Consider the following 144,179-nt stretch of genomic DNA (forward strand, 5'->3'; position numbering starts at 1 on the left):
ATACATCAATAGCATAGGGTGAAATAAATAAATTTGCCAAATTACGTATCAATATATATCCATAAACAAGTAAACTACAACAATTTTCATTTTCTCCATAAGAATAACATGGGAATTTTAAAGTAGGCCTAACTATTTTTGAATTTTCTCCGTGACGGTTAGGCATACAACAGCGCTTCAATATACTTAATTATTTATTTTTTTAAGCTCTACAAAACGGTTAAGAAAGAAATTGCAATTTTTTTAGTTTTTAGGGTCAAAAATTGGAAAACCCATTTTTACCCCATAAAAACCCCCATAAACCCCCGTTTCCATGGTCCGATTATGCTGGATTGCGAATAAACGTAGGTTTACACTTTTGTACCGAATTTCATCAAAATTGGATCACTTTTGCTCGAGTTATCGGCGCTAACTGACATATATTTATATGAATTTGAACGGATGGTGTTTTTGTCCTCTAGGGACCTCAATGAAATATTAAATCGGTCCAGGGTCCAGTTCTTACCATGAGTAATACGGTAATAGCTTATTCCCTATATGGGAAATTCACTAACAAAGAATCATAACATAGCATGTGTTAAAATCAAGCCACAACCTAAACACAGTACAAAGCAGGGGAAAAATTCTCTTAATAAATAAGAGTGTTTAAGTGGGCACTTAAACACTCTGAAGCACCCTGCTTAAGTAACCTTCAGTCAAATATTCAAATACAACCGGTTTTGCTCTAAACAATGTCATATTAAAGCAGCTCTTGTGTCTCACCCGGTCCATAAAGTGTGTATGCTCAGGGTGGAATTATTGCGCACCCCAGACATGTTTTCTTGATGACCTTACAAGTTCAGGCGTCCAATGAAAGCCTGTAGCTTCCCAATTATTAGTTCCTCCTCGAAGGATATCTGCCTCTAGCCACATTGACAAGAGTTATCATTCTAGCATCAGAGAGCTCGTCACAATCAAAGAGCAGAGCAGGTGATCACTGATCAGCTTGTCTCCTTTGACCTATCACAGTGCCTACAGATCGTTTCACCGACAAATAAGCCCATCCGTTGTAAATGTTTCCTGAATCGCCCGTGACCAGTTATCAAGTCTACAATTAATTTTATTCTTTGCCTGTCTAGTCTCAAGAGGTCAGAGGCAACCTTTTTTTGGAGGCCTAAAAAGAGTAAGCTTGCTGACCCCTCTTCTTTGGCCCATGACGCAATCGAAGAAAAAGCGTTTTTTTGTGAAATGCCACAGAAGGGCTTTTGTGGGCCTATCATTGTTGTCGCAGAGGCAGTATTTGTCTATCTGCAACTTCATTTCCTTTAGTGTTAATGTTAAAAAAAAAAAAAAAAATGCCTGAGTGTCTAGGCACCCAGCAGTAATTCTTTCGGATGAAGTGCTTCATGGTCTCGGCCTACCCCTGTTAGTTAAAGATAAGATAAGATATCAATACTCGTCAAACAATATATTTCCTCAAATCCGAGTATAATTAAGAGGTAAATCTGGCCTTTCAAGGTTCTTGGTTCTCGGACTGTAAATTGGATGCACACAGTATTTTTTTTTTTTTACGTTTTCATGCACGAAATTTGATCAGTAACACACATATGACAGTGGTTTCTGTCATATACATACTTTTGACACTCGGAATATATGATTAAATAAAAAAACTGAGTGAACTTACAGTGTTGCCGTTTTGCGCGTAATTACGCTTTCGGCTTTTTGCGCGGATTTTGGGGGGCTGCACGGATTTTTGTGTGGATTAGGCTTGTGAGCGGATTTCACCCAATTGTAAAGTATTTAAAAATATATGGGAATTTCAACGACAAATTGGGACACTTTGTACTTTGTGACTCAAGAGGAGCACTTCCCTAGTAGCACAAATATATATTAAATACATATGAATAAATATATTTAAAATATATTTTATATATCTCAAGTGTGTATTAATGTCAATTTTATATAATATTTAAAATATATTAAATATATAAAAAATATGTTTTTGAATCTATTAAATACCTATTAAAAAAATATGGTCTAATAATATATTTTAGTGATTAATATTTAAATAAAAAATGTATTTAATATCACTTCCAAACATCCCATGGGGCCTAAACATAAAAACACAAAATAATGAAGATTTAGTATGAAAAGCACAATTATCAGTTGAGTAAATTGATTAAATAGTTCATAAAAACAAATTTTGAAAAAAAACTAGATAACATTTTTATGGCCCGGACGGGTCTCGAATCTGGGTCCTTCGACGTATGAGCCTCATACTTTACCTCTGAGCTATCTGCGACTGTTGTAAGACTTAGTTTTCAAATGGTGGAATAGTAGCCGACAGTTGCAATGGTTGAAATACTTAAAATATTTTTGATACTATAGTATAATATGATTCTGTTAATCTGTTCCCATGTAGCACAGATGGTTGGGCCAACGTTGGCCAACTGTGGGACAGTTGGTCGATGGTTGGTTGGAGCTTCCACAACCAACCAACCGTTGTCCAACTGTATATCTCGTAGTTGGGCCAACCAATATTTACAACTGTGGACCAACATTGGTTCATTGTTAATGAAATACATTAATATGCATTGCTGGGTATCATACATCAAGCCAACCGTTGTCCAACCGTTTTTCACTCCGTTGGACCAACAAAAGATACTTTTGTTGGACCAACAATGGTCCATAGTTGAGTTTACACGACTTTCATTCTCTGGGTCTAGCTTTCACAACATAATTATAATAAAATATCTGGTTTTACAATACCTTTATCAGTTCCAAAAGTTTCCAAAAGTTTTTGGAACTGATAAAGGTATTGTAAAACCAGATATTTTATATATTACAGTTCCGGCGCTACAACAATGATTTTAATAATTTTAATAATGCAAATATTTTTTAAATTAATATTCTTTAACTTATTTGCAACAATTTAAGTGGAAAGAGTAATTAATCATATAACAGGCAATTATAATAGCATTAACAATCTAACGGTAATTAATTAATCATTCAAATACCAGTATCCTCTCTAACTCCAAAAAAAAAAAACTACTTATGATGCCTTAACAGATTAACAGAATCATATTATACTGTGTAGTATCAAAAATGTTTGAAGTATTGCGACCATTGCAACTGTCGGCTACTCTTTCACCACTTGAAAACTCTCTATATCAGCAATCACAGATAGCTCAGTGGTAAAGTAAGAGGCTCATAAGTCGAAGGACCCGGGTTCGAGACCCGTCTGGGCCAAAAAAATTTTGTTCTAGTTTTTTTTCAAAATTTGTTTTTATGAACTATTTAATCAATTTACTCAACTAATAATTATGCTTTTCGTACTAAATCTTTATTATTTTGTGTGAAATAAAACGGTTGGACAATGGTTGGCTGGAAAACAGTTTAAAGAGGTGACATTTCTACCGTTGGCCAACTGTGTGGCTCCACAATTTACCAACGTTGGCCCAACCATCTGTGCTACATGGGTTTTGGCATCAAGTAGTTGAGTTGAATAGTGCTGTAGTGAATAGTGAGTAGTCCCACGAATAAAAAATACAGTAAACTACAAAAATTAATTTAAATACAATATCATGTAAATACTGTAATAATATTATGTAATTTATGACTTAAAGTAAATCATATAATTATTTTTAGAAAGTCATATACAACCGTAATTAGTTTCTTAAAAGGTCGCCAGTCACTAGCACGCTTTTCTAGCCAATCATTCGAGATTTCCATGATATCACATTCATTGTCACATATTGCAATTAAAAAATAAAACACATCAACACTTTTTTCATTTGACCCACATGTAGCTGTTGAACATGTGTACTGCCTCTTAACTATATGCGTATTTTTTTCTTTAGGTGCATAATAGAGTTACACCATTCAGAGTATAGTGTTCCAGAGTATAGGCCTATATTATTATTTACTTAATTTTAACACTTTCACAATAGCAATTATCATACAAAAAATGCATGTATACATTATGCAAGTATTAAGTATTAAGTATTAAGTGCAAGTATGAAGTTAATTGATTCATAGTGATAAACACTATGAAAAATAAAAAGATGCAAATTATTTATTTGCCAATTATAATAGATTATATATATTCTACAAATATATTATATTTATGAAGTGCAAATAAAACTCATTATGAATTGACCTAAGGATAGGTTTTAATAAACTCTGAAGTCAAGTAAGATTTGTACAAATACAAAATTTAAATAGTAAACAAAGAACAACTGTGAGACAATAAAGAAATTCATAAATACAATAAGGAATAATAACAGTTCATATGTATAAAAATATTATCACATTCTTCCCACCCTAAAACGAGATGTAAGTCTTTGATAGTAAGGTCTTTGCCGTATACGCTTTGGATGCGTTTTGGAAGGTACACTGAACTTGAGTCTTTGCAACTGTTTGCATGTTCAACTGGTACATTCCTGTCACTTAATGTCCCACTAGAATCATTTTCGTCTTGTTCTTGATCAAAAGAAACCTCCGGTTCTTGAATAACTTGTTACTTTAAATATATAATATAGTTTCAAAAATATTATATATATATATTTAAAATATTCTCTACACAATTTTTTTTAAATATTTATTTAATAGGAAAAATATACATATAAAATATTTATATTATAGATTCTATACTTAGTTTATCAATATATATTATGAATCTACAGGGTGATTACCGAGAAACACGTTTTTTTTTTTCAAATAACGAGTACTCGGGCAATTCAGAGAAAAATATATTTATGAGTGGAAAAACAGTGTACACCACATGCAATTTCAGAATAAAATTACTTAAAATTTAGCGTTTAAAAATTACATCTCTTAAGGTGGGCGCCTTCTGCTTGGATACAGTGTTGAAGTCGTTCCTTAAAACTTGCTACGGATTCTACTAACATATCTCTAGGAATGGTGTTGATTTCCTGGCGGATAACTTCTTAAGTTCCTGTATTGTTTATGGTTTGTTCATGTTAACTCTAGATTTCAAAAACCACCTTAGAAAGAAATCTGGAATTGTAAGATCCGGTGAGCGAGAAGGCCAAGTGACATCACCAAAACATGAGATAACTCTTGTAGGGAATGTTTGCCGAAGGAATTCCATACTGATGCAAGCTGTATGGGCTGTCATTGTGTCACAAAAATGTACACCTCTTATCTGCTTGACTCAATTTATGACATACTGCCAGCTTGAAAGGATGTAATTTAAGATCTTTGACCAAAGTCTTTCTCACAGTGGACGGGCGAAGTCCGGGAGCAGATACCCGCTTCCGAATTGAGCGGCTACGACTCTGAACTGTTGCAAGGCGCACGCGTTAACTGTCTCAGGGATACTCTGTCTTTGCCGATCCAGGAGGTTGCTTCTTAAGCAAAGATCCAGTTGTGTTAACATTATGTATCTAACGCAATATCGTGCTACGATCAGGTATAGCACCATGTCGTGCAATGTTAAAATGTGCACGGAAGTCTTGCCGAGTCTGAGCTGAGTGACTGATTCACCATTTGCGTAATATCGTCGCATGAAAAACGTACGATATGCTCAAGGTTCCAGATCTTGGGAACAATTCACCTCGGATGAATGTGCGGTGGCGGGTTGTCGTGGTGGCACGTTGTCATGGTGGTGCATAGACGTGTTCATACACGTCAACCAGCCACTTTAGTGTGGTGGCGGGTTGACGTGGTGGCTGGTTGACGTCTACGTGCGAGGTGGCGGGTTGACGGCACCGAACATTGAGCGTACATGACAACCCGCCACCTCGTAAAAGACTGGTGGCGGGTGGACGTGGTGGCACGTTTTCACATACGTGCGAGGTGGCGGGTTGCTGTCATCAAACATATGGAGCTTCAAGACAACCCGCCACCTATGATAAAAACTGGTGGTGGCGGGTTGCCGTGGTGGCACGTTTTCGTGGTGGCTCATTGACGTGAGTGTGCACGACAACCCACAGTGTCATTTGTAGGCTTCAGATTGGCTGAGGGAACACCATTACCGGAACGGAACGATACAAGTTGCCGTCATCGGTGGCGTAATGGATAGAGTGCTGGGTTGATAAACGGGAGGGCCGGATTCGAATCCTTCCGATAGCACTAACTTTTGTCTAGGATTTTTTTCATTATCAGCAAGATTGATTGGTTTGGTTAGGTTATGACTTTTTAATTTTATAATTAAAACATTAGGCCTTTAAAATTAAATTTGAGCAATTTATAGTTTTATTTTATGAACAGAACTGTTTTTTTTTCGATTTTTCATTATCAGCAAGTCTGGTTAGTTTATGACTGTTTAATTTCATAATTAAAAAAATATAAAATTGAATTTGAGGCATTTATAATTTGATTTAATGAACACAACTGGTTTCGAACCGGAGATCTCCTGAAAACCAGTCCGAAACGTTAACAACTATGCCACGAACACCGCTGGAATCATAGTCTCGTTACGGTAATCGTGTTGTCTCAAGAGAAGACATTCGCCACTAGAGATATGACGTCACCACACCGTTAGCCATAGTCATAGAACTACGCCATAGGCCTAGTCCCTTCCGTATGCCCATCCGGTACCAACCTTGGTAACTCTACTTCTAATTATTCTCTTCTTTTTTCGAGTCAGTCTCAGTCAGTGGTGTTGTGAGTATAGTGGGGTACGCGTCTAATTGGCACCGCGTCAGATTGGCACCGCGACAGATTGGCACCGCTCCTAGAGGTGCCAATCAGTCGTAACAGTACACGACAGATTGGAACCTGGAGAAAGGGGTGGTGCCAATCTATCGTGGTGCCAAGCTGACGGCTGCCGCAGAGGTGCCAATCAGTCGTAACAGTACACGACAGATTGGAACCTCGAGAAATGAGTGGTGACAAGCTGACGGCGGCCGCAGAGGTGCCAATCAGTCGTAACAGTATACGACAGATTGGAACCTCGAGAAAGGGGTGGTGCCAATCTGTCGCGGTTAATATATGTTATATTACATATTAGAATACTTTCATAAACCCATCAACAACAATCCTAGGAAGAACGGAAATGCCATCAGGTCCGTTCAGGAATACCTAGGGTTGAAACTATTTGAACACCTGCTGCCTCCCGGGAAAGGTTACATAGTACTTCGAGGTAAAAAAATTGTAATTTGGTCTTCCAGCATTTCGCGTTGAACTTTTAATTATCTTCCATACTGATCATTGAACTGATCATTCAGGTTTATAAAAAAGTACACATATTACAGTACATATTACATATTACAATATGCATAAACTTAAACCACATGCATAAGTCCTTAAAGCGCTCAAATGTAAAACAAATTTTTGTAAGAATTATATTTTCTATGTGTCAGAATAAATATCCCTGTACACGATATCTTTTGTGTAAACAAGTTTTTTGTTTATATTCGTTTGCTTCTGTTGACGTTATTTTCAATAAATAATTTATTCACTCCAGAGGTTTAACTCTATAATGCAGCAAACATATAATTGTTTGTGAATAAATACTGGTTTACTAAGGTAGCTTTGGTGTTTGGTCTTGTGGTTAATGGTCATAAATAGGCTTCCCTGATTAAAATTTTGAAATTGTCTTCGTCAAATATGAAAAGGCAAATAAAGGTGTGTTGAGGTAAGCTTAGTTCTTGGTAAAAACCACTAAAGCATCCCGACCCGGTTATTATTTCTAAGTGTATACTCCTTTTGTAAAGGTTTAACAAAATTAGTGTAAACTAAAGGCATCCAATTGACCAAACTTAACCCTAGATTTGTTACTGATCAACATAAAAAATACAATTAATGTAAGTTTATGTGTTGGTATTCCACCTAAAGGTGCGATTGACCCTATTGACACATATTTTTTATATTTAACCAGCTGTTAAGTTAAAACAAATTATATTGTACTAAAAAAAAACTAAAGGTTTTAAGAACTGTTAAAAGAAATAAATTACAACATCTAGTATTTTACTATTTATATTGAAATTATCTCTCGTCATTCCCTAAAGAGTAAAAATGCTACTTTATACCCGCAACGCATGCATCAATGACGACTGTTTTCACTGCAGTATGACAAAAACAATATAATATGAACCATTGATGACTCCGCTCAATTTTGTATGTTTTGTGGATGCTTCTGCGAACGCCACCTAGTTTTTTCGAGTTAGTTTGGCTCTTCTACCCGACCGATTTTTATAATTTTGGTCGTAACATAGCGATGCAAGCACATACAGTAGTTGTCATCAAGCATCATCATTAATTTATCTTATGTATTACTTGACGAAAACGTAAATAAGATTTTTTAGATTCTTTTACTTGTGATTAATTCCAGTAGTTCTAATTAAACAACAAATCGTCAATAATTATCGCTTAATCAGAAAACAAAATATCTGGATTATATCTTGGATATGGAAATTAGTTTTATTTACTCAATTCTAATTACGTCATCCTATTTGAAGTAAGTTACCCAAAGCACACTGACAAATCATTTTTAATAAATCATTTTCCTATAAATTGATACCATGCACTTCTTGGAAATACTCAAAAAAGGCAGCCAAAGTGATAGTTGACAGACTCTCTGCCTCACTCTGACCGTTCCAAAACTTAAAATATTTTTAGAATCAACTTAAAATTTGACTAATCTTTCGGGAAGTCGTAACAGTTTGATACGTTTGCCCTTTGTAGTATTAATAATATGGTTTACACAAGAATCGATAGAATGACTGTTGAAGTGATTGACTTTAAATTAAAGAACTACATTTTAACGTTTTATTTTATTTTTGTATATTATGATTTAGTTAAAATTAAAATAAAACGTTTAATTTATAATGTACGTTAATTAGATGGAAAGTAAATAAAAGAAACGTCTTATAACATTAAAAATATATATTTACGCTTATACTGTTACAAGACGGCAAATACACAAAAAAATATGGTAAATGGTTACCACTTACTATCTTTTTTGTACATTTTACCGTCTCTACTTGAATACTGCAAGTAGTTAAATCTCATTCACGAGGAACAGGTGTAGTATTGATTGACTTTAGAGAAGGATTGGATTAATATTCCAGCTCCACTCAATATTGCATGCAGAAAACTGCGTTGTTGTATTTTTAAACCTCATTCAAGAAAGGGGTGGTGCCAATCTGTCGCGGTGCCAAGCTGACGGTGGCCGCGGAGGTGCCAATCAGTCGTAACAGTACACCAGATTGGAACCTCTAGAAAAGGGTGGTGCCAATCTGTCGTGGTGCCAAGCTGACGTGGGGTGATATTTCATGGCCTCATGTCAACGAGGTTCCGATGTGACGCCGGGTGCTAAAACACCATGGTGCCAATCTGACTGCGACTCGTATAGTGGAGTGGAGACAGTGGACTAGTGGAGTTGAGTTCAGTTTAGTGATGGGCGATACGGACGCGTATCGCGATACGATACGTATCGGAAAAAATATCGTATCGCCGTATCGAATCGGGCGTCTGTATCACGATACGCGAAAAATATCGAAAAACGATACGTATCGTATCGTTCCCCCCCCCCCTACCTAACCTAGAAACGGCAAACAAGTACCTGGGGACCGAGCTTTGCTCGGGGAAAATAATTAAGTTAGTTTATTCTGAAAACAGTCTTAGTATTGCATTGCAGATGCATTAATCCATTCCCACACTACTCCACACTGCTCGCCCGTACTACTTCCTTCATAACTCCCTACGTCTTGGACCTGTTTCCCTTTCCTTCCCATAGCATTTTAGGATTTCAGATACATTAATGTAATGTAATTGCCACAGACAGTTGACAGTTCCCACACTCTGCACTGCACTGCTAGGCTAGATAGAACGCTAGTGGAAATGGACTGGAGGAGACTGGACGGGGATGGGACTGGTACATTATCATTATCAAGTAAAAAACAAAAATATCTAGACGCTAGATAGAACACTAGTGAAAATGGACTGAAGGAGACTAGACTGGTATGGGACTGGTACATTATCAAGTAAAAACCAAAAATATAGGCTGCACTTTACTTGACGTCCTACACTCATTCGAATGAAAATATCGATCGATATATCGATTAATCGATTGTTTAATTCGATATATCGTTTGGTTAGTTAGGTAAGGTTAACCTAACCTAACTAACCAAACGATATATCGAATGAAACAATCGAATGAAACTATCGAATCGAAAAAACAATCGAATGAGTAATATAGACCAAAATATAGACGTCACAAACTCCTATTTCAAACTACACATCCACAGAGTACAGATTTTGCAGTTTGCTCGGCCTGCGCAAAAAAAGCTTTAAAATATCGTTTTGACATGAATCGTATCGCTCTATGTGCCGATATAAATACAAATATCGTTTTAGGCGATACGATACGTATCGTTTTTTAAATATCGTATCGTAATATCGTATCGTCCCTCGCGTATCGCGATATTCCGATACGATACGATACGTATCGCACTCGCACATCACTAGTTCTAGTCAGTGTTCTCAGACGTACGATAATTATCGTTTTGTACGATAATTTAGCCTCCCGTACGATGTACGATACGTCACCGTACGATAATGCTATTTGTACGATAATTTGGGCAATTGAATAGTACTCTTTTACAAAATTGGTTTGGGAGGTTATACCCAAAAATTTGGAAACATTTTTGCTGTTTTAAATCAAAACTCAGTATTTATTAGAGATGGGATATAAAAATCAATACATAAAAAATCAATCTTATGAAAACTATAAGTTAACTGTTAGTATGAATAAAATTAAAACGAAACCATTTCCATGAAATGTGCTTCTAAACTGCTTGAATGCTTCTGCTTCGCTTCGCTTCTTCTGCTTCTCCTACACCACGAGAAAGTCTGTTACCATAAGAACAGACCTTCCGTACATAATCTCGCCCATTTGGCGAATTATACACGCCATCGATCTCTATTTTAGAGATCGATGGTGCACGGGTGCACGCACGGCCGCCTTTAACTCCAGGCCTCGGCCTTCAAAGTGGCAACATCACAAGAGGTGTTGTAACAGCTGTTTTGTTTGGAAGTGAAGCAGCTAATGGTATTTGTGTATTAACGAAATATTGGTTACTGGACTATGACAATATTGACTCCGCTTAAAATGTACATAATAGATTTTTAATTCATATTGTTTCGGTTTTCAATTCTGTATGTCTTTTTTTCAATATTTTAATAAATTTATGTTTATAAATTTAAATTGAAATCAATAAAGTGCGAATTAATGAGCTGATATCACCTGTCTGCCATGTTATCTTATGGGACGTCTGTCACTGAACAACATACCACTTGTGGAGATGCCAATTCTACCAGGCCGCGGCCTGTAGTTAAAGGTGGCCGTGAGTGCATGGTGGAAGGAAAATACTGGTGTAGGTAGTGTTTGTGTTGAGGTTGAGAAATATTCACATAATATCAGTTACCTACTATGATTACAACGTGCAAAACTAAAAATAATATGGTTTTATGGCGATTTTGAGATTTATAATAAAAAAATATATAAGTCTATTAGGTATTTCAATACTCAAGCCAGTTACGATTGTTATTTAAAATTGTACGATAATTTTTCGTGAAATACGATAATTTAGGACCGCGTGTACGATATTTGACTACGGCCAATCTGGGAACACTGGTTCTAGTTCAGTTCGCTTCGCAGACTCGCAGTTCCAGTTCCAGTGTTCCAGTGAGTGAGGAGTTGAGCCTTGAGCTTGAGCGTTCGTTTGTTTCTCCGTTTCTCAGTACCGTACTGTACTAGTTTACGTTTGTTTAGTTAGTTAGGTAGTGCTGCTAGTGCAGTGCGACTAGTGTTTCTTTGGAATTTGGGTAAAATCAGTTAACGAGTTAACTTATGTCTCCCAAAAAAGAGTAGGCCAATCAATTGTTCAAATCAAAATAGCTAGAGGATCACATAGTTTTCATATAATATAAAAAAGGTCTACCATTGAAAGCGTGATCGTGTTTCAACTGTTCTAAACACATTTCTCCTGAGATGTCAGAAAAGGACATCCCGGTTTCTTCGGCACCAGAAGGTAGGCAGAATATTAAACTTTCTTAAATTTTTAATCTGGCCTCAATCAATTTTACAATACCGGTAATTCTTAAAGATTCTTAAATTCCAACTAGGCCTAGCCCTTTTTTACCAAGTTTAGGTAGGGGCCTAGGCCTAGGCCATTGTGTTTTAGTTACCTAAGTGTAGGCCTAGGCCTCAGTTAGGCCTAGGTACTGTAGTGGTAGTGTCTTAAGCTAGCCTACTCTCAGGGTAGGCCTAACTTACTATTACTTAACCCTCTGTCTGTCACACCTAGGCCTATTTTATAACGCGACCGGTCGCATCAACCCTCCGAGTGTTAAGCGTCGCGTAATTGACGCACAACATACCTGCCGTGGTGTTATGCGTCGCTTTTGCGACACACACACATCATTTACAGCGAAGGCTCTGGGACTGACTGAATCAGATTGAACTGGATCGAGATTGGTACCTATCGTTGTTTTCGGCAGATTCTAAGCTTTCTCCTGATGTCTGTTTCTAGACGCTTTTCATTTTAGTTCCGAAAATATTGTAGCAGACAGCTGACGTGCGCATTTGTAAACAAGGTTAACCTCGCACTGATGACTGATGTGTTTTATTACGTTTATCATTGTTTTAGTGTTAGAAATTAAAAAGTAGGTATTGATAACTTATACGTGGTGCATTATAAGAAGATTTAACCCTCCGAGTGTCCCTTGTTTTGGCCTTAATGTCTGCCTATTTTTAGCTCATTTGCAAGGTTTTATTAAAACGGATCTGAGTAGCTTAAAAACAATGTTAATTATACTGTTCTATATACCATTTTGTTTGGAAAATCATGGGCTTCAATATTATATATAAAACATAAGGAACATTTGTTAAAAAAAAATTTTTTAGGTGAAAAAAAAAAAAATATTTTGGAAAATTTTCAAAAAAAAAATAAGTTTGCGCTCAATGAAATTGTATAAATTTATAGGCCTATAAATATTTGAAAATAGCCACTTTGTTCTAAATTTTATGAGGATTACAAATATATAGTCATATAGTGAGGTAAGTTATCAAATAAATAAGTTATGAGTGAAAAACAGATTTCAGTACATTGCGTTTAGCTAAGAATGCATAGCCTAACCATAGCTAGGAATCTGGCTGATAATTTACATCAATATCACTACCTACTTCTTCAGGATCATCAACAAGCCCTTCAAAATCACTTAAATCTTCTTATAATGCACCACGTATATCACTACTTTTTATTTTTAACACTAAAACAATGATAAACGTAATAAAACACATCAGTCATCGGTCCGAGGTTAACTAACCTGTTTACAATTAGGCACGTCAGCTGTCTGCTACAATTACGATCGGCTCAGAGAACATACAGCGCTGAGACAGACCTATGGAGAAAGCTTAAATTTTAAGGAAAAGAACGATACCTAACTTGATCCAGTTCAATCCGATTCAGTCAGTCATAGAGCCTTTGCCGTAAACAGTGTTTGTGAGTCGCTGCAGCGACGCATGACACTCGGAGGGTTAAGTGATTTTGAAGGGCTGGTTGATGATCCTGAAGAAGTAGGTAGTGATATTGATGTAAATTATCTGCCAGATTCCTTGCTATGGTTAGGCTATGCATTCTTAGCTGACGCTTAATGTACGAAATCTGTTTTTCACCCATAACTTATTTATTTGCAAATTTACTTCCTTAAATTATCACATTTTTGTAATCCTTATAACATTTAGAACAAAGTGGCTAACTTATCTATTTTAAAATATTTGTAGACTTATAAATTAGCCTACTTTAGCCTATACAAAATTATTGAGCGCAAACATATTAGCCTAAAATTTTTCATCTATTTTATAATTTTTGAGAAATGTTAACCCCATAAAAATTGTTGAAAGTTTTTTTACATTGTTTTTTAATTTTTAAGATAGGCTAAGTACTTACATTTTAATAAAAACCCTGTGATTGCGCAATAAATGGGCGGACATTAATACCATTACCTTGGACACTTGGAGGGTTAACTTATTAGCCTAATCAGATAGGCCTAGGCTACATTTTTCCTTTATAATTTGGATAATTTCCGGCTAGGCTACCGTATTTTAATATTCAGGAGCTGTTACGCTCGTCCTACCATCATGTTAAGCCGTTCTCAATTGCTTACAAATTACTGATAGGCCTAAGTTAACTTCACTTCGGTAAATCTGAAGTTTCTGGACTTTTATTTTAAACCTTCCTAAGCCATTCCCAAGATTCCAATAAAAGTAATCGTTAATTAGGTTATATCCACCTCTGGATCTTAATCATATCAGTAAAATACCGGTAGGTAGGGTAGAGTGGGGAAATTGGGACCCGGAGGTAGTGATGTGGGCCGGGTAAATACCCAGTGGGTAGGTAAATATAAATTGGGCTTTTACCCGGGTATTTACCCCAGGCCCGGGTAAATACCCAAAAACTGGGTATTTATAATTTTTATTAAAGTTAGAGAAGATTGAGATGTTTTTTTGCAATTATTACCCTGTATGGATAGTCAAATGATGATAAAATGTGCTAAACAAAATTTCATGTGGTCACTACTAGCATTTTACTTCTGGGTATAATCACCATAAATACCCAGGTCTGAGCATAAAGCATAATCAGCATAAATACCCTGGTCGCATGGTTGCACTGGTCCTGACTACTTATGAATTTTTCAATTTCTATGATAGATAGACGAATTCATTTTATTGAAAGTGAAAATAAATAATTTGCAAAGTAATAATTATTATTTAGAAAGACAGGAAAATTTAACCTAGTGGCCTATGTGTAAACAACTGAAGAAAATAATTAAAATTCAATCTGTGGGATGGCAGGATTTAATAATATTTTTGTTCTAGATCTTTTGTTGGTATCAATGGTATGAAAAAAAACTAATTTCATAAACTTGTGATACAAAACATTTGAATCTATAGCACAGTAGATCTTAAAAATTTTATTAAGTTAGACCAAAAAACAGGAGATACATTTTTCTAGTAGGTTTATCCAAATATTGTTTCTAACCAAGCGGTAACACAGAAAAGTTTAATTACTTTTATTATTCTGCCATCCTGCCTATGTCAATCAGGCCTTAGGTCTGTCTAGCCTTCCAAGCCATTTAGGCTATAGGCCTACAATAAAAAAAATTTCATCATAAATGCCCAACAATTCCTGGATATTTAAAAGTTAAAATAATTTTGTTTATGTTATTTAATTGGTTATAAATTTATAAAATGATAAAAATTGAAATAGCCAAAGTCTTTTTTTTAATTTACTATTTTTTAAGTTAAATTTAACTAGGTAAATTTAACTAAAAGTTAATTTAAATTTAAATAGAACCCCTCATATCCGGCCACCACGGGACCAAGCCCCTGGCCGGATAACGATTTGGCCGGATAAACCAACCTACTATGAAAATGACAATTCATACCTAATAATAATAGGTAATCAATATATGCAATCAAAAGTATCATTTAATTCTGTTCTGGGATCATTTTTAGAAAAATAAACATGTCTGTAAAAAGGAAAAAAAATATTTGTAGGTTAAAGTCATTACTGTAAGTAAATGAATGTACAAATATTATGATTCCAGGTAACGAAACATATTAAATGGAGGTAAAAATGACAATAAATTGTACTTAAAGATCATTAGGACTTAAATGGTGTTTGCATTTCTACTCAACATTCTTAACCATTTTGTGAAATACAAAAATTAATTTACTCGTATTGTACTGTACTAAACCCACTTTGGAAATAATCAGCCAACTGATCAGAGGTTAGGCCTACTAGCTCAACTGAGTATAGTGACTCAGCAAATAAATGTATATACAAACAGATAAATAATGAGAACAATTTATTTTATGACTTGAGCAGTCACAAAGACTAGTGCTTGTATCTAAACGTCTGTAAGGTGTGAGAAAAAAATTTTGATATTGGCTTCCTGGAAGGGGCCGGATAAACAGAGGACCGGTAAAACCAAGGCCGGATATGAGGGGTTCTACTGTACTCGATTTAAGACACGAAACCCCATGCTTATTTAGAATCTATATGTATTAGGCCTATTTAAAAAAAGTGCTCAATCATTAAGTAAAAGGTACTTAACTTAGTAAAGCTTCAAGTTACTGTAAAATGTGTTATAGAAACATATTTAGGGGTAAATATAAATGAATTTCAATCGTTTCATAAATACCCGAAATACCCGGGTATTTATGGATTTTGGGTATTTACCCGGGTAAATACCCAGGGTATTTACCCCGAGTTTTAAATACCCGGGTATTTTACATCACTATCCGGAGGTAATTGGGAGCTGTTTTTTTAAATTTTGTATTATTTATTTTTTGAACAAAATTGTAAATACGTTAAAGTTTAGGCATTCCAAAGGGGTTTCATCACAAATTATTGGATAATTAAGTAATCTTGTGTTTGATGTAGGCTATAAAAAAAATTAAGCCGTGTTTTTTTCTGAATGTTAAACATGTGACGTGGCAAAACTTAAGCGTGGTAGTATTTTGAGTTATTTTTTATATAACTTATTACCGTATCTATAGGCCTATATTAATACGAAAGCAGTTTTCTTTTCACAGTCATAACTCGATAACGGCTTGACGGATTTTAACGTTTGAGGTGCCAAATTAAAGGTATTTTCACGTAGATGTGCAAATACGTCTCAGAATATTATGAAAGAGCGTCACTTAAGTACCTACAGTTCAGGGCTAAAGTTTGGGAACGGTGGCGCTATCTGTTGACATATCAAACCATCAAACTCAATTCCCTTTGTTTACAATTAAACATATGGATGTAGTTTGAAATAGTTTTTAAGTTTAGCCACAGAATGCAGGACTTCCTACTTCCAGGGCAAAGCCGTAATTTTATATTTTTATTTAAACATCTTTTAACTAAAGTCTGGTTCATAAATAAAGAGTTTCCTAGCAAAACCTGAGAACAAATAGTTTATAGTTGAATTGATTTACCTTACATCGTATTTTACTGAATTATCATGTACCGTAGTTTTGGTTACAGTTTGGTATGATTAAGTGAATGTTTGAAAGTGATTATTCACAGTGCAGTTACCCGTTCCATTACCATATAATCATGTTATATTTACAATGTGTATCCACATTCCTTTGCAGTGTTTTCTGTTGATTGGTTAACTTTCGTATATTATCAAAATTTAAAATTAAATGCCACCAGTAAGATGAAGAACTTTGAGTTGCTGGAGGGAACACAAACGTGACCGCTTGCATCAACCTACCAATTTGACGGATACAGAGTGGCAGTACCGCCGTGGTGATATACATCCAATCTCGGACAAATGAACGTTAAATGTTTACATTGTTGTGGCTAAACATTTTAAGCAAGAAAAGACTGGCCGAGACAATTCAATTTGTACTCTTTGTTGCCATAAATGAAAGGCAAAAGGTTCGTTTACCTCATTTGCGGAATTCACCATACTTTCAGGAACTTATTGGAAACTCCCAATCTGAAAATCGGGCTGTGAGGCTTGGATCCAGAAATTATCTGGATAAAATTCGTCAATTCAATTCCGCCTTCGCCATGGTCAGCTCTGAAGCTCATTTTGACAAGAGGGTCACACAGAGGATCTACAATTTTCAAGATCCATGACAAGTTTTACCACCGAGTAGGTAATATAATTCCTCAAGAAGATCATGATCCTGTATATGCACAGATCTTATGTGCATAGTAAGAGACAAAAAAAGTGACTTCCCTCGCTACAATGACGCTACCGTACCTGTATAGATGTCGCAGCTTTTTTAAGGCTGAAAACAGAGCACCTGAAAACCTGGCCAAATAAATCTTTGTTTTTATTTTGTTTTCAAAAACTAATGGTGTTAAACGTGAATCCGTTCTAGATACGTCATTAAATCCACTCTTACGTTCCCAACCGGAGACTTTGGTTGGGGCACCTAATTTAAACACGCCTAAAACTGAACATATCGTACAAATAATTTAACAATGCTAAAAAATGTTCGTACTGGTTGGCGTCAAGAGAAGGATTAAGATTGCTGCATTAGGTCTGTAAAGCTCACTTTACAGTGTGTGTTTGACATCTACGTTCTGGTAGAGGGCACCCGCCTGCAGTAGCCTACATAAGAGATAACCAAAGCATTATGAGAAAGGATCTATAGATTTAAATATTGTACCGTAGATTACTTTTATAATTTTTTCATCATAATTTTTTTAACATTTCTTAGTCGTAGAAATTACTTTAGAGTGACTCTATGATTTAGGTTTTGCTGTTTATGTTTTTTGCTCTTCAATTATTTTATAAAAGTTGCAGTTTTGCTCAATTTTGAGCAACAGGTTATCTAGTATGAAAAGCCACTTTCATTAACATAAACAAATTCAAATCAAAACTTAACGTCACTGTTACACCATTCTCTCAAACCACTTTCTTCCAACAGCTGTCATTTTTACTTAGATCTGGATCATTGATTTGTTCGAATGATTTTCTTCAACGTGTTGTATCTCATTTTCACTAAAATAATCTTCTACATTTAAATTATCCTCTAAAAATGAATAATTTTTATCTCTTTTTAGACATTCTAGTTAAATTTCCAACTCAGTTTGTAATTCTTCTTCTAACTCTTCAACTACTTCCAAACCAATGTCACTTGAATGAACACTATCAATTTCAGACAGAGAATCTTCATTGTCTAGTTCATGTCTTATATTGTCCGATTTATCTAAAAACCTAACTTATCACAGTCATCCATTTTACACAAAAAAATTTTACGCTGGTATTGTAACATCGTATTAGACCTCCACTTCACATGGCAACATCACAGTAATACACTCAGAGTTGAGGTTATTTTACCGTGAAAATTTAGCTTTAAACACAGGGCTGGAAACCTTACAAACTAAAATTTTAATTGGAGTATTGTCTCTATTTAGTGGTGCAATCAACCAGAGAAATACTAAACCACTTATAAAAAAGTTTGTCGAATGGCCAACTATGCTGCCCGGACAACCTTACGAAATCACTAGTGGCCAGCAGTGCTGGCCATACGACCTTAGAGGCATGGCGCTACGTAAACAATGACGAGCTGGTGTAGAACATAGTTATGTCCAGCAGAGCTGGCCATTCGAGTTGAGGGGAACTTTTCTAAAACGGCTGTGAGACCGCAAAGACTTGGTGTTGAAGCTTGCACAAGATCTGGAAATATGAATGGCCCAGAATAATCGTGTATGAAAAATCATGATTCCTGAGGTATTGAGTTTGTGTAAAAATTGTAGGCTATAACTTGTACGTACAGGAGACTCTTGGTGGGCCAAGCAAATAAATTTGAATTATCAAGTGGTTCAATTTAATGGAAGAAAAATAAACCGGTATAACTAGGCTAGGTACTAAAAGTTAATTTTGTAAGTAAACATTGTATTATATAAGGCACAGAACATTAAACAGCTTATTTTAATTACTTTACTACAAACAACAGCTTATTGTTTCAGTTAGGCCTAGTTACAACAAATCTGTTATTTTTGTTTGCTTTTAGCCATGATCCTTGCGTCATCAATGACATGATTGAAGACGAACCACTGTGCTAATGGGATGTATAGTTTCTTATTATGACATGAAGGAATGACTCCCTTCGAATTGGCCTATAGAGTATTTTGCCAAAAAAAATTAGAATTACTGCGTGCTTCAAACCGGCCTGCCCTCTGCTTGGACTTTGAATTACCAAGTGTATCAAAATGCATGGAAAAACTTTGAAATATTACAAGGACTGACCTTTTAAATGTTTAATTTTTGTAAGTTTTGATGTATTAAGTGTTTAAATTACCAAGAGAAGACTGTATTGAGGAATTAGGCATAAATGTTCCACAGATAAGAAAATTCAACAAAAAATCTATCCGGAAAATAGCCTAACCTAACCAAACTTCCTCTAATAGGCTACTTCAATATCCAACTTCTGTAGACCTACACAATTTTATTCTAAGAATAACTAAAAGAGTAATAAAATATGAGCGGTGGGTTTTTAGGACTGTTATTGTGTATTAATTGTGTAGAATTAAGGTTGGTTAAATACGTTTTTTACTACTAGGAACATATCCAATGCTGACATTCATCGCCACTTGACTGAAGTTTTTTGAGAAACTTGAGTTTACAAATGGCCGTGAAAATGTCATAGGCATATAGGAAGGAATTGTGTGTTTTTGTGAGCATCCAGACTTCTCACAGAAGACCACAACAGGAAAAAGGATTTCACGGCCGTTTTTACACTCCATAACCCATTTCCACACTTAACCCTCACTCATTGCATTAGAGCCAAAGCCTTCAGTCATCTGGCAATGGATGTCGGCATTGGATATGTTTATTGTAATCGTATTAAGTACTGACCTTTTCTCGCATTACTGTAGCGGGAGATTCGATGGCTTTAACATATTTAAAAACACACAGCGAAGCATACATAGTAACAGAGCTGGAAATTGTAGCAATGATCTGTTCACAAATGATGCCAGCAAGCGGCGAGAAAGCTTGTTGCAGCTACGGATTTATGACGTAAAAACGGCCCTGACTTAAAAATCTGCCCTCGTAAAAAAAGCAAAACTGTCTGGCACCATAGTATTATTGATTGTTACAATCAATATTGAAAGTTTGGGTACCGGTAAGTTTAAGTTTGGTTATTGATCAAATCAATACTTTTATTTTGTTTGATAATCCTTGGAGTCAGATACTGTTTCCCCCATTCACTTAACCAAACATTTTTTTAACTTAGTTTTAAGTAAAACTATTAATCATTTTACTTTTTAGTCCTCGTGGTTTAACTGTTGCATTCCTTGTTAACAGAAATTACTAAAACCAGAACTACAAGAGCAAGTTCAAGGCTAGGGTCCAGGAAGAACTCAACCAGTGTTAAATCTACATCTGAAAATGGTGTCGATGATTCAGGGAAATCTCTTGATGAACCAATTAAGGTAAGATTTCTTAATTTCCAGGTAAAAATGTATTTATTTAAGTTCAAAGCTTACTGAACCTGTTCTAATTTAGGGATGTTGCGATACCACTGTCTTTCCGATAATTGGTATCGATACCGTATCGCAAAAAAGTATTGATAACGGCTCAGTATCGGAACTAAAGTATCGATACCGTCAGTATCGTATCCATTCGATACCAGTGACATCATATCCTGATTCACTGATCTTCGATTAAAGTTCACTCGTTCCAGTACAGTGCAGCCAATATAAGATTCGAATTCAAGCTGCTAAAAACTACCTAAATATGTAAAACATTGATAAAATTCTAAAATTAACCAAACATAGCCAACCTTTGTTTTCAATTTTACCTTCAAGTAAAAGTTCAAGTAGGCCTAAGCTTACCTTATGTTCTAGGCCTATATAATTTATCTTTTCAATAGACAATGTTATTAAAATACCAATGTAACACATTCGTGTTTACCATCAGCCTAAATTTTAAAAAAAGTTTTTTTAGTTAAATAACTTTAAGTACCATCTTTTTAGTTTATTTGATGTTAAAGAGTCCATGGTTTCATTTTATTTGCCTAACACAACGTTGCTTTTGCTAACATTGACTTGTAATAAAAATAACTCTGCAACCAAACCCTTAAGTTGTATCATTGACTAAATATACGTCTGTAGGTATATATAGTCAATGGTTTTACTTATAGTTATGTAAAGTTCTATGAATGAATAGTGAATCATAATTTACTCAAACCTCATATCAGACAAGCTAGATAAAAAAAATATTTAATTGGGTTAAAGTTTGTTTCTTTTTTGGGTCACTGTTGCTCCAGCCTTGGAAAATAACCGCTCAGAAGACAAGAGCGTGGCTATTTTACTCAGATTTGTCAGAAATTACCTTCCGATACTTACGATACGATACTGGCCTCTTGGTATCGATACCAAGTAAATATCGGAACAACCGATACCGATACGATACCAGCAGTATCGCAATAAAAGTATCGATACCTACTGGTATCGATAGTATTGCAACATCCCTATTCTAATTTATTCCTACCATATTCAAAAATCATAAATTGTATTCAAGTACTAGAAGGCCCTAAGCTTATTTGAAAAATGGTAGGCCTACTTACTTAACTGTAAAACCGTGAATGAGCAATGAATTTGGTCAAACTTGAAAAAAAACCTGAAATAGCCTAAGGCCCAGCCAGCGCACACGGTGTGACTATTTTACAACAACTGTTGCAAACCAGTTGCGTCTGAAACCAGTTTGTAACTGAAAGAAAGCTTCTGTCCGCACACGGTGTAACTGTTTTTAACTACAGTTGCGTCTATTGTGCAATCAGTGTAGTGTCAATTTAGTGCAGTTAAATTGTTTTAAGGCCTTAAGTGCGCTTTCTACGTCAGACTCGGACGAAGAAGACGTTATTGGCTATTATCAATACTGAAGACAGCGAAGGGGACTGAGAGAGCATTGGGTTCCCCCTGATTTGAGCAAGAATGTTAGTACTAGGCTGTTTGTAGAAGCTAGAGCTAGTCGTATAGGAAATTATAATCACTAAGAACACTACGGCCTCAAAATACCACCAAAATTACCACCAAACACCACAAAAACCCCCGGTGGTCTGGTGCAACGCAACTGCAACGTCGGGCCCACGGTTGTATGTGACTGGTTTCAAACATTTTTTGAAATCGCATACAACCAGTTGCTTTGTGTGCGCCTCCCCACTGCAATACATTGCCGAGGTCACAAAACAGTTGCACGCGCAACTGGTTTGCAACGACAATTGTAAAACAGTCACACCGTGTGTGCTGGGCCTAAGCCGTGAAGGCCAGACCTTACAAATAGGGATGGGCTTAATTGTGATACTTAATTCCATAAAACTTTTGATAGGATATAGGTCTACTCATAGTATTTTGGCCTATCGAGGAAATACTGTGTATTGATTCTTGATAAACCGTAGATTCACAGTTAATTATCTTGATCATCTAGCCTAGTATTTACCAGTACCACTGGTGGTATGGTGAGTCTACTGTGGTGGTACGTTGTGAATTGTTGTAATCACAGCAATTTTAGAAATTCTTTACCGTTCAATCTTGGACGCTTTCTGTGATTGCAAGAATAAAGCATGGCACCGCTTGATTTTCTGACTTTGTGCCCAATCACTGGTGCTTTTAGACTTGGATTAGCTTAAAAATTAATCTGGCTAGTGTGTTTTGACTAAACGCAGCTACACCACTAACATCACTTTGGTTTCTCCAGTACACTGCTTCAATTGTGTCGGGGGTCTACTGTGAAGCACTGATATGCCGCTGTGATTCTGCTGCTTGTACCCAACTTAAGACTGTTGACCCTTTTAGCGAATTTCCCCTATAGGGAATAAGCTATTACCGTAGTACTCATGGTAAGACCTGGACCCGGGACTGATTTACTTTTTCGTTTTGAGGTCCCTAGAGACCAAAAACACCATCCGTTCAAATTCATATATAGGCCCTATATATATAGCGCGATAACTCAAGCAAAAATCATCCGATTTTGATGAAATTTGGTACAAACGTGTAAACCTACGTTTATTCGAAAGAGTTCGCGAACCAGCATGATCGGACTATGGGAACAGGAGTTAATGGGGGGTTTTATGGGGCAAAAATTGGTTTTTCCCATTTTTGACCCTAAAAACTTAAAATTTAGCATTTTCTTTCCAAACCATTTTGTAGAGCTTAAAAAAACAAATAATTTAGTAGGCCTATATTGAAGCGTTATTATGCGCCTAATGGTTACTGTAAATTTAATATTCTCATGTTATTCTTATGTAGAATAAGTAAACTGTTGTAGTTTGCTTGTTTATGATCATATTTTGATCAAATTTGGGAAATGCATTCATTTCATACTAAACTATTAACATTTTACAAAAAAAAACACCTTTTTACCCTCCCTGTTGCAGCAAACCTAAGTACTCGTTTAACTATTGTTATTTTAATAGGGAATAAATGTGATATTTTTAAGGAGACATTTTAGTGTAAATCCAATCAGGCAAATGGAAATTCGCTTAGTCTGCAGGTTTGCTGCGGTGGGGGTATTTAATTTTACAAAAAATATGCAATAAACGGCAAACAGTATCAGCCATCTGGCATACTTCCTTCCAATAGCTTGCCCATGACGAGCTAATGGAAGGAAGTATGTCAGATGGCTGATACCGTTTGCCGTAACTATGATATTTTATGGAGAAAATCACGTAAATTGCAACTTTTATACTGGTACTTTTTAATTTCATTTAAATTTTTTTTGTTGAGAGAACCAAAGCTCCCCGACGACTACCCGGTACACGGATATCCTTAACACAACCTCGACTCCTACAACCCCCATATCCTCAACGCCCCATGGCGTAGGCCGGAGCTTACGCACCAACCCTGAGCACACCGTGAGGTGGATGACTTAAGGCCATCAAGCTCATCGGCTGCCAACGGCAACTCCCATCGGAAAGAGGGTTGCCCCTCAATCCTTACCAGGGATACCGACTACTTGGTCAAGCGCCCACTCCACCTGGGTTCCCCCAGGTACGACACCCTGAAGAACCATAGTGGAATGCCCTGACGCATTTAGTGCAAGCAACACTCGGGACCTATCTAATCCCTAACAGGCAGAACCCGCCATCAAAGCCAGGAAGAAGGGGACCGCCAGCAAGCTGCCGGGTGAACCCCAACCACCTGTTACCACCACTACCCGATATAGGCCTTACCCAGTTGCTGGGAAACTAGAGGTGACAAAGGCGATAGATCCCGAACACCCCCAGCGGGCTTGAACCCAGCACCCTACTTCGTTTGCCCATCTAACCCAACATCACTGCTAGGCCATCAGGGTTTCCCAAAAGGAGGCAGGAATAGAAGTGGGTCCCACCCGGATGAACCAATCCACCAAAGGTGGCGACACCCTTAGCTCAATTGAGGTTCCAGGGAGAACCCCCCACACTCTAGATAACCATACCTTCCGGTCTCAGAGACAGGGATTGGCTGATGGAGTGCGCCCAGCCATTGCCCTCACACTGCGGAAAGTTACATTCCTCTAGAGTGTCTCCGTGAGCTTACGGGTACTCGCCCGATTTCACCTCCAGGAAGGCTACTTCCAAAGTCGAGTCGTCGATAACTGTGACCTACCAGTACTGTAATGTTTACAGCGTTGGAGGTTGTATCATTGGGTTTAGAGTTGAAACGACCATAACATGCTAAATTTTAATAAAATGTTTCTGGCCGTAATTTAATTTTACGCAAAGACACACACGCACACCCAAACTCACACACACACACAACTTCTAAAATACTTGTTTCCTTTTGGATTCAGGGGGCTACAAAACGGATATTTCCACCTAGAACTCAAAACGCGAACGTTTTGACATCAAACATACTTTCTCCGTATACTACAGTATACGTGGATGTAAAAATTACCAAATAAATAATAAACTGCTAATTTTATCTTCTAAATAATACAGTAGACTCTCGCTCATCCGGATCGGCCTTGTCCGGACTCCCGGTAGTCCGGATCGGCAATCGTGATTTTTTTAGCGTCACAGTACAGTAGAAGTCCGATTATCCGAGCAAAATGGGACCGAGACTACCTCGAATAACAAAAAAAAATTGGATAACACAACAGTAAAAATTATTACCGGTGGTGATATATGCCTGGTGGCCTATGCCTGGGCTATCATTACTGTGGACCTGGAACAAAATTCGGCCGAAAAAATTATGACCGGTGGAAGTGCATATGCGCGGGCTATCATTACTGTGGACCTGGAACAAAATTCAGCCAAAACAATTATTACCGGTGGAAGTGCATATGCCCGCCTATCATTACTGTGGACCTGGAACAAAATTCGGCCGAAAAAATTATGACCGGTGGAAGTGCATGTGGACCTGGAACAAAATTCAGCCAAAACAATTATTACCGGTGGAAGTGCATATGCCCGGCTATCATTACTGTGGACCTGGAACTAAATTGAAAAACTGCTATATACAGTACTGTGTATTTGCTCGACTCTCGATAGTCGGACGTCCTCGACCGGACGTCCGCCACATTAGTCCGGATGCCCACTACGTTCCCCCCTTTATCTATGGACTCTATGATGGATTCAATAAATGAAACGGCTGCAGTGAAAACCGATTTTCCAGGCCGAAAACCGTGCTGGGACATATCTAGAATGTTTGAATTTTCTAAGAATTGGAATAATCTTCTGTACATGACTTGTTCAAAAATTTTTGAAAAAGATGGCAGAATCGAAATTGGACGATAATTTGACATGTCTTTTGTAGAATCTTTTTTATGTATAGGTACGAAAAATGCCAGATATTAAAGAAGAGTTGACCAGATAACCTAAGATTTTACATAGGTGTATTTTTGTAGATAATATTATAGTTACAGGAATTTCATCAAACCCATATGATTGCTTATTTTTTAAAGAATCTAATATTTTAATAATTTCGTTTTCATCCGTGGTCTCACAGCGAAAAGTCTGAAAATGAGGAAAGAGACTACTTGAAAGACTATTTTTCTGTACACTAGGTTCTATATCTGGTTTTGTTTAGGATCTTTTATACAGTTTATAAAATAATTGTTTAACAAATTACTTATAACTAAAACATCAGATACATTCTTACTATCTACAGTCAATTCTAGATTTTGTTTGTTTTAAATAAAGAAAGAAAATATAATTGATTAATAGTTGTTAAACTTTATTATTAACTGTGTTTACAGAAACATGTTTTTTTTTAAGATAAAACAATCATACACATGATTTAATTAATTATATAAACCATGTGATTCTAAATAGGCCTAGTCATTGAGCAAGTTAGTTTCTTTCAATATGCCCTCAAACTAACACGCTCCAACAGGGTTTTCAATCTGGACACTGGTAGGCCTTTCGTTAGGAAATCAGCTAGTTGGTCATTCCCAGACACGTGACGTACATCAAATGTACCTGCAAGACATTGCTCACGTACATACTGGTATCTCATATGAATGTGTTTTGACCGCTTATGAAACTCTCCAGCATTCCTAGCTAGTCGAACAGCTCCAGCGTTGTCTACAAAAAGAACAGCCTTGATTTCTGGACCATATATCTCACCCAACATAGTTTTCAACCATACAATTTGCTTAGAAGCCTCACTCGCAGCAACGAACTCTGCTTCTGTGGTTGACAATGTAACGCAGTGGAAGCGTGCTGGGCCCATAACCTTTTAAATAAAGAAAGAAAATATAATTGATTAATAGTTGTTAAACTTTATTATTAACTGTGTTTACAGAAACATGTTTTTTTTAAGATAAAACAATCATACACGTGATTTAATTAATTATATAAACCATGTGATTCTAAATAGGCCTAGTCATTGAGCAAGTTAGTTTCTTTCAATAGTTTGTTTTTGGGCAGAACTCCAACCTCAGTATTTACTATTTTCCAAGTTGTTTTAATGACATTTTCTGATTCATTTATCTGCTTATTATAAAAATTGGTTTTTGACTCTTTTAACAGTTTCCTATATAACTTGTTTTTCTCTTTAACATATTTCTTCAACTCCTTGTTTTTTGTTACTCTAGCTTCTTCTCCACACATGAAAAATAAACTTCATTCCAGTTTTCACTTTTAAGTGATTCAAGAAATAGGTTTACATTATCTTTTGAAAAGCATCTCTTATATTTTGTTTTATTTCCATCTTCCCAATGAGGTATATCAAATAAAAAATCTAAAAAAGTATATTTTTAAAGTTATGACGTGAAAACATACATTTATTTGCATTGGAAGTTAGTTACCGTTGTTTTTGATAAATGTATGTAGTAACAATATAAAGTGAACTAGTGTATCTGTTGCTCCAATTCGAGCAATTACGAAGTATTACAGGCTTTATTTTAAAACAAATAACAGTCATCAAAAAAAAAAGATCGAATCCGGTGGGTTTCTTGTAAACTCGACTTGACTCAAACCGACTCATAAATTCACTAGACAGTAGATGAGAGACAACCATTTTTATTTGTAATTTCTTTAAGAAATACAACTCAAAATCACTAACTCAAAATACTACTCGCACACTCTCTTCTTAAATATTACATTTTGAGAGAACTGCCAAAACTCAAACAAAACACTTGACCTCTTCATATCAAAGTAAGCAGTCTTTGTTGCCTCATTCTCTTACAAATTCTCTTTGGGAATCTCACTTAATTCCTATGTGTGACCGCAATAGGCTTATGGTGGAGTTGCTACAACAATGATATCTTTGACAAATTCCATAATATGAAAATTTCATTATTCTTAAATTATGTTTTTAATTGTCCATGACTTGATAAAATGTTATCACTGACAGTTTTAATTTGGAATTGTCTACAGGATTCAACCAAGATTGAAGAAGAAGATTTAAATGGTGAAGTTGATTCTGCAACAAAAGGAGGATCTACGAATGAATCTGTGAAGGATTCTTCTAATTCAAGTAAGAAATTTTAACCAGAGGAAAACTTAAGACACCAGACTAATTGAATTATGAACGGTTTCTATTTGGATCTTTAGACAAGTAGAGTAATATTGTTTGAAATTTGTTATTTGCTTTCAATAATTTTACTAATCGTGAGCACACTAATACACAACAGTTAATTAAAAATATGCTTAGGCTTTACAGTAAGTTTTCATCTGATACATTAGGTACGGTATAAACTTTTTAAACCTAATTCAGGATTATTTAAAATGACGATCAGTGTAAACAATTTCAATGTTCTTCAAAAAAATATATAGCTCTGAGAATATATTTGAAACATGATATTTTAATTTGCAGCGGAACTTTGTTGTTGTCTACCAGCCTTTGCCATACTGAATTTATTGCATTTAGTTAGCCTCTTCTCTATGAAATGTTTTTCCAATGACATTTTTGTTGTACCAAATAACATTCCCAAATATTTATAACTATTCAGGGTGTCCACATTCTGGAAAGTCAGGGATAGTCATGGAAAGTCATGGAAAAAAGTTTTGGTCATTGAAAGTCAGGGAAATAGGCAAGAAGTCATGGAAAGTCATGGAAATTTCCAATTATGGATGGATTTGAGGGGACCATTCAATGCTCTAGCCAGCCGTAACCCGGACTGTTGTAGCATTTTTCAGGATTTTTCACAAATGTTCGACAATTCAATTTATTACAGTTGTATTATTTTATGAGTTTTCGGTTTGTTTTAGTTCATTGTTGTACCTATTGTACTCCATTGTTATCTGTTATTACATATTCAGTATTTTCTGCAAAATAACATGTCAAGGCAAGATTATTTGTGTGTGTATGTTATATTATAATTTGCGTGTAAAGTTTGTGAGTCATGGAAATCAATGGTAAATGGTCATGGATAGTCATGGAAAGTCATGGAAATTAATGACAAATCTTTTGTGGACACCCTGCTATTAAACACTTTAACCTGTTTGCCCTTATACCCCCTTCAATCATGTACCAATAATCTACCACCTTTCCTGAAATCCATTATTTTGGATTTCAACAGAATCAGTGTAAGGTTCCAGGTTCCAGGTTGCACTGATTTTAAATTTAAATACTCCCAAGTTTTTAATCATCAATTGTAGCCCTATTGCTATGGAGGGGAGCAGCACAGTGTTGTCTGCATACATGAAAACATTTACTCTGAACGCACACCACCGAAATTACAGCCACCTACAGCACCTCTGGCAAATCGTTTATGAATATAAGCTAAACAGGAAAGGACTTCCTATACATCCTTGCCTTAAGCTAGTTTTGTAGCTTTGTTTTCAAACTCATTTAAAATGTCTCTCTTACACCAAACCGCTGCAGACGTGTTACAATAATAGCTCCCTCAAAATTACATCTAAAACATGATTTGGGACGCCGATTGATAAAAGTTTTAATTTCATTGATCTTCTACCAATAGTATTGATTGCCACCTTTCTCCGCCATACATAGTTTAATATCATCATCCATCGATGCCAAATTAAAAGTATTATCTATAGTGGAATAGTTTTGTCTGAAACTTCAAAAAAATGTGGCTATCATTGACCCAATTTTTAAATCCATTATTTAGCATTTCTATCAATATTTTACCAAGATTTATGGTATGACCTTATTCCAAAAAATTTGAATTATATATACCAAGTAGTGCAGTCAAAAATAGGTCTTGGGCTTTCTTAAAAAAACTCATAGGGAACCCTATCTAGGCCAGGTGCATAGTTATTTTTCAAGCTAGACTAAATAAGTTTTAATTATAGAAAGTCAAAGTCACTATCAAGATAATCGGCAATAAAAGGTTCTACAAACAAAATAGTGCTTTCTACCAGAGGATTTATTTAAGTTTTAAAGTGGATTACCTATTCTTCAGATTTTATAAATAAAATACCTTTTTGTGTAGTATAAAAAGTAAAAACACAAAAGAAATACCGGTACATCAATATATGTCCAAAGTCAATAAACTGTGCAAGTGGGAATTTATCGGTCTCTGGGTACCAGCACCAGTCCAGTCCGCAGGAACGGTCGGCGAAACGCACAGTATGCTACCAATGCACACAAAATAATTCCAGTCCTTTCCACAAAGATTGCGCCACACTGACTGATTTATTTCAGCGGCATCTTGGCGTGCGTCCCGCGGCCGGTCCTTGGTGGCCGGCTCGCACTCAATGTGTTAAGTTCCCAAACATGCTTTAACCTAATTTTAAAACCTCTATACAATGGCTATGCTAAGAGTTATCTTAGACATGAAACAGATTAAATCTTTTATTGAAAATTTTTTTCTTTCTTTACACAATCCTGTTAGGACTAAAAGGTTTAATAATGTGTGGTTATTATTGATGGATAGTAGCCATTCGATTCACATTAGTAGTAATGTCAATGTATTAAAATTAAAAATTATAGTTTAAATGCAATCCTAAATAAATTTGTTTGGATACCGGTAACATCGTACACGTACTGGAGAACCTATGTAGGCTACTTACTATACAATGTACCCTATCTACCCTTAATTTTCTGTACCGCAGAACAGACCCCTAATAGTTAAACAAATTATAAATAACACAGAAATAAAAGTAGAATTCCATCAATAAAACAATATGGCATTTTACAGTAATATTTACTATGTTTATGGTAGGTATTGATTAGGTATTGCTTGGCCTTTGTACCAATAAGTTTACTAATGAAATTGAATCATTTTGTTCAGCTAACCATATTTGATTACTTAGTATGCTGAAAATGTTTTAGATGATGTGCCTGAGCTAGATGAAGCTCCTCCCCCAACTATAACTACACCACCAAGTAGGCCACTTCGTGTTCGAACCAGCTTTTCCACAGGGGATAATGAAGAGGTTGAAGATAAGAAACAAGAAGAAGAAATTCAAATTCCAGAGGAATTCACTGTTGTAGAAGAAGTGGAAAGTGATTCTGATGATGTTCAAGAGGTATATTACTCCCTATAGCATAGGTTTGGTTTTGGGTGTATCTCCAATGAATTTTAACAAATTCTCATGTTGCTAATTTAATTATTTTTGTCGTCTGGAGGGGATGGTAGAAGTGTATAGTTCCTCGTAGGTTTTAGCTCAGGTATATTCAGATGCTAGAGAACAATCATAATCATGGCCTACCGGTATTTAAAACCCTAAATTTTAAGGTACGTTATGTCTTTTGTTTTTTATTCAACTGCTTAAAAGTAATTTATAAACTGCACAACATTTAAACCTATTCCTTTACACATGTAGAACTGAAAACGTGAATTTAAATTATTTTAAATCTTGTTTGTCAAAGATGCCTGCGTTTAAATAGATGGCAAATATCAAGCCCTGTTTGGTATTAAGGTTCAACGTTTTTGATTTATGATAAAAATTGTGAGAGGAACTGTAGAAGAGATCCCCTGATTCTAACATGCTAAACTCAAACTTTGGCAATTCCATTGTAAACTCAACCAATATTGGTTGCATAGCCTTACAAAATCATGTCTATAAAGAATAATTCATATGAATCTTTGATGAAAATCACATAGTAAGTAGTACAAAAAAGCACTAGATTTGACTGTTTGGAAATAGTTCCAACAATGTCAAATAGGCTACTGTTTTGTAATAATATTATTACACACTTTACTACATACATTATTGCATACTATTGGGTATTTTGTCAAATTAATTTACAATATAACTTGAACCCTCTGTCTGGCAACGGTCCAAAAATGGACCACTATTTTTTAACTGTGAACTGGCAGGATCCATTAATGGACCACTATGACATGTTGAGTATTTACGACAAATTAAAGCCAGAAAACTGTTGTAAAGCGTAAATGTTGTAAACTCTGATACATATACATTTAACAAGATGATGTTCTGGGGATTCCTTTCCATATATAAAACACTATCTCCTGAAACTATTATGTTGTCACAAACATCATTAAAAAAAAGACCTACAGTAGACTCCCTCCCTCTTATGCGGACTCCTTGTGACCGAGGCCAGTCCGGATAACGGGTTTTCCAGTTAAACCGACGTCCCCAAAAACTCGTTATGTAACCCAAATATTTTACATAAATTTAGGAGAGCATTGTATTTAGACACATGATCACTTGTCACAAATCTTTCCCATGAGAACATTCGTTTCAGTACAGCCCACTTCCTTCCGATCTAGTCCGGTTAAACCGATGTGCCGATAAAATTTGTCCGGTTAAAGAGATGTAATTTCCGCCGAGTGTAGTCGAGTTATACTGATATCTGATTAAAAGGTGTCCGGATAAGAGGGAGTCTACTGTAGTTAAACTCATTAAACTTGTGGCGAGAGACACAACTCACAACAAAAACAGCAGTTTTTTCAATCTATAGAAAAACAAATCAACAACTGCAAATCAAAAAGAACTGCAAGTGTTGCCATAGCAATCAGAATTCCATGATCCAAAAGTTCTAATAAAAATGTTACACCCTTTTGAAAATGCCCAAAAATTTATGTTTTTATAAAACTAAAGTTCAAGTTTTACTTTTTGACGTCAATCACTTAGTCATTTTATAAATGATAAGGTATAAAAGTATACATTTAATTTTTGATTTTCTTTCACGAACTATCAAATTTATTTACCTCAGATGACATTCAAATGAATTTTTTAGGAAAAAAAAAACATAGTTTTGGAAAAAATCCATAAATTTGTTATTTTTTGGAGCATTTTAAATAAATCAATATTTTGACATAGGGAATTAAATTTGCTACAACTTTTACATTTGAATAAAATTTAAATAAATATTTCTTTTGAGTATAATTTTGGGTTGCTTTCAAAATTTGTAATTTGAAAAAACCAAAGATTTGTAAACTTTTTTGTGCTGTGCACAAACGGATTGCCGAAAACAAAACCTTTTTATATCAGTACATGCCACATTCATTACTGAAAAAGAAAATTTATATATGTATATATGTATATTTTTATACATATATATATATATATATATATATGTATATATATGTATATATATACACATATATATATATGTATATATTTATATGTATATGCATATTTTATATATGTATATTTATGTATAATTTTCTTTTAGAAGAAAACTTCCACCATCCAACCCCTTTGGGAAGGAGAAGGCTACATCGGATTTGGTGGGTAGCCAACTAAAAGGCTCACATGAAACAAATTACTTGAAACCACTTGACTCTAATCACAATGGTACAAACAAAATAAAACACAAACAAGTAAACTACATTGCGACACATAACATAAACTCTCTACTGAAGACTGGTAAGCTCAAGAACTTAACGAATGAACTAGACAAACAAAAGATCATTATAGCGGGACTTCAAGAAATGAGGAATACAACAGAAGATCCATTTATTTTGAATCTCAAGGATATAGGATTTACAATGGAAAACCAGGAAATAAAGTAATGAAACAGTGCCCCCAATTTGGAACAGGATTCATAGTATGTTTGAAAGTAATAGATTCAATAGTTGATTTTAATGCTGTTTCACCATGGATTGCAACCTTGACGTTAAAAACAACAAATAAAATTTACACTATTATTAATGCTCATGCCCCTACAAATGAGAAAAACTTTCTTACAAAAACTATGGAAGAAGTAGAAGATTTCTGGGATCTTTTGGATCAGACAATAAACCAAATTAACAAGAAACACGTTAAGATATTAATTGGAGATTTCAACGCACAGTTGGGAAAAGAAAAGAAATACAGGGATGTAATTGGAAAATATGCCCCTCAGAAACAAACCAATAGAAATGGACAGAGACTAGTTGAAATCTGCAGAACGCATGGACATATCAATAAATCCACATATTTTAAAAGAAAACCAAGTAAACTAAAAACATGGAAACATCCTGATTGGACCAAAGGAGAATGGCAGCTGGACCATGTATGCATGGACAAATCCTTTCATAAAGAAATTCAAAATGTTAAGGTGTTAAGAGGAGTTGATACAGGCTCAGATCATTATCTAGTGAAAATTAAAATTAAATTCACCCCATTAAGAAAAAGGAGACAAAATGTAAATGAGAATAAAAGAAAATATGACCCACGTAAATTAATAAAAAATGAACAATATAAGAACATGACACAAGAAATAAAGTTAACTGATAATTTAGAAGAATTAAAACCAATCTTAAAACAACATGCTGAAGAAGTAGCCCCACTGAATCGACGTAAGAAACATGCTTGGTGGACCACAGAATGTGACAAGGCTCTTGAAGAAAGACATAAAGCCTGGGTAAGATTTCAAAATTAAAAGTCAGAAGAAAATGCCACAAATCTTAAAAACATCAGGAAGAAATGCTCCAAAATTATCCGGAATGCAAAGCGACAATATCAAAAGAATCTTTTGAAATCAATAGAAGAAAACTACTTCAAAACAAATTCTAGAGATTATTTCAAATCATTCAATAAACAGTTAAGTTGTTACACCCCTCCTACATTGCTATTGAAAAACAAAGATGGAAAAATTGCCCATAATAACAAGGAGAATGCAGAAATTATGGCAGAAGCGTTTAATAAACTATTAAACTGCGAAGAACCTAAACATCTTTTAACAATAAATACGAACACTCCCATAAAAACAAATCCAGAAAATTTAAACCCACCTACAATACAAGAAGTAGAATTAGCACTAAAAGATATGAAAAATTATAAAGCATCTGGTGAGGATCAAATTTATCCAGAAATGTGAAAGTATACGGGCAAATCAACAAAAACATCTCTACATATGATATTACAAAAAATCTGGATAACCGAGAAATTCCCAGAGCATTGGACCACAGCCGTAATCAATCCACTTCACAAGAAAGGAGATAAGAGCAACCCGGATAACTATAGAGGAATTTCACTTTTGGATTGCACATATAAGATTTTTTCAAAAATTTTATACAATAGGATTAAGGAACAACTTGATAATGAACTAGGAGAATACCAAGGAGGCTTCAGACCTTGGAGGAGCTGTGCAGAACAAATAATTACGCTGAAATTGATTATGGATTACTACAGAAAACGAAACAAACTTCTTTCAATAACATTTGTAGATTTTAAGAAAGCTTACGATTCCATCCATAGACCATCATTGTTAAAGATTCTCGGACATTTCGGACTCCACCCAAAATTAATAAAACTTATAGAACTTACCTTGACAAATACCTCCAATAAAATTAAATTTAGAGGAGAAATATCAGAACCTTTCCTGGTCAAAACTGGTTTGAGACAGGGAGATGGCCTTTCACCACTTTTTTTAATTGTGCACTTGAATACATTATGAGGGGATGGCTTAAAACAAACCCAAAAGATATTACTGTTGGAACAAATACCCCCGCCGCAGCAAACCTGCCGTCTAAGCGAATTTCCATTTGGCCGAATTGATTTTTAATTGATCTATTTAAATAACATTAGGTTTAACGAGTACCTAGGTTTGCTGCTACAAGGAAACTAATAAAGTAGTGTGTTTTTAGTAAAATATTGATAGCTTACTATAAAATAAATTTGCCAAGTTTGATCAAAATATATCCATAAACAAGCAAACTACAACATTTTACAATATTCTCCATAAGAATAACATGGGAATTTTAAATTTACCATTTTTTTAGTTTTCTCCGTAACCAATAACCGTACAAAAACACAATGATATACTGAATTGTTTGTTTTTTTAAGCTCTTTAAGAAGGTTTAGAGAAAAATTGGGAAATTTTGTGTTTTGAGGGTAAGAAGTGAGAAAAACCAATTTTTACCCCATAAAACCCCCCCATAAAACCCTGTTCCCATGGTCCGATCATGCTGGATCGCGAACTCATTCAAGTTTATCCCGCCTTACACCTTCAAACCAAATTTTATCAAAATCGGATAAAAATTACTCAAGTTATCATGTTCACGGACACACATATATATATATAAATCTATATATATATATATATATATATATATATCTATATATATATATACATATATAAAAATTTGAACGAATGGTATTTTGGCCTCTGGGGACATTAAAATGAAAAAGTAAATCGGTCCCGGGCCTAAGTCTTACCATGAGACCTACGGTAATAGCTACTTCCCTATAGGGAAATTCGCCAACAAAGATGACATAAAGTTAAACTGTTTAGGATTTGCTGACGATCTAGCTCTTCTAGCGAATAACATCCAAGAAACCAAGCAACAAATAAAACCACTTCAGGAAATAGCCCAGAGCATAGGTCCAAAAATTTCTTTTGAGAAAACTGAAATAATGTTAACAAAACCACCATTGGCTAACAAAATCATAATTGGAGAACATTGCATCAAAATTGTAGAAAATTTCAAATACTTAGGTGAAGTTATAACATACAATCTTAAAGAAAATCCATCATGGCAAAATAGAATTAATAAATTGATCCCAGTGCAACCTATTACTAAAAACACATACAACAAAAAATGCCTATCAATAGCAACAAAATTGAAACACTACAAAGCAGTTATAGGCTACTTCCACAAATAACATATGCAAGTGAAACTATATTTAAAACAACTAACACTGTAGCAATAGATAAAATAGTAAAAATAGAAAGAAGAATCATCAGAACATGTATGAACAAAAAATATCAAAAAGATGGAGTTTGGAGACTGGCCTCTAATAAAACTGTATATAAGGAAATAGAGCCATTGACAAGTATAATTAAAAAGAAAAGAATTTCATTCATAGGACAGCTTTTAAGGACACCGGAAAATAGAATAAGCAAGAAAATAATTGACGAGTTGTGGAATAGCAAGAGTGACTTTAGGTGGATTACAGAGATTAAGGAGGACATGAGAAGGTGGAAAATATCATTAGAAGATTTGGAAAATAAGTCAGAGGCGCTTGCAGTACTCAAAGACAGAAATATCATCCTGCCAATAGGAGCAAACAATCAGAGACAAGGAAGAGTGGTTTCGGAAGAAGAAAGAAAACAACGGTCGGAAAGAATGAAGAAGTATTGGGCGGACAAGAAGAAGAGACAGAATTTAAAAAGAATCTAACCATTATATTGACTTAAGTGGTCCAATGCTGGCCATAAAATAATAATAATAATAATAATAATAATAATATATGTATATACTTTTTTTCCAAAATAAATATTTTATAGCATAAAGTAAGTTAATTACAAGTACCAAGTGCACAAAAAAACTCTGACACCACAGGATTTCAGTATTTGCCAGATCTAGGGTAAAGGCACAATATTATATACTCTGATCACAAAATTTAGGACTGCTTAGGATATTGTGCTAAAAATCCTAAATACTGGTTACATATTTTTATTACATAGCCTACATTACTACATAAGTTATTAAATACTATTGGGTGTTCTGTCAAATTAATTTACAATACAGTAGACCCCCTCTTAACCGACCCTAATGGGACCGGACCTAGGTCGGATAACTCAAAAGGTCGGATAAAACGGACAATCCCTAAAATCATAACATAATGAAGTGCTATTCATTTGGAATTATACAGGGTGTCTCAGACCACCCGGCCGGCTTGTATAGCTCCAATATGAAAGCAAATGGAAACCAAATTGCAACTGGAACCCCCTATTTTGACCCCAAGGAATTCAGCTAAATTATTTTCAACCCCAAAAAAGCACCCCAAAGGGCAGATTTTGGGGGGTTGGGGTGGTTTTTGGGAAATTTTCAAATGTAAAGGGGGGTCGTGTTATACCTCTTTTTAAAGGTCCTTTAGTCCTGAGTATTTTAGTGGAAAAAGATTTAAATTATCTTCATTCATATTTACAGGGTGTTCAAAAACGTACAAAAAATAGACCTTTGAACTACTTTTCACTGTAAAGAGGTGGAATTTCGTGGGGGGTTCAAATTTTTAAAACACTTTAATTGCTAAATGAGCTTTCAAAAAACTCTAGTTTCAACCCTTTTGCTATCTTTTTACTTATGTTACGCATTTTCAAACTTTTTGAAGTTTCAAAAGCTGTTATCTCAAAAATTTCAAATGGCAACATGGGTTTCATTACAAACCACATTGTAGCCCTTAAAATTTGCTATAATTTTTGTATTTAATGTTTTTTGGTATCTTCATTGGTTAAAGAGATATAGCGAAATTAGTGTATTTTAATGTTTTATTAAATGGTATTCAAAGTGTATGCTGTTGTAAATGTACACCTCTAGGTCTCAATTAAAACTAATTTTGTCTAAAAAATAAAATAGTACTCAGATTGTTGATCTTGGAAGATTGATAAAGGAAAGAACACAACTGCAAATATTCTAAGTTATTTTACAATTCCATGGCTCTAATAGTACTTTGAATGAATGATTTATTTGAACCAGCATTAATAGCCTACATACCGATGGACTTCTACAAATGCTTAAATTGCCTTCCATTTTGATCCATGCAAACCCCAACTCTGTTTATATGCACGTAGTAATTCTTCTCCACTATTATGGTACTGTATTGATATTTTACTACCGCAGGTGCATTCACCTCTCGTACAGGTCCAGTAAGCTCCTTATAATTTGTTTTATCTGATCAAACGTGACCAGTTTCACGCACACGCTCATTGATTTCATGATGATTTTTTTTATTTACCAATAGCATTTATAGACAGTATTCATTCAAAGCACTATTAGAACTTTGTAATTGTAAAATAACTAAGAATATTTGCAGTTGTGTTCTTTCCTTTATTAATCCTCCAAGTTTAACAATCTGGGTAATGTATTTTAATTTTTTTACATAAGTAGTTTCAATTGAGACCTAGACGTGTACATTTACAACAGCATACACTTTGAAAACCATTTAATAAAACATTAAAATACACTAATTTCGCTATATCTCTTTAACCAATGAAGATACCAAAAAACATTAAATACAAAAATTATAGCAAATTTTAAGGGCTACAATGTGGTTTGTAATGAAACCCATGTTGCCATTTGAAATTTTTGAGATAACAGCTTTTGAAACTTGAAAAAGTTTGAAAATGCGTAACATAAGTAAAAAGATAGCAAAAGGGTTGAAACCAGAGTTTTTTGAAAGCTCATTTAGCAATTAAAGTGTTTTAAAAATTTGAACCCCCCACGAAATTCCACCTCTTTACAGTGAAAAGTAGTTCAAAGGTCTATTTTTTGTACGTTTTTGAACACCCTGTAAATATGAATGAAGATAATTTAAATCTTTTTCCACTAAAATACTCAGGACTAAAGGACCTTTAAAAAGAGGTATAACACGACCCCCCTTTACATTTGAAAATTTCCCAAAAACCACCCCAACCCCCCAAAATCTGCCCTTTGGGGTGCTTTTTTGGGGTTGAAAATAATTTAGCTGAATTCCTTGGGGTCAAAATAGGGGGTTCCAGTTGCAATTAGGTTTCCATTTGCTTTCATATTGGAGCTATACAAGCCGGCCGGGTGGTCTGAGACACCCTGTATAATCACTATTCTGAAATCATAATTGCATTATTTATAAAATAAACTACTCTTATCTCCTTTTTCGTATTGATAGAAAAGTCACTAATAAACACAAAACACGGTTAAGTCAAATAGGCCTACTTTCAGTGGAATATATTATAATACTAGGCAAGAGTCAATAAAATTCCTATTTTAATAACTTTAGTACTGTAATTTATTAATTGATGCTTTACAAATCCATCGTAATACAGTACAGAACCTTTTGTAAAAATTAAATATACAAGCAACCATTTTGTTACAAGACAGGACGTTTATTTATAGCCTCTCACTGGAGGCTCGAGGCACAAAAACTATCTTGACCTTGGAGTTGTTAACCCCCCCCTGCCCTCCCAACAAGTTGCGTTGTTTCGATGTTATAAATTTGCCGCACAGATAACAAACAGATCAGATGCGCTCGAGCTACGAACGATGATGACAAACTGACAATAGGCTGTGCTATATTTTTTGTGATAAACACAAAATAACTTATTCTTAGTCATATCCTGTGGAGATAAGCGTAGGGATCAGTTCTCATCGCCCAGCGTGGGAGCGGAAGTGCCGAGATTCCTAGAAAGCGGCGGTTAAACCGAGCTGCTCTAAAAGCAAGGTCGGTTAAAACAAACTGTATTATTTTACGATTTAAGGCGGATAATCCGATTATCGGTTAATACGAGGTCGGTTAAGAGGGGGTCTACTGTATAACCTTATGGTACAATATTGTACTTCATTCACAAAATGTAGGCGGTTTTAGGGAAAGAAATTTATCCCCTCCACGGCTTGATCCTACAATTAAAACATAGCTCAACAGCTGAGATTTGTCAAAACGTCAATCAGTTGCAACATACATAAAGCCGATAAAAGGTGGTGGGGGGACTTTCCCTTGAACCGCCTAAATTTTGTGAACCTGGACTTTAGTGAAATAACTTAATCGATTAGATGTAGCCCATATCAAATTCTAATATGCAGTAAAATGGACGAGTTTGATTTATTTGTAGGACAATGAAGTAAAGACAAGTTAAGTAAAAATCAATTGTGAATTTTGTTCAGACACTTTTGCCATCTCCTTCCAACCCCTAGAATATGACTTTTAAATAAAGGGAGCTAGCAGTTCTTGAATGGTCAAAACCAGTGAAATATATACATTCTGTCGTATGACAAATTAAATGTAGACAACAACTCTATAGAGCTCATAGCTAATTCATTGTTACAGATACCCCCAGAAAAAATGGAAGATGAACCATGTGACAAGACCTTTCCCCAAACTCAGACCCTTGAAGAAATGACTGTCATCGACGAAGTGATCGATGAATCAGAAAAAAAAGATTCTCTTGACGAGGCAAAACAAGATAGTGTAAGTAACCTAGTAATGCGGATCTGTAGGCCTTGGCCTATAGGCCTACTTAAAATAAATGTATTCTCCGTTCATAGGGTGTTTAAAAAAGAATGATCCGATTTTGTAGGTTCATAATTTGAAAACTAATAGGGTAATCATATGGACATGAGGTTAATTTTATATTAAAGAGTAACTAATTAAGTTTTTTTACACACCATTTACAGGTGCTCAATATGGCGCCCTTTAGATGCACAGCATATGTCCAACTTTCAACAAAAAATTAAGTGATCAAAGTTGTGAAAACAATTGAAAATTGGAAAATAAATGCAAATTATTGAAAGTAGGGCGATTTTTTTTGGGTGAAGGGGTACGATTTTTGGAAAACCCCTATGAGTGTCTTGTAGAAAATTTAATTCCTGACCATGAAAATTCTTTTAAATCTTTAGCTCTTACCGCTTTTAAGTTACTGCATAGCCCTTAAAAAAAACTTGTTTTGTCGTTTTCAAATGTCTGCCATTTTGGATTTTTGGTGTGGTTAAAATTTGAAAATAGGACTTTTGGATTTTTTCTGGATAATTTAAGGCCCGTTCCACACCGTTTTCAAATTTCAAGTCTCTAGCACGTTTTTTAAACGGTTCAGATGAGCATACCAAAGTCGGTCACATTCAATGCTATTCCCCATTAGAATAACATGGAGAAAATTCTAAATTTTGGGGGCGTTTATTGAATACACCATTTTGACAACTACTGAGCTGGGTGTTGACAGAAGCGCACTACTGCAACCTGGCAGAAACCCTGTGAAACTCAAGCACTTCCTCTTTATAACAGTATTTTGTTCGGTCAAATCAGTTTCATAGATGAGTAGATATGGTTTTTTTTTATCGTATGATTCTTTTTCAAACACCCTGTATTTTTCATCACGAACCTGAAGTAAGTTTCACAGGTTTGAAGATTGAGACCTTGCAAAATTTTTCATCCAAGATATGAATGCAATTTTTTGACAAGCTTGAAAGAAACATCATATTCAAATCTCAAAAATCAAAAGTGGCACATAACAAAATAAATAAATCACCGAAGAGAGATCCTACACAATGTATTCAGTAAAAAAGGTTATGGTTGCTCTATAGGCAACAAAAACGATGCAGAGGTTGAAGTAACCACTAATTAATTAGTGGTAAAAACCTATTTAGTATGGTTATGTAGTTGAAGTTAATCTGTTGTCTAAATAATTAAATCAACACCAGATCCACAAGTTTAATCGTAGTGAGACTTAGTACTCGGCTGCAAAATGCCATTTGGAGAGTTTTTATTCTTTAAACTAGATTATATAAACAGGTGATAACCGCATAGTATTGCAAATAGTTACTTTTCCAAATTGTTTGTCAAATAAAGTCCAATTTAATTTTTTTAGTTTGCAAAACAGCTGTTTCTTGGTACAGATGTGTTCCGCTATTCCAAACCTTGCAGGTTTAATCAAATACGCCTATTTTGAACTTAAATTTACAGATTCTTCAATTATTTAATGTTTGCACAAAGTTAACTTATATTACTGCAGACGACGTTGAAGCGAGCAATATCATCACAAATGTCAGAAAAGCGCACAATATTGCTGTAAATGGCAGAAGAGCCCAATATCAACACAAATTTCGCCGAAGCTAGCAATATCCTCAAAGTTATCAATATGAATGTGCTGTTGGCGATGTTAGTAATAACGCCAAGATTATTGAAGATTCTACTGATAATCTTGCAAACGTCAGCAATGCTATTGATTTCATCGCGAACATTGGCAATATTAGGCTAGGTATGTTGCCTAAAATTTCCTAAAATGAAGATATGAACGTCGACAATGCTAGTGAGTTCTGGAACTGGTGGTTTCAGCAATATACTATGAATGTAGACAAAATCTACAATGTTGTCGTGAACGGTGAAGAATCTGGCGATGAAACCAAAAACATAGACGAAAGTAGTAGCAACAACATTGCCATAGTCTTCTGTGATTATGGCAACTTGTTATCATCTCCTGCATCCGTTGAAAATATCCATCCATCTCTTGTGATAATTATATGTGATAATTAATATGTGGCTATAATGACAACATCTTTTGCAAGCGTAAATACACAAAATGTCAACCGCGATTGAGGCAATTTTTCCATCATATCAACTATATATTATTAAAGAAATTTGAATCTGAACAGGGTTTGGCCCCTGTTAGTTTAGAACAGCAGAACTTATTTTTAGTGTTCAAAACAACTGAATCAATATTTATATTTATTTACTTTGCTGCCTACCTTGCTCACTCATAATGACAATTGAACATATAACACAATTCAAGACTATGAGCACCGAGCTTATTATTATACCTGGAGTTAGCACTGGTTTTGAGTTTGACTACATGCCTTTGGTTGTAAGGATGGTATGCTAGTAGTATGCTAGTCTTGTATGTATAAACTGTTCCCAGTAGGCCTACACTAAAATATGGTCGCCAGGAATTACTTCTCAAAATACCACTGATACTCTATATTCTGGAGCAATAAATGTTTACTCATTTTCAACCTATTTGCATTCAAATAAATAGTTTTTAGCGTCTTATTAATTTGTTATGGCTTGAACCAGAACTTGGAGCCAGACACAGAGATGGTGTCTGAGGACGAGTTACCAGCCGAAGTCAACAAGGAGCCTCTAGAGACAGAGGCAGTGTCAGATGAGGAGTTGCCAGCCAGTGGAGACCTGCCTGACACCGAGGCCGTCTCAGAGGACGAGTTACCTCCTGAAGGATCAGAGAAAAAGAAACGCAAGAGGAAGACCACACCCAACTCTAAAAATAAGTCAGGTTAGTCATTCCAATGTTCTATATCGTGAAAAAAAAATTGCAACTTGCTCTAAAGTTTTAGTATCATTAAATAATCTCTAATTTCATTAGGCCTACCCATATTAAATAAATTTATATAATTGTTCAAGTATGCATTAAAAATTAGGATGTAATGCAACAAATTCTTAACAGAAACTGACCACTATCTTATTGTATATTTCCAACCTCAATATGTATCAAGTTAACACGTTAAGTACCACGCAGTCCAATCGGGACGTCATGTTATTCCGTCCGATTCGGTAGGTTGGGTGGACACGATGTCCAGGGTTGTGCAGTGTTTCACCAAATCACCAATAGAGAACAGTGGTGGAAAGGACATACTATGCCTCATAGATGGTGTTACTGCCACTTTCTGATGCCCTACCAGGCTTCTGCATATACTTGTAAACTTGCCCTAAAATTGCCAACCCACTTGAGTCAATGTGGTTTCACTTCAAGTAACCGTCATACATTTGATTAAATAAAACTTGAAATAGAGTTACTTACTTACTTAATCCTGTCCTCTTCTACCAGTTGGTGTCAAGGTTACAAGGCGCCTCCATCACTTTCTGTCTGCAGTGAGTGGTAGAGCTTCACGAATGGAGCTGCCCCTCTCACGCAGAGCATCCTCTAGCTCGTCCTCCCATTTCCTTCTCGGTCTACCTCTCTTGCACTTTCCTTCAACTTTGACCTCTTTCATCATCTTGGGAAGCCGAGTTGTGGGCATACGATGAACATGCCCAAACCACTTTAGTTGCTGTTCCTGTATTGTGGTGGTTAAGGGCTTAACATCTAAAGTGTTTCTTATTGCAACATTTCTTATCCTATCCCTTCTAGTTTTGTTCTTTTTGAGATCAGCTTATTTTGCATATTTTCAGTCTGCAATGAGATATGGATTGATATTCTGGGTGTGGAAGAATTAATGAAATTTTAATCCTACAGAAGGGGGCTATCAGAGCTTTGAATGGATCGGAGCCAGACGAGCATTTCAAGCCTCTTTTGAAGGATTTTAAGATTCAAACTTTAATAAATTTGTTTATTTATGATCTTACCCTTTATATCTAAAAAAAACCCTATCACCTAAAATTCAATAATCATAATCACAATACCAGATTTAACAATAGTGCCTTGTTAGAATCACATCGTCTGAATAAGACTAGCAAGAGCCACATAGTGCTATCATTGCTATCGACTAAATTATATAACCTTTTAAAACACAATATTGATGCTTATCTGCAGGAAAAATTAAGTTCTTGTTTTATAATTGGCTATTAGACAACCCTTCTTATAGCCTAAACGATTTTTTAAATCTGGCCAAATAAACGTTTGATTGCATAACCCTCCTGTTCACCTGTTGCTTTATCAGGTCCTTAATTATTATTGTTTGTTTAGTCATATGTACATATTTTAGTAATTAAGGCCTATTGTTTTTTTTTCTAAATATTAAAAGTGTTTTGATTTTGTTTTGTTTGACAATTGATGTATGATCATGATTTTGACTTTGTCGATGATCTAATCAAATCAAATCAAATATATTTATTTCCATTCGGTACAATAAAGTACAATAGGATAGGTCAGATTGCATTTTACAAATTGTCATGAAGCAAATTAAAGTAGATGTAAATATAAAATTAAACTTAAATTTTACAATATATAGAAGAAACAACTAAACAAACAATTTCTCCTTCAAGCTGGCCTTGAACATAAATAACAGATAAAATAGAAAATAATTTCTGATAACATCATATCTTAATGATAAAAAGAGAGTTTTAGTTTTCAATAATAGTTTTAATGTGAAGAATAATTTATAGAGACTATTAATTTTAATAGAGTGTGGGGATTTGTATTTAAGTGTATAGAACAATCTAGAAAGCAATTTGGCAAGAAAAAACTCATTAAGTGATTAAAGTGGGTTTATTAATAACCAGTTATAAAACTTTCTCTTGAATTGTTTGACATCATATTTTGAGATAAGGCCAATGAGTTTATTGTAGACCTTAGGAGCTACAACAACATGGCTATTTATAGGTTTTGAGAGCCTGTGGTAGTCAATGGAAGTATAATTTTTATTTCTAGTATTATATCTGTGTTAATGGAATTTTAGTATTTGTGTGTTATTTATTACATATACAGTTAAATCAAAGATATACAGATTAATAATAGTAGGAATTTTTATTGAAACAAAAAGAGGTTTACAATGTTCATCAAGTTCAGATTCAGCGATAACCCTAACGGCTCTTTTTTGGAGGATTAAGATTTGTAATGTATCCTTATGACAAATAACGATTTTCATTTATTATTTTTTATTTTCCTAAGATACCTCATTTCCATTGCTTGGAGCTTGCTTTTGAGTCTTTTGGTCCAGGATTCACATCACACACTTTAATTGGAACCTTTTTTAGACACCAACTTCAAAATAATCTGTAGGGGTCTGCGGTACAGAAAATTTAAGGTTGGTACGGTTTGGTACGGTACAATGTCTTGTACCTCGGTACGAAATCGGTACGGTACGCGGCTATCAGTAATTTTGCGGTTTTCTCCTCAGATTGAAACCATTATTTTAAATTGTAATACATTGACATTACTACGAAAATGGATAGTTTCCTACATTTGTGGTTTTCTAACAACAATTAATTACTGTCCCACACATTATTAAAACCTTTTCCTTCTAACGGGATTGTGTCAAGAAATGAACAATGTAATGATAAAGGCTTCCCCTATTTTACTGCTAAGTTAAGTACTTGACTTGATTATTGGGGTCTGCGGGTCAGACTTTTTTTTGTTCGCGTTGGGTCAAGCCAAAAATTGTTTATTAATGGATTTTTTAAATCTTCTATCTGTGTTTATATTATTACTTGATAATAAAATGAAAAAATTGTATTTATGTATATTATTTCATTTTCATTTCTCATTTACATCTTGGGAATTGCATTAACTGCAAGAAGGAACAAAATAAAATTTCTATGTTTCCACAATGCAATATGTATCATTCATTCCTCCCTCGTAACCACCTAAACTTAGGTGTAACTTTTGTGCTTGTACAAAACCTCACACTTGCAATAGCATTATTAGTTACAGCATCATAAATACATTACCTATTATTGGCATTAGTAGTCCTACAGCTTTACATAAAAATAATTTTTTAAAGGGCCTGAAATAGTAATAGGCTAAGCAACATGACAAGTCGAGAACTCATTGAAGATAAGATGTTGTGTAAACTGATTTAGATTTACTGTAAAACTCTAAAATAGTAATTGACACACACATGGGTTATTTACCTTACACATGGTTTGTTTATGGTATAATTAGTAAGGACTGTATAAATTACATATCAAGTCATACAGTAGCATAGATAGACCTACAGCAAAAGATTGAAATCTAAAACAACTGATTTAGATAACTAATAAATTAAAAAAATTAAAAATCAATAAACTCAAGTCAAGATATTGTTTAAATCACAATTAATTAGGTAGCCTAAAAGGAACTCTTAACTAATTAATATATAGAAGATTATATTAAATCAAGAGAAAAGAAAATTAAATGCCAACTTGGCAACATAATGCAGAGACACTAATGCCCTAATTAGCAACTCAAGTCAATGTTTTTAAACTGTAAGTCAATGTTTTTGAAACTGCAGGGTCTTTTTCTCAAAAGGAATGGTAGTAGGATGTAAACAAAAAACCATGAATCACTCTCACGAGCCAGGCCCCGGGGACACTCAAGGTCATATACCCTCCCCCTCCCCTCTTACACGACCCTTGAGTACAACAATTATTTTCATGATAAAATATTAATGGATTTTGGACTGCTAATGGTTTTTTTTTTGCATCACTACCCTAGCAATAAATTATGAAGATCGTATACAAACATCTGATAAGCCTTTTATGTGCTTGGTTGAATGAATATGATAGTAAACTGAAAGTAGTTTATTATTATAATAGGTTGTACCGAACCGAGTTTGTATGCTGTACCGAACCGATGACGGTATGTACCATAACATAACCGACTTTTTCGGTGCGCCCCTACTAATCTGTCAAATGATATATGCCTTTTTGTAGCTACTGAACAATTTTGAGGTAAATTAAATACAAAAATGTTAAAATATGAAAAAGGTAGGCCTAATACATGTTTTTTAGATATTTTTATTGAACAAAATATACAAAGATATAAAAAAGTAAAACATTTAGGCAAAATGGACTTAAAAAGAATTTACATTTTACATGTTTTGATACTTACTTTCCGTGTCCGGAAAAAAAACACCAGCTCAGTTAGATATTATTTTTCCAATAATCTGCCACATATAAGGCTTCGTCATTTGCCTCCTTAAGATCGAGCCTGGAGCATATTCTGTCCATATCTGGACAAACTAGTAGTACAAACTAGTAGTAGTAGTTCATGGTCCTGAGGGGCCCCACATGTGCAGTTTGGTTCTCCTTCATAGTACCCCCATCTCATGAGGTTTACTTTGCACCTCGAGACCCCACTTCGCAATCTATTTAGGGTCCTCCATGTGGGGTAAGGCAGGTGACAGCCTGCAGGGAGTTCCTCTCTGAGTTGTACTGGTGGCTGTTGAGCCTCCTGCCTCCATAGCTGAAGCCTTAATACTTCCGGTGTTACTGAATGTACGAGGGTCGTCTCAAAAGTAAGTTACACATTTGTTTTAAATCACAGCGTCGAGCGCTAGAAAGCTGGGAGTCGCGGGGAATTTTCGTCTGGATGTAGTGGAAACACTGCATCCATCGCGGCCGCCTACGACACGCGCCCCTCCAGTATCGCTCCGGCAATCATGGAGACACCACTTGTTCCCACCGCCGATTGTGAAATCCGTGCAGTAATTAGATTTTTGACTGCAAAGAATAAAAATGCAAGTGAAATTCATCGAGAATTGTGCAGTGTTTATGGTAAAAATGTGATGTCTAGGCTAATGGTTTCCCGCTGGCGTCAATCGTTTATTGATGGACGAAAATCGTTACACGATGAACAACGAAGTGGCCGCCCGTCCACTTCCCGCGCTTTGACTGTTGTTGAAGATGTCCGCAAGGTCATTGACACTGACCGGCGCTTGACATTGGATGAAATCATCACACAGCTTCCTCCAAATGTTGAAATTAGTTGTGCGTCGCTTCACAGAATCATTTCGGACGATCTCAGTTTGTCAAAAGTCTGTGCAAGATGGGTGCCACGCCTTCTTTCAGAAAGGCATAAGGAGTAGAGGGTTGATGCTGCTCTCCAGTTCCAACAATTTTTTGATGATGAGGGAGATGGCCTATTCAACAGGATAGTAACCGGGGACGAGACTTGGGTGCACATTTGGACGCCCGAAAGCAAGCGGCAGAGCATGGTGTGGAAGGGAAAGGACGAGCCTACTCCAAAAAAGGCAAAAGTCGCCGAATCAGCTGGCAAGGTCATGGCAACGATCTTTTGGGACTCTGAGGGAGTATTGTTGATTGATTACCTGCCAAGGGGGGAAACAATTACAGCTGAACGTTATTGTGAAGTGCTACGTAAGCTGAGAAGGGCGATACAGAACAAAAGGAGGGGGAAGTTGACCAAAACAGCGCTCCTGACTTGGCGCCGAGTGATTTTCATCTCTTCCCGGAGTTGAAGCGGCATTTAGGCGGGAAGCGCTTCGAAAACGAAGACGAACTGAAACGGGAGGTGGAACAATGGCTAACCAAAATGGCGGCAGAGTGGTATGATGCTGGACTAAAAAAACTGTTGCCACGTTATCAAAAATGCCTTGAAAAAGATGGCGACTACGTAGAAAAATAGTCTATTTATATATCTTTTAAAATATACCCTTTTCAAATCAAATTTGGCTTTTTTATTTATTTTGGAAATAGGTGTAACTTACTTTTAAGATGACCCTCGTATCTCAGTGGTTTTGAGGAAACTCTTTCTTGACCGGAGTCTAAAGGGCTGCGGTTGATGCCCATATAGTGGATGCCGGTGGTCGGTCACTTGCTTCTGTCATTCTACTGCGGCTGCCACGTTTCTCCTTACATATGGTGGAGCTACCCCAATGAGAGGGTATATACTGTCCACTGGGGTTGGTTTTAAGCATCCTGACACGATCCTTGCAGTTTCGTTGATGGCTATGTTTACCTGCTTTGCATGGGCAGAGTTTCTCCACACTGGTGCTGCATACTCTGCTGCTGAGAAGCTATGAGCAAGAGCAGAAGTGCGTAGCACCTGTGGTGGTGCTCCCCAGGATGTGTTTATTTATTTATTTATTCTCTCAACGGTAACACCATTTTTACATTGGAATATACATTAAATAGGATTAATCACTTTATAAACATTCCGATGTACATCCGATAAACATCCACATGTTGGTAAGTTTCCGAATGATATTATTTCGGGAGCACACTTTTTGCCTAGTAGCAAGGCAGTGTTGTTTAAAAGTCAATGCTCTGTCCAGCTTCACACCTAGATATTGAGGATAGTCATTATGTTCGAGTTCTTGCCCTCTCCACAGTACTTAACTTTCTTTTTGCCTCTCTGTTCCGTAGGTGGAAAGCGCATACCTGGGTTTTGGTTGGGTTAGGCTTAAGATGGTTCTCATCATAGTAGCTTCCTAGTTTTTCCAGAGTTTTTGTCAACGTATTCTCCACCTCCTCAAATGTATGCTCTTGAGCTGCTACCGCTGTATCGTCAGCATAGATGAACTGCTTAGTATTACGCTGTATAGGCTGATCATTAGTGTAAATATTATACAGCAAAGGGGCCAGTACGCTACCTTGGGGAAGACCATTCTTTTGGTTTCTCCAGCGGCTGTTTTTATTTTGGAGAGTAACATAGAAGCGCCTGTTTTGCAGAATACATTGAATAAGCCTTGTCAATTTATAGTCTTTAGTTAGTTTGTAGGTCTTACATACAAGCCTGTTATGGTTAATGGTATTGTAAGCAGCGCTAAGGTCAATGAAGAAGGCAACTCCCGTAATCTGTTTCCGCTCAAAGCCATCCTCAATGTGTTGTGTTAGGTTGAGGACTTGGCTCGTGCAGGATCTTCCAGGTCTGAAGCCGGCTTGTTCTCGTATTAAAGATGCATCTACTGTTGTGGAAATTCGATTTAACACCATGCGTTCCAAAGCTTTGTATAGGTGACACAACAAGTAAACAGGACGGAAGTTTCTTGCATCAGTTGGCTCCTTGCCCGGCTTCAGGACGGCTACTACTCGTGCCTTCCTCCATGTTTTTGGGATCTGCATGGATGTAATGCAGTCGTTCATGAGGTCCAACACCCAGGTGACTGTCGCAGCACCAAAGTTCTTACTTTGCTCTGTTCTTATCTCATCAGGTCCAGCAGCCTTATTGTTTTTCAATTGCTGAATTGCAGTGTAGAGTTCATCAGCTGTAAAAGGGGTCTCCAAAGAATGCTGCTCATCTTCGACTTCCCTTTCGATCTTCATGTTCTTACTTTTTGAATGGTGTTTCCCATTAATGAGCAGCTGATGTGCAATCTGATCCGGCGTAACATTTGTCAGCGGGTTCTTCGGTGCAGTTAGGTCGTTACTGAGATTTTTTAGCAGTTTCCAGGCACGCCTGCTGTTTTGCTTCATGTCTAGTGCCCCTATCAAATTGCTCCATCTTTCCTTCCTTGACTCGGTCAGGGTTGCAAGCAGTTCCTCACCCGCCTCAAATGTATCGTCAGAAAAAGGGTCTTCATAATAAAGCTCTTTATACCGCTCTAAGATGGGACGAGAGTCCCCTGTCAGGCCAGAAATATATTCCCTACGGCACCCTCTCGGGATGTGTTTCCTGGATATACTCTTGACAAGTGCTACAAAATCTTCATATGCCTTCCAACTCTTTGGCAGATTAGTAACGCCCATGTCTAGCTCTTCAGTAAATAGGTTCCATCTAGCTTTGTTGAAATTAAAACGTCTTTTGAAAGGAACAGATTGGGGGCTAACCACAGCGGTGACAAGAAAGGTAATTGCTCTGTGTTGTGTCCGAGGGAAAGGGTCTTCAACTAGCTTTACTGTTTGCTGTGCAACAAGGTCACTCACAAAGATGTTGTCTGGATTGTACCCCTTCCTCCACCTTCCACTCTTAAAAGATGCTGGCAACTTTGGATCATGTATGATCTTTAGATCGTTTCTTTCAGCCCAGGACTCAAGTTCATCACCATTCTCATCAGTTTGGCTGTAGCCCCATGTCGTACTGTGGCAGTTGAAATCTCCAATTACAAACTTAATCCTCTTTGCTCTAAAATTTGCAGGTTCAGCAAAATGGAAAGGCACATTTGGTGGTTTGTAGATGGACGTTACTGTACAGGACTGGAGTTCCACTGTCAGAATTTCTATGTCGCTATTACAAGTCAATGCCACTGAAGTGATGTCACAATTTCGTTTTTTACACAAGTCCGAAAGTAAAATTTCTTTGTTCGGTGAAAGCCCTTCAATATTGATTGAGGTTGTTATTAAAGTTGGCTTTGATAAAATCCGTTTGCCGGTATCCATTGTTCTCGCTTGGTGTTCCGGTGTTGGAAGGATTAGCCGTTAAAGATAACGTTGCCCAGGGTACGCCCGATTGTGGTATGTGGTCAGCAATCTTCAGGGAGGCTCCTTCCGTGTACCCCACATGTTTTGATATTAACTGATTAAAAAAATAATAAGAACAGGGTTATGTAGACAAATTTGTAGACAAACTCATTAGGTAGTAATTATAAATTTCTACACCGCGGGTGACTAGAACTGAGTGAATGCCACTTGGTAATGTTGGGTAAGAGTGATGAGAGAGTGGTGGGCGATGTGTAAAGCACAGATATGGCGGGAACAAGAAATGACGGGAATTATAAACGGCGGGAACGACAAGCAGCAGGAAATGACGCTACTGCCAACCACAAGGAGTAAAATACCCATGAAAACAAAAAATCAACAAAAAAAAAACATCGGGACGGCACAACTGTTTTTTTAACAATTCTTTGCTAAAAATGTTCAGTGCCAACTACTGCCAACCTGATAGGTCCAAATTTCTTTGGTTCAAATCTGAACTTTTTAACTAAAATAAACAAGTAAAAAATATCATGTTGCTGAAAAAGAACTATTTTCTGTTCATTGGCAGTTTTGTAAAAAACAAAAACTGGCTTAGCTATTTTACAAGTTAATGCTCGGCTAAATATTTTCTCTAAAACATTAACTCTGTTGATTTTTCTATGCTTGTTGATGCTTTGATTCTCTTACTTTCTGGTACAAAAATAGGTTTTGGCTAAGGTTTCTGATAGTGATCTTAATTTGTGAAATATCATCTTTATAGATGTTGATGGTAAGAAAGAAGAAGGAAGTGGTGTCAAAAAAGAATCAGTGAAGCGTAAGCTAGCTGATGGTGAATATGATCCAAGCTCTCCCACATCTGAAGCAAGCGATGATTCCCCAGCTGCCAAAAAAGCTGCTATTGATGCAAAAACACCTGTAAGTTCTGTCTTAGATATCTATGACCTGTTAGTCCTGTTACTAATATACAAGTAATATAGACTTATATCAAAGTTCTTTGAAACATGTATTTTCACTACATTAGTTTGTTAAGTTTAATGGTGATTGAAGTGTCCAATCAAAATAGATCACTGATCACCACTCACCATCTTTAATATGCATTTTTTGTCCTGTAAGTAAACAGTATAAGTATAAATATATGCCTCGAGGGTTATTAGACATATTTTTATTTAATTTTCGTTGGTAAAACCCTTCAAATTAACAACAATTAAATAGAAAAATACTGGTTTTGTATTTCTGTTAATCTGTTTGTTTATCTAGGTATTAAAAACCGTCTGAGACCTTTAGTCGTGACTCGAAATCGGATTGCTTTGTAAAGTATTGATTTAAAAACATGAATTGTAATACTTCATTCGGTTAGTACAATGTTGTTCATATTGTCCTCCATATCACAGTGAAATTATGAACATCTGTTGCGGTCACTACAAAAGAGAGATCATAATCTGTTGCGGTAACTGCAAAAGAGAGATCATAATCTGTTGCGGTAACTGCAAAAGAGTGATTATCATCTGCGGTCATGGCCAAATCATGATAATACTTTTTTATTTTGCGTGTTTTCTTCTATGCCAATGGAATTTTTTTAGATTTTTAAAGAAAACAGCCAAAACGATTTTGTACCATGTAATATCAATATTTTTGTTGGATTGGTCCTATTGTCATTCGCCTATTGGGTCTTATGATGATTGGAGTATCCAATCAAATTGATTACCACTACTATATTTTATGTGTAGTACAGGGGGACCGATACTTGCTCGGTTTGATCAGACACATTTTATCATTTTTCCAACCTAACCTTTTGGTTAGGTTTTTTCAATCTTATCTTAGTGACAGATGGCAAAAAGTCTATCTAAATGGCACTTATTCTAGTCCTGTTCGAGTGCCCCACGGAGTGCCCCAAGGCTCTATATTGGGCCCTACCCTGTTTATACTGTATATAAATGACTTACCTTGTAATATTAATGACTTATCTGTAAAAAGCTTTCTTTTTGCTGATGACTTGGCCTTGTGTGTACGGAGTAACTCTTTGAATGATGTTACAGACACATTGGACACAAAATCTGCTGTTATTAACGACTGGTGTAATGCAAACAAGTTATGTCTTAATGCTGATAAGACTCAGGACCTGACTATTAGTCTAAGCAGTAATGGTAATGATGTAAACACTCTGAAGTTTTTGGGTTTTCATTTGCAGTCAAACTTGAAGTGGTTTTCACATGTAGATTTTGTAGCATCTAAAATTGTAAAAGGCATATTTATGATAAGAGCACTTAGGTCCACTGTTTCAGATGATGTCCTTATTTGTATATATTATGGCCACATTCATAGCTATTTGTCCTATGGTACCTCACTGTGGGCCAACAGTTTTTATGCTAACAGGCTGCTTTTTACTTTACAAAAGAAGGCGGTGAGGTTAATTTGTAGTGTGAATAGAAGAACACATTGTAAGCCCCTTTTCGTGAGTCTTAACATTCTCTCATTTCCATCCTTGTATGTTTTGGCAAGTTTGTTGTATGTAAAAGAAAACATTTCTCACTTTGAAAAGATATCTGATGTTCACAACTATTGTACTAGATCTAAAGATAATCTGTCTACACTAAGGCATAAGTATACAGCCACTCAAAATAGTTTTGAGTACCAAGGTGTTAAAATGTACAATTTCTTGCCTGCATCCATCAAAAACCTGTGTGTTTCAAAATTTAAACATGTTTTAAAAACTACTCTAACCCAGGCTTGCCTGTATAAACATGAAGAGTACTTTGGTTTAGAGTTTTAGTTTTAGTTGCCATCTTGATTGTTTTCTTTTTCTTTTGACGATTGTCATGAACTTTGTACTCAGTTTTAACGACAATAAAGCATTTCATTTCATTTCATTTACAAAAATAGTTTAGTTACAAACCAAAAACAATTAATTGCTGAAATGATATGTGTAATGTGTAATTACACCCGTTTCATAGATCATGGCATTTAGATTATTTACAGTACCATTTCGTTTTAATAACCACTGACATAGTCGGGGATTTTAAAAGGTTTGGGAAAAGTCATGAAAAAGTTATGAACTTCGACTGAAGGTCGGGAATAATCTAACCTTTCAAAATTAGGGACGAGTCCCAAAACTTCAAAATGTTGTCTGGCTCATGTATTCCCAATCATAGGGACGGGATTACATTTGAGGGGTGTGCGATGCATCGATAATGCATCAGAATTCCGATTCGATCCAGTGATGATCAAAATAACGTTTTAAATCATGGGGGAATCAGTATCCATATACGTTATTGAATCCTTTAATCCATATCCATATACGTTTTTGAATCAGTATTCATACATTATTGAATCATTATCTATATAAGGTTTTGAATCAGTATCCATATACTTAGTTGACTGTTACATTGATACTGTTACTTTGACTATCACTATCAGTATCCATATAACTTATTGACATTATTCAAATTATTGACATTAATTCTATAAGTTATTTACTGAGACATTGCTTAGCCAATAGCCATACAAGTTATTACCATCCAAGTACATTATATTGTAGATATGTATACCTTGTAGTTCTGATTCTATCATCTTATTTAATCAAAGTAAACCAATTGAAAGATTCAGTGAAAATCTTACAATGGTTTTTATTTGTTTACACCAAAACATATCTATATTTGTAAAAACAATAAAATGAAATAGGTAACGTGCTTGCTTAACAATATGATGCTGCAAGTAAGGATTATGACATAGGCAAGCAGCTCACTGACATTTCCAGTCATACTGGTTCTTCTAATATGATTGAAAACAAATATTTCACTCCATTAACAAGTGTGAATAGACAAATGCCGGTTTGCTTTTGAATTGAAATTTTTTGCTGCTTCGCAAATCAACTTTATTCGTCCTTGTACATGTCAGGAAATGGTGTCAAATATAAAACTAAAAAACAATACAATTATATATAAAAAAACTATTACTACTGCTTAGTACATGTTTACCTACATTTGATACAGTGTTTTCTCGGCACATGATTCGTTCCAATCGTCGGTGATTTTGCTGCGTTGCGAGTGACGACATATTTTGACGAAGGTACTGTGACCACGAGATGGAAAAAGGTGTAGTAACATGGAGAATAGACTTGAGTTTTTGGTCGGGATAAAAAAAAATTGTAATGAAAAGTCGGAAATTCCATTTGAGAAATCTGGTAGACACCCTGCAATTGTGAATATCCAAAATCTGCTGACATGGCGACTTCAGAGGTTTGAGGAATTGCAATGCACTGCACGTTCTTCCAAACGTCGAGCAGCCATTCGTCTACACTCCTGCTCAAGATGCCTGTTCATTATTTTGCACGACCATAAGATCTTAAATTATTTCTCTACTTTTTTTCTTCGTTGCGCGAATTGACTGAGTCTTTGAGACATTTGGTGAGATATATGAGCTGGTTGGAACTGGCTCGATTGTAGACGAAGAGTTGAAATTTGTTTCCTGACGATTGATTGTAGCTTCTCTCCCTTTCGGATAATTTATATTTGCTTCGAAGGTCTTCCGCGTTTTATTCTTAATCTTGTTAATTAACATTGAAAACATTTAACAGTAATATATGAAAACCAAACTGAATATAACTATTCTTTATAACGTTTAGTCCTAACTTACCAATACAGTTATTTTTGTTTACATGTAAATCAAAATGATGACAGTAAAAATAATCCGTATTAGCTGTTTTTCTTCAGCTACAAATAGGTATTGACGATAACATGGGCACTTTCAAGGGCTGTAGGACGGAAACTGGATTTTTCCAGCCTCGTGACCAACTTTAATCAATTTGTCATGGCCAAATTCCCCATATTATAGAAAAAAGTCAAAAATCCTTGAACAGCAAAAAAGGTTTGCATGTACATGTGCTTGTTTTAGATTATAGGATTTACTGTCTAGTTAAAACAGTATAGTGTAAATGTACGTTTAAATCGTGTTATTAGATTTATTTGTATCTACTTTGTGTAGTTTATGATAGAATACTCAACCTAATTATGTTTACAGGCCAAACCTAAGGTTTTACCTGAGCTCGAGAAGTACTGGAAAGCCGTCCGTGAAGATGCTGCTGACTTTACTGGGTGGACTTACTTACTTCAGTATGTTGATCAGGAGGTAAGTCAATTGGCCAGCTATCAAAATAATAACCTCGCTGAAGAAAATCTGCAGGCTAAGCTAAAATTCAATTGTCTGATTGGCTTTTTACTGAAAAAAATTCCATTTTCTGTATAACAAAGTCATATATATTTTCTATTTAAACACCATCAGATTATAGAGTACAGTAAACCCTCTATAATCCGGCACAGCGCCACTCCGGCACTCCAGTAATCCGGCGTCTTTTGACGGGTAAGGTTTTCTGTGATCATGGCAAAATTCTGAGTATCTCCCACGGTCACGGAAATGACATAGTCGTCTTGTTCGATCGCTGTAAAATCATTAACATCTCCCGTGGTCGAGTAGGCATCATTATCAACTCCCCCGGTCACAGAAACGCCATTATCATTATCAACCTGCGCTATCACAGCGAAATCATTAACATATCCCGCGGTCGTGTAGAAATTATCATCATCCGACTCCCGCGGTCACGGAAATGTAAATGTCACTGTAAACCTGCACTATCATGGCAAAATCATAACATCTCCTGCGGTCATGTATGCATCAATATCGATTCCTGCTGTCACGGACACGTCACTGTCGAGTGTTGACCTGCGCTATCACGACAAAATCATTAACATCTCCCGCGGTCGTGTAGACATCATCATCGTCCGACTCCCGCGGTTAAGGAAACGTCATTGTCGACCTGCGCTATCACAGCAAAATCATTAACATAACCCGCGGTCGTGTAGACAACATCATCGTCTGACTCCCGCGGTCAGGAAAACGTCATTGTCGAAATGCGCGTGATGGCGGCAAAATCATTAACATATCCCGCAGTCGTGTAGACATCATTATCCACTCCTGCGGTCAACGAAACGTCATCGTCATCATTCGCAATCGCGGCAAAACCATTAACATCTACCACTGTCGTGTTGACATTATCATTGTCTCCCATGATCATGTAAACCTCAACAGCGTCTTTCGCAATTGCGTCATAATTCTGCTTATCTCCTGCAGCCGTGTAGGCATCATCATTGACTCCGGCGGTCACGGAAACGTCATGTGCGATCGTGGCAATAGCGGTTCTGATCGTGCGATTTGTGCATTTTAAGAGTTGTTATTGATAACTTTTCAGTATTCCGGCATTTTCACTAATCCGGCAGTATCACGGTCCTATACCTGCCGGATTAGTGAGAGTCTACTGTACTTAAGTTCACTGGTATGAGTAAGGAAAAAAAGTGGGCTTTGAAGAAATGTTAAGATGACTTTTGCTCAAAAGTATAAGATAAAATTAGTGATGGTCGGATCCGGATATCGGACTACCGGATCCGCCGGATCCGAGCTAGAACCGGCACCCGATCAGATCCAAAAAATTCCGGATCTTGGGCTGGATCCGGTTTTGATGGATCCGATTTTTTCAAATTTCTTCCCGATTTTTTTCCTAACACAAAGCTGTCTGTATCACTGTACAACCCCGATTTTTTTTCTAGCACAAAGCTGTTTGTATCACTGTATAACCCCGATTTGTTTACTAACATAAAGCTGCCTGTATCCATGTAAGAGACCGATTTCCCCCCGATTTGTTTACTAACACAAAGCTGTATGTATCACTGTACAACCCTGATTTTTTTACCAACACAAAGCAGTCTGTATCACTGTACAACCCCAAATTTGTTTACTAACACAAAGCTGCTGTATCACTGTACAACCCCGATTTGTTTATTAACATAAAGCTGTCTGTATCACTGTACAACCCCGATTTTTTTACTACCACGAAGCTGTTTGTATCCATGTACAAGACCGTTTTTCCCCCGAGTGTTTGTCTTTTGATGCAAATAACTTATATGGCAATGCCATGTCTCAGTGTTTGTCTCGAGATGCAAATAACTTATATGGCAAGGCCATGTCTCAGTGTTTGTCTTTTGATGGAAATAACTTATTTGGCAAGGCCATGTCTCAGTGTTTGTCTTGAGATGCAAATAACTTATATGGCAAAGCCATGTCTTAGTGTTTGTCTCTTTTGAAGAATTTAACTTATATGGCAAGGCCATGTCGCAGTGTTTGTCTCGAGATGCAAATAACTTATAATGGCAAAGCCATGTCTCAGTGTTTGTCTTTTGATGCAAATAACTTATATGGCAAGGCCATGTCTCAGTGTTTGTCTCGAGATGCAAATAACTTATAGGGCAAGGCCATGTCTCAGTGTTTGTCTCTTGATGCAAATAACTTATATGGCAAAGCCATGTCTCAGTGTTTGTCTCGAGATGCAAATAACTTCTATGGCAAGGCCATGTCTCAGTATTTGTCTTTTGATGCAAATAACGTATATGGCAAGGCCATGTCTCAGTGTTTGTCTCTTGATGCAAATAACATATATGGCAATGGCATGTATCTTTCCGAATTGAATCCGACCCGATTTTTCGGATATCTGCACACCTCTAGTTTTTAGTTTTGTACCTGGATGATAAGCTAACTGCCTATAATCTTGTCTCAAAAATATCCCGTAAACTGAAGATCGAACTATTGTAAAATATACACAGATACCCCTTTGGTGTTCGTGCAAACTTAGTGCATTTTATGATTTTGTTAGTGTCCCCAAAAAATTAGGGATTATGGGCTCAACTGGAGATTACTCTATATATAAGATAGATTAACCTTTAAACATTACCAATTTAATTTTAAACAGTATGATTTAAATTGGCATTCTGTTAATTAAGTTTTTTTTAACCCGCCCTTATGACAGTGTGTATCTGGATCCGGATCCGAATTTTTCATGATCCGGTACCGATACTTTCTAGGATCCGCCCATCACTAGATAAAATAAATGAATTTGCCAAATTTGATGAAAATATATCCATCCATCTAAACAAGTAAACAACAACAGTTTACTTTTTCTATAGGAATAACATGAGAATTTCAAATGTTCAGTTTTTTTTTGCTCTCCGTTACATTAGTACAACAACGCTTCTGTGTAAAATATTTTTTTTGAGCCCTACATGATTGATGGTTTTAATTAAAATTGGGAATGTTAACGGTATAAATTATATATAGGTTATATATATATTTATTATTTTAAAACCTCATTACACCCTGTTTCTATGACCCAATCTTGTTGGTTTGCAAACTCAATCAAGTTTATCGAACCCTTCACATTTATGCTGAATTTCTTCAAAGTTGGACCAAAATCGTTATTGTGTTCACAGACATTATATTTAGCCTAATAATTTCAACGAATGGTGTTTTTGACCTCTGGTAACATCAAAATGAAAAAGTAAATTGGTCTTGGGTCTAAGTCTTACCGGTCCTTTAAAAGAATTAAAATTCATTGTGTAACCCATGAACTGTTTAATTTGACTATTATTTAAGGTACATACCTTTTTGTTCACAGTTCAACAGATTATGGTCAAACCCACTACCTACATGTTTCCCCATAGCCTATTCCATATATATGAGAAATTCCCTTAAAATGAAAAAAATCCAATTGTAACCTACTTTTTTAGTTTAAGTTTTGAACTTAACCCTAAACCTGTTCATGGCCTACCATATTTTTAAGTATATTTATTAAATATATTCATTGTTACAATTTTTTACTTTTATTTATTTAATAGTACCTAATAGATTAAACTTATATTTGAGTTTAATTAATCATACTTTAATGGTTAGAATGGTAGGTTAATGGTTAATGGTGTAGGTTTAATGGTGTTTTCTAAAGGACAAAATTTTCTTTTACAGAATGACGTAGAAGCAGCTCGTGAAGCTTATGATGCTTTTCTGTCACATTACCCTTACTGCTATGGATACTGGAGGAAGTATGCTGATTATGAAAAAAGAAAAGGGAATAAAGCTAAGTGTGAGGAGGTAATTATTGACAAGATGGGGACAAAAGTGATTGTAAAATATTCAGTTTTATATGTGTTTCCCTCCATTTTTAATCAACTGTTTTTCCTCTTTGACAGCTAACACGAACGATTGGCACCAGAACCAACGTCACAAAAATTTGAAAGCAGCACCGCTGTAGTCTTTAATAAATAAATATATTAAAGTGTTAAGTAGATACAGCTGAATAGTGTTTAGTTAAAATGTACACTGATTTCTATCTTCTGAGCCTGTTATTTTATTTGTTTATTTAAATACATTTGTTTTAAATAGTTTGACTGTCTATATTTTCATAAATATAATTTAGTGTTATAAATTAAGACTTACGTTAGTTGTAGGCTTAAGTTTTTTTTAATCTACTGTAAGCACAAAATACTATTTAATAAAACTTAGTGTAAGTAAGCTATTGATACCATTTGATGGATTTGTTGTTTGTGATTCATTATATCAACAGAAGTAGATAATTATTTGTTCAATAATAATGATACTGTAAATATAGCTCTACATAAAGTTTTACATACCAATGTATGTAGAGTACAATGTGATTGTATGTGATGCTTCATGTGAGCTCTTGAGTAGCAAGATGTCAGTGAAGACTAGACGAGCATCCATCAACTACAGACACCAGAGCCTACCTTCGCTGGACCTTGTAAGGTGATGTTTCTTAAAATGGTTATTGTTAGGTGAATTCATTTGAATGTGTTGAATTTACTCGATATTTAAATTTAGTCAAGTATATTTTAAATTGTTATTCAAATTCGATTTCCTTGTTTCTTGTGATAACCAGAAGATTGTCGGCAGGTATTTGAACGAGGTTTGAAGGCAATTCCATTCAGTGTGGATTTATGGATTCACTACCTTAACTACTGTAAATCGGCCTTCACTGATAATCAAGATTTATTACGTAGTACCTTCGAGAAAGCTTTAGAAACTTGTGGCCTTGAATTCAGGTGGAGTATTTATAAATATTGTAATGTTGTTGGATTTATTTTGTATTTTGTGAACGTCAATGTGAAACTTCATTTTTTAGAAATGATTGTATTAAGTCAGTTAACATTATTTAAATTATTTATATTTTTCAATTTTAATACAAACATTGTTATGTTTTATCACCAGAAATGACGAAATATGGAGTGACTAGTTAAACAATATGAAATATGTTATGGTCTGTTCTTTATTTGTTAAATAAGTTTGTTATAATTATTCTAGGAATATTTCTGGATGTCATATAAACTATTCAATAAAATTGTTTATTTTGAGAATTTTACCTTTTTTTAATCATCTAATTTATGGACATTTAATACCAGTTACTTCCAAACATCCCTACTTCCTGATCCTGCTACTAGTCTCGGTTTCCTTTAAGATTTGACTCCAGTGCATTTAAGATAATACCTTGCCAAAATATTCTCACGAGTTAATTTTTGGGTATTTCTGTCTAAGTAGTATTTGGGTCTTGCGTAAAAATTAGTGTGCTCCCAAAGATTTTGGACACTCAAGAACAAATTATATATGTGTAGGCGTAAAATTCTTCATAAGAGAAATGGAGGATAATGTGCTAACTTTGAGAAATAGTTGAAATTATTATGGCTAAGAATCTTTTGTGTTTAAACAGGTGTCCACTGGCTGAGAATGCCGGGAATTAGGGATGGACGGGTCCCGAAATTTCGGGAAAAAAATATTCCCGATTATCGGGACAGGATTACATTTCATTCGGGAATTTTTTGGGACGGGATTTGGTCCGATCGTCGGCGATTTTGACGCTTTGCGAGTGACGATGACTCCGCTATTGCGAGAGATGTTCACGATAGGTCTGCAAACTCACGAGACGAAGTCATAACGACGATCGTGCCGTGACAGCGATTCATACCGACGATCGTGCCGTGACCGCGGAGTCATAACGACGATCGCACCGTGACCGCAGAGTATACCGACGATCGCGCGTCATACCGACGATCCACCCGTGACCACGAAGTCCTACCGACGATCGCACCGTGACCGTGGAGTCATACCGACGATAACGACGTGACCGCAGAGTCATACCGACGATCATGACGTGAGCGCGGAGTCATACCGACGATCACGCCGTGAGCGCGAGTCATACCGACGATCATGCTGTGACCGCGTGTCATACTGACGATCACCTCGTGACCGCGGAGTCCTACCGACAATCAAGCCGTGACCGCTGAGTCATGCGGACGATCGTGCCGTGGTCGCTAGTCATACCGACGATCATGCTGTGATTGCGGAGTCATACCGACGATCACGCTGCGACCACGGAGTCATACTGACGATCATTCCGTGACCGCGGGTCATACCGACGATCACGCCGTGACCGCGGAGTCCTACCGATGATGAAGCCGTGACCGCGAGTCATACCGACGATCATTACGTGAACACGAGTTATATTGAGGACCACCCCGTGACCGCGGTCATTTTGACGATCGCACCGTGACCGAGGTCATTTTGACGTTCGCACCGTGACCAAGGTCATTTTGACGATCGCACCGTGACCGAGGTCATTTTGACGATCGCACCGTGACCGAGGTCATTTTGACGATCGCACCGTGACAGTGAGTCACAAGATTCTACAGGTACCTGTAAATTGTTACCAATTTTTTTGTTTTTATAGATCAGTGCCACAAACGGTAAAAATTGATTTTGTTGGTCTTTTTTTGTAACTGCAATACTCAAGACTCTCTTTTTATGCACAGAAAAAAATCCCGTCCCGAACTAAAAATTCAATCCCGTCCATCCCTACCGGGAATTATGCATGATCTTTTTGAACAGGGAATTATGCGTGAATTTTGTATTTCTACCGGGAATTTTTCCAATTTTTCACAATTGCTTTTGACAACAGTGATGTTTCCGTGGCCGCAGGAGAAGATAATGACGTCTACACGGCCGCGAGGGATCTGAACTTTGCTGTGATAACGGAAAACGATAATAATGTCCACATGACAGCAGAAAATAGTCAGAATATTGCCGCGATCCCGGGAGACGATGATGTCTACATGACCGCAGGAGATTATTAACATTTTCCACAATCAGGGGAGGCAATTACGATGTCTAAACGACTGAAGGAGACCATAGTTATGTCTACATGGCCGCGGGAGATGATAATGATGTCTACATGTCTGCAAGGGATGATAAAAATTTTGCCGCGATCACGGGAGACAATGATAATGTCTAAACGACCGCAGGAAATAGTCAGAATTTGTTCTGCAATTGCAGGAGACGATTACGATATCCATACAATTGCGGGAGTCAATAATGATGTCTTCATGGCCGTGGGAGACGGTAAGGATTTCTACACTGCCGCGACGAACCATCAGAATTTTTTCCATTGCTGCAAATGCTGGTTTAACAATTTTTTGATTTTTGGAATATTTAATCGGAGTAATATAAAAAATTGCATATTTGTGTCAGGCAATATTATACTTGTCACAAATTTTTTCCCTTTAACTGATAAGGCTTTTTTCAATAGCTAAAATAGCGAGCTGTGTTAGTGCTACACACAACACTTTGGAAAGTTTGGTAAGAAAAGTACAACTTGAACTACCTGGAATTACTCATGATTTTTTTCTAGTTGGCCTGGTGGACACCCTGTTTTAACACAATAATTATTTACCTTAATCAAAACAAAACCACATTAAAGCTAATGCAAAATGATTTGATCAATATTGTTACAGCTATAAGCTACACTTGTTAATTCAATAGAAACGTTGCATCATTAAATCAACCATTTCACCACTTTCACCATTTAACCATTTCACTACTTTTCTTTGGTCTTTAGTAATTATTAAATAGGTACTTCTAAAATAATCTTTAATATAAATATTTTTTGCTGAGCTTTTTAACAAACTGTGATCTTTTATTATAATAATGTATTAATATTTATCAAATGTTTTGGCAGAAATCTATAGTTCATTAACTGTTAAGATATTTTGAAGTATTATTAGTACTGTTTAAGGTTTTGAAGTTACATTAAATTTTAAGGAATATACAATGTAATGTTGTATTTAATTTTTTGTATTGTTAGCCAAATTAAAATTATAACAGTGATGTCAAGTAATAAATTATACTGTGAATGATTTAATAAATTCGAAAATTAAACTTTTTATGGGATACATTAGTATCAATAAGGTTATCTGGTTGAGCTTTCATATTGTCATTATTTAGTTTTTTTTTTGCCATATGAAAATAAATAGCTTATTTAAAATAAATGTCATGATAGTCACAGTTTGATGCTTAGTATTCTTTAATTTTGATTTTTTTTTTAAACCAACTATGTCACATTTTCTAGAAGTACTCAATAGTGTCTTTCCATTCATAGGTCTGATCGACTATGGGAGGCTTATATCAAGTGGGAAACTGAAAATAAAAATCTCCAAAATGTCACAAGCATTTATGATAGACTTCTAGCAACTCCAACCCAGGGATACCAGAGCCACTTTGATACGTAAGTTTTACAATTTATTTAATAACGATATAACTAAAATATATTGTAGTACTGTTCTGTAGAGCTGGTTTAAATATATTTAATTACTGTTGGAGTGGCTTTTGTGTACAGCCAAACAAGTTTTAAATATCCACAAAACTACCCTAGTACATCCTATGTAGGATGGTTCTGACATTCAGCTGTAGTATCTCATTGCCCTATAAATTACAAAATTAATTAGAGAGAGGATATAAAAGTGAAACTTAACAGATACAACCATTGTGGTAGCTGACAAGAAACTTGTTCTGTATCAGTTTAAGTATTGGTAGTAGTCATTCTTAACAACTGGACAGTTATTTTGTAAAAGACTTAAGGCCAAACTTTTTTACTTCGGGGTTAGGTTAGGTGGGTGTACAATTTTGGCCTTTAGGGTCTTGGGCCAAAATCGAGTGAGACAAAAATTGGGTTGCTTTGGAAAGTTGAAAAGGTGTCCATCAACCCATAAACCCAGTGAAACCCATCAACCCCCCTCCCAATAATCTAAAAAAATATTATATATAAAATATTATATCACATGTATTACCGCCTAAACTTGCACTTTAGCTTGGTGCGGCGTCTCCCGAGGCATCATCATCGTCTTCCATGATCGCGGCAAAATGACCTATGACATCATCAGATAACAACATTATCGTCTCCCGCGTTCACGGCCCAATCCCTAATATCTCCCGCCCCCCGACCCGTGGTGATGGGGAAATAATTGTTTTCCGCAATCGCGGCAAAATCCTAAGTATATCTCGCTCGCAGAAAAATTTCAATAACCTCTTTCGCAATCTGGCAAAATATTGAACGTCCCCTGAGGCCGCGGAGACATCGTCATCGTCACCCGCGGGGAAATGTTCTCGTCAATATCTTCGATCGCGGCAAAAAGGTAGGCCTAATCTTTCAATTTCGTGGGCGTGATCCTCGTGGACATAAAAGCTCTAATTTTAATTGGGCATTATTGTACTGAGAAAATCGGCTTGAGCTTGATTTTCTGACTTTGTGCTTGATCTCTCGAGCTTATATACAGGCTCTGCTCGGCTCAAAAATCGACATTATATAAAAATCAACATTTTCCGAAGCAAACCGATTTTGAACCGCTCTGATTTGGCCCGAGGCCTATAAGTAAGTAACATTTTTTACCTGACTCGAAGTAAACAAATCTAAAAGTGCAGCCTCCTAATAGTAAGAAATGAAGTGAAATGAAAATCCTTCTTTAGCGTCAATGAAAGAATGGAATTATTTATTAGCTAGTGCATCAGACACCTAGGTTGATTCGCCGATTTGATCGTAAAAAATTGTCAAGTTCATTAAGTTAAATCAGCATTGAGGGCCCTCTCTGGTGTGCCCGACCGGGGCCTAGGAGGATTAACATTAATGTTTTATCCTCCTAGGCTGGGGACTCATTGGTTCTAAATACGGCCCTATTAAAAATAGCGCCTTCACACAGTCCATGAGGACTGTTGATGCAACCTGCATGACTGACGACAATTCTTTTACTTAGGTTGGTAGAGAGTTTATACCGATCGGCCAAATAATAGTGTCAGTTAAGCTGTTGTAAACTACTTGTCCTAGTGCTCTTACTGGGTTTAACAAATTTTTGGCATAAAAAACGTATAGTAATTTTCATATAAATATTGTTATGATAGGGGGCCCGTGCGGCTGAGCCTGTCACACAATTGCGGGCCCGTGTCCCGTTAAAATTTCCCGAAAAATCCCGGTCAGGGCTCACGGGCCCCCATAGCTCGCGGGCCCCTCCGCACCGGGCCCGCTATTGCCGCCACTGCAGAAACCTGGAACATTATGGCTGCGAAAAATCTGTGAATTGTACCTATTACAGGTGTGCGATGCAGCATTTTTTTTTCTCAATTCAATGCATCAATGCAGTTAAAGAATTTCGATTCAAATCTATTCGATTCAATTCGATGCAGCACGGCATGATTTTCTTTTTAAATTAACAATACAATTTGTGTTTCTGTAATGGATTGTTTACCTTAAAAAAAGTTTAAAGAGGATAGACTATTACAAGACTGCTTCAATTTTTGTTAATAGATTATATGTTTCCTAAACATAATAAAAGAACATTTAAATTCCTTTTCTTGGCGAAGTTAAGACGCAATATTAAAATCCGCGTTTTACATTGTTAACGTTTTAGATTTCCGTTATTGATTAATGTACCTAGGTCATGTGCCTGCTATACAAAATTATCGAATCTATTTTATTTGTTTACTAACCTATTCTTGTGCTACGATTCAGAATTATTTCGATAATAATACAGAAATATTAAGAAGGACCAACCTATTGTTAACACTCGCACGACATATAATAGGCCTTTTTAAGAATCTAATATTTAACCTATCAAGGACAAGCATTCAAGGTTACAAGCCCAGTAGGCTATACTAAATACAAACTTAATCATTTTATTTGCAGAAGTTCACAAAATGGTATTATTCAAATAAAAGAAACAAATGACCGACTACAAAAAAAGATATTTCATAAACTGTAAAAGATCAAAATTAAATGTAGCCTACAGTAAGTTACTATCTTTTTGCATCCCATTAAACATAAGAACATAACATACTCCCTTATATTATTACACGTCTCATCCTTATTGATCAGCTGAAGACAATTTTATTATTACTTCTGACCGGTGCACTGTCTGTAGGTAGAGGTTGTGTTTTGTTTACAATTTGTTTTTTGTTTTCAGTCATTTAAAACCTCGTTTAAACAAATGAAATGTTTTAAACATAACTAATAACACATCCCCTAGTTATATAACTAAACAAAAGAGAACAAATCATGAAGTTAACTATAAAATAATAGAAATACAATTTCGTCGACAACAGCGATCATTGTCACCGGACATGAACTAGACACGAAAAACGAGCTTCAAAATTTACAATGGGATGTAAAGTTTACTTGTGTTGGTTAGTCTTTGGTAAGATTATAATGCATTTTCCACCCTAATAATAATCACAAGAAAATACTAAACATCTAAATATATATTCATTTTATCGGCTACATTGCTCTTACTCCTAATTAGTAATTATTCATAGGATACGACATTATCTTACCAATACGATCGTAGGTACTACAATTTCGGCAACACTGGCCAACAATCTTCGTGCTTGGCTCCCATTGGACGCCGCACGAGGCTTCTGATTGGGAGTTAGCTAGTTCCGCTGAGGGAACGAGTTAGCGAATTCCGTATGAGGACGGAATTCGCTAACCCGGCTCTAGAGCGGGTTAGCGGGTTCCGGCGTTAGCCAATTCCGAAACCGAACAAGTTAGCAAGTTCCTCTCATTAATCAAATTTAAAGATAGGGCGTTTAACATGGGGTTAGTGAGTTTCATAGTTAGCCAATTCCGTAGACCCCTCTAACATTAATTCCCTGACCCGAGCTTGGTCCAAAATAATCCCTCAGGCAAACTATTGGCCCGACCTGTCCCGAAAAATTTTGAAACCTTCAGATCCTTATCATTTTGTGAGCCTTTTTTTAATTAACAGTAAAAGTTTTATTTTTATTCCTATTTGTGTGGAATATGAAGAAAGCACAAAGAGTGTGGGACAGTTATAAAAAATCATATTTAAACTTGCCTGCATTTTGTCACTGTTGTAAATTTGACGTTTGTTTGTTTTTAATTCTTTATTAGTGTTTCAACGTGTAATTTTCTTACTTGGGTACCTCTTTAGCTATTTCCAAATATAACAGTGATGCAGATAGAAATAGAGTGGTATTCAGGTAGACTAACATGTTGCAGGTTCTGTGAGCATGTGAACACCAACGCGCCCAGCAAAGTTCTGTCTGTTGATGAGTTCCTGGAGCTGAGACAAGAGGTTCTCCAGGCTCTTAGACAGAGTGACACTCCACTAACAGAGACTCTGGCAGTACCTGGGGATGACACAGAGGCGCCCCCTGGAGAGGAGCCTGCAGGGGATGTTGTTGCGGCCATTGTAAGTACATCTGCAGATCATCTCCCGCGGTCATGTTAACATCATCAACGTCTTCTGCGATCGGGGATAAATCATGATCATCTCCAGCGCCGGGGGGATTTTGTCATGGTCTCCCACGGTTACAGGTAAATCCTGAATATCCCCCGTGGTAATGGAAACATCATCGTCTTCCTCGATTGTCGCAAAATCATGAACATCTCTCGCGGTTGTGTGGACGTTATTGTCGTCTTCCACAATCGCAGCAAAACCATGAACGTCTCTCATGGTCGTGTGGACATCATCGTCCACCGCAATCGCGTCAAAATTCTGATCATTTCCCGTGGCTGTGTAGATATTGTCATTGTCTCCCACGGTTATGGTATAATCCTGAACAATCTGGGATAATCCAGAAACATCATTACCCTTTACATGATCAAGGAAAAATTTTGATAATTTCTTGCTGTCTAGACGTTATTGTCTCTCGCAAACACATACAAATTTTGATAACTTCTTGCAAAATCCTTAATAACCCCCACCGTAATAGAGCATCATCGTCTTCCACTATCGTAGTCAAAAGTTTTTTATTATTTTTATTTTCTCTGTAAAGGTGTAAAAAAATACTTTAGTAGCATATACCAAATTGTTTGCCTTTTTAAGCTCTACAAAAGTGTTCTAAAATAAATTACAAAATCCAGAGTGTCCGTCGATCGGGAATTATAAGGGAATATTATGACCCTGGGAACTGGGAACTATGCGGGAACTATACGGAAATTCCGTAATTATGGTAGTAACGTGCAGGAATTTTTCTGGGGTCGATTTTTTATTTTAAATATTCAGCAATTATTGAGAGTCAAACAGAATTCGTCTAAAATTTTTCTCCAACCGAAAAAAATTTATTACCGTACAAAGCAAAATCAGTGTGTTACAAAGGCGATAGACTACAAACGTCATTTTCTTCAAGTCGTCCAGCCCAGGACTGATTCGGGCTACTACGCTTGGTTTCCGAACGACGACGCGACAACAACCACTCTAAACTCTATGTCTAATGCATAATTTTTTGTTTATGTTAGTTTAATGACGCTATTCAAGACATATTGTCTAAACTTTATGAATAAAGAATATTTGATGGATTGATTGATTGAATGGTATCTGTAGTCTAATTTCTCGGCTCTCTGCTACGCTCGTCTAGATTGACAACTCAGACAAGCAATTTTGTTTTTCAGTTCTTATTGTTTACGGATGTCGAATACTTCTGTCTAATGGCTGCGATAAATCTTATCGACTCTTATTATTGACTCTTATTTTCCCAAGAACTGGTTATACTGATATTTAGCTCTCCAGATGTAGATAGCCTACATCACTTTACTTGTTTCTATATTTAACAACTTCTTATTACCTTAAAATTTAATGACTCAATAATGTAATAATAATACTAGGACTGTCTTGTTTTCATGTACCTACTGATTTTTATTTCTTCTGTCTTATCCATATTTTTTATAAAGGAAGATTTTACAAAATTGTTGTCTTGATAGATTGTAATCTTATCCAATTTTATTGTCAAAGTAATTGCTAATTGTAAAACTTTTGCTAAACCAATAATATTTTTAAATAAAATAAACTCTTTATATTCACAGGCTAGTCCTGAAGAAACTGCCAAATTGAGAGAAAAAATCATTTCAATTCGCAAGAAGGTTCATCTGGCTACAAAAGAAGCTGTAGTTGCTCGCCAGACATTTGAAGAAGGAGTAAGTATGTTTGATTCTGATAAAATAGCTACCGGATGAGAGCTCCACCTACAAAGTAACTTATTCTTTAATTACAGCATTTGATAATACTTAACTTAAGTTCATCTGAGAAAACTCTTTTATTAAATCAAGGTTGCACCACAATTCCATTAAACTGCTATTTATTTTTCCCAAAGCCATACTGATATTTGAACAAAACACCCATGATACATTTCACTGAAATATGTTTTAGTAAACTATTTTCCCATGGCGTAGAATTTTCATTATGTATTTTGTATCCATTGGTTTGACAGTACTTTCTCATCAGTGGCATGCGATGATTTGGGTTGCATGCCAAAATAACATGTACTAGTATTTGGAAACACAAAGTATCATACATGTGTTGAACTAATGGAATTGGTATGAGCAGAATAGATAAAAAATAATCTTCAATTGATAAATAAAATTTATTTATAGGTCAGTGTAAAAATCGGACAGTAGTAGTAATAACTTTTTCTAATTTCAGATCAAAAGACCCTATTTCCACGTAAAACCCCTGGAAAGGTGCCAGCTTAAGAACTGGAAGGATTACATTGAGTTTGAAATTGCTGGAGGTGACAAGAAAAGAATCATGGTGTTGTTTGAACGGTGTCTGATAGCTTGTGCGTTGTATGAAGAGTTCTGGCTGAGGTATATCCGCTACCTGGAGGACAAGGCAAGTGAAAATGATGAAACCATCCGGGACGTATTTGAACGAGCTTGTACGATACATCACAAGAAAAAACCTAACTTGCACTTGCACTGGGCAGTGTATGAGGAAATACAAGGTAAGTCATTGCTTAAACAGTAATGTAATCTAACCTTATTTCCCTGTTATTTGTTTTTAATACATGCTTGCATAATATTTTCATACTTAGCCTACATGTAAAAATTAAAAGTCATTATTCATTATGTAGTTCATTATCTTGGTTGTAATGAACTCTCGCACGGTTCATTAAAACAGATATACTCGCAAGGGCTCAAGGCCCTAATAGAAAAAAAGGCCATGCTGCTGCGCGGGCAGCACAATACTACATCACAGTGGTGGATAGTTGTACCTAAGTTGCCAGATGTAATACTGTTAAAATCTGACAAATAGCTAACTATTTACTGTACCTAAAACATATGGGATATGGCAGTGAATCTATCCACAAGTGTGATGCCATGGATCCTGTAGCATGGCCTTTTTTTCTAGTCAGATCTTTATTTTTACATATAAAGTACTAGTGTATAATAGTACCATTATTATGCCTTATGTATGCATTTACTTTATAAATTTTAATGCTCACAAGATAAATAAATTTACAATTTACTAAAACTACTATTTTAAATTGTTTTTTTAATTTAGTGTCTATTACTATAAAAATATTCAAACTTTAAAGTTTGAATATTTTAAAGTTTTTCGTTTGTTTTGTTGGATGTGTTACGTTTCAATTTTTGTTCAAAGCATGGTGGAAATTAACTTGTTTTAGTTTTTTTTAGGCAGGGTGTCTAGTAGTCAGAATAATGGGAAAGTGGGGAGGGAATTAGTATGAGGATTTTTTTAAACCACAATTTAAAATTAAATGAAAGTAAAACCAAATGTGTCATGTTCAAAACAAAACAAATCCAATCCAATCGCATATCCAATCGTAATATTCAAAGTAAATAACCAACCAATTGAAATAACAGAAGTGTAAGGTTTCTTGGCCTGACACTGGACAGTAACTTGTCTTGGGACCAACATTGTAAAAATGTTTTAAATAAAATTAATTCCGGTCTTTGTGCGATTAGAAAAATGTCAAAACTATGCAGTATTGAATGATTTATTTTTCCCATATTCAATCCCATATATCTTATGTCATATGTGTGTATGTAGCCACCTCAAATTCGAATCTAGACCAATTTTGACATTACAGAAGCAATCAATCTGAGCTTTGTTAAAAATGAAATGAACAAAGATGATTCTGCAAAAGAACACTTTAAAAATTAAAGTATCCTCACTGTTTATGGTTTGTATGTTCTTGAAAGTATTCAAAATTTCAATCCACCAATTAAGGAAAACAAACTACAATACACATAACTTTGTAATTAGAAAAAATAATTAAAGCGTTTTTTTTTTTTTTTACTGTCAAAGCAGGACATGCATTTTAAAAATGTATTGCTTAGAAAATTAAAACAGAAGAAAAACTTCAAAAACCCAACATTCATAAAAAAACTTCTCAAGGAATATTTAATGGACCTGTCCTTATACTCTTGAGATGGATTGAAAATGGCTTTATCGTAGTTTTAAGCATTAGTTTTCATTTATTTAACACTATTCATGTACAACCATGTATAGGGCCTACTATTAATAAAGATTCTTGACTATGACCATTGACTATATATACCTATACAGACGTTCCATGGCCATAGTGGACCTGTCGCCAGTAATTTGTTGGCTAGGAGCGCTAGAACAGCGCTAGCATGTGGTGCGATCTATCTGTAAAGGTTAGAAACAGTCTCGACGCATGCGCAGACGAGTAGAGGGGCACTGAGCAGTCGACCGCTCACCCACCGCTCAGCGCTCAGTTCCTCCAGCTGACGATAACTGTGAGGGGGGGGGGGAGAGTGGAGAGAGGATACAATGCGTCGCTGTCACTACAACAACAATATCCAAAAAGGCCAATGAGCTGAGCAAAAACTACTCTCGATCAGCTGTGGTGACACGTCACTCGCACTACATTATGATGAATGTCGTCTCACCGCCTGCCCTGGCCCTACTTTCGTTTCATAAAAATGAATTTGTGCGTTAGTGGTGTTTGACTAGACCCAGGTTTCATACTGTTTACATTATGTTGAGACGCACACGATATTGTTAAACAACACTAAGTCTACTATTGGTACAAATGTTTATTTATAAAATTTGTATTCAAGGCTTATAATTGATTGACGTTTGTGTAATTAGTTCTTATGTTACCAGCAACTAATTAGGCCTACTCCTTATTTTATTCAAGAAGTAATAAACCATGACTTTTTATCAGAAGTTTTTATCCTGCCAACTACGTTAAATATGACAAAAATGAGGTTACTAACCTCATTTTTGGCAATAAATCAATCCTGGAGGCAAATTATGTATTAAAAAAAATACGTTAAATTTGTCGTTGCTAGATATTTTACATGCATTTTCAGTAAAATGTGATGAATAACGAGGATTTAAAACTTGAAGTATTAAATAATATGGGCCTATTTTTACTACTTACACATTATGAATTATATAATGAACATTTGAATCGTCATCTAGAAAAGTTTGAAGACATAATTTTAAAACATGTAAAACATACAGAATAACATAACAAGGATCACGCCTGCTGCCGTCACCGCGTCGTGGTATATGTTAAATTACAATTGTATAAACTTTATAGTTCGGAAGACTTAAATAAAAACAAAAATAAAATATTCTGCATTTAAACCTAAATAATGAATTTATCATCAAATTAAACGTATTTACATAACATTTGTTTTTATGTGCCGTACTTGGCGTACAAGACGAAGAAAGATAGGATTTACTTGCAGTTTTGGCCGTCGGCCATCTTCAGGGTTTGATTGTTTACCCCATTGCTGTGGAGGGGTTGGAGGGGCGGGTGTCGTGATAACAGGAGAGGTCAGTTCCAGTTGTCTTCACGCCTCGGAGTGACCGTGATTATTAAGTTGCATTGCAAAAACGTTGTTCAATATTTGAAAAGTTAGCTTTTAACATTTATTAAGTTATTAGTTTAGTTTTCATTAGTAGTAATTAGTTTGTCATGCAAGTGACAGTTAGTTTTATAGTTGTATTTTAGGAATTGTCGTTTTAAAAGTTACCACGTTTTCTTGGACTTCTATAATTTTGATGACAGGAAATGAGAGCACAAATTGTGTGTGCTAATCTATTGCCTCCAAAATCCAAACAAAGGTATGAAATTACATACCAGCAATTCATTAAATGAACGAAACAAAATAAGGTTAAATTGATAATGAAAATGTGCTTCTGGTTTATTTTGAAAACCTCTTTAACACGTTCGCTACTGCAATAGTACGAAATTTTTCATTCACATGGACCAGCGACGCACATATGCGACGGCCGGTTTCCACCCATAGACTGTCGTTGCATTAAAATAGACTGACGATCCATATTTGCGTTGGGGTTCTAATGTTATTAAAATGCTTATATCTTTGTAACGGTCTATTTGAAGGCACTGAATTCCCTGCAGTGGTCTACAGAGATGTCTGACGCACAACTGTGTCACTTGGTCCGTGGATATGATGATTAGTGACGTCATATGATAGTTGGAAAAACTGGTCTTTACTTTTCTGCATCACTGTATGTATGTATGCAGTATTTATCCTGTGCACTATCCTCTGTAGCTTTTATATTTGTTTAGTTATAAACAGTTCTTGAATAATCTGTTTTTTTTTTTACTTACTTTTACTTCAAAACACAAACAAAAATGAACTGTCGCATACATGCGACGTTTGGTCTATTTCAAGAAAACTATGATAATTGCTGTAGACTGGGCGTCGCAAATATGCAACATTTCAAAAGGTTATAAAAAATACAAAAACAAGAATAAATTATTTACAAACACAATTGTAGCACATTACAATGTAAATGATCACTGTTTTACAGGTTTTCACCCGTGGTCTATGGGTACTGTTAACCAAGTGACAGCCGGTCGATATGTGTAAGATTCAAATGTATCCTCGGTCTGTGGCAATGACCGCGGCGTCGCATATATGTGACGCTCAGTAGCGAACCACTTTTTCACCCAACTCGTTGTGGACCACATATTCGATGCTGAGATCTAACTGTAAATTAACTGTTTCACTACGATATAATATTCAGTTGTAAAAAAATTTGCACTATTTCCCTAATTGTACCTTATAGAGCATTTATGGTAAGAATGCTGCTAGCAGAACCTATTCACTGAAAAAAATAACGCTATTTTTTAACGAAGTTTTACAAACACGTATTTACATGAAATCAGCTGATTATACAATAAGTCGTTGCATCATTTTTATTGGTAATGACATTAAACGAAAAAATAACCTCTTTAAGAAGTTATGTCCAGTGACATTATCTCTGATTTTATATTATGAGATTTGAGACAATTACTCCTCTTGAAACTACTGAACCGATTGACATGTTTTTGGTGTCATTGGAAAGAGCGTAATGTGAAGTTGTGCAGGAAACTTTCTGTTTAGGGAAATAATTAGAGAGTGAGGCCCTGGGGCCCTTTAAAGTTTCGTATTTCTCCATTAGATTAACATGGGAAACAAACATTGTTATGAAACTCCAGCTGTTGTCAGAAATTAAAAGTGAGAAGAAGAACATATATGTTAAAATTGTAAACAGTCAATAAGTTTGTTTGTTTGTTGTGAAATGTTGATTATATCGATCTGTTATGTACATCTTGAGTATTTCCATAATCTTTGAGTTGAATCTTTAAAAGTCATCAGAAATTAAGACTGTAAAAAATAACGCCTGTAATACTTAACAATTGCTCAAATTTGAGCAACAGGTACACTAGTATAACATTAATGCATGTGTGTTGCGTGATTATGTAGTATGGGAACATATTTTATGATGTGAACGAGTACTTATATTAATTAAGGGTAATGCTTTAATTCATTAATTCAAAGTTGAGCTCCCTTTATTTGCATTTGAGTTCTCGGTTAATCCAATATGTGTGGTAATTAATTGTATAACAAACGCATGAAAACAACATTAAACATTACTGTCTCCATTTGTACTTTTATATCAATAAAACAACAGTATATCCTAGAGGTTAAATACTTTTTTGTTGCCAACGTAATCCATTGGTCGTCTGCATAGTGACCGGTTTCAACACCCAAGGTGTCATTGTCAAGCCTAAGACGAATTGTTGCTCCTATACTAGGAGGTCGTCAAGAAGTCTTCAAAACATAAACACGAGACCCAAACAAACATTTGAACAAACAAAACACTAATGATTATGGCGCGGCTGCGGGTACAGGGTGTAGGTCAAGACCGACCGTCGCCGTGTCCTTTCCCTCCTCACCTACCCCTCGTATTGTTGTTATCAGCTCCATTGTCTTCTGATAATCTTTCTATGAATGAGGCAGCTTTGAAAATTATGGCTGACTCAAACGACGTTTTTTTTTGTTGAGAACGTGTTGGGGATTTTTGCCGGCGTTGAAAATGTCAAACTCTTCAATTGTATCTAGAAAACGACCTTTTTTTTTATAAAAAATGCAATACATCGTTGGTTTTGTCAATATTTGAGACGTCGTGGTTATAATTAGTCAAATTATCTAAATACGGAATTGGGTTTGTGGATGGATGGTTTGGGTAGATGTTCCTTATATCTCGTTTAAAATTATCCGGAAGGCAACACCTCAAAAAATGAAGATAACAATGTTGAGCAAACATATTAAGTAATCGTAATATTTTAGGGATGTACTGCAATTGATTTGAGTTTGGTTAATATATACAAACCTCAATATTTAGAATGAGATCTAACAAACTCTAAAAATTAAACAAACATTGTCATACAGCAATAAATCATATAATGAACAAAACGGCTCTTTTTTTAGACATTTAAGTTTAAACAATTAAAATGGCCGCCATTTTGAAATTTTAAGTTGAATCAAGATGGTTTTTTTAACAAGGGGCCCTTCTACCTTAACTTGCATACCAAGTTTAATAACGATCGGTTGAAAAAGTCCAAAAATAAAAATGTTTATGTAAAAATACAAAATGGTGGATATCTGCTTAACGAAGCGATTTTGGAAAAAATGTATTCTTGATTTTAGTTTTATTTTGACCCATAGAACCTTTTTCCCGGAGTTTGGCTGTTTACTTATGGGGCACCCTGTATATATAGTAGGATTTAAGTGTTTTATCGGTTTAAAAATGATTTATTTATAATTACGGTAACATGTATGGTAGTTATAATTTTATTATCTTCAAATTGCACCTATTTTGAAACAGCACGTTCCGGTAGCCAATGATAACTAGTAGAAGCTAACAAGAGTAGGTATGATTTATTGCTGTATGACAATGTTTGTCTAATTTTTAGAGGTTTTAAGCTGTTATTTTAAATTGAAGTTTATATATCTTAACCAAACTCAAATCAATTAACTAAATATCACGAGTACTCAATATGTTTGCTCAACATATTAATTGCGCCTTTATTTATTAGAGTACTCGTTCACATCATATCATATGTTCCCGTACCACATAATCGCGCAACACACATGCTAATTAATTATCATCGATGATAAGTTATCATCATGAGTTAGGCCTACATTAACGTTTGACGAGTGCCAGCTTGTATTCATTGCCCGAGCAGTTGTAATGTAGTTTGTAGTGTAGCGTAGCAGTGTCAGTCACGTGCACGTGGTCGGTGGAGAAGCGAGACAAAGAGAGAAGGAATGTGCAAGTGAGAGCGATGCAGAGTAGGCCGCGGGGCGAGGGGGGAATGTGCGAGAGAGAGCGCAGATAGCCTACTATCGCACGCCTACCGGCAGCTTACATCAACTACTTGCTCCCGAGACCTGGCTCACACTACTACCGGCCCATAAGCCTGGGATGTCTTCTGTAGGTATATATAGTCAATGCTATGACTGACTGTTGAACATCAAAACAGTCTTTGTGATTTTATCTTTCTTTTGTTGTCTTAGTCGGAAATTTTATGAACCATGTAAATTCTAATAAAATGTATGAGATGTTTTCGTGATCGCACAAGACGACAATCACGTTTTCATGACCGAGGGAGACCATGATTATGTCCAAACGGCCGCGATGTTTATGATTTTGCCGCGATCGCAGAAGATGACGATTAGTTATTCTGAAAAGCGGTAGTCAATGATGATGTCTACACGGCCGTGAGAGAAGTTCATGATTTTGACGTGATTGCGTAAAATGATGATAACATTTTTGTGACTGCAGAAGTTAATGTTAACACCCCGAATATCAGTAACAATCTAAACAGCCTAACATTTGGTTATAAGAATGTGGTGCAGTCCCAATTAATTTGGATAGTTGGAGTTATACTGTACTGTATTCCTAACACTATTTAATGTGTTGTGCTTGTTGGTGAATAAAGTATTTGGCTTTATTCCAACTTATTTTATAGTTTTGGACCAAGAAAACACAAGACTAAAATCAATATTTTGCAAAGTCATAATTAATTACTTTTATCACTAAGCTTAAGCACTTAAAATATGTCCGTTATTGTATGTAGGCCTACAATGTAGCACTCAAGATTTAAATAATAAAACTAAATCCATTTTTGAGATATTTAATTGTACGGTTATATATTTCAGACAATAGCCAATGCAAGTAAATTATTCTTAATGATAGAATTCTTTTAAACTATTTAAAACAACTGTTATAGGGAACTTTAAAAAAGCTGCTGAGATTCTTGAAAACTTGGAGAAGGTTGTTCCAAACCTTATTCAAGTAATATACAGACGAATCAACCTGGCTCGAAGAAGTGGTGAGGTCTCAACCGCAGCAGAGTTGTATGAACACTACATTGAAAAAGCTAAAAACCGTGTATTTGCCAACAATATGACCATCAAGTACGCTAGATTTTGTTGGAAGGTAAGTTTTTGTTTTTGTAGAATTTTTGACTGATTCGTTAAACTCCAATTGAATTTTTTAATCATTACTAAATCACAAAAATGATATAGTAATAGACTATATTGATAACCGTGAATAGACATTATTGTAATAGATATATAACATAATCAACGTTTAGTTAGACATAAGTCACATTCAATACTATACCATGAGTAAGGGGTTTCTTGCTTGCTAGGACTTTTTGTATAAAGAAAAAACCAATTATAATACTTTACAGTAACTCCAATTGGTCAACTAGGCTACCATGACAAAAATTAACTTATTTCTCAAGCTTCCAGTTTTAATGCTGGACAAAAATGCAAAATGCCTAAAGTTCAGAAACATTTTTGGGTTGAAGCTATCTGTGTAGCTTATATACTTCACAATATTATTGGGTGGACATATAATTTTTGTATTTGTGTTAAATTGGTTTAAACTGCAAGTGTGTGTTGATTATGTTATGTGCCTAAAAATGTATAGTGTTTCAAGGAAAATATTGGTATTAATAGGGATGGACGGGGTTGAATTTTCAGTTCGGGACGGGACGGGACGGGATTTTTATTTCCTTCCCAATTTTCAGGACAGGACGGGACGGGATTTTATCTTGTGCATAAAAAGAAAGTATTGAGTATTGCAGTTACCAAACAAGACAAACAAAATAAATTTTTACCATTTGTGGCACTGATCTATAAAAACAAATAAATGAGTAAAAATTAACAGATATAGAAACTTGTGACTTGCGGTCACGGCGGGATCGTCCGTATATCTCCACAGTCACGGCACGAGGGTATGACTCCGCGGTAGGGTGTGATCGTCGGTATGACTCCACGGTAGGGTGTGATCGTCGGTATGACTCGCGGCTACTTCACAATCCTCGGTATGACTCTGCGGTCACGAGGCGATCGTCGGTATGACTTCGCCCCCTGCGTTCGCGGAACTAGCGTGAACATCTCTCGCGATAGCGGCGTCATCGGCACTCGCTAAGCGGTAAAATCGCCAATGATCGGATCAAATACCGTCCCGAAAAATTCTCAAACCAAATGTAATCAGTCCCGAAAATAAGGAATATTTTTTCCCCGAAAATTTCCCGAAATTTCGGGACCCGTCCATCCCTAGTATTGAATTTATTGTTTTTGAGCATTTGATGTTAAGAATATTTTATAATATGGTGGGAAAAAGAGAAACAAACTACCATCTGATAGATTTCATTTTGACAAAAGTACAGCGTGTTTCAATAAGGACTTCCAACTTTTACAGGTTATAAGTTAAAACCAGAGCTATGAAAGTTATGGTTTTGGTATCAAAATGAACTTAAAAGCTGCAAGATTTTCACCCTTTAACTAATTGGATCCAATATACATTTGGCTTTCTATGCAATATCTAAACAAAAGTTTATTTCTGTAATTAAATTACTAAGGGGGCTATGTTGAAGGGGTGGAAATGTTTGCAAACAATCATTTTCTTGACAAAATATATATATATATAGATCTTATATCGTATATGTCCCATGACTGTTTCAATATTTAAATTCTTGGAACCCATTATACATATTAAGCTGAAATAAAACAAAAATTCTGATAAGTATTGAGAAGAGTGTACATTTAAAACTCCCTTGCTATTCTTATATTTTGACAAATTTCGCAAATTTATTTATTCATATCACCATTAATATAAAAAAATAACACGTTTTCCTTCCTAGTACAGTAACAGACAACCTATGTACCCTATAATCTAATTTTATTTAAATATGGAATAAATGTAGCAAGTTTAAGCACAGATTAAGCATACTGAGTATGCTCAATCTATGGTTTAAGGAAGTATTTCAGCAAAAATTCAAACTTACAAATGGAAATTCACTTATGTGCTCCAGGGATAATTGAACGCTTGACTATAGTATGTTTTGTAAATAGTAATCAATCTGGCTGCAAGGATAATAGGATTAATTTGAGGTGCTGTAATATTAACAGGGCATTGCTCGCAAGGTTTTTTTGTATATATGTCTAGCACTGATAAAAATTAATGGCTTTTGTCTTGTTATTTGGCTTTGCAGTCATTTTTTATTATTTGGTGTATTAATTCATTGTAATTATTGTAGTACATGATTTGTGTTGTTTTCAAAATTGTAGGTAATAAATTGTTTCCGGTTGACATAATTTTGAGAGACTAATAGTAAGTAATAGATTCTTTGGGAATCCAAGTGTTATATTGAGGTGAGCAAATGGCAAATACTTTAACTATTATGCAATAAGTTTTAAATATTGAATGTTTATATTCCTATAATGTCATAAATGTAATGATGTCATGATTAAATATTTTTTATATTTAATAATTAAACTGTACTGTTACAGGTTCTCAATGATGTTGACCAGGCTGTGTCAATATTAAAAAAAGCTCTCGAGAAAGATAAGGTAGGTTATATTTAAAAAATCCAATTTTAGAAACAAACTCTTAAATTAAGGAATTGGCAAAACCGAAAAATATGGGAAGTGTAACCCTACTATACAAACATTTGTTAAATCATGTTGATTAGGGGTGTGCGAAGCAGCAAAAAATTTTCGATTCGAAGCAACGATTCGATTCAAAAGATTTTCGATTTGATTCGATGCAACTCGATTCGAAGCAATACGGTATTTTTCTATTCACAATTATTGTCAATTGAGTGGATTAACAATAATTAAAATGTATCACATTTGTGTAATACAAATTTTTGTTGATGTGGTATTAGGCCTATTTCATACTTAACATATGAATTTTAGGTGAAAAAATATTTATTTTCAATCATATGTATTAGAATAACTGCTGGAAATACCAGTGAGCTGCTTTACTTGCCTATTTCATAATTTTTACTTGAATTGGCTCAACTGCAAGAAAGAAGAAAATATTTTTTTTAACAAGACATTCATTCTCATTTTAATAACTGTTTAAATAACTAAATAGGTGCCGGTAGCTAAATTACAACAAATTTGAATGGAACTTAATATAAAAAGACCATTAAGAAATAAATTTACATATCACAAGTTTAGGGCCTGTGGACCGGCTTCAGGACTGCAAGCAAGAAGAAAATAAAAATAATATGTTTCCACCATGCAATATGTATCATTCATTCCCTGCCTCCTAACCTCCTTAGTATAATAACCTCACACTTACATTATTTGTTACATCATCATAAATAAAGAATTATTATTGGCATCAGTAGGCCTACAGCTTTACCTAGGCATTATTTTTATAGGGCCTAAAATAGTAATAGGCTAGAAGCAACATGTCAAGTGGAGAACTCATTGAAGAAAAGATATTGTGTAAACTAATTTCCTATAAAACTCAAAAACAGTAAATAACATACAAACATTGTTTATGGTATAATTAATAAGGACTAAAAAATGCATATCATGTCATACAGTAGTATAGACCTACTGCAAGAGATTAAAATCCTAAAACAACTGATTTTGATAGCTAATGAATGAAAAGAATTAAAAATCCATAAAATAAAGCCAAACAATATCACAACTAATTAGGTACCCGAAAAGTAACTCTTAAATAATATATAGAAGATTAAAATAATATGAAATCAAGAGACAAGAAAGTTAAATGCTATCTTCTAGCCTAGTGCCCTTGGCAACACAGGTCAATGTTTTTAAACTACCCTCAATGTTTTTGGAACAGCAGGGCCTTTTTCTCTTAACACGTTCGCTGCTGAGTGCTAGATGCCGGGACGGCGCCAGTTGCTGAACTAACGCTCGGCCGCTGCGTGACATTGCCACCGATACACTGAATTACAATAAAAACAACAGTAGTTATACTGGATGGCAATGTTCTGCAATAAAACTGGCTTTGGATATAGTACTAAGTGATTCTGATAGATAGCAGCACTACCCAGGTTACAGTCGGTAAAGTAGTGTCGCAATCTAGCAGGAAAGAGGTAAAACAAAGCCCTGTTCCAAACGATCCTGGTGGTGATTTGGGAAACTATATTTTTTATTGTCAGAAAAGTACGTCCCCACGAGCTGCAAAGAAATATAGAACGCTTGTGACGTGCTGGCTTATCCATAGCAACGTTAAACAACAATGAACGGTGACGTTCTGGAACGTTCTTAGCTCCTGGCGCCGTGGCCCGGCTGACGTTCCGGAACGTCCGTAGCAGCGAACGTGTTAAGGAAGGGTAGTAGTATGTCAACAAAAACAATGAATTAGTCTCACCAGCCAGGCCCGGGCAACGATGTGTGAATTCAAGGTCATAGACCCTCCCCCTCCCCTCTTACACCACCCGGTTGCTACCCAGTTGCTTCAATTGCTGACAAAATGCAAGTGATGAAACAAGGGAGTAGAGACAAAGAAATATATTTCTTTATTCAAAAACACAAAACTGTTAGAGATTATTTTCAAAGAAATTAATTCAATGTAATTTGTGAGTTGTAAATATTGTATTGGATCTTAGAAATATATTTTTTTTAACCCCATCCAACCAAGATACAGATCTGTTCACTATATCAGATATTTCTTTTGTTTATAATTTATTATGTAAAATAATAAAATATATTTTTAATTAGGTATTGAATAAACAATAAATGATTATACTAGTATGTCTGGATAAATAGTCTTTCTATTCTTTTGACTTTGTTTTCTTTGCACTGTTAGTGTTGCGTCACGGCTTTTGTCTTGTTACTCTTATCAGTAGACGACTAGACCTGGCTCTGGCTAGTGGCAGTGCGGCAATTGCTCTGTTGTGTCTTTATTCTTAAAGGTCGTGAGCCAACTTAATTTTTAATTCTCATTTGAACATTTTAATTCCTCTGTTATAATAGATATAATAATATAAGAGTGTTTCTTTGGAAATAAATTATTCTTTTTTTTTCTTTTGCCCCAACAAAAATTCAGGGACGGGGACCGGCAGACACCTAACAAAAATACCAAATGAATCAGTCTATAACATTAATCTTACTAGTTAAGTATTAAGTAACAATTTTTCAGACTTATTTTTAAAATGATTTTGGAGTAACCTACCTTGTTTTGGCTAGGTTCACAGTAGTAAAATATTTCACACACTGCTTACATCAAGACAAAAAACAAACCTCTAATCATTTGCAATGTCAAAAAAAAAAATATAAAACAATTAAAGCTATATTTAATGCAAAGAATGTATTAAATAAGAACGCCTTCGTCGCAACAGCAACGCGCTCCTGTATTGCGGGTATTGCATTGACTTTCTGCAGGCGTTTTTCGTATATGGATACTGACTCCCTCGTGAATCGAATCGTTTTTTGACCACCACTGAATCGAATCGCGATTCGATGCATCGAATCGAATCGAATCGAAATTTCGATGCATTTTCGATGCATCGCACACCCCTAATGTTGATGCATGTAGAAACGAACAACAGATTTTACTTTATACAAAACAAGGGTTATGTTTCAATAAAATTCATTAGTATATACAGGGTGAGTTTTAATTGTCCCCCTCCTCAACTTTTTCAAATATCAATCCCAGACCACTTCCAAACATTGTTGGGTAGTAAGTACTTCATTTTGACAAGGTGGTCATTTCCGGCCGCCATCTTGGATCCACCATATTGAATGCAAAATATTTTTTTTTCAAATGTAAAGGTGGGGTTGTGACCCATTATTCCGAACTAGATTTTTACCCTGATTACAATGCCGCAAACCGTTTAAAAAAATCTTGATTCATACCAAAGTTATGAGGACTTTTTAAAACTTTATTTTTAGCCCATTTTAACATTGTGCATTTACAAATTAAGACCATAATCTCAAAATAGTGCTAGATAAAGATAAGTATACACTAACAGTCATTGCCAACCTATTTCCACTTGGTTATGAATGATGTATTTTTTTCGGCCGCCATCTTGGATCCGCCATTTAGAAATGTGATAAATTATTTTAAATATAAAAGGGGTGTTGTGACTCATCATTTCGGATTACTTTTTTAAGCTAAACTCAATTCCATGATCCATTTTTCATTTTCATATTTTGATTTTGAATGAAATATTAACATTTTTAACAAAAATATTGCAATATTTCATAAATAAAACTTGTACCTGTTGAAAACAAAAAATGGATTGCGGCATTGAGTTTAGCTTATAAAAGTAGTTCAAAATGATGGGTCACAACACACCCTTCATATTTAAAATAATTTATCCCATTTCAAAATGGCGGATCCAAGGTGGCGGCCGAAAAAAATACATCAGTCATAAATAAGTGAAAATAGGTTTACAATAACTGGTAGTGTATACTTATCTTTATCTAGCACTATTTTGAGATTATGGTCTTAGTTTGTAAATGCACAATGTTAAAATGGGCTAAAAATAAAGTTTTAAAAAGGCCTCATAACTTTAGAATGAATCAAGATATTTAAAAACGGTTTGCGGCATTGTAATCAGGGTAAAAATCTAGTTCGAAATAATGGGTCACAACCCCACCTTTACACTTGAAAAAATATTTTGCATCCAATATGGCGGATCCAAGATGGCGGCCGGAAATGACCACCTTGTCAAAATGAATTACTTACTACCCAACAATGTTTGGAAGTGGTCTAGGATTGATATTTGAAAAAATGTAGAAAAAAGTTGGGGGGGGGGGGACAATTAAAACTAACCCTGTTTAGCTGTTGGGAAAACTGAATGAGGTATAACACTGTGAGGACGTAAACTATCACCTTACCGACCTTACAAACCAAGTAGTAGTGAAGTAGGCAAACTCTAAACTAGTGATAAGGTCGATTGAAGACATTTTTGATTCTGATTTTGATATACAACAATTGGAACGAATAGTGTTTTTAGACTCTGGGGACACAAAATGAAAAAAAGTAAGTCCAGCCCACGCTAAGGACTTACTGTGCCACCAACGGTAATAGCTATGGGTTAATTTGCTAAAATCTATCGTATATTATTTTATGAAACAGATTTTGTGTATACAGGTAAAGATTTTGATTTAAGTAATTAAAAAACAACTGTTTTAAATCTCTTAGAACTTAAATATCCTTTTATCTTGCAATCACCTCTATAGAACCATAATTACCATCAACCATAAAAGAACCAAACAGAATAAATAGGTTATCCAAAATCACCTCCCCCTCTTTTTTCTAGTTAGCTGGTGTTTTACTGTAGCTAGGGATGTGTCGATTCTCAATACGATCAATACTTGGATATTAGGTATTGGTATCGAAAATCGCTTGTCAAAAGTCGATACCGATACCAAAAGCATTTGCAAAGATCGAGCCATGGAAAATAACTTTTTTGTTCCTCAAACGCGGGTGAGAAGGGAGACGATAATCATTTTTCTGTTACCAACGAGCAGTATTCAAGATTTTGCTGAGAAGATTTTGCTGAGACCGCAGAAGACAGTGATGATGTTTCCATGACTAAAGAAGATATTTACGATATTTTGTGGTGATTGTGGAAGACGATGAAGGTATCTCCAGGATTGTGGGAGATAAGATAATCACCATTGGGTCAGCGGAATTGGCTAACTCTGGAACTTGCTAACCCTATGTTAAAAGCCCTATCTTCAAATTTGGTCGATGAGAGGAACTCGCTTACTTGTTCGGTTTCGGAATTGGCTAACTCCGGAACCCGCTAACCCGCTCTAGAGCCAGGTTAGCGAATTCCGTCCTTGTAAGGAAGTCGCTAACTCAGTCCCTCGGCGGAATTCGCTAACTCCCAATCAGATCCCTCGCACGCCGTCCAATGGGAGCCAAGCACGAAGATTTTTGGCCAGTGTTGCCGAAAGTGTAGTACCATAATGTCGTATCCTACGAATAATTAGGAGTAAGAGCAACGTAGTCGATAAAATAAATATATTTAGAAGTATGTTTAATATTATTCTTACGATTATTAGAATGGAAAATGCATTATAGTCTTACCATAGACTAATCAACACAATTAAACTTTACATCCCATTGAAAAACTTTGAAGCTTGTTTTTCGTGTCTAGTTCATGTCCAGTGACACTGATCGCTAGTGTCGTCGAAATTGTGTTTCTATTATTTTACAGTTTAACTTCATGATTTGTTCTTTGCTGTTTGGTTATACAGGGTGGCTGAAAAGTAACTTGCACCCCCACTTAACTTTTCAACCATTTGAGATATTTGAAATCAGTTTGCGGCAACCTTCTTAGATATGAGGGGCTACAATAATCATGGTCAATTTTGAAAATTTTGCCCTTAGGAGTAGCGGGGGTCCGGTAGCTCAAAATTTTCAAATGACAAGTATAGTCAAGTTTGGTATCATTTTACAGGTCTTGACAAAACATAACAAATAACATAAAGAAAACCAAAATCGGTTCACTAATAATAAAATGGCACCTTAAAACGTTTTAAATCCAAATTACCATGAGGGTGGCAAAAAAATTAACTTGCACCCTCTTTAACGTTTTAACTATTTGAGATATTTGAAATCGGTTTGCAGAAACTTGTTTAGAAATTAAGGGATACAATAATTATGGTCAGTTTTAAAAATTTTGCCCTTCAGGGTAGCGGGGGTAGGGGGTAGTTCAAAAATTTCAAATTGCAAATATAGTCGAGTTTGGTATCATTTTACAGGTCTTGACGAAACATAACAAGTAACATAAAGAAAAAAGAAATCGGACCATTAATAACAAAATGGCAGCTAAAAATGATTGAGACGATGGTTATTTAAAGTAATTTTGAACTGCCATTTTGTTAATAATACCCCGATTTCTATTTTCTTTATGTTAATTGTTATGTTTTGTCAAAACCTACAAAATGATACCAAACTCGACTATACTTGCTATTTGAAAATTTTGAGCTACCCCCTACCCCCGCTACCTTTAAGGGGAAAACTTTCAAAACTTACCATAATTATTGTAGCCCTTCATATCCAAACAGTTTGCCGCAAACCGATTATAAATATCTCTAAAAGTAACAAAGTTAAAGAGGGTGCAAGTATTTTTTTTTTTTTTGCCATCCTCATGGTTATTTGGATTTGAAACATTTTAGGGCGCCATTTTGTTATTAGTGAGCCGATTTTGGGTTTCTTTAAGTTATTTGTTATGTTTCGTCAAGACCTGTAAAATGATACCAAACTCGACTATACTTGTCATTTGAAAATTTTGAGCTACCCCCTACCCCCGCTACCCACCCCTATGGGCAAAATTTTCTAAATTGACCATAATTATTGTAGCCCCTCATATCTAAGAAGGTTGCCGCAAACCGATTTCAAATATCTCAAATGGTTGAAAAGTTAAGTGGGGGTGCAAGTTACTTTTCAGCCACCCTGTATAACTAGGGGACATGTTATTAGTTATGATTAGAACGTTTTATTTGGTTTAACGAGGTTTTAAATAACTGAAAACAAGAAACAGTTGCAAACAAAACACGACCTCTAAAGACAGTGTACCGGACAGAACTAACAATAAAACTGTCTTTAGCTGATCCATAAGGATGAGAAATGTACATTAAGGGGGTATGTTTTATACATTGGTTTCTTACTTAAATAGTAGTTTATTGGGATGCAAAAAGATAGTACTGTACATTTAATTTAGATCTTTTAGATGTTATGATATATCTATTTAGTCCGCCATTTGTTTCTTTTATTCGATTAAATACCATTTTGTGAACTTCTGCAAATAAAATGATTAAGGTCGTATTTTGTATAGGTACTGGGCTTGTAACCTTGAATGCTTGTCCTTGATAGATTATAATATTTGATTCTTTAAAGGCCTATTATATCTGTCGTGCGAGTGTTAACAATAGTTTGGTTCTTCTTAATATTTCTGTATTATTACCAAAATAATTCCGAATCATAGTATTAGTAAACAAATAAAAATAGTTTAGATTTTTTCTATAGCAGGCACATGATTTACCTAGGTACATTAATTTATAACGGATATAAAAAACGTTAACAATGTAGTGCAATGTTACATGTCATTTTTAGACCTTTCACTACATTCATTCTTTAGTTATATAATAATTCTTCTTTTATTGTACCAAAATTCGCCATATAGCCTATTTAAATAAATTGCCAGAAAAATAATAGTAAATTTAAATTATATTATCCTTTAATCACCCCTCAGAAACCATCATCACATTTTAAAATATATTGTATATCTTTAACAAATATTATTGTTAATAAAATCCTGTAACCTGTAATTAAGTCCATAGTTGCAATAACACTTTTATCCAAAATTATTAATATAGTATAAATTATTTCTAAAACCCCAACATCAAATTAATATCCAAAAGCCTGATTATTAGTGCATGTGTAAGTGATGAAGAAGGAAGACAGCTGGCTTCAACAATGAACTCTGATCATCCTGTGTAAAAATAAAAATGTTCCTTCTTCTCTATTGGGACATGGCAGCATCAACACCTTAAATTAAGTGAGGGTATAATCCCTAATATTTATAAAGTCAGTGATCAAAATTATTTAACTGAACATTAACTTAATAACAGAAGAACAGTTTAGCTTTTATATATACATTTTTTTTCATTTCAAAATTGTACTGCCACCTCAAGATTTATATAAATTGGACACTATTACTGAAGATCTGGTGAGAACTCTCCATTTTGTATAGGCTTAGCCTACCTTCAAGAAATTTAACTTAACTTAATAGACCTATTTTATTTACTTTCTGATCATCGAACCCAATTATTTGAACTCAAAAACTATTTTATTTCATCAAGAATAATCCCAGAAAAACAATTTGACAAGAGAACTAAATTCAACTTTGATAAATTTTTCACCTAAGCTTAGTCTATTCATTGTTGGACTTATTTAATTTACCTATCCAAGCCTAAGAGCAATACCAAAATTATCCCATTTTTCATAATAATTGGCATTTTAGGCCTATTTCATAAATTAAAATATTTGAAGATCTTTTTAGCCAGCCGAGTTCCCCTCCCTGAGATTTATGTAATTAAACTAAATTGTAAACTCATTGTTCTGTTTTTACTGAGCTAGGCTAAACCAAAGATGGCAACCCTATAACTTAACTTATCTGTTATATGTTCATTTACCCCATTCATCATTGTAATATCTTATTTTTAGTTCATTAAATTTGTATTGTTAAGAAATTCTTCAGATTAATCATTTGTCTTACTATAAGTGTTTAATCTAGGCTTAACTTAGTATAATAAATAGTAAGCAAATTAAAGGTACAAACCTAAACCAAATTTTACTAACTTAGTCTAAATTATTACAAACACAACACGCATTAGTGTTTTCTTTTAGTAGGTCTATTATAATATTGCGTCTTTACTTTAGCCAAGAAAGGGAATTTAAATGTTCTTGCATTATGTTGTTAGGAAACATATAGGGCCTAATCTATTTACAAAAATTGAAGCAGTATTGTAATAGTCTATCCTATTCGAGGCAACCAACAAAACCTTTTTTAAAAAAGTTCCAGTAATCGCCGTAGACTTTATGCCTATAATTTTGAGGATTACCTTCCCGATTAAATTTACTTGTTTAACGTCATTACAGAAATATATTGTAGTGGTAATATATTTTTAAATAGAGCTATTGAATTCAAATAAATATTGATTAATACATTATAAAGTGGTAATGTATTCATGGATTGCATGAAAAATTTGTCCATGCATAAATACAATTTTTAAATTTCTGTTATCGTAGGCTATTAGTGTAGAACCTAATTAATATTAATTTTACGTCTTTCGGTAGGACTACTTTTAAAAAGTCTGGAGTTTTTATGGTTCTAAATGGATCCAGGCGTTCTTGTCTGTAAATTACTATAAAATAACTACGAAAACAAACAATATTTACATGTAATCAATTCATGAACCAAACATACCATATGCCCATGACTACCCATCAGCAATAAAATCACGGACACGGTAGTAACACTTGGACACCAGTAATTTTCGAAGTGAATTTTTAAAAACAACAGGGTTTGACTCAATTTTTAGATGTGTTGGCAGTGCATTGAAAAGCAGTATACCGTTATAATAAAGATGTTTTTTTAAAAAGGTGGTTGAATGTTTTGTTATCTGAAGATTGAGTCTGTTTCGCAAAGAATATGTACATGATCTGGAACTTGAAAAAATTGAAATGTTCTTTTTCATAAAAGAGAGTGTTTCAAGGATGTATATGCATGGAAAAGTTAAAATATTTGATGACTGGAAAAAATCTTTGCATGAAGTTCGTGAGCTGATTTTAAAGATGGTTCGAATTGCTCTCTTTTGAAGTCGAAATAGAAATCTGGTCCTTCCATTCTCATATCCCCATGCCGGCACTGCGTATACTAAATGAGGGAAAATGACCCCATAATAGGCGGTCATAAGGACGTTCTGATCAGAAAAGATTGACAATTGTTTTAAAAGAAAGATGCCGGAACCAACCCTCGTACACACACTGTCGATATGGTCATAAAAACTAAGGTGTTTGTCTAATATTAAACCAAGGAACTTGACGCCTTCTGTTGACTCAATTTCCACGTTGTCTAAAAGGATAGTTGTGTGTGGATTGCCTTGGATTAAAAAACGGAGCAATTCAGTTTTGTTGGGGTTGAGATTTAATAAATTGGAGTCAAACCACTGCTTTACGTTATTTGCCTCAATAAAAGATTTTAATTCTAATTTCTCGGAAGTTGAGCCAGACAGAGCTAAAGACGTGTCATCCGCAAAAAGACAGATCTCTCCAGCCTCAACACTTGAAGGCAGTTCATTGATATAAATCAGAAACAGCACAGGTCCGAGGACAGATCCCTGGGGAACCCCACAAGTGACGGTGTCCCGATTGGAGACAAAGGGTCGAGCACACCCAGAACTGTCAACACCTCTGACCTCAACGAATTGCTCCCTCTTTCTAAGGTATGAGGAGAACCACTCCTGTGCCAGCCCCCTAACACCAATAGATTCTAGTTTATTGATGAGCATATCGTGATTTACAGTATCAAATGCCTTGCTCAGGTCAAAGAAAAACCCTAAAGCATTTTCTCCTGAGTCAAGAGCCCGTACTACTTTTGTTATAAGTGTAAACATTGCATTGGTGGTTGATTTCCCTTTTACAAATCCAAATTGGTTCTTAAACATAATATTATTTCTTTCTAAAAATTGTACTAATCTTGTTATTACTACTTTTTCAAATATTTTTGAAATGGTCGAAACTAGAGTGATGGGTCTGTAGTTATCGCAAGTGGTTGGTATGCCTTTTTTATACAGTGGTTTAACAACGGAGGTCTTTAATAGGTCAGGGAAGGTTCCTGCTTCAAAAGAACTGTTGACCGTTGGCTAGGGGCTTTGCTATTATATGTCCAATTTCTTTAATTATATTGGGAGAAATTTCGTCCGCCCCGGAAGACTTCTTATTTTTCATCTCATGAATTATTCTTAAGATCTCAATTTCATCTGTTTTGTAGAGGAAAAACGAGTCTCTTACTGAGCTTATAGTGTTTAAGCTGTGGACTCCTTTGGACTTGTTTCCAACGTTCAAGAAAAATGTATTAAACATCTCAGCAACAGCGGTAGGATCGCTTACCACTTGACCAATGTCATTGATAATCTTAATCGGTTTCATTTCATTGTCCTTACATTTTTTATTTTTCTTTATTGTTTGCCATATTGCTTTAGATTTGTTGTCGGAGCCGTTGATTTCTTTTAGTATCTGGGCTGATTTTATCTGTCTAATTTGGCATCTATATTTTTGTTTCATGTGAAAGTAGTATTGTCTCATATAATGTGTTGAGTTAAGATCCTTAGTTTTTATATAAAGTTCGCGAACAGTTCTTCCTAACTCAATTGTATCAGGTCCAAGAACTATTTTCCTCCTATCTTTTGCTAATTTGTTTTTCAAGACTCTCTTGGGAAACGCGGTGTAAAAAAAGTGAATTAACGTTGTCTCAAAAGCTGAATATTTATCATTTACATCATCTAGGGAGTACACTGATTCCCAATTTTCTTCCTTTAACAATATCTCAAAATATTCTTTAGCTGAGTGTGTAAACTTTCTACAAAATATTGATCTGGGCGCTGACGATGTTTTTGTGTTTGGAAGTATTAATGTAGCAAGTTGGGTGTGGTGATCTGAGAGGGCTGACACTATCACGGAACATCTGAAATTTTCATCCTCACTGTTTGTAAATACGTGATCAATAAGAGTTCTGGAGCTTTTGAATTCTCTAGTAAAGGACTTAACTCTGTTGGTCAGCCCAAAGGAGTCCATTGTAGCGATATATTGAAAGGCTGTAAACGATTTAGTGGCCAAATCTATATTAAAATCTCCTACGATTATGGTTTTGTTTTTGTAATTATTGTATTTATCGAGGCATTCTACTAAGCAGTCAAGAAAGATTTGATGGTTATTTGTAGGTGGTCTATAGCCTGCAACGAGAACAACTGTTTCTCCTCCACAATCGATTAGTGCTCCGGCTAATTCACACTCTCGCCCTCGTGGCAATACAAATCCAAATCAATTTTTTGACAACAAAGGCCATTTTTGGCGAGTATACAGACTCCACCTCTCTCAAGATCTTTTCTGCAGAATGAAGAAACGTTGTTAAACCCCTCCAGTTTAAATATTTCAAATTCGTTTGGTTTTAAATTGTGTTCTGTAAGGCAAACAATATCTGGCATCTCTGTGTCGAGGAAAACTTGCAACAGTTCTAATTTCGAAGCAATGCCTCTAATACCATTACCAACTGGCGATCGTTGACCAGATGTCTGGATTGATCTTGTCAAATAAAATTTACTTTTAAGAATTAATAAACTAATATTTACAGTATTTACACTACATGGCGGCCGGATTCAACTCAAAAGTCCATTGCAGTAGTAAAGTATTCCTCAATGGAATAAAAACACTTCCTACTAAGCCATTGTTTTAGTTTGGTTTTAAAAGGTTCAAGAAGGAGTTCTTTAATGTGAAGGGGCAGTCTATTGTAGAGCTTGTGTGCTAAAACTGGAAAGCAGTCCTTGGTCTTTGATAGCCTACACCTCGGGACATCCACATTCCTTGCAGAGCGCAGGTTGTAATTGTGGAGTTGGTCTCGTGTAATATGAGGGAGCCTAGGGTCAGTTTTCAAGAGAAGGAGGCAGTCTAGAATGTATTGGCTATGTATCGTGAGAATGCCGAGCTGTTCAAAAAGTGGTCTGGCATGATCTCGTCTACCACTCGAAGATAAAATTCTAACAGCAGTCTTCTGCATAATCAGAGCTCTAGTAGTGATCGGAGCATGGCCCCATAAGACCAAGCCATAGCTTAAATGGCAATGAAACAAACCAAAATAGGCTAGTTTAAGATAGTCAGACGTCACCTGGGATTTTAGTTTCCTTAAAAGACAATTAACTCGAGATAACTTTTTGCAAATTACATCAATATGCTGGTTCCAGGTAAGTTTCTCATCAATGGTAACACCTAACAGTTTGACTGCACTCACACTAGGCCCATCCAACCTGGCTTCAGGGCGGGTCCACAAGCTGCAGAGCAGCTGCTGAGTTTTCCCCTCATTCAACTGCAGTCCGTTTAGCCTAAACCACTCCTTAGCCTCCCCTAGGCAGAAATTCGACCCCGTTGTTAAATTGGCCATGTTACTACCACGATTAATAATGGTAGTGTCATCTGCATATAATAGGGCATCATAGCTCTCTAGGTTGAAATCATTAATTAAGATGATAAAGAGGCTAGGTCCAAGTGTTGAGCCTTGCGGAACTCCGCTCGTAATCGCAGCCACCCCAGATTTTGCACCTTGAATTGATACCACCTGCTGGCGGCCACTGAAGTAGGACGTAAACATCCGTTGAACAGCCCCCCCAGACCCGTACAAGGAGAGTTTCCTTAGAAGCAATTCATGCGATACGCAGTCGAATGCTTTAGATAAGTCCAATAGTGTTAACAGTACGGATTCTTCGGTTTCAAAGGCATTGTGAATAGTCTCAATAGCAGCCCTCACGGTAGAGATGGTTGAACGTTTCCTACGAAAGCCATGTTGTGAGTTATTCAGCAGATTGTTGGTTTCAAAATGATCAAGAAGCTGCCTATTGATGATAGTCTCGAGCACCTTAGCTAGTACAGGAATGACACTAATAGGCCTATAGCTGTTTAATGATTCAGCATCTCCCTTCTTATACACAGGTACAGTTTGTGATATCTTTAGTTCCTTGGGAAAATGTCCCTGTTCCAAACACAAGTTAAAAACTACAGCCAAAGGGCGGGCAATAGCTCGTATATTTTGATGTACTATTTTTATACGGCTCCGAAGCATACTCCCCACGTCTTCCTGGGACCCATCCATGGGACTCCGTACTGTTTCCGAGCCGCCTCCAAAAAAGACCTGTTAAAGAAAACACTGGCGCCACCCAGAGCCTTCCTCACCGGTCCGCCGGAGTCGACCCGCTGCCCATGCCCAGTGCTGTGTCCAGGCTTGGAGGGCTCCGTCCCCCTGGAGACCAAGTCCGCTTGAAGGGGCGCAGATGGACAAATTTTATCTTGTAACAGCTCAGACAGCCGCCGCTTGCCCCGAGGACCCAGATGGAGAACATGCCTGGTGTAGCATGCACGGTCCAGTGAGGCCAGGGATACAAACGAGGCATTTTTATGAGCAGCAACGAGGGACTCTAATTGGCTGTTGATTGAATTGACAGTAGGGATTAATGATGGTTGATCATACCGCGAGGGCAAACCCACCACCAACACCCGCGTATTCTGCGCCACCTTCAGCACTCCGTCCAGCTCATTACATATGGTACTACCGTGTCCGGGACTGACAATGTCATTGGTACCACCTAACAAAACTAAACAATCATTAATAGACATGCTTGGGATTTCACTGAGATCCCCTTCTAGGACTTGTTTTAGTTTAGCATTTGGCTTTACCGTAACTCTAACATTGAACTTATTACCTAACTTATCACGAAGGAGCTCTCTTATAAAACGTCCGTGGCTATCTGAGAGAACTCTGACTACTGGTCGGGATTTAGTTACATTAGATATGCCATTTCTAAATTGTTTTTTTAATTGAATTTTTTGTGTCACCCCAGGTTTGACAGTCTTTAGGGGTGGATTCACTTGCTTAGACCTTGTTACTTCAGGAGTCTGGCTCACTCCAACTTTAGTCTGAGCTGAAATATTACTGTTACAATCACTTACACAAGCTTCGGGGACAGATATAACACTAAATCTATTTATACTTAAGACTGATTGGTTATGAGGTACAACTTGTAACTTGCAGCTATGCTTACTCTTCTTAACAACCTGCCATTTGCCATTGCAACCTTTTTTCAGATTTATTTTTAAGTTTACAGGTTTGCTATTGCTGATGGGCACCTTATCGCTAAGACTAACTGCTATTACAAGAGATACTTTCTGTGCTTGGCACCGTTAACCTATCATTACAATTTGTAAAGTGTTTTGCTGGTTTGAATTCTACAAACCAGTCACTGATGTTTGTTTTTTGACGCAATTCCTGCTGTTATGTACAGGAAAACCCACGGTTATATCTACAGCTGATAGACATGGCCATGCAGAGAACCCCCATTGATGAGGAGGAAGTAGTTGGAGTCATCGACCTGTACTTGAGCCGTGATACTGTTGAACTGGAACAGAAAGTAATGTTCGCCCAACGTAAGATAGAATTCCTTGAAGACTTCTGCTCCAATGTAAAAAGGTATGCATGTTTCTAAATCTTGTTTATCGTACTATCAAACAGGTTATAATACCAACAAAATACTTTTTTACAACTATTCATTACACTATGTATTGATTGCAGACACCACAATCTCTTACTATTGTACTCCTTCTATGTAGAAAATTAACCCTGCGAACGGCGGCAACTCACAGCGCGATCAATAATTATTAGAATATTAGATGGATTATGTTGACTTTTTATTTTTATTCACCCTGTATGGACACAGAAAATCTTCTTGTACACAGACACAGGGTATTTTACCTGTAGAACTTCACATACCCGGCTATCAGTACTGCGGACCTGAAACAAATTTAAGGAAGAGATTAGCTTGGGAAAGGGTAAAAGATTCAGACTCTAGTATTGGTGAGAGAGCTGCCGCCTGGGTAGTTACTAACATAATGAAAACTAAAGCAAAATTTGGTGGTGGAAAAACAAAACTTTGTGTTAGTAAACAAAATTGGAAAACAATTGGATCCAGCCCAAGATCCGATTTCTTTTTATCCGATCGGGCCCCAGTTCTAGCTTGGATCCGGTAGTCGGATATTTGGATCTGACCATCACTAGTATTATATACATCCAACACTCGTAACTGCATAGCGTCATTGACGTACATATGCGTCATTGACGTATATATACGTCCAACGCTCGGGAAGGGTTAAAATACTATATCAAAATTCCTTTACTTCAGTGATTCGTATAATAAAACAGCAAAGGAATAATTTTTTCAGATAGTCTACCTGATTCTCTGCTAAAATTCCAGTTGTCTCTATGGTGCTGTTAGGAATCCTTTTCTATAAAAAAAATATTTATAATAATACATTTCGAAAAATCATTTTTATTGTCAACTACACAGATTTAACTAATAGTATACATGTTTGCTAATGATACTCATCTGTCCATAGTGTGCAGAAAGCAACAGAAGAGTTCCAAAAACTGCTGAAGCAACTTCAAGATAGGAAAAAGAAGGTTGATGATATAAAGTAAGTAACAGTGTAATGAATGTATTGGTGGTGGTGTAGGTCTGTTCTATGTAGGCTAAATAATGAATAATAATATATACTAGTGCACCTGTTGCTCGAATTCGAGCAATTGCAAAGTATTACAGGTGTTATTTAAAACCGAATAACAGTAAAAATTTCTAATGACTTAAAAGAGTAAACTCAAAGATAATGTAATCAATACCTCCACTACAGTTATCGAAACTGAAAAAGAAACTCGCTCTGAAAACGAACGCTTGCTCTACTCCAGTTATCGAAACTGATAACGAACTCATTCTGAAAACGAACGTTCTTGTATGTATCTTGTGTTTGCTATGAACAGCTGTAGTTAATACAAATTATTCGTCTGTTTAGTAAACAAAATATTTTCTTCATAAGAAATACATTGGGATTTCGATGGCCTTTGAGGCAAAGCCCGAGGACTTTTATTACAGGAATTAGTGAAAGGGGGCTTAATTTTAATAAAAAAAATACTTAATTTTGACACATCGATTGTAAAAATCAGTCCATTATTAACGGAGGAGTAGTGTTTCGTAGAAATCGCCTTCACGTATTATATATAAGGATGAACGCTAGAAAAGTGTAGAAGTTATATTTCTTAATTGTGAGAGGAGAGGACAAAAAGTACATTATAGACAAAATTTGTGAAATATTTGTGAAATATCTTTAGAAAAAATCAGTACCGTAAGCCAATTTGATCAAATCATGAAGTCAAGCTGATCAAATCGGGAATTGAACGTGAATCTTGATGAATGGAAAAATCCATTAATGGTTATTACTTTTTTCATAAGACTGGGAAATCTTACATTTTGAATAATCACCAATAAAAGCCATCAATAAATCAATCAATTTTTTTTCCTTGCCTTGTCAAGTAATAAGATCGCTTTCACGGAAAATGATTACAATGCTGCCTTGCTCACGGACATTGCTGTGATAGCTGTAAGTCATCATAGGCTAGATGCTGCCGTGATTATGGAAAATCCTTAATGTTATTGCTAAGACCTCTAGTGATGATCACTAATGTTGCAGTAATCATGGGAAATCTTTTTGGTTGTACCGCTATTGCAGGGTGTTAATGGGATCATGGGAAATCACTATATATTTAACTCCGATCACGTTAAATTCCTATGTATGATGCCATGATCGCTGAAGTGGAGATGATCATGAATGTTGTCACAATGGTAGGAATCATCACAGGCTGCTGAAGAATTTCCTTAGTGAGAATAATCAGAACTTAATTTTTTTTGTAATGACAAGATTTTACCTGGAAATTTGGATCTTTGATCTTGGAAAATTTATTTATAAAATAGTATTTACTTGAGCACCCTGTAATGGGTTGTAGGTATATATCAATGCTCCAGACTCCTCCTGATGCCCCTATGCTGATATGAACGAACATCTTCCCTTTTTTGAAAAGTTTCAATATTGCTTACATCCCATGCAATCATTGATACTATCTTCTTTGTGACACTTAACCTAACCTTTTGACAACTGGGCAAACGTCATCCTTCTCATTTGTACACCGCAAACCTGGACCCTGCCTAAACAATCCAAAACATCAGTATTTGATACAATACAATACCCCCGCCGCAGCAAACCTGCAGACTAAGCGAATTTCCATTTGTCTGATTGGATTTAGACTAAGTCTACTTAAAAATATAACATTTATTCCCTTAAACAAAATTAGTTTAACAAGTACTTAGATTTGCTGCATCAGGGGGGTTAAAACAGTTTTTTTTTTGTAAAATGTTAATAGTTAGTAAGAAATAAAAACATTTTCCAAATTTGATCAAAATATGTTCGTAAACGAGCAAACTACAACAGTTTACTTATTAATTCTTCTTTCTATTATTATTAATTCTATTATTAATTATTAACTTATTAGATAACTCGTTCGAATAAATGTAGGTTTAAACGTTAATACCAAATTTCATCAAAATCAGATAATTTTTGCTCGAGTTATTGTGCTAACAGACACATATAAAAAAAAAACATAAAGACACCAAAAAAATTTTAAATTTGGACCAAAACATTATTGGTGGAGAAATCATATTACTTCCTGGCAGATTTCATAAATGACCGTGACATTAATTGACCATTAGTTTATGTGAAATATGACACAGAATGTTTTTAATTGTTTTTTTTCTCTGATATTGCTTCAAGATCTTCATTTAAATTTGTTTTTTTTCTAACTTGTTTGAATTGGTAACTTTCTCTCAATTGTGCTGTTCTTGTTCTATTTTGTTGTAACTTTTTAGTTTTAGTTTTTATAACTTTATGATTGACCATGTATATGAATTTGAACGGATGGTGTTTTTGGCCTCTAGAGACCTCAAAACAAAACAAAAAATCTGTCCCTCGTCCAGGTCTTACCATGAGTACTACGGTAATAGCTCATTCCCTATATGGGAAATTCGCTAAAAATGAAAGGGTAGAAACTTCACATTATGTGTGAAAAATAAGTGAACTACAAAACTGAAAAGCACAAAAGAAACTGGTTGTGGGTTGTTAAAATGGCTGTTCAGACTATTCAAATTCTGAACGGGACCGCGTCTCGTTGTCCCTCCGTCTAGTTGTACCTACGTCTACTTGTACCTCGAGGCCTAGGGACAACTAGTCGTAGGTACAACTAGACGTAGGTACAAGTAGACGGTGGCTCACCCGACTAGTTGTACCTGCAGATTTTTAGGAGGTACAACTAGACGTAGGTACAAGTAGACGTAGGTACAACTAGACGTGTATCCCACCGACAAGTAGTATCACCTAGCTTGTACGGATGCGACCAGTTGTCCCTACGACTAGTAGTCCCTACGACTAGTAGTCCCTACGACTAGTGGTCCCTCCATCTAGTAGTCCCTACGTCTAGTTGTACCTACGCGTATTTTGCGTCCTTATAGTCTAGTTGTATCTATCCTTCAATTCGTTACCCTGTTTAATTGATTACTGCACGAGTACTTTTTAATAATACCCTTAATTAAATCAGGAACTGCAGTGTTCCGAGTCGATTGAGTATGATTGGCAAATATTTTTTGTTGTAATATTCTCCGTGACTAATACCGTACAAAAACACTTTATTATACTCAATTACTTGTTTTTGTAAACTCTGAATTTATTTATATAAGATAATTGTTTAAAGTTGTTGTTTAAGCTAGTAAATGTTAGTTTTCTATAGAAAGGTAGAGTTTAAGTGGAAAAAACAACGATAGCAGATCTTGACAAGAAATAAGGAAAACCAAAGATGTAATATAAGATAATATAGATGTAATATGGATAAGGACTGACCAAGGGACACAGGTACGTTGTTATCAAGAACAGGGGTTTCTCAATGAGCTGCGGACAAGCCAAATTTTCCTGGCTTTTGTAACAAGTTGTTTATAATAAATTGTTGTAAGATTGTATGATTTATAAAGAAATAAAATAAATCCCTTAAACTGGTGACAAGTTGAAGGGGAGATACAACTAGCCGCAGGTACAACTAGACGTAGGTACAAGTAGGCGTAGGTACAACTAGTCGTAGGTACAAGTAGTCGTAGGTACAAGTAGTCGTAGGTACAAGTAGTCGTAGGTACAAGTAGTCGTAGGTACAAGTAGACGCAGACGTATGAGGTACAAGTAGACGGTGGCGTTCCCGACTAGTTGTACCTGTAGATTTTTAAGAGGTACAACTAGACGTAGAGACAACTAGACGTAGGTACAACTAGACGCCTGTCACCAAAATGCAGCAGGTACAACTAGACGCAGGTACAAGTAGACATCGCCCCTTCTGAACTAAACGGATCTGAAAAAAGTCTATACTGTCATCTACACTCAATAATAACATTAGCTTGACACTTATCGTGTACTTAGGGTACTTATTTGCTCCCATAAAGCAAATTTTTGTTATAAATTAAATGATGAAACAAGATTGACAGTGCTTTATTTATTCAACAATTATGTGTGAATTAACTTTTGACTATTTTAAACAGATCCAAGGTAGAAGAGTCTTCATCAAAGAAAATTAAAACAGACCAGAAAGATAGCTCAGGATCTTCACATGTGGGGCCGTCATCTCAAACGTCTCAGCCTCCTGCGTCCAGTGGCCAATACTCTGCACCCAACTACAACCAAGGCTACAACCAACCACCAGCACAGAACAGCTACACAGGAGGATACAACCAGCAACCACCGTACAATCAGCCTCCTTACAACCAGCCTTCCTACAACCAGAACGACCCCAACTACAACTACCAGAACTGGGGATACTCCCAGCCTGGCTACGGAAACTACAACCAGGGATGGGGAGGGTACAACTACTACTAACTTTAAACACTTGACTCAATCATAACTTTGAATACGATTTATGTATATATTGTGTAACACGTATTTCAATATGTTTATTTTTTTAGAACTGCAAATCTTTTTTTCACTGTCTCATAGTTTGCTTAGGTAGTCCTCTGATGATATGCAAAATAAAAAAATATGGATCCATATTACTAGTATGTCTTAATGATGATCTTAATGTCTTTAAATGTGGATTCATAGTATGTTAAATAATGTAATATGTCAATGTTCAGATTTTATTGAGTTTTTAATAAAATACTGAAATGATACTGCCTTTATTTGCGTTTAAAGAATGACATGCCAACTGTTGTGCTTGCTATTTTGATACTTATTTATCAAGGAGGATTGCTGTGTGCAGAGCTCACTGGTGAGTTTTTTATTTCTTATGGTTTCTACAGGGTGTCCACCGACCGGGAAAACCGGGAATTATGCGTGAATTTCTTATTTTACCGGGAATTTTTAATTTGTCACAATCGCGCATAAGGATGACGTTTCCATGACTGCGGGAGACGACAATGAAGTCAATTCGGCCGTGGGATTTGTTAGTTATCTTGCATGACGACGATGACGTATATGACGTTTCCGTGACCGCGGGAGACGAAGATGACGTTTTCGTGACCGCGGGAGACGACGATGACGTTTCCGTGACCGCGGGAGACGACGATGACGTTTCCGTGACTGCGGAAGAGGATTATAATGTTTCCATTACTTCTGAAAAATATCCAAATTTTGCCACGACCACGAAAGACAGTAGTGATGTTTCTGTTACCGGTACTGAGTGAGATATTCAGGATTTTTCAGTTATCGCAGAAATCGATGATGGTGACTTTAAGTTACGACAGTGTTAGAATAGAACCTCGAGTTTGGCTTGACCAAATTGGCTACGTGAAATTTTTGTAATTTCTGCATTAATTATTTCTGTAGGTCACTTGAGAAACAACCTATAACTCCAAAATTACATACTATATGAAAGTACATAAAGACAGGGGTTGGTGTAGTAATCATTACAGAAAATTTAGTAAAATTGAAATTATCAGTATTAAGAATCAATTTTTCCCGTGTCTGTACAGAGATTCAAAAAATTTTGGTATCGACATAACACTATATTGATAATAATTATGCGTTTAAGGATTAGCTTTTAATTTTCACATTATTTAATCAGTAATATATAAAAATAGAATACTTGTGTCAGGCAATAGGCTATTACAGTAATCATAAATTTTGTTTCTTTTTCTGAATGCTCTTTCCGATAACTAAAATAGCCAGCTGTGTTAGCGCTAAAACAGCATTGCGAGAGTTGGTGCAAAACACATTGGAAATTTTAGTATGAAAAGTACCAACTGAACTACCTGGATTTTTTTTTTACTCATGAATTAATCATGAATTTTTTTTCTGGTTGGCCTGGTGGACACCCTGTTCTACCAGTCATAAAAATCATTAATGTCACAAAAAAGTCAGAAATTTTACTAAGGGGTCAAATTATGCATGTATGCACAACACATTATTCTTTGTCACAATATTCATGGTTGACATGCTAGGATCCTGAGAAGTCAAGGAAAAGTAAACGATTTTTATTTAAATTCCCAAAAGTCACAGAAATAAGTAAAACCTAACCAAAATAAAAATAAAGTTCCCTATGACTGTATGTTGTTTTGCACTATGCTTAACAATTATTTGATTCATAATCCGCTGGTTCCATTCCAAGCAAGATTGTGACTGGACCCAGATGCCATTTTTAATTGGGCTTAATGATGTTTTTTGCAAAAATGTTTGAGTTAGTTATTATTAAGACCGGGTTTTGATAAACCATTCCCTTACAAAAAAGTTTAAATGCTAATCGTGTTAATACACACAAATAAAAAAAAAGTAAATTCAGAATCAGCGAGAGGAAACATATTTAGGGAGCATGCAAACAGCTCCTATGGTTGCTCATATAGTGTGTTTTAAAAGCATCGTCGCTCCTCCCCTCCTAAAGTCACTGAGTTTAGTTTGATCAACATGTAGACACTGTTGTTTCCTCACATATGAATGCTGGTTAGTCTTGCATCCACTTAATAATATTCCTCTGTTGCAGCACATGTGTAAGGTAAAATAATCAAATTTTAATTGTCTTGGCCTTGATACTTTAATCAAAATGTCTGTATACCACTGCTGCGTGCTGCTACACTGCCTTCTATCCCAACCCCTATTATCACCTAAAATTTGGCAATGCCAAACCTGTGGCTGATTTTTTATGCTTATACCTCTACAAATTCAGAAATGAAACACTGGGATAATAACTGATGCTTGTCAAGATTGCATTAAAAATATTAGGCCCCATTATTGATTAGGTTCACACATCATGAGGAAGACATCACCATAGGTGCCACAGCTACATATTAATAATTTTACAAGAATTTTAAAGATCTCTACTAGTAAACTGTACAATGACAAAGTGCTGATGTCAGTCCTCATTTATTTCAATACTAGCCGCTGTACCCTGGCTTCACAGCGGAGAGGACACTTGAGAGAAAAATTTGATGATTAAATCAGTTGTATAAAATACAAATCTGCCTTTGGTTTCAGGAACAAAATTTCATTTGACCTTTTAGTAATAAATGTAATGTGTAAAAACTTATTGACCCGAACTAGCCATTTTCTTTCAAAGAGATCATAAGTTGAATGAACCACTTTTTGCTTACTTTTTGGTTGGAACTGGTAAAAAAATTGGTGAATAAAAATGTATAAATAAAAACGTTTTACACATCAAACAGAACCATACAACCGTCCAAAGAGAAATATACACAAACCAAGCTGGTTGAAGAACTTTCAAACTTAAAAGGGAGGATGTTGTGAGAACAGTTTATTTCATAACACCTGTTAATTTCTATTAATTATTATCATATGTTTATTTGTTATTCTATGTTTGTAAAAAGGTAAATAAAGTTAGTTGAGTTTGAGTTATGACATAAAACAGTGCATTCACTTAATTCTTAGTAAAATAAAAACGTTTTTATTTATACATTTTTATTCACCAATTTTTTTACCAGTTCCAACCAAAAAGTAAGCAAAAAGCAGGTATGCCATACATTCAAACTAATACATAATTATATGAAAAGAAACTCAAATAAACCTTAGATTTCCCACATGCCTCTGACTTAATCTGATATTGATGCTTGAAATAGATTTAACATCCAGACACATTAAAACCAAAAAGTAGAAAATAATGTATAAATAAAAAACGTTTTTAAAACAAAACGTTTTTAAACGCAGTAAAAAGTAGAAAATAATTTATAAATATGTGGAGAGTATAAATACTTGTAAGATTTAAAACGAAAAACGTGGGTTGTATGCAATAGATAATTTACAATTACCTTCATACCTATTGAACTATGTAGCCAATATGTTTATTAATGTATTTACAATTACCTTCATACCTATTGAACTAATGTATTATTATCAATTGCATGCAACCCACTTTTTTAGTTTTAAATCTTACAAGTATTTATACTCTCCATATATTTATAAATTATTTTCTACTTTTTACTGCGTTTAAAAACGTTTTTTATCTATACATTATTTTCTACTTTTTGGTTTTAATGTGTGTGGATGTTAAATCTATTTCAAGCATCAATATCAGATTAAGTCAGAGGCATGTGGGAAATCTAAGGTTTATTTGAGTTTATTTTCATATAATTATGTATTAGTTTAAATGTATGGCCTACCTACTAACAAATAAATATATCAATCTATTTAATTTATTGTTTACTTTATAGAATACCAAATAAATAATAATTGACATTATTAACAAACATCTTTATATCTGCAATCAGATTGTTTATCTTTATTTTGAAATGTTTGCTTGTATAAAGGATCTCTTGGGAGCACAACCTGTATCTATTAACCTCTGCTCTTTGAAGTGTCAAATTTAAGTATTTACAGCTGACTTAAATTGATTGATATATTTACATTCTTTCAAAATGTAAACATGGAAAATTTGGAAGCCGATGGGCATAGCCCAAGGGAAATATGAAAATTAAATGATATAACATTGCATTGTCATCCATTTGTGAGCTATGTTTCAAATTTCAAGTCTCTAGCTCATCAGGAACTTCGTTTAAAATTGATATAAAAATTTGTAGGAAAGCGAGCTAATAAAAAACAAGCCCATGGGGCGTAGCCCAAGTGAAATATGAAAATTAAATTATATAATATTGCATTGCCATCCATTTGTGAGCTATGCTTCAAGTTTCAATTCTCTAGCTCATCGGGAAGTATCAAAATTTGCAAGAAAGCGAACTAATAAAAACAAGCCCATGGGGAGTAGCCCAAGGGAAACATGAAAATGAAATGATATAATATTTATTGCATTGTCTTCCATTTGTGAGCTATGTTTCAAGTTTCAAGTCTCTAGCTCATCGGGAAGTTAGTATAAAATTGATTGCAAAATTTGTAGTACCGGACATGAAAGCGGGCTAGTAAAAACGTTTTAAAAAAATGGGTAATATTAACTGCCTAAACTGGCTATAACTTAGAAATAGAGCTCTAATCTAAAAGTGTTTGCGATGTAACCAGTAAATTCACCCTTGACATAGAGAAGTAAGGTAAAGAGTAAACATCCGATGTTACACTTAAGTGGTGTCTAGTAGTCCAACATCACACCTTCGCAATCATGTAGTACTACTACAAAGCTCAGTACGGAGGAAGACCCTATACCCTGTGCGATAGGAATTTCTGTACAATGCTCACTGCTCGGGCTCTTCCTTGCTTGTCACATGTTTATTTCCGGAACAAGATTCTAGAGCTGAAAGCTCACGGTCATCTTCTTGCTTGTTTCCTCTGCATCTTACTTCTCTGTGTGTCTAATCTTAGCTTGTGTACACAAGTCTTTCTACAGTGTTATAATGGTGGGAAACTTACCTTAATACTGGGGGCCTTACCTTAAGGCCGACATTCCTTAGACACAGCTGTTAATTAATAGCCCATACAACTAAACTAAGGGACCTACAGTTTATACTGGAATCCCAACCACATTTTTGCCTTGGTATACACGAATTGGTCTAATTATCGGGATAATACTGCGGATAGTCTTGGAACTCACTCGTGTGGACGTTAATCCACACCAGGGAGTATCGCATCCACAGTGCATGCCTATAAATATCTACAATTCATGACCTGCTAGTAGCTGGATCACAGGACGACGCCATCCGTCCCAGTCGTTATTGCAGATTTACTTGGTCCTTGAACTGAAAAGTTTTAGTTTAAGTAAAAGAAAATTTATGGTGTTTCAAGTTTCAAGCTGAATTGAATAAATTATTCCATTACAAGTACTGTACTGAAAACGGCCTTTCCCCAGTCCTTAAAGTTTCAACTATCAGGCAAAGCTGAACACAGGAACAACACATATCATGTGTGAGGCAAAGCTGAGGATGTCAGAGTGAGTTTTATGTACAAAACGAAGCCGAGAGCAGGAATAATTGGAGCCTGTACCAGAAACTACTTTTGATGAAAGTTATGATCAGTTCTTAGAAATAATTGGTAAACAAACACTAGCACACGCAGTGGACAAATAGAGAACCGATTGAGAGCAAGGGAAACAAGGTATCATTGAAATGAAAATACCAGTAGCTACATTGTGTACGAGTGAAGAAAAAGTATGTACTGTGTAGTGTAGTCTATACTAATTCTCATTGTAATTTGACTAAAATAGCACAAGTTAATTTGAAACATAATTTAATTTGACAGAAACTTAACAAATTCATTGAATATTATGTTTGATGGACTTTACTCAACGTTAACACCGTCCGTTTGATCGACATTGTCTTCCCAAACTGGAAGATCTCAGATTCATCCTAGTATCACGTCCTTGTCTGGCATTGCCTTGTATTCTGTGCAATAAATATACAACACAAATTAATATCTCTTAGTAATAAATAAACTGATTTTCTTTCAAATAAGAAGTTTCAATATTGTATTGCATCTACAGTATCCAATAAGCAAAGACTTTAACTGTATACAATAAGACCTTGGATAAGCATTTGTCAACAAGAATTCTGCTCAAAATAGCTTGAATTTGTAACTGCACTATATATGAATCATATGAATGTTCCAAACCATGGTAGAAAGTTTTCAGTTATTTCAAGTTTTGCTATTTATTTCAACTTTTTAATCAAATATATTATTACTTTTACAATCCCTATTGATAAAAAAATGTGCATTTGTGTCGTCAAATGCATTTTATATGGACTACTACTACATCTTGCATCTAAATGTAATGATTTACCTCTTCATTTGAGAAACAAATCCACTGGAAACAATCACCCACAGAAGCAAGTAGACTGTTGCTAATGTTTCTATAGATCTCACTATTAAGTCATCTTTTTCAACTTCCATCTTTGCGAAACCAGGAACATGCTTAATCTGGTAATATTATATAAATATTAATCATAGGTTAAGTTAAATAAACTATTTTACTTACAGTTTATAACTAAATAGAAACTACTAAGTTTCTCAACAATGCTACTCAAGTCTAAATTAATGAATCTGTTTCCAAAGAGTTGTGTATTATCGTTAGCTATTATTTCTAAAGTTTATATACATTCAAGTGTTACAAATTGTAAAAACTTTTATTTCAATAACTTTCCAGTATGACACTTGCCAGTACCATAAAATGTATAGAAAATATTTCAAATATTTATTTACACTTTCTCCCCCTATAGGCAGACATAGTATGGAGAAATGAACCCTGAACCCTAAAAAAGGGGTACCGTTTATTTTGTTATTAATTTAACTAGTACTATTAATTAAGTTGCACTAGGTTGATGTCATTGCTTAGTACACTGGACACACTCCATTCTACAATCCTTCACTCATATTTGGGTTAAAATATGTACATAAGTGGCGTCCAATCTCAAATGAATACGAATATGAAACATGTAAATTAGTCAATTGTAGCAATTCAATTAAAACAACACATGAAGTGAATTTTTAACTAATGCACTGGATTTGTTTTGAGAACATGCTATCATGGTGGGAATGTTAGGGCAATTAGAATTTAGAAACTCTTTTCTCTAGTAATGTTTTACTGTGTAGTTTTGTTTAACTTCTTAAACTGATTTGAACTATCTAAGAATGAAATTAGTTAAGACTTTTGAGCTAAACTTACCAAGGATGCAACTTCACTTATAACCCAGAACAGTAAGTCTTCTACCTGATACCATATTGTAAACAAGGCTGCATTGGCCAGCACAATAGCTGCAACAACCTGTAATATTGGTTTGATTCATGAATGTTGCACAATGCACATCCGCTAACACCTGATGGTGGTATAACTTTCCTCAGGTTTTGACTATAGTTGTGGAGTACCGGCAGTATATAAACATTCACTAACATTTTGAACGATCTAGAACAAGTACTTTTAGCATTTCTCACACCATTTAATTGATTCGGTTCTCCATTCTTCCTAACCTAACCTGAAACAGTCCACCCTTTGGTTAGGTTATGCTTATAATTATTTGGTGTGGTAGGTATAAAACCAAAGTACCCAAAAATATTAATCATATACATAAGATGTTAATTTACCTTGATTTCGTCTAGTGATTCCTAATACCTCCTCTATAAGTGGTCAACGCTTCTTTAAATAAAACTGCAGTCCAGACATGTCAACTGAGCCCAATGAGTTCCAGTGGCCACAGTTGTAGTAAAATATTTATTTACTGTGTCTTGTCTAAATGTTTGTATGTGCCTGTTTAATGTTTTATGACATGAATATGAATGAAGATTGATATTCTTCAGAATGATCAGAAGAAAGCGACTTTGTCGCCGAAACAATTGTCTGGGGAGGTATTAGATATCACTAGACAAAACCAAGGTAAATTAACCCCTTCTTCTTTATGTTTAAGTAATTCCAGGCTACACAAAAATGAAAACGTACAAGTCAGTTTATTCTACGGCTGAATGATCTTACCTTATAAGCCATGTAGAAGGGTGGGCATCCCAGTGCACTAGGGACCAAGTCGTATTTCTCCAACATAATCAAACATGACAGCAAGAATATGTAGTGAGACCAAGTGAAGTCTTCAGCCAACAACCATGAGCTGCCGGTGCAGTAGAAGCATGAGAACACAATCATAGAGAAGTAGTAAATGAATTTGCGGCTATCCATCCTGAACTTGGGTAGAACAGACTTGGAATTTTATTTGATTTTGGAAAATTACTTTGCTGATATTCAAATTTAAAATAACCATCTGTTGTTTCCATAGTAATCACTGTCTTCACTGCAGGTTTTTGTGTTAATTCAAAAATGAATCCTTGATCTATGTTGTAAATCACAATGCAAGATTCAATATTTTACATGTATTGAGCGTTGTCAGGAATTAGTAAATGTTTTAATAAATTAATAAGGAATAAATAAGTTCTATAAAATTAAATAGGTTGCACATACCTAGATCACTTTTTAAACACCATAAAAGTTTTATGCACAATAAGGCCAGGCGCACACAGGCGATTTTGAGTCTAGCAACAGTTGCCCGACTAAAATGTTCACCAGTGTTTTAAATTGGAGTGCGCACACCAAGGAAACAGTCTAGGGGCAGTCGCGCAACTGTTTGCAACCGATGTTCCAGGACCCAATTTGCCAGAGACAGCTCTGCGACTGAATTGTCGCGGGACTGTCGCTCCAGGTTTGGTATCCATTGAAACACGTGTAGACGCGCACACATGCGACTAAATTGTCGCTGTTCCCAGTCTCACCTCAGGAATTCAGCTACTCGTGGCCAGAAGTGTCACTAGTGTTTGCTCTCTTTTTGTTGTGTGAAGTTTTTAGAAAATTACTTAAGTATGAGTGTCCATGATGAGGATGTCAAACAATTAATTGATGACGTTGAGAAGAGGCCACCTTTATATTTAAAGTCATTGAAAAACTATTCGGATATTAATTTTAAGAAGAAGAAGTTGTGGGATGAAGTGTCCTTGACAGTTACTAAAGATCGGAACAACCGAACACAATTAAGAGGATAAAATCAAAGATAACAACTTTAACAACAAAGCACATACTGTATCATTGAAATCCATTAGGTACTGTTAACGCTGTTAACGAATGTAATGTCCAACTTACGTCACTTTAGATTCACGACTAAAAAATTGCCTTTGTACGCACTTCAGCTCAACTGTTGCTCGACTTCAGAATCTCCGAATGAGTTGCGCAACATGGCCCCCGCATCAGTTATCTTTGTGTTGCATCTTATTTATTTGAGCCGTATTAAGTTTAATTGATGTCTTAACTACTTAAGTTTTGCTTTTTAATTCTGGCTGGATTCCAAAATCTTAGCCTCCCGGGCGGTATGCTAAGAAAATAATAACCCCATTTGAGTAAAACATTTGTTGAGCAAACCATCACGAATTGTTTACGCCTTTACTTTTTTTATGTAGGCTATCAATAGTTCGTGGCCTAATTTGGTAATTTTTATTCTAAATTACCAATCTAAATCGTCTATGTAGTTCATTTTTCATATAGTAAGCTGTCATTTCGACAGCATTTTTCGGGTCATCTTCTGTCTAAGCAAATACAAATTGTTATGATAAAATTTGATGACATTAACAAAGATTTCAAATAATAATTTTATATGTACTTTGTTATGCTTAAAGCGTAGCAAATTACATAATTAAATTCTGTATTTTTGGGTGCATGTCTGTTGGTAACGCATTAATGTCCTTATTTCTCAGTGTTTCACGGAATGGACAAGAGCACTTTTGATAGTGAAAATGTCAACCGGAATAAAGTGTTAAATGGTGAGGTTGAGGTAGTACTTTAAATACGTTTAACCATTGTGGAAAGTAACTTTCAATTATAGACCTACCTTAGGGGCTGTTCCTCGTGGATCTATAAAGCATTTTTTAGTTTAATAATTGGATTCAACAAATGGACCAACACGATCCGGGTGACATTTAATTGCGAAGCATTTATTTTGGCTTGAACTATACTGTATTTGCGAAGGTTTATATATAACTAGCTGTAACCCGCGGGCTTTGCCCCGTTTAACTTCTTAATTTTCAAGATGATCTCGTTCGCATGGCTCAATCACGTCCTGGTTGAAGTTCGTTCGCTACGCTCACTCACCTTTAGGTTGGAGCTCGTTCGCTGCGCTCACTTGCCTTCAGGTTAGCTCGTTCGCTACGCTAACTCGCATCCAGTTTGAAGTTCGTTCGCTACGCTCACTCACCTTTTGGTTGCAAATTAGCTGTTGTCATAAATGTAAAAGAAATAATAGTGCTGCACCCTGTTGGTAATCCTTGTAACTTTAATGCTATTGAACATCATAGAACAGAACCAACTTGTTTAATTGAAACAGCTGTTAAGATTCATTAATTCAATTTCTCATAAGGTTAACATGGGAAACTCCAGAGCCACTGGGGTGGAGCCGATTGGACGGATCACGAAATTGATGGTGTATAAACCTATTCCATGAAATTCTACACGTATGTACCAAGTTTCGTGGCAATCGGTTCAGCGGTGTCTGAGTTTATCACTGCCAAACAAATATACAAACATCCTCTTTTATACTTATAGATAGTTTTGCCAGCATATCTGCAAATATGCAAACCAACTGCTGTTCTCAATATAATAAGGTTTCAACTGACTACTATAAGATCCCCGTGCGTACAACGGGCACATAGCTAGTAGGAAATAAAACTGAAAATTTTCAGGGAATTTTTTAGTAGAAATCCAGCCATCAGGTAAATAGAAATTCGCTTAGTCTGCAGGCTTGCTGCGGCGGGGGTATTTCTAATTTACTACCGTCTGAGATTAGTCTTGCATTGTATTAAGCTTAGGGAATGAGAGAATGGATCCTTCTAGATTTTGGTAAGTAAGCTCAGGTTAGGATGAACCTCTACTCTACCCGCCTTTACAAGAGCGACATCAAACCATGCATGAACTACAGAGTTGGGTTCGCACTGTTGAAGGCGCTGGTTGTTTTTCTTTAACTGAAACATACTGTATATGTTGAGGTTGAGGGTGGTTAAGCCCAAGACCATTCCCTCAATAAAAAATTACCTAGGCAAGCCAATAAACCTTTAATTGTCTACCTACACTGTCAAACAAAGTGACATTTTGTTCATTTGAATTAGTTCGCAAACAACTTACGTTGCTGCGATTGAGAACTGAACAAATCCAAATTTAGGCCTACCATTAGTGGATGAACAACTAAATATTCATGGCTACAAAAATGCCAAATTATTTGTTCTTCTGCGAACAAGTAGACCTACCTGGAATATTTAGGAAAATGCTGTTTAAAATCAAACTTTTCTCATTACTCGTTTGTTTGCAAACCATGTGTATTAATTTACCGTACGGTTTTATTTAACTTGTTGACTACTACTGTGGTACGGGTTTTTCTTATCACACAATAACAACAGTATTTACACTAAACAAAATATAATGTGCAATTGGTTTGCTAATTGTATTTTTTCAACGTGATAAATTTTAAATTTCTTTGACGCACTTGGCCCCAACACGTTTCTACCATCACGCAAAACCAACTAGGCCTATTTCACTTAGTATCAAATATTACTTTCCAAGACATCCTTATCACTAAAAATAGTTAAAATCCGAAAAATATTGCTTAAAATATCTTTAAAATATCAAACTGCAAAAAAACCCTGCCACCCCTCCATCATTCTCGGGCACGATTGATTTGATGACTGTAACGTTACGAACGTAGTCTTTTCCACATAATAAATGTGGGAAGTTATCACTCCTTCATATGGATAATTATGAAGTATGTAATGTACTATTCACTGTCGTCTGTGTTATGTGTGTGTTATGTCTTGTAAAATTGTATGTAATTTTCTGAAAAAAAAATGGCAAGTTATTTTGAAATGATTGGCTTATCTACGTTTTTGGCTTAATCACCATGTGAGGGTTGCAACTGCAGTTGTACAACTTGACCCATTGAATCACTTGACAGTATAAAGGTACATATCTGAATCATTCTTACTGTCAATGTTTTCGACACAATCACCATATCGAGGGATCTTTAAATTCTTTCAATTTCATGTGTCTTCTGCTCGTTATTTTCTTAGTTTTTGGAATGTGCGTTCATCAATATGTGTTCTTTTGTAGTGTAGTAATTGCATTATACAGCAAAGAGATACGAAAAGGTTTAAAATAAATGATTTATAAATAAACTTTTGCACAGTTAAGTCTATAACTACCTGCATAAGTGATATGGATTTTCCTAGTTTAAAATAACTCAATCAGATATTACATAACTTACCGTACTTACCTATCCGAAATAATTGAGCGGAGCGAGCGAAGCGAGCGAAGCTCTTATACGTCGACTCTTGTGCATTTCGTAATACGCATTTCGTAATACGCAAACTCCTCCTAGACGGCTGAATCAATCGTTTTGAAATTTTGCATGGTGATAAATACCATATCGGTGAGTGCCAACATGTATATGGCGTTAAAATAGTCTCTCAGGAATCCGCCCCACTGGGTCTCAAAGTTTCCATGTAATCCTTATGGAAGCAGTATTTGACACATACACAAAGACATATGATCAGCTGTTGACTTTTGAATGCAGTAAATAAGGAAATAGCTGATAGCATTATTCCACAGATATTAGGACAGAAACGGTATGGATAATACATATAATCAAATGACGACACTAGCTTGGGTCCGTGACGTAGGAAGTGGTGCAGGAAGTAGTAAAGGTAGCAGTATGGAGTGTGGAAACTGTTTATGACGATTAGATTAAGGTATCTGCATTCCTAAAATTCTATGGAAAGGGACGAAAACAGGTCCACGATGTAGGAAGTAGTGAAGGAAGTAGTCAAGGCGAGCTGTCCGGAGTGTGGGAACTGTTTATGACGATTAGATTGAGGCATCTGCAATCCTAAAATGCTATTGGAAGGGAAGGAAACAGGTCCACGACGTAGGAAGTGGTAAAGGAAGTAGTAGAGGCGAGCTGTCCGGGGCGTGGGATCTGTTTATGACCAATAGATTAAGGTATTTGCAATCCTATGATATTATGGGAAGGGAGGGAAACAGGTCCGTGACGTAGGAAGTGGTGAAGGAAGTAATAAAGGGAAGCAGTCCGGACTGTGGGAACTTTTTGTGACGATTAGATTAAGGTATCTGCAATCCTAAAATGCTATGGGAAGGGATGAAAACAGGTCCGTGACGTGGGAAGTGGTGAAGGAAGTAGTAAAGGCAAGCAGTCCGTACTGTGGGAACTGTTTGTGACGATTAGTTTGAGACATCTGCAATCCTAAAATGCTTTTGGAATGGAAGGAAACAGGTCCGTGACGTGGGAAGTGGTGAAGGAAGTAGTAAAGGCGAGCTGTTCGGGACGTGGGAACTGTTTATGAACATAAGATTAAGGTATTTGCAATCCTATGATGCTATGGGAGGGGAGGGAAACAGGTACGTGACGTAGGAATTGGTGAAGTAAGTAGTCGAGGCGAGCTGTCCGGAGTGTGGGAACTGTTTATGACGATTAGATTAAGGTATCTGCAATCCAAAAATTCTATGGGAAGGGAGAAAAGCAGGTCCGCGATGTAGGAAGTGGTGAAGGAAGTAGTCAAGGCGAGCTGTCCGGAGTGTGGGAACAGTTTATGACGATTAGATTAAGGTATCTGCAATCCTATGATGCTATGGGAAGGGAGGGAAACAGGTCCGTGACGTAGGAAGTGGTGAAGGAAGTAGTAAATGCAAGCAGTCCGGACTGTGGGAACTGTTTGTGACGATTAGATTACGGTATCTGCAATCCTAAAATGTTATGGGAAGGGAGGAAAACAGGTCCGCGACGTAGGAAGTGGTGAAGGAAGTAGTCAAGGCGAGCTGTCCGGAGTGTGGAAACTGTTTATGACGATTAGATTAAGGTATCTGCAATCCTAAAATGCTATAGGAAGGGAGGAAAACAGGTCTGCGACGTAGGAAGTGGTGAAGGAAGTAGTCAAGGCAAGCAGTCCGGACTGTGGGAACTGTTTATGACGATTAGATTAAGGTATCTGCAATCCTAAAATGCCATGGGAAGAGAGGGAAACAGGTTCACGACGTAGGAAGAGATGAAGGAAGTAGTAAGGTGAGCAGTGTGGAATGTGGGAACTGGAAACCATTTGTATCTGCAAAGCTGAAATGCCATGAGAAGGGATGGAAGCATGCCCACGACATAGGAAATGGAGAAAGAAGTAGTAAAGGGTAGCAGTGCGGAGTGTGGGGAATGTTTGTGGCAATTAGATTAACGTATCTAAAATACTAAAATTATATGGCAAGTGATGAAAAAAGGTCCACGACGTAGGAAGTGGCTTAGGAAATAGTAAAGTATGAGCATAGTGTGAGAATCGTCTGTGGCAGTTAGATTAATGTATCTTCAATCCTAAAATGCGATGAGAAGGGAAGGAAACAGGACCCACGACGGAGGACGTGGTGAAGGAAGTATTAAAGGCTGGCAGTGCAGAGTGGGGGAACCGTTTGGGCAGTTAGATAAATGTGTCTGCAATCTTAAATGTAATGAGAAAGGAAGGAAACAGGTCTATGACGTAGGAAATGGTGAAGCAATTAGTAAGGCTAGCAATGCAGAGTGTGGGAACTGTCTTTGGCAATTACATTAATGTATCTGCAATCCTAAAATGCTATGGGAAGAGAGGGAACAGGTCTACGACGTAGTGGGTGGTGAAGGAAGTAGTAAAGGTGAGCAGTGTTGAGTGTGGGAATGGATGAATGTATCTGCAATACTAAAATGCTATGGGAAGAGACTGTAGACTTTTTAGGTTAAAATGATTACGAAGCACGAATCGATACATATTTTAGATACATGCAATCGTTTACAATTCAAATTTACAACTGAGTTGACAACAGCTGATGTTTACTCCATAGAGGCTAAAAACTATTTTTACTCCCTAGAGAGTAAAAATGCTACTTTAGACCTGCAACGCATAGACGACTGTTTTTACTGCAATATGACAAAAACAATATAACATGAACCCTCGATGACTCCGCTCAATTTTGTGGATGCCTCTGCGAACGCCACCTAGTAAGGCCCCCCCATACACGTAACGATCGGCCGGCCGGCGAGAGCCGGAAGACACTGTGAATGGAGGGTCCCCATAAACGCAACGATTCGCCTGCCAGCCGGACTGAATCTTCCCGGCCTAGGCTGCTGTGTTCAGCGCTGTTTAGCAGCTTTGCAGAAAAGGAAAAAGAGGAAGAGAAAGGGGTTGTGGCATAAAGAGTGGCTTAACAGAACAGCATAAACCGATGTCAATTTATTGTAAGAATTTAGATTGTCACTGTCACTGAACAATACAAAACACTCGATATATGGGAGAACACAAAGACTGAGCATAAAATAAAGTTAGGTTGTGTCAATGACCATGCCTAAGGCCTACCATACACGTTCCGTCCCGGACTGAAGGGCGAGCCTTGAGACTGGAACTGCACAGTTTGGCCGGAGTCGTGACCTCCCCACACACGCCCAGGCCGGAACTGCACAGTTTGGCAGGAGTCGTCTTGCCTCCTCTTGGTCTAATAGGAAGTTAAGCCCACTAAAGTACCACTTTTGTGAAGATTTTACTTTTTTAACTCTTTTCTAAATGCACTCCGTAAATTGTTTATTTTTTCACCACAGTGTCCTTTGTTCCTTCTGTGTCAGATTTGTACATAAATCTATTGGGTAACTCTTTATAAGCTGCTTCCCTCATGTATTTGTTCATAAATCTAATATAACTCTTTATAAGCTGCTTCCCTCATGTACCTGTTGTGGTATACTTTGCTTATTGAAGTAAAAAAGTCACATGCACATGCGATAATGCTGAAAATGTGGTGGGAGGGGAGAAGCTGCACTGTCTTGGACTGCGGGATTCGCCATACACGTTCAACTCGGCCTCAAGGCCGGCGGCCTTCCGGCCTGGCCGGATGTGTTTCATATCCGGCCGTCCGGCCAACGATCTGCCTGAAGGAATCGACACACACGTTCAGTTTTTCCTTCAGTCCACGACTGTACCGTACAGTCCGGGACTGAAGGAAAACCGGAACGTGTATGGTAGGCCTAACCTCAAAACGAACGTAAATCCAAATAATGCTACTGTACTGTTGGCCTTCCGGCGGCCTGCCGGCGACCCCATACACGTACCGATCGGCCTGAAGGCGGGGGTTGGCCGGACGACGACTGATGGGATTCCCAGTCGTCGTCCGGCCAATTTGGTAGACCGGCGGCCGGACGACGACCCCATACACGTAACGATCGGCTGGCAGGTTTGGACTGTTCAGGCCGGGCCGGCCGGCCAATCGTTACGTGTATGGGGGGCCTAAGGTGCTGAGTCCAATAAACTATACACGATTAACTGAGTCGACAGACGACAGGTACAGTGGCGTATATCCGTGTTCCGGGGGAAAGTGAGGTGATCGACCCAGACCCAGACCCAGACCCAGACTCAGTGCGTGGGTCCGTCCTTCAATACTTTCCCCTCTGAGTCGGACTGTATCTTGAGCGATGAATGTCTCACCACACTTGTATCTCCTCATCATGTATAGAGCATCTCAGCAGATAAAGCCTGCACCTTCCTCGGCCGGCGTCAAACATGACTCCTGCCTGACTCTTCCCCAAAAGATGTCTATAGGAGCTCATAGCTAGTAGCCTTCGAGAGCCTCTCTGCTCTTTTTCTCTCTGGACCAGCAATAGAGATGCCTACGCCACCCATTTCATAACTGCAACTCCGACACATTTTAGTTTAGTTTATCATTGTGGAGCCGGGATAAAGCAGTTAGATAATTAAATAAATGTAATTATTAAATTAGTTATGAACATTATGTCACTGCCTTGTTCAGACTGCCCAGGCACTCCCGACGACGTGGAACACAATTTTTTCCACTGTCCACGTTGGGAAAGGCCCCATCTGGAGGCTCAATACTACATAGGACTGCTGTTGGTGGACACGGTCATCCAAATGGTGGTGGAGGGTAAGGACCTGTGTGTCACATTTTGTCCAGGGTATTCATTCTCCGCGTCATGAAGATTGACCTGATCGACATGTGGTCTAGGGTATAAAATAACAGAATGACTGAATGCCGGAAACAGTGTGAGCGGGTCACATATCGGCCTGACTTGATGAAATGTGACAAACAATTCCAGATCTGTGTCCAACAGAGTAGAGTGGGTTTTTGAGTGAGTAGTCTGATATTCCCAGGATCTCACACTACAGGTTGGCCACCTGTGTGCGTAAATACATTATCCCTCCTCTCCCTAAAAAAATGTAACAGTCTTAAATGCCTGTTACAATTAAAAGTAAATCTATTTAATTTTACACCTCTACCCCATATCCCTCATTTTATACGAACTTAATTTAAATCCCTCCAATTAATGAAACACCCGAGCTTATCAACGATTTGTTTGTGAATTGCAGTAACAATTTGAACTGTACTAACTCGTCGTAGTAATTTAACTTTTTATTAGTTTTAGCTTATTCGTGATGTGGCCTAGACCATGTCATGATATAGCAATTTACCCGCTTATTGCAATGGGAGAATAGCGTGTCGGGATAAATGTTGTACAGTTCATTTCCATATAATAGGCTCCAACGAGAACCGCTTTGGCGTCATTCATAACTAATCTTTCAACACGTTTTGCAATGGTTTATAGGCCTAATTGTAGACTATATTTTCTTCAACCTTGTTTTCCTACTAGGTGTCACGCTCATTTGCATCTCAGGGCAAAGCACTGTACAGCATCTTAACTATAAAGCTCAGCTCATCATACTCGGCTATGATTTTAAGGGGGTTCAAATGATATTTTTAAAACTTTACATTCATCCAAAAAGTTTGCTCATGATTTCCTGTGTACCTACTTATATGTGTAAAGTATAGCCATTATTGTTTGAGAACAACATAAAGCTATCCTTAAGTTATATCTTAAGAATGGAATTTAAAGAAAATTATATAAACCATACTGCTAAAAGCTCATGCTCATGCTAGTACACTACTGTCCTGTTTTCCAACATATTGGTTAACTATATTGTGTTTGGAGTTCTTGCTTAACTTAATCCTGTTTGGATTAGCTGATAGAATAAAATGCCATGTAAACGCTTTTTTGCAAAAAGTAGATTCGTAGAGACCACTCTTATAGATTTGGTCATTAATGGTTAGTCCACTTTTATTAGTACAGTAATTAATTATCAATCAGTCTACAGAGTAGCGAGACGACTGAACAATAAAAAGTTAAAAAAAATTCTGGGAGAAATCATAAAATAATTAAAAGTAAACATTATTTTATCAACAAAACCTACTTTATAATTATTGTGTTTTATTCTTATTTGCATGAGAGAGATTGTAGTTAACCGCAGCCACCTCCAAGATAGGAATGCGGTTATCTCAGAGGCCGCACCTGCACCAGACGTAAACGTTTTATTACAGATGAAAGTGTGAATGTACAATGGAGAGAGACTTTCCCCAACCTTGAGGGCCTTGAGGCTACTTTCAAGTTCTCGGTCACGGATCATTCCATCGCTGTTCACGGAGCATCCCATTGACACGATCGAATCACCACATCAATGACTACAGATCACTAACACTGATCAAGAATCACCCCATTACCCATGGACCTCGCTATCAATAACTACGAATGACCCCATCACTGACCTTGGACTACTCCATCTAGAGGTGCCCATCCCCCCCAAACCCAGTAGCGCAATCCCCCCCCCAATTTATGCAGCCCTCTATTTCAACCTGCCCTCCCCCTCCAATTACTGGAATAATACTTTGACAAAAAGGATCTTGTTTTAAAATTAGATCACGAAATAGGGCAGACTAGGAGGCGTTGCTCGCCACTCCCAGGCTGCCTTCTACAAAAATCGCCGGGCAAAATACCAACAATACCTTAATTGCCACCAGCACCACAAAAGTTTTTGTGACGAAGTAATCTTACAATTCATTTTGATAGCCCCAGGTTTGCGTTTTAAAACTAACCTTGGCGTTTTATAGTAGTGTTTTGGCGGTTCTTTAACTCCACCATCGCCAGGCTTACAAAAGGATCCACTTTTGGAGGTGTCGTCAGAATATGTTACAAACAATAAACAAAAAACACGAAACGATAACTATAAATTCACGCGTGTTCATTGCTGCGGCTAGAACTGGAAGTGAACTGAATCAGGTTATGGCGGACTGACGTGGTCTCGGGATTGTCGTCTGTGTTATCTACAGCTTATATTGGACTAATAATTGTACTGTAGTGACGGAGAAGAGTGTTAAAAATATAATGGGACTGTACCCGCAAGCTTTGCCCCGTTTAACTTCACAAGTGAGCCCGTTCGCATGGCTCAATCACGTTCTGGTTGAAGTTCGTTCGCTACGCTCACTCACCTTTTGGTTGCAAATTGGCTGTAGTCATAAATTTAAAAAAATAATAGTGCTGCACCCTGTTGGTAATCCTTGTAACTTTAATGCTATTGAACATCATAGAACAGAACCAACTTGTTTAATTGAAACAGCTGTTAAGAAATTCCTTTTAAATATGAAAAATCATAAGGTTAGCATGGGAAACTCCAGAGCCACTGGGGCGGAGCCCGAAAGCCCGATCAGAATAAAAACTACTTAGTTTTCCTATTTAATGCCCAAAGAATCGGTGTACCGAATTTCAGCCTCCTAGGTAAATAGGAAGTGGGAGAATTAGTGATGAGTGAGTGGGTGAGTGAGTCAGTCAGTGAGGGCTTTGCCTTTTATATATTTAGATTCATACTTGAGTTTTCCATTCAAAATTATTGACAAAATAACAAATTTATGTGCTGTAAAGGAAATTCATACCTTGGAAGAGTTTGAAATATTTAAATACATAATACTAGGGACAGCACACAAATTTTGAATGAAAACACTCGATTAATTATGAATCCAATGATATTTTTTACACTCTTCTCAGTTACTACAATAGTACAATATCAGCTGTTGAAAACGCAGACGACAATACAGAGACAACGTAGGTCCATCATAACCTTAATCTAATTCAGTAGTCTTGCTCTTGCTGACGGCAATTTACAGGTGTGAATTGATAGGCTTATCTGTAATCGTTTTGCGTTAAGTGGATACTTTTGTAAGCCTGACGATCGTGGAGTTAAAGAACCACCAAAACATATTGTAGCAAGTAAAATTTGACCCTACCGTAAATGTTTAGGATTGTCTAACAAGGTGCGTTTTTACAATTCTTAGAAGCAATCTTAATTACGAATGGCAAAATGTTGTTGGTGTTGATAGTGAACTACCGTAATTAGAAATACTTTTTCGGGCTGCTTATACAAAATTATACATTTATTACGACAGGTAGCAAAAAATATCCCGCTCCCCCCGAAATCCCCCCAAAAATTCCTGTGGCGCCCCCCTCTGGGCAACCCTGACTCCATCACTAACCACTCATCGACCTGTTATTGACTATGAATCCCACCAGCACATGGTGCAGTACACAACATCACCGCGAATACACTTTTTCCCTTATGGAAGAAAGAAGAAGGGCCATGGTAGGTTATTTCACGGATTACGTCAAATTAAAAGCAATGAGCAAGAAGAAAATCTATTTACAAATTGATTAGTTTGAATAATGAAGAAGTTCATGTCGGGTGGTTTATACAACAGAATAATTGATGGAAGTGTATTATTGGAATCGAAAGTTTGTTCAAGATAAATTAAATGATACAGTTTTATACGTATAAGAACAAACAAATATTCGAGCAAGAAATCATACCAGAAACCTTTCTTCCCTCCTGGACTGATCCTTCGGCTATAAGCCTGTTAGACTGGAATATCAACTAACCCGTGTGCGAACCTCGACCTGTGACTTGTGACACATAACCTTGACTTTGAGACCTGCTTCCCACATAACAACTGTCCATGAAGAAGACAGATCTGCCATTCGCCACTTGGTGTTTTATGAACTGTGAATCTGGCACTGAACTTCATCTACCCATCTACCGCATTCTTAGTCCAGACACTTGCCAAGAGGCCTTGGGTTGATTTATTATCCATTTAATACTCAGGTTGAGCATAAATCTGGACAGTTTTACAAACTTTGATGTCCTTAAAATGTGCCCAAAAGTAGTACTAAGCAGACCACACGTTTTGTTTACATTCTTGTCTAATCATATCCGTGCAACTTGATGAACTTGCAATGTTGTAGCAAAGATAACAGAAGTAGTAGGTCCTTTGTCTGCGCTTGAATCCTCTACGATACGGTCAATGAACTGAGTTTCCCAACTTAAATGTAAAATTGCCACGATTTTTATATGGACCCACAATGCTCTTCTTACATTTACTTAGTGGCAAAACCCTTAAATCCAAAATATTTATTCAATACAATCACGAAATAAAAAAATTAAACGAAATAAACATTCGTTTTACTGTACATTGAAACGAATAACTGTCAAAGAAGGCTACATTTATGACTGATTGTGTTTATTTAATATTTTATTTCAGTAAAGTACTTGTCAACACATCAAAGTAGAGATCTAGTTAAACGCAACTCTGGGTCACATTGTTACGACATCGTCTGTTGGATCTGAACGTTTGCACCTCGGTCCAAGAGTGTTAATTGTCCAAGTACAGCTGGCCTGGAACTGTCAGTTGCAACAGCTGAGTGCTCGGCAGGGATCAGCTGACGGAGACGGCAACAATGCCTAGACAGCGCGGGTGTTGTGGCCTCCAGCGTCAGATCAGATTGCGTATCAAAACTTACATTATGAAGAGAGGAGTTTCACCCGCCCTATCACTCAAAACCACTCACTGCTTACTCAGCACAATCACCCGCCATATTACTCAGCTTGCCCTGAGGCAGGCACACGAAACTAGGCTCTTGGATAATGTAGTTTATTATAAATAACGATTAGACTATGTCCATACAATTGTTGACTAAAACGTTGCAACAACGTACTACGTATCGGTACTCCATAGTCCTGTCGATAAATCTATGTAAGCGAAATTACCTTAAGCTATTTTGTTTAGGGTAGCCTGACTCGTAGCTAGCCTTTTAACCTAGCTACCTAGCTTTAATTTCTTTTTAGACTTGCCATCATCAAAATCATCATCATCATATATATTAAAACGTGACAGGGTTTTTTTATTTCACGATTCTGAATCAACCACTTGACGGATTTTCATGATTTTTGTGTTGAAAGAAAGATGATTTTGAGAACTAGGGAATGTCGAAGCCATAATTTTAGTTTAGGGTTTCAGTTTTTTTTATGTTTTAAATTTTAAAAAGTCTAGCAGCCGACGCTAACATTCTACTCTAGCTTTTGGTATAATACCATTTGCTTAACGTAACGGCTGTAAAAATTCAGCGTTTTCGACACAAATTCAGTATTTGGATGAAAATGAAATGACATACGCAGAATAGACTTATTTATACTATGTGTAATGCTAATTTCATTGATATGTTCATTTATTCGGTAAGAGGATGAGAGTTTATTGAAATATACATAGTAAAATAGTAGATGTTCTATTTTTTTGCAGTCTTTAAAATATATAGTTTGTTTTAGTGCAATATAATTTGTTATAACTAACAGCTGGTGGAATAAAAAAATAATCTATAGAACTATGAGGTTAGTTTATTTACTCTGCGATTTTGTCATTGATTATAGAAAATAAGTAAGATTCTATAACCATTGCTGTATACGAATAGAATCTCACGGATCTTCAAAAGAAAGCGTATACAAATTATTTTACTACTGGACTTTTTGAGGAAAGGTTGGGGAAACAACAATGAAAACATGTTTTAATTTATCTTGGAAGCTTTTTCTTTACTATAAATTTTGAACTGCTTAAGCTATGCTTGAATTAGTAATATACAAGCGATATACAGTTTTAATAGACTACTCTATTCCCGTACGTAAGATGGGCCAGCAGCTCGTTCAATCTTAAAAAATAAATAAATTATTGTTTAAACAGCTTAGCTTCAAAGATATCGTGTTTTAAAATCCTAAAACATAATGAAACGTACGAAGGGAAGTATTTATTATTTGATTTTCAATATTTACATTCAGTTAAAGTTATATGTCAAACAAGCGGTGCGTGAATGCAACTGCAAATCAAGTAACTTAATCAGAAGGGTTTAGCAGAAAAATCCGTAACCAAAACATATCGATATGTTGAATCTGTGTACTTTTGACCCATGGTGCTTCGTAGTCGTCTTCAATTAAGTAATAACGCAGTATAAATAACATAGTTAACATAATAAATAACAGTAAGGTCTGTGTTTTGGGTGCTATATAGGCCAAATATGCAATTTGCCCATAAAAAATGGAAAATAAATCATTTAACGTCCCTTCTGTTCTATAGTAAACTTTGGAGAACAAGCACAGCTCCAAGATGTAGTTCATTGTTTACAATAAACATATTTTTTTGTTTAATTTACTTTTTTGTCTACTCGTGACAGTATTAGTAAGTAAAAATAATCAAGGCAATGGTGTTATTAAATGTACTTGAGCTAAAAAAATACAAATTAATGTTTAAAAAATAATAAATATACCTACTTATATTATAATCCTACTAATATTACATTATTACTAGGCATAGTCTTCTTGTTGTTATTTATTGAAGTTTTTTGGTCCCACTCATGTATTTATTGCCAGCTTCCTTATTTATTATTATTGCACGGTTTGTGTAACCACTGATATTAACTTATTATTTGATACTTATGTATAGTTCATAGTTTGACAAAATTGTATTAATGGAGAAACCGTTGGCATAAATAAATAAATAAAAATTATAAGTGAGAAGGATGGATGGATGTATGGATGTTTGTGACAAGTAAACGCCAAAAATACTGGTCGGATTGGGCTAAAATTTGGCGCAATGACAGCTCTCATTCCCAATTATTATACAGACACATTCTTATCTCAAAAAACCTTTCGGGCTCCGCCCCAGTGGCTCTGGAGTTTCCCATGTTAACCTTATGAGTATTCATATATAAAAGGAATAAATTAATTTTGTCAGCTGTTTCAACTACACAAGTTGGTTCTATGATATTAAATAGCATTCAAAAGTTATAAGGCTTATTACCTACATGGTGCAGCACTATTAATTTTTATGCATTTATAACAACATTTAATTTGAACCAACTAGCAACAAAAAGCTGTGAATGAGAACTTCACTTTTTTATTGTTAGGGGCAGTGGTAAAACATTAGGGATATGGTAGATGTGATATATATAGCATACCGTAAATTAAAAGAACCAAATTTTCTTAAACCGTGTCCTCTCCCATTGCAAACGCAAAGGAATAGTATATCTGCAATAATCATTTTTACACTTTTACGCCAACCCCGTATGGAGGACGAGTACTCTGCTATAGTATATTATACAAACAACAATCTTTCCCGTATGCTCTAATAGCTCAATGCCATGACTCAAGTACAATTTGAATATATATTAATCCATGAGTAGTATTTTAAATACGAATCATCGTACTTTCCAACATTAGGTGGTCTCTCTACTTCCAATGGGATTATTGCTTTAGAAAGCTAAAACAATTAAACTGAACTCCTTCCCTCTTTTAAGAAATCATAAATAACCAAACTTCCTTCTTAATCGTCTGGAAAATTTCAATTATGTATTGAAAAGCATTAAGACAATGCTCCCCATGGATAAATAATTGGAGGCGGAAGTTGAACAAATGGTTTCCGTTAAACAGGTGATTAAATAAATGTTTAAATTGAGGGAGGATGATTTACCTATGTTGTCGACTGGTATCTGATTATGTACCGTATTGTTATTGCTGTGTTTAATTAATTATCTCTTACTTGAGCGTGTCTGTGTAAATATAAAGATGATTCAATTTACATAATCTCTTAAAGGCCTTGTTGATATGTTGTTTAGCTAAAAATAACTATCAAATTATCATCTAAAAAGCTGAACACCTTATAGCTTAACCTTAAGCTTCGATTTCTTTAGGAAACTTTTATTCATTTTAGTTTAATTAATAAAAAGTAGTTTTACTAAACCTAAACAATAAATAATATTATTAAGGGGCTGGGTAGCCGTTTGGTTATACTCGCCTAACAATCAAAAGGTCGCCGCCGGTTCGATCTTGACAAAAGTCAGTAGTTTTATGATGGTTAGAATTTGTACCCAGCTGTTCCTGATCATTGGGCTGGCTATAATGAAACAGCTGATCTCAGTCAGGAACAAAGATACAAATATCATCTCAACCATTCTACACTCATCCTTCACTCATATTTATGCTAAAATACGCACATAGGTGGCGTCCTAGACTGGGACGGTGGCGTCGTCCTGTAATCCAGCTACTAGGAGGTCACGAATTGTGGATATTTATAGGCATGCACTGTGGATGCGATACTCCCTGGTGTGGATTAACGTCCGCACTAGTGAGTACTACGACTATCCGCATTACTATCCTGATAATTAGACCTATTCGTTAATACCAAGGCAAAAATGTGGTTCGGATTCCACTATAAACTGTAGGTCCCTTAGTTGCCATTAGCTGTAAGGGCTATTAATTAACAGCTGTGTCTAAGGAATATGTCGGCCTTAACAAGACTAGAAGACCGTGCCACTCATCCTAAACCCATCTCTATTCATACTAACTTAGCTTAAAATACCTACTTTGTATGGTCGCCATTCCAATGAAAAGTATAGGTCCACATCTCAATAATGATTTGATTGATTAACAAAACTGCTGTACTTAGGACGATGATTAGTAACAAATTTAATCAAATAAAGAAAACATTTTAAGATAATTTTACGATGTTAGTGGTTATCAGACTATTAGACGAAGGTTAATATGTTCTCTTTTCCTAAGGCAAACCCGATGAGCTTATTCATTCGCAAGTGTGTTGCAATTTCTGAGCCTTGAACCTTTCCCCCGTGTTTTTGTTTCTGTTTCTGAGGCTATATTGCAGTCTCACCCCAAGAGGTACTACAACTACCAGGGCGCGGTGTTATGCTTATGAGTCTTAACTCAAATATTACATTTGGATTGCAGCTTTGGTTCTAATAATTTACCAAGGTGTTATTACTGGTCCCCTTGAACTAGCTTATCACTCTTTTAGATGATAGGCCTACCTAGTATACAATCTCAAATTTCCCATAAGAAACATTTACTCGTATCAATAAACGTCCAACAACTACGGCAATGAGGACCCTACTACATATCATGTAGGCCTATTACTATATTTTTAAAATTTTTAAAACTTACAGATGAAATTGATATTTAATATTTATTGTGTTCAATCATTTTCACAAATATTTTCTAGAAATAGGTTATTAACTGACGTTAATACTGAAAATTAGAAAACCAAAATAATAATCGCCAAGAAATTTACGAGCCCATGAAACGAGTTGATGAGGATTATAAAGCGATTTATTTGGATGGAGAGATATTATCTGTTCAAGTTTACGACTTGGAAAAATGTTCACCATTAGAGCAAATTGACCGAGTTCCTTTTAACTATTCACTGCCCTTCTTGCAGGATAAGTTAATGAATAATAATGGAATTGGATTAAAACAGTTTATCTGCGATGGTTTAAAGTTGTGCACATTCAACTTTTATTGGCTTCACTTTCTAATTGAATTGGTTTTAATCTTGGTTAGACAACTGGATGAATTCAAATACATTTACTGATAAGAAGAATATATTTAGCAGGAATCGTTTACAAAATAATGCATTTGTCAATTTAGAATTGGTTAATCTCTTTTAAATGACGTACGTCAAACAAACTAGGTAGATATGAAATAAATAAATCGTGATGTACAAGTGTGGCACTGCACCAGTATATAAGTATTCAACCAAAAAACGTTATTGTTTTTGCCAGGGTGTAAAATTGTTTTCAGTAATGAGTCAAAATTCCAAAGTTTAGAAGCATTATTTGTAATTTTTGGTTCCCTTCACCTAGTTAAAGATAAAATATAATGGCTAGAAAATTGGTGAGCTGTTAAAGGCTTAAAAATGTTGATATGATCAAAGCAGACTTATTCCAAACCTTTATAAAACAATTACACTCCTCGTCAAACTAAAGAAAAACAAAACAGTGAGTGTTTGGTTATAATGTTTAGCATGTTAAGTTGAGAGACTAGTCACGAATAATAAATTAATTACCATCCATCAAGTCCCTAGCTAGCTGTATTATAGCTGCACTAGTCACCATAATAATTTCAACTATACCAAACTTCATTGCAGGGAATAAATGAATTTGCATTCTCTAAGGGTTTTAATCTCTAATCAAAGGGCTCGTAATCATGACGTGATGTGTGAACTTGAAGATCCTGTGAACATAATGGTTGAGATGATCATGCACCGTTATTCTTAATTCATCTGTAAAGATGTATTAACCCGTAACGTAGCCTTTAAGCCCCCCACCGCCGCTGTAGCGTTCTGTCGACGATTATTTACACCTTAACACTCGCTGTTGCCAAATGGCGCGGAATCCATTAAACTTCAAATTTAGTAGCATAAGCTCGGAACTTATTTGTTCCTAGGTCGCAACGAAAGAATACATCGCAAAATAATTTTAAAATATTTTGAAAATATACAGAATAACAGCTCTAAATATTTTAGAAGTAAATAAGGCAACAAATAATGCAACGTCCAGTCATTTGAAGCTAAACGAACGTTAGTAAACTCATCAGTTCCAGAGTTCTATTACTCAATGTTTTTGATATTTTCTTTTAGCGAATTTCCCATAAAGGGAATAAGCTATTACCGTTAGTCTCATGGTAAGACCTGAACCCGGGACCGATTAACTTTTTAGGTTCCCAGAGGCCCAAGACACAATTCGTTCAAATTCATATATATATGTCCGTTAGCGCGATAACTCGATAAATAATCCGCAAAAATAATCCGATTTTGATAAAATTTTGTATAAGCGTGTAGTTTTCCCCATTTTTGACCCTAAAAACATAAAGTTTTGCAATATCTTTCCAGTTTTTAGAGCTTACAAAAAGAAATAATGTAGTACTCTAAATTGATGCTCTGTTGTATGCCTAAAAGTTACATATAAACTTAAAAAAGTGTAAGCTTAAAATTTCCTTGTTTTGAGACTATTCTTCCTTATCAAACTTAGGTATATCAAACAAAATCTATATTTTTATATACAAATTGGGATTTCCCTCCTAATTACACCAAATGGAGTCATACCCTGGTTTTAGCCTTCATAGATACAACCTGGGTGGCAATTGGAGGCCAGATAAGAAAGTTTGCAGTTCGAGTCGACACATACGAGGGACTGAACCAGCAGGTGAGCTGTCAAACACATCATCGATCATCCAACTCGTAGAAATTATTACACTCATAATTGTCCAATGAGAAAATTCATTTCGGCCAAGCATGGCGTAGGAGCTGGCCCTTCCTCGGCAAATGCATCTTAGTTACAATGGGATTTTTACAAAAAAAAGAGTAATGTACAATTAAAATTCAACAATTAATTTTTACACTAAATAATTTTTAATTCCAGCTCCAACTTCAAATTTTCCTCGGTGACCGCCATTTCTTTCTAGTTCGTCTCGAACGTTCGAAATAAAAATATGGCAAATTTAATTGCTCATATGAAATTAAAAACTGAAATAGAAATATTTAGAAAATATCGGCCGCACTTTCTTAAAATACACGTATTAACACATGAAATAGAATAAAAAACTAGTACAGTACTGGATGTTAAGAAAAAACTATAACATGTTTGTGATAAGTGTCAACTCAATGGATTCTGCACAGTGAAATTAAAGATGCAAAAATATCTGTCAGCAAATAATGTAATTTCAAAACATTGGAGGTGTTGTTCGACTTGCTAAAAACAAACATTTGTAATAAGTGTGTCCGATATGTGTTTTCACCAATAATGATAGTCCCTATTGCTTTAAAGCGCAATTCATTCTTGGTCGCGGATTGAGGTTCAAACTGTAAGAAAGTACCTATACTATGTATTTTAGGAAATAACAAATACTTTCTTATCTCCATTCCTTTAAAACATGAGTTGTATAGGTGTAGGTGTAGGTTGGTTTTTATTTCGGTAAAAATAATGTTTTTTTTAAGATCGTCTATGATAAAATCTCCCCAGTACTAAAGTTTTATCGCAGAAAATATCTACTCTGCCATAGATAAGCATATGAACCTTTAGAAAATAAAAATAAATAGTAATACTAATAACAAGATAAATATTTAATGATCTTTTCACAATTTTGAAACTTTAAATTTACTTCACTGATAAACCTAAATTCGCATTCATAAAAACTAGTTTGTAAATACTGCAACACATTTTCTGACCATATTGTTTTCACGTTGCATTGTCTGACGTGCAAAATAATTTATAAATTAAACTTCTCAAGTTCGTAACCAACCGAAAAGTGGGTTTACGGGTGCATAGTTTTAATTTGACAATAAATTAACGTGAAAATTCAAGTCCAACTCCACGCTTCCCCACAACCCCATTTGTTCTGTGGGTGGCTTATTCAGGTACATTATTCCCCTCTCTACTAATTACTTCCGTTTACAACCATCTGTTGGCACTTGCTCTGAAATATTCACTTCAGACCATTGTAATCACTGAAGCAGGGGACAGTTAACAGAAATATGAATGTTGTTACAACCTCGTAACTGTTTAGTATTACAACAAAGACAAGTGTCTTTATCACTTAGTCACAAATATACTTTGTAGTGCGTAAAATAATAAATTATTTGTAATAAAAAAATATCCCCGCTACAGCAAAGCTGCAGACTAAGCGAGTTTACATTAGTCTAGTAAGAATTGTACTAGTTATTTTAAACATACACAGAATTTTATTTTGTTTTTAGAATGTTTTCTGTAACCTTTAATTGTACAACAATGTTTCAATATACTTTTTTTTTCTCAAGCTCTCACACGGTGGCTGAAATAAAGATTCGGCTTTCCCTTGTTTAAGGGTCAAAATCTAAAAAAAAAAAACAATAAAAAATCCCGTTCCCATTATCCGATCCTGTTGCTACGCGAACTCGAACAAGTTATCCAACTCTAAACACTCGTGCTAAATTTGATCAAAATCTAACCAATATTGCCCGAGTTGCCATGCTAACGGACACGTATATAAATATAAAAAAATCAACGCAGGCTATAGTGTTGGGTGGTATTTTGGGAATATCAGAATGAAAAAGTAAGTAGGACCCGGATATTTCCGAGCCAGCTACGGTAGTGGCTTCTTCCCTATATAGAAATTCGCTAATGACAAGAAAATGTTGTAAATGTATTGTTAGCTAAGTGGTACAGATTGTTACATTATAATTATCGGTTTGTTAGTAGTAGGCCTATATCATATAGGTCCAACGCAGGTTTCAGTATTCTATTAGAACATTTGGTAACAGTCACTAGAAAAAAATATGTTTATTCTGGTTACGGGTTTTTAGGATGAAACTGAAATTTTTATGTGACATTTTTGTTTGGCATCGTTTTTATGGCAATACTCTACATTTGTAAATTTTCACACGCACTGTTATAATTTGAAAATTATATTAATAATCTATTACATATATAGCCTATGATCATATTAATCTATTATTAGCATCAATTTATACGGCTCAGTGCACTTCTTAATGATCATGGGAAATAGTTGGTTACCCTATTATAGATATGTAGCCTAATTAGCAATTTCCTTAATTAAATGTTGGCTGATGATGGCTGAGCTTTGTCATTATTCTCTTTACACTCTAAAATAATACAACCAAATGTAATCAATAAAATATATTTGATTTGCTGAAGCTTCACAGATCACTACTTTATAAACACGATCTTGAATAAATAAAAACCACACAAATGACACCACGACGAGTTCCATTCTCTAAAAAATAGACTCTAGTTTAATGAAAGAAAAAAACTTTACCAGTACTACAGGTTTTGACGATACTGTCTTACCTTTTGAGAGTCTAGTTTTAAATTCTGGCCCTGTTACTTTGTATTATGTTTGATTTGTAAAGAGAACCAGTATATAACAACTGTAACGGGTCAAATTTGTAGGGAGATATATTGTAAACTATTTTACGAAGACCTAAGTTTACCTGGGGTTTGTAGAAGGGAAGAGTCACTTCATTTAGTTGTAATACAACGTCAAATAACACTTTGGGAAGATAGATGTTGAAGGAAACATACTTTATTGTTATAAACCTCTAGACATCGGCTGGTGAGCTCTATTAGTGGCATCCACCAGATAGCAAATAAGCAAAACCTCAACATAACCTTACAGACTTCAATTTAAAATAAGTAAAACATCCTCCAAACGGAGTTTAGAATAATCAAGGTAACTGATGTATCAGAGTCAGACCACTCTTGCCTTTTTTCTCAAAGAACCATCTTTTGTTTTTCACGACATCACGCAGATTTTTTAGCTTAAAATTAATTTACTTTACATAAATGCTATGCATAGCCTAGTACTTAAACACGACCAAACATGCGATGAAACCTTTGTGATATATCTGAGGCTGATTACAATGTTGAAAAATATTGTTTGATCAGTTGAGATAGTGTTGATCATGTAATTAGGAACAAAAGTTTATTAGGAATAAGCTTAAATGACTTAAGCTAAACAGATAAAAAGTAGTACTAAAAGTAATGAGATGTGAAACTATGAATAAAATGTACATCGGATCAATTATGTAAAACAAGATGAACAAACGTAAAATTTGGCTAGTTTCATGGCTATGGCGTAAAAGTAATTCATAAATCTCCCAGGATTTTAAACATAATGCTATACAACATTTGTAGAATTGCTCATTATGCTGATCCTTGATACCACAAGGCTATTCAATGGCCAGTGTTCGTTGTTTGCATTATTTTATGTAAAGTTTGACATTTGTATGAATTTTATGATATCGTCGTATTTAATGTTTTTACAGTTTCATGATTTTTTTGGGAATCGGTCTAGTGGTTAGAGCGCGGGACTTCGGTCCCCGAGGTCCCAGGTTCAAAACCCACCTAATTACAATGGATTTGTTCTAAGTGATAATGCCGGAACCCTAGCCTGAAGTAATGTGAAACCGAGCCTGAAGTAATGTGAAAAACATCCCGAGATCTTGCTTAGCACCCTAAAACAAAAAGTATCATTATTTAACAATTTTATTTTTATCAATAAATATTTATGTTCAGTTTGCAAATAGTAGACCAAGCTTACATTTGTATGGGATCAAAAGAGGAATTGAATATGTTGTGATATTATTTTTATAGATAGTTCAATGTGGCTATATTTCAGATGTAAACATAACGCTGTAGCTATAATATAAACATACACATTTAAGGGATAGTCAATAAATCGATAACATTTTGAGAAATATACCACCACATGGCCACACAATTCATATGTCATGATACATGGTAAGTTGCGTCGGTATGTAATGCGAGGCAGGCTGCATAGGACTAGTGTAACACTAGCTTGGACGATTCAAAACACGATTAGCTTCACAAACATCAGTGCGGATGTGGCTCTGCTGCTAATGAGAAATGCAACTGATCGTCCAACATCAGCACGTACAACGTGGCACGTAAACCACATAATTGACAGGTTACACCACCGTGTCACTTACACACATTCAAATATTATCAAAACACGTTAAAATATTAATTCATAAAGCTTTCGTTTGAATCTCGAATTCCATTAATCGCAGCAACATGTTATGACTCCGTAGTGTCATTCGAATAGTGAATACAGTTCAATTCCATTTTTCGTGCATTCCCTCCTTTAACTACACGCAATTTTCTGGCCTAGTTTGTTAGAGTTACACGGTTAAAATACAGTACTTTGCTAAATTTCTCTAAATGTTATCGGAACTCTGGTAATTCTGTATAAACCTTAACTATCCTTTATCTACTGGTCTGGGATTGGATAAGTAGAAAATATTAAAATGAAATATGCGAACTTAAGAAACATTAAAAATGCATATTTAATTTATGTACGAGTAGATTTTAATCAGGGTCTATAATTAATTAATTATTAGTGTTAAAAACTTATGAACTATTTTGTGTGTTTCAACGAAATGTTTAAGGTTTTTGTAAGGGAACGCTCCAGACCTTGGTTAAATACCAACACTAAAGCACAACCCGACGAAAAATAGCACCTGGTCTAGAATCAGACCCTCTTGGAATTGAAGCAGCGTCTTTCAGAATCAGATGTAAAGATATAAGTGCTATGACCTCTTGGCAACCGAGAGAATTATAACAACTACTTATTAAGCTACGTTTACCTGACCAATCGACTAAATAGGTTCTTTTGGATTGGAATTAACAAACAAAAATTACACTATATAAAATACAACTCCTCGTCACAGGCACTGATGAAGTACTAGTCTTAACAGAACCAAATGCTCTCAGTTAACTGAGTTCAAGTTAGGGATTACGTGAATGAATTATTGTTTGACAACTTCCAATAGATTATAACTCGTGCCAACCAATCTCGGCATTGATTGTGTTGTATTGGAGGCCTTTCGTAACAGAGTTTCCGGAAAAGAATATAAGGGTCAGATCATGTATTTATTGCACACAACAAAGTTGGATTAAGGTAACACAGTACTCAAATAAAAAATCAAAAATTTTTTTTATTATTTTGTTTTGTAGAACAGACTTTTCTGAACACGTAGATAATAAAAATTAAGGAAGACAACATTTTTTTTTAATTTTTCAGCTACTTTTATAAACTATTGCAACCTAATTTAGCATGTCCAAGGTCCTACTACTAATCAAGACGCAGAGGGTACGCCGTCAAATATTAATTTTTTTTTAATGTTTTATAATTTAGTTTTGTAGAACACACTTTCCTGAACACGTACATACCAATTATTATGGAAGAAAAAATTATTTTAAGCTATACAGCGACTTTTATACACTCTTACTTAGCATGCCCAAGGGTCCTACTACTACCCGTGACAGGGGGCACTTTTGTCGTTTTCCGAAAGTCAAGTGGTTTTTAGTCAGGTACACTTTTCTTCCTCAATTATAATCCAATTTCAATAAAAATTGGCGTGTGTGTTCCTCATATGATAAGGAACAATAATACGAATCAGTGTCCATGACAACCAAAAACCTTTGAAATAAAAAAATATTTTATGTTAAAAATTACTTTTAAAATTATACTAACGATTTAATTTTGCTCAAAAACCTTTTTTGCTTCATATTATTTTAGTAATAATGTATTAAACTTGGTACAAAAATTTCAAGTTGATAGGTTAATATTTGTAAAAGTTATGTGTACCTAAAAACTGTCATTTTAACATGGGCGGGATAGGGAGTACTGTGTCACCTTAAAATACAATTAAAACTACAGTGAGTTGTTTGTTCTTGCTCCGTTCAGTCGCCTTTATACGTCTCGTACTTATTCATTATTACAAAAAATAAAAAGTCTATTAGAGGAAATAAGTTGACTACAAATAATACAGTATAATATATGTAGGAATAACACGGTGAAAACATTGTAAATTATAGCAAATTAAGTTAACCATGTTTGAATCTGAAGTCTTTAATCCTCACTAGTTTTAAAATATAAAATGGTTTCACCGGAGTGGAGAAGGATGCAGTGAAAGTTATTCAGAATAAGATAACTCAGGTATACTTCAGGATACCTCAGGTAAGTATAAGATAGCTGATCACATGTATCAGTCCGTTGCATTCGTACAGGATTACTAAATGACTTGTGGGTGAATAATTTAATACAATTTTTATTTAAATGTAAATTGGTTTGTACAAACTAAGGCTAGAAAACATAGATTTCAGAAAGCTCTCAGATCTTAGAAAAATATAATTATGTCTTTAAGTCAAGTTATAAGTTACAAAGTTTCATAATTATATTGTCATGAACTTAGACAAATGTAACCTTAAAGAAAGAACACAAAGGGAATATTAAACGATAATCCACTTAATTTCCAACTTTGAGATTAGTTCTGTCGTGTCTTAAACTCATTTCCAAGTTACTATAGTTTACAACTGACACCCTGCCTCAGGCATTGTGAACAGACTATGAAAATTATTTTGATATTTCCAACTTATTTTCATTCCAGGAAGCATTGCATTTTTACCCGCTGGTCCTCAGGGCGTAGTTGGCTTAAAGTTGTTACTAAGATTATGGTGTTGAACTTGCAGTTTGAAGGGTTTGCAACAATTTTCAATTTTTAATTCACATAATTGTAATAACGGATTTTTGATTTCCATGTAAAAATGTAATGTCGTTATACACTATAAAATAAAAAATATATTCCTAAAAAACCTCTAACATGTTGCAAGCAGAGCTCACACATTAAATGAGATATTCAAGTTGCAAAAACCCACAAACTTAATATATTTTTTGATGAATTTTAAATGTCTTTTTGGTTACTGATTCATTTAACAACCATCGATATAGACATGTTTTACATTGAAAGACGGTAAAGTATAAATAAATATTATTTTCATCCGGGAGGATGTTTGAAATAATCTTTCACCCTCTTCTCCACAACCCCGTCCCGTTCACAATAGAGCTACTTGTAAAGTTGGAAAACAAAGTCTTACTAAGTGATTAAAGGGTTTTAATACCTCAAAACGTTTTTAAATTAAGGAAATCCTTTCTTAAATTCTTGTAACCCCTTTATGAACAATGGTTTTCAAAAGTCTAACCTTTATTGTCTTTTAAAGATAAAAGACACAGATCATAAATACGGATTCTCCTTGGCAAATTCTCAATATTTACATTTATAGGTCTATTACAATAATTTCATGTGATTATTTAGTATTTTTATTTAATCCTTAAATTATCTTAAATATCGTAACAATTTCAATCCCGAATTCTAACCCCGTAAAATGGCCAGACCTCCAGTGAATAAGTGTAATATAGGCCTAATATTATAACAGTTTAGTATGTACAATTAAAATTAAAAATATGATGTAATTGATACAATTATGGGCCGTAAGTAGTTTCAATTGTCTATACATAGGAATGGAGAGCAGTTTTGGGAGTGCAAGACATGCATATATGTATGTGGTATATAAATGTATGCTGTACTAATAATTTTTATTATAAACATCTTATATATTAAAAAAAATTGGTTTTTCTTTTCCGAGTTCGTTTGGCTCTTCTACCCGACCGATTTTCATGATTGAGGTCTCAAATTGAAGGTATGCACGCTCAGATTTGCCATCAAGCATCGGCATATATTTATCTATAATCCTACTCGGCTTATACGTAAAAGAAATTTGCTCCCCATGTTATTCTTATGGGAGTTAAATTTGGTTTATCTTTGCCGAGTTCGATTGGCTCTTCTACCCGACCGATTTTCATGATCGAGGTCTCAAATTGAAGGTATGCACGCACAGATTTGCCATCAAGCATCGGAATATAGTTATCTATAATTCCACGCGATTTCTACGTAAAAGAAATTTGCTTCCCATGTTATTCTTATGGGAGTTAAATTTGGTTTATCTTTGCCGAGTTCGATTGGCTCTTCTACCCGACCGATTTTCATGATTGAGGTCTCAAATTGAAGGTATGCACGCACAGATTTGCCATCAAGCATCGGAATATAGTTATCTATAATCCTACTCGGCTTATACGTAAAAGAAATTTGCTCCCCATGTTATTCTTATGGGTGTTAAATTTGGTTTATCTTTGCCGAGTTCGATTGGCTCTTCTACCCGACCGATTTTCATGATTGAGGTCTCAAATTGAAGGTATGCACGCACAGATTTGCCATCAAGCATCGGGATATATTTATCTATAATCGTACTCGGCTTATGAGTAAAAGAAATTTGGTCCCCATGTTATTCTTATGGGAGTTAAATTTGGTTTATCTTTGCCGAGTTCGATTGGCTCTTCTACCCGACCGATTTTCATGATTGAGGTCTCAAATTGAAGTTATGCACGCACAGATTTGCCATCAAGCATCGGCATAAATGTATCTATAATCCCACGCGGATTATACGTAAACGAAATTTGTTCCCCATGTATTTCTTATGGGAGTTAAATTTGGGGTTTCTTTGCCGAGTTCGTTTGGCTCTTCTACCCGACCGATTTTCATGATTGAGGTCTCGAATTGAAGGTATATACGTACAGATTTGCCATCAAGCATCGGCATCAATGTATCTATAATTCCACGCGGATTATACGTAAACGAAATTTGCTCCCCATGTATTTCTTATGGGAGTTAAATTTTGTTTCTCTTTGCCGAGTTCATTTTAATACTATTTAAAGGTTCTTCCAAAGGAAGAGATACCATATAACATACTAATAATAACTCCGATGAAGTAGGCCTACGTATGGGAATATTTTATTCATTGAATGATCAACTAAATGTGTCAACTAACGCAATTAAAATCATGATTGTTTTTACACTTATTACTCTTTAAACAATGCTAAATGCTCAAAATATGTATATTTCACCCAATTTATCGCAGTTAGATGATTTAGAAGCCTTGAAAGTAACCGTCGATTTCGACGGGTTTCACCTAGTCTCGTTTGTCTCAAATATGCAGCAAATAAAAAAAAAACTGATTCTGGAAATACCTGTAGTAATCCATTCGTTAGGTCTTTGTAAAATCTGTTTATTATATAGAACCAAATAAATCAGGGATACAACTTAAAATCTAATTCTAGCAGTTTTTTTTTTCAGATTTAACAGATCATTGTTGATTCAAGCAGTAAAAGGATTTGAGTGGTGAAACAAGGCATTGCACTGAAAACAAACACTCTGCTCAGTAGTAGCAGATGCAATGAACTTGACCAAAGTCAAACATTCACGCACTTCACAGAAGTCATAAACTTTGTCGAAGCAGATATAACATTGCATAGACCACGACAATAAGCTACGCATTATCTACTAAAATCACGCAACTAAAACAATCATACTGACATAGAAGTCATAAGACGTGAATGTTCGGGGATAAAACGGGTTAAAACAGAATCAGGTGCCACCACAAGCTACAAATAAGCCCCATAGAAGTTTAAACTGTAACACCCTCTACCGATAGATTGTATCATTCTCTTATCTACATACGACTACAACAAAAGTTTAAAATGTTTGTGGCATGCAAACAACACATACATTAAAACATTTCAGTACATTATGTATACTAGGGTGTTTTTTAACTCTTCACAACGGTTAGGAAGGAAACATTACTGTTTCAAACTTATAACTGGTGTCATGACGTTGGTAGGGTGGACATAATCAACACGGTAGCAAATTATCCTTCTTGAGAATGTAAACAACGCCAGCATACCTAAACAAACAAACACTTAACAGGAGCAATGCTGTGTTGTTGGATGGTATAATAACACTTGACAACATTTAGGATAAAAGCAACATGCTACAAAGTATCCTTGTTTAGCATGTAAACAACTCTATTAAAGTCAAACATTCAAACACTTCAACTGTAGTCTGTGGTTGTGTTATACCACTTCACTACAGATATGATTACAATGGCAGTCCACATAGAATATGCACGTAAAACCCCTGATTTAATTTATTTGTATTGGATTAATTTATTTTATGATTTCAATGTATTTAATAACTTTAAATTGCTTTCCAAACTGATTGGTATAGTAAAGTATTCGGATACTCGTAGCTTTATAACTTACCTCAAATGCAAAATTACTTTTATACCTGTATTTATATGAGACTTCAAAAAATTTGTGTTATTTTTAATCACCCAATAATCCACAATTTGTCCATGTGAATTTGAAGGCCGCCACTATTGTTATTAGTTACTAATGAACTATGTGCCAAGCAATACTTTACCGAGCTATAGTCTGGCCTATCAGATCTAAGTGAAAAGTAAAGTTAGTTTGGACATGATCCCTCCATAGAAGTTATGAGTTGCCGTCCCAGAGGGAGCTAGACCTCTTAGCGTTGCCTAGCAGTGATACAGTCAGTCAATATATCTGACTATCTATACAGAAAATGCCTTTGCCTGCCTTTGCTTGACAGGAGATGCTATATTTTAGCAAACAACTTCTGACCCAAACAATATTAATGTTTAGACTTTTTAGAGTGATTTCAGAGTAACTCCTCGAAATATAATACTGTAGTTAGAACTTGCTGTCGAAACGACTATTTTTACTAACTTAAGAGCCATTTTTTGGTATAGTTCGTCCTATTCTGAAATGCTATCCTTACCAACATTATATTATTTATAATGAGTTAAATTTAGTTTATACAATTTTTGAACTTCAATTCATAAAGCTTACCAAAATGATGTAAATTCCATTGACAAAACAAAGTTTTTATTTAGCCTATAACATAACCCTAAGTTATAGTTAAATCTATAGTTTAAACCTGCCTCCTACCAGGTCTGAGTTGGAGACCAAACACCATTGTTCTTTAGGGCTCAGACCATCTTATTTGAGATTGGACTTGACTCGTGAACCCGCCGGGACTAATGCTAGAAAGCCGGGACTATCTGTATTTGGACTCGTGAACCCAACTTTTAAAGCCAGATTTTATCCCTGCACTAATTGTGTGAAGCCTATCAGTTTGGTCCGCGGCTTACAAAGTCTCGAGCTCGTGAACCCGATTTTTCAAGTCGCAGCTCAAATACCGGATATTTCCGGATTTTGGGCTCGGACTACGACAAACCCTAGCTCGTGAACCACCTCCTAGTATCTTTGTATATAGTAATCCACAAGTAGTTAAATAGTTAAATAGTAACTATGTAAAAAGCTACTTTTTAAAACCACAACAACATGATCTAATATTTTTTTTAAATATTTTAAAGAAAACTACTTACCATCGTAAATTATTTAACCAAACTAAAAAGAAAAAAAAATGCTTAGCCACATGTTTTGCATATCTTTATCATATTTTTCATACGTATGTACGTATACTTCAAAATAACACACCATTTCTCCAACTGGCTAACATACATTATTTAATGTGTTTTCTTTATCAAATAGATAAACACGTATTTTTGCATTGTATAACGAGAATTAACTGCTTATTATTATAACTGAAAATAAATTTAATTATTATTATAAATAATAGTATAGTTAGTTATAGGAATATATGAGCATAACTCATTAAATTAGAAAATAACACTTATTATTTTACTTGTATCTTTATTAGTTGATTAAAATGAGCTTGAATATACAGTATTGAAAATGGTATATCTTGATTATCATATTTATGTTTAGCAACAAATTAGTATTAAAGCAATGATTCTGTAACAACACTACATGTTGGCCAAGTGATAGAACAGTAACCTTAGCACGATCATCGGTAAAATCACTTAAATGCCTTACTCTGGTGGAATCCAGAAACTCGTTACCTGTCCCAACTGATTGATTATCCGTTGTATACGTGAAGCGGTTTAAAACCGGTGGGGCACACGGGAGGGACTAAGGCTAACATATCTTGTAGTGTCAGCGTTCACCGCTAGAACTGCTAAGTTGAAATAATTTAAATTATTTTTTTTTTAGTTATAAAATTAACTTTTTAATTATAAAATATTGTTTTAAAATTATAAAATAAATTTTTAATTTTTAAAATTAAACTGTCATAACATAACCTAACCAACCAGACTTGCTGATAATATAAAAACTATATAAGATAAAAATCTAATTAATAATTATTTATAATTTTTAATTAATTATAAAATTAATTTTAAAATGTAGTATTATAAAATTAAACTGTCATAACCTAACCTAACCAACCAAACTTGCTGATGTGAAAAATTTGTTGACAAAAAGTCAGTGCTACCAGCGGGATTCGAACCCGGGACCTCCTGCACACCAATCCGAAACGCTACCAACTACGCCACGAACGCCGCTGAAACCTCATCGTTTCGTAACGGTAATCGTGTCGCCTCAAGAGAAGACATTACCCACTAGAGATATGACGTCACTACACCTTTAGCCTTAGTCCCTTCCGTGTGCCCATTCCGTTTAAAACTCTGGTCGAAATTTAACAGGTAATTTTTCATCGAAATATACCCTAAACCTTTGGCCCATAGAGTTAAAGTTAAAAGCACTCTTTAAAGTGAATCCACTTAATTTATATGGGTAAGTTTTTGTACCATATAATAATACACCTACGCTTAACTATTAACAGACTGACTTTATATTAAGAACATGTAACTTATGGAATA

The 144,179-nt window shown here is 35.7% G+C and overlaps 2 protein-coding genes across 2 annotated transcripts; one reads left to right on the plus strand and one right to left on the minus strand.

Annotated features, from left to right (window-relative positions):
- Nucleotides 1–11,661: 11,661 nt before the first annotated feature.
- Nucleotides 11,662–103,427, plus strand: LOC128983896 (pre-mRNA-processing factor 39). The gene is made up of 19 exons (XM_054403156.1): nucleotides 11,662–11,981; nucleotides 20,776–20,903; nucleotides 28,274–28,373; nucleotides 31,137–31,333; nucleotides 41,006–41,146; nucleotides 43,742–43,958; nucleotides 53,238–53,392; nucleotides 57,494–57,601; nucleotides 61,316–61,441; nucleotides 62,261–62,409; nucleotides 65,793–65,918; nucleotides 69,699–69,891; nucleotides 71,505–71,615; nucleotides 72,121–72,421; nucleotides 80,012–80,220; nucleotides 82,587–82,646; nucleotides 97,635–97,819; nucleotides 98,743–98,820; nucleotides 102,804–103,427. The coding sequence occupies exons 1-19, from the start codon at nucleotides 11,942–11,944 to the stop codon at nucleotides 103,135–103,137; spliced, it is 2,958 nt and encodes a 985-aa protein (XP_054259131.1). The 5' UTR covers nucleotides 11,662–11,941; the 3' UTR covers nucleotides 103,138–103,427.
- Nucleotides 103,428–108,853: 5,426 nt separating this feature from the next.
- Nucleotides 108,854–111,375, minus strand: LOC128983656 (uncharacterized). Its single transcript, XM_054403030.1, has 4 exons — nucleotides 111,104–111,375; nucleotides 110,303–110,401; nucleotides 109,421–109,557; nucleotides 108,854–109,025 (listed from the first exon to the last, which is right to left on the minus strand). Exons 1-4 carry the CDS (start codon nucleotides 111,299–111,301, stop codon nucleotides 108,932–108,934), a joined length of 528 nt encoding a protein of 175 aa, XP_054259005.1. The 5' UTR covers nucleotides 111,302–111,375; the 3' UTR covers nucleotides 108,854–108,931.
- Nucleotides 111,376–144,179: the final 32,804 nt, after the last annotated feature.

Source organism: Macrosteles quadrilineatus, unplaced genomic scaffold, assembly GCF_028750875.1.
Source record: "Macrosteles quadrilineatus isolate MER2022 unplaced genomic scaffold, UCM_ALF_1.0 Scaffold_1__1_contigs__length_201487025, whole genome shotgun sequence".
NCBI lineage: Eukaryota > Metazoa > Arthropoda > Insecta > Hemiptera > Cicadellidae > Macrosteles > Macrosteles quadrilineatus.

Excerpts from the sequence above, each read along its gene's own strand:
- LOC128983656 (XM_054403030.1), bottom strand. The coding sequence starts at position 111,301 with ATGGATAGCCGCAAATTCATTTACTACTTCTCTATGATTGTGTTCTCA. Across the intron at positions 110,402-111,103 it reads CCTTCTACATGGCTTATAAG|GTTGTTGCAGCTATTGTGCT; the intron begins GTAAGATCATTC and ends CCAATATTACAG. Across the intron at positions 109,558-110,302 it reads TAAGTGAAGTTGCATCCTTG|ATTAAGCATGTTCCTGGTTT; the intron begins GTAAGTTTAGCT and ends TAATATTACCAG.
- LOC128983896 (XM_054403156.1), top strand. The coding sequence starts at position 11,942 with ATGTCAGAAAAGGACATCCCGGTTTCTTCGGCACCAGAAG. Across the intron at positions 31,334-41,005 it reads ATTCTGATGATGTTCAAGAG|ATACCCCCAGAAAAAATGGA; the intron begins GTATATTACTCC and ends TCATTGTTACAG. Across the intron at positions 72,422-80,011 it reads AGTGTATGAGGAAATACAAG|GGAACTTTAAAAAAGCTGCT; the intron begins GTAAGTCATTGC and ends CAACTGTTATAG.